The 144,179-nt window shown below is 43.6% G+C and overlaps 6 protein-coding genes across 12 annotated transcripts in view; 3 read left to right on the top strand and 3 right to left on the bottom strand.

The window, feature by feature from the left end:
- The window catches only part of LOC147033631 (NACHT, LRR and PYD domains-containing protein 3-like), a 99,683-nt gene extending 95,858 nt beyond the window's left edge, over positions 1 to 3,825 (bottom strand). For 2 of the 3 annotated variants that reach the window (XM_085871678.1, XM_085871681.1), the window contains exon 1: positions 1,456 to 1,639. The gene's annotated coding sequence lies outside the window, so the exon portion shown is untranslated. Of the gene's footprint in view, positions 1 to 1,455; positions 1,640 to 3,694 lie in introns of those variants that run through there. The other variant, XM_085871682.1, reaches the window with a different exon arrangement.
- Positions 3,826 to 8,705: 4,880 nt separating this feature from the next.
- Positions 8,706 to 31,968, top strand: LOC147033630 (zinc-binding protein A33-like). Of its 3 annotated transcripts, XM_085871684.1 has the most exons (9): positions 8,709 to 8,966; positions 10,623 to 10,909; positions 11,041 to 11,222; positions 17,624 to 17,719; positions 18,159 to 18,392; positions 22,009 to 22,031; positions 23,826 to 23,953; positions 28,857 to 28,913; positions 30,802 to 31,968. In XM_085871684.1, the coding sequence occupies exons 2-9, from the start codon at positions 10,648 to 10,650 to the stop codon at positions 31,329 to 31,331; spliced, it is 1,512 nt and encodes a 503-aa protein (XP_085727810.1). In that variant the 5' UTR covers positions 8,709 to 8,966; positions 10,623 to 10,647; the 3' UTR covers positions 31,332 to 31,968. The 3 variants fall into 3 exon arrangements, with proteins under 3 accessions (XP_085727811.1, XP_085727810.1, XP_085727809.1); XM_085871685.1 differs by lacking the exon at positions 18,159 to 18,392 and having other exon boundaries at positions 8,706 to 8,966; XM_085871683.1 differs by lacking the exons at positions 8,709 to 8,966; positions 10,623 to 10,909 and having other exon boundaries at positions 11,024 to 11,222.
- Positions 31,969 to 38,104: 6,136 nt separating this feature from the next.
- LOC147033629 (uncharacterized) lies at positions 38,105 to 68,944 on the top strand. 2 transcript variants are annotated; one of them, XR_015051791.1, is made up of 5 exons: positions 38,105 to 38,268; positions 38,464 to 38,551; positions 42,588 to 43,001; positions 66,419 to 66,585; positions 68,817 to 68,944. XR_015051791.1 is itself a non-coding variant. In XM_085857478.1 (4 exons), the coding sequence occupies exons 1-4, from the start codon at positions 38,197 to 38,199 to the stop codon at positions 48,826 to 48,828; spliced, it is 1,446 nt and encodes a 481-aa protein (XP_085713604.1). In that variant the 5' UTR covers positions 38,109 to 38,196; the 3' UTR covers positions 48,829 to 52,229. The 2 variants fall into 2 exon arrangements, 1 of the variants encoding a protein (XP_085713604.1); XM_085857478.1 differs by lacking the exons at positions 66,419 to 66,585; positions 68,817 to 68,944 and adding an exon at positions 47,957 to 52,229 and having other exon boundaries at positions 38,109 to 38,268.
- LOC147033628 (uncharacterized) lies at positions 55,232 to 75,096 on the bottom strand. The gene is made up of 4 exons (XM_085857287.1): positions 74,934 to 75,096; positions 74,634 to 74,727; positions 68,750 to 69,187; positions 55,232 to 57,973 (listed from the first exon to the last, which is right to left on the bottom strand). Exons 1-4 carry the CDS (start codon positions 75,003 to 75,005, stop codon positions 56,742 to 56,744), a joined length of 1,836 nt encoding a protein of 611 aa, XP_085713413.1. The 5' UTR covers positions 75,006 to 75,096; the 3' UTR covers positions 55,232 to 56,741.
- Positions 75,097 to 80,039: 4,943 nt separating this feature from the next.
- On the bottom strand, positions 80,040 to 81,642 carry LOC147033627 (uncharacterized). Its single transcript, XM_085851797.1, has 2 exons — positions 81,171 to 81,642; positions 80,040 to 81,045 (listed from the first exon to the last, which is right to left on the bottom strand). Exon 2 carries the CDS (start codon positions 80,940 to 80,942, stop codon positions 80,040 to 80,042), a length of 903 nt encoding a protein of 300 aa, XP_085707923.1. The 5' UTR covers positions 80,943 to 81,045; positions 81,171 to 81,642.
- A 13,581-nt stretch (positions 81,643 to 95,223) lies between these two features.
- On the top strand, positions 95,224 to 135,645 carry LOC147033626 (uncharacterized). Of its 2 annotated transcripts, none has more exons than XM_085857224.1 (4): positions 95,224 to 95,468; positions 95,708 to 96,092; positions 120,527 to 120,967; positions 131,053 to 135,645. In XM_085857224.1, exons 2-4 carry the CDS (start codon positions 95,711 to 95,713, stop codon positions 132,465 to 132,467), a joined length of 2,238 nt encoding a protein of 745 aa, XP_085713350.1. In that variant the 5' UTR covers positions 95,224 to 95,468; positions 95,708 to 95,710; the 3' UTR covers positions 132,468 to 135,645. The 2 variants fall into 2 exon arrangements, with proteins under 2 accessions (XP_085713350.1, XP_085713343.1); XM_085857217.1 differs by having other exon boundaries at positions 95,224 to 95,526.
- Positions 135,646 to 144,179: the final 8,534 nt, after the last annotated feature.

Below are 144,179 nucleotides of genomic sequence, written 5' to 3'. Positions count from 1 at the left end.
TTGTTCACACAGAACGTGATTGTGTGTATTAATTACATTAGACTCTTTCGAACCCTGAGACCAATTAAGACCCTTAGGACCCATGAAACTCATTACGACGCCTAAAACTCTTTAAGACCCTTAAGACCATTAAATACCCTGAAGACCCTTTTTAGACTCCTAAGGCCCTTTAAGACCCCTAATACCTTCAAAGACCCTTTACACCCCAAACACCTCAAACACCCTTCAGACCCTTAAATACCCCAAAGACCCTTAAAGACCCTTTAGACCCCAAAAACGCTTTCAACCTTGAAGGCCCTTTAAGACCCTCTAAGACCTGTAAATACCCTATAGACCCATTAGACTCCTTAAGGCCCCTTTGACCCTTTAGACCCCCCCCCCAAGACCTTTTAGACCCGAAAGAGCCCTAAGACCCAAAAGACCCCATTTACCTTTTAGATCCTCTTAGAAAATTTAGAACCCTGAATCACAAGAGATTACTTTTTATCCTGCAGACCCACACACCTTTCAGACATCTTAATACCCTGTAGAGCCCTTTGACCTTCAGACCCTTTTTCGACATTTGAAAACCCTTCACACCCCTTCACACAATTCTGCCCCTTTTCACCTTAAACTACACCCTTTAGATCCCTTTAAACTTTTAAGACCCTTTCGACACGTCAGACAGCCATTTTGACCATTTAGACCCATTTACATATTTTAAGACCATTTGACCTTTTACACCTTTCGACCTTCAGACCATTTGACCTTTGACTTTTACACATTTACAACTACACCATTTAGACTTTTCATTTAGTGCATCATTCCATTTATTCGCCACACAAAACAAGTCCTGGCGAGGGTCTGCAATCTCTGATTGCTCTTTCTTGTTGTTAAGTATAATTGTATTGTACACTAAAGTTGTTAAGTTGTTAAGTATAGTTGCCTCGGCAGAGGCTGAAAATTTTACTTTTTTTATCCATTGATAGGTCAGATGTATATCGCGACCTGAACCAAAATCTTTCGGCTTGTTCTTGTTACCGAACCAACTCATCCACCAAGTTTTGGCAGAACTCGTCCACAAATTTTTGAAATATCATGCTCTGCTGTATATAGTTTTTGGCCCCGTCTCTCAATGATGAAGAATCGCTTTTAAAAAAATTATCTTATCCAGATCTACATCAAAATTGAATCAATTCCTCCTTGGAACACACTCAAATTGTCCACCAAATTTCGTCGTCCGAATCCGTCCATAAGTTTTTGATACCTCCTGCTCACAGACAAACATTGAGACAGACAGGAGTGAAACCATTATTGATTATTGAATAAATTCTTCCTTGGCACACACTCAAATGATCTAATCCAAATCTACACCAAAAAAGTTAATGTGGCCCAAAACACTTGATCTCCGACAATGGTTCACAATTTACCTCCCAGGCATTCTCAACCTTTCTGACAGATAGAGACAGTACTCACATAAAGTCAACAATGTACCACCAACGAGTGAATGTGGAAATCGAGCGATTCAGTCGAAGCTTAAAGGAAAGCCAGCTCACTGCAAACATCGATGAGAAAGACTGGAAAATGTTTACTTTCTCTTTTCAAACTTTCTTCAAACATACCAGTCAACTCGACATGCCACAACACAGCGATAACCTGCTGAACTGCTTCGGGGAGAAAAGTGCACACCAAACTGCATGTTGTATTGTTACGAATCTGGAAGCCTTGTGCACACAGACAGACAGCCGTCCACGTAGCTTAGTTATTTCGATAAGTATGTGTTTCTAGTTAGAACCCATCCCCTATGTCTAATGGGAATTAAGTGTACATGCGTTGCGAGGTTATTTTATAGATAGGATTTTTACACTTACTACAACTCCAACAACAACTTTCAAGGACGACATCTGCCTTCGCTTCCTTCCACCATCCTCCACCGGCACCATTGCACACGTGCGTGTCAGCACGTACATGGGCGGAGTTCACGAGGACCTGACGTCTCTCTCGCCCAATCCGGGGGATGCGAGCGAGGTTGCCAACGGTCAGCCAATAAGCGAAGCCCACGCAGGACCATATTACTCTCCTTGTTTGAGGGGCGGTCCGTCGCGATGGCAGTCACGCCCCCCACCCCCCCCCAGTCCAATCAGCGGACTTGGTGCCCCTTCCGGCCATTCACGGGGGCTACGAGCGAATCGCATGACGGAACCGTCCAATGAGGAGGCGAGTGGCGAGGAAAAGAGGCCACTCCTGCCTGAGAAGAAAGAGTGGTGGTCTGGACCAGAGTGGAGAGACGGTGTGCTCGTGGTAGGGGCGTTGGCCAGTTCGCGAGATCGTGGCGTTTTGCCAAGCAACGAGGATTGTGTGTGAGATGTTCCTGGTGGGAGAGGACATTCTCAGTCCAGGCATTTTCCAACCTGGCATCCAAAGCCAGTGAGTGGTTGTCGACGAGGGCCCTGCAGACAGTCGTGGTCGTGGACTTCAGGTCGTGGGTTCGAGTCCCACCGTTGTGATTCGAGTCGGTGTGACCGCACGATGCGGGGCAGGTACCTCGGGCTGGCTCTACCGACTGAAGACCCATCGGGTCCATTTTCTTTTTGGGTGTGTTGGACCGACGGACCTTGGTAACCATCCGCTCGGGTAATGCACGGTTCGAGCACGCTCACCGCTCGTTCCGCTCGAGCTCCGCCGAGGGTGAATTTCCCCGGTATTTTGGACGACGTGGGTATTTAGGTATAATTTAAATTGGCAATCGACCCTATCCCACGCGGTCGATCTATTGGCGATCTTCGGTCCGATAAGGAACCCGTCGGCTCCGGAGTTATCCAGGGTGACAACCTATAAATCCCGGGTGTTCGGTGGAGCCGACTCTACTGCTCCATCTGGCGGTCGTGCTCGTCGCCGAAACTCGGCACCACAACAATATCTGGAATGCTTCTCATCTCGCATTGGCTTGTCAAGGGAATGCAAGAGACGATGTCGAGCAACGGCTCCTTTGTGGCATCGCCGCGCCACCAGCGCAAAACACATCAGAACCCGTACCAGTGAACCGGGATGCTGGGATTTGCAGACCTCCGGTCTAGACGCGACATTATGTGATGATGTAATGGAAAGTCCTTCAAGAGAAAGAAAAGAAAGCTAAATTTTCCTCGTCTGTTGTTACTTCTACTCCAAAACGGGTTCCGGAAGTCACAGCAGTTAACTGGCTGTGCTAGTAATTTTCTTCTTGCAATAGTGTTTCTACGTTAACACGGATACTTGCTTAAATGCTGGATAATTAACCAGTTGTTGTGTGGTTAATTCACACCGTATTCTTGCCACAGCGTTGCTAAATTTCATCTTCAAGGTAACTGCTACACATTATTGTCCACTGAGTTATGGTATGCATTTGGCTAAAGAAAGGGGGATATTGTGCATCTAGTGAATGCGAAGCAGCGATAGTGTACATCAAGGTCCTGTTCGAGAGAGATTAAGGAGGGTGGAGGAAGGAATGGGGGGAGGACATAAGTAACCTGCGTGCCTTCTGGATTTTGGATGAATTAAACCTGTTGGCAACAATTGAATCCTTCACTCTCAGAATATGTATAACACAATGGAGGGGATATTGGCGCCATTTTGTTTCAATGCTGTCATCATCATCATCATCACCATCAACGTACCGTACCATACGTAATCTTTGCGAAGTGTCAGTCTCTTCAGAATGTGTGCTTTGCGGGCTTACCATTGCCTTCTCAGCACAGCAGTCAGTCAGAGCAGGAATAGGGAGTTTGTTCAGAGTACCGACGATATGTCGCCTCCTCTTCGTGAAAGGCATCGTTGGATGGATCTTTGTCATGCACCAGTGACAGCTGTTGGTTGATGTGTTCAAAGCTGTCAGACAGATGTTAAAAACGTTATTTCTGTTAAAAATGTTCTCCTTCAAACACAATTTCAACGAGAAGGGCACTCAGTAGAGCACACAACTCCACCAAGGCTGAACTGTTTACGTTTTGAATCCCACTTACAGACCGGATCTGGATCCAGACGTCCAAAATCTCATCGGCTTTTTCTTGTCATCTACCGAACTCATCCAGCAGGTGTCGTACAAATCTGTCCACAACTTTTTGTGATATCAAAAAAAATACAACCAGGTCCTCCTGGTGAGGAGGGTGTATGAATGTGGACACCCAGCCGAACTAAAAACAAAACCTGTCAAAGGGCGGAAGAGCTCTTTGTGAGCCAGCGATCGTCCATATCTGGTGCCCAACTGCATCTGCAGACGTCCTCCTGCAGTGCGTTACCATTACAAGGAGGTTGTTGGCAGGATTTGCACTCAGTCCGCCATAAAAACACCTCGTTCCACAAAAACACACTAAGTAGTGTTTGGTGGAGTGGTGCTGAGGTGTCATCCACCAAACGGCAGTCACCTCGGGTTAACCTGACGTGGTCCCTTCGGATGGGTGCCTGGAACGCTCTAACCCTCAGAGATGGGGATGGGCAAGACATCTTCCTTGGGGGATGTCTAGATGGAAGCCCCTGGAGTACCGGCGGAAAGTGGATGCAGTGACGCGCTGTGGCACATGCTCCCCATGTATATATCCATACATTGGAACCATACTCTGCACAGGGCATTGGTGCTGCCTGAGCAGTCTTCTCAGCTATTGGGCACAGCAATCTGGTACTCATTTTGCCGACCTCAGAAGGATGACAGGCAGAGTCAACCCCACCTGATATTAATTCAACAGCCAAGCGGGATTTGAACTCAAGATCCTAGGATCCCAAGCACACCAACTGAACCATTAAGCCAACACCAGGCATATGTACTGTGTGTGTGTGTGTGTGTGTGTGTGTGTGTGTGTGTGTGTGTGTGTGTGTGTGTGTGTGTGTGTGTGTGTGTGTGTGTGTGTGTGTGTGTGTGTGTGTGTGTGTGTGTGTGTGTATATATATATATATATATATATATATATATATATATATATATATATATATATATATATATATATGTATGTGTGTATGTATGTGTGTATGTATGTGTGTATGTATGTGTGTATGTATGTATATATGTATGCATGTATGTGTGTATATATGTATGTGTGTGTGTGTGTGTGTGTGTGTGTGTGTATATATGTATGTCTTTGTGTATATATTGTTGCGAATTTGCGCCCGCCGACGTGCGAGCGGCCACGTAACTCGAATCGCGGCACGTCGCCCACCGGACGGACAATTCTGTCGTGACCATCTCGGACTAACGCCAGGAGCTAGTCACGGGTGGGCCTTTCGGCCTCACCACGATCGTGCCAATCGGCCCCCCGCGTGGGATAGGGTTGTTCGCCAAATTCGACCTACCTAAGTACCCACACGGAGGGTAGACCGGGCGATCGCACCTCGCCGCAGGTCGACACCGGACACGGGCCACTTAAGCGACCCCTTCTGTACTATCGGGATAACCGAGCGGTGTTATCGTCGGCCTCGACGGTTCCGATTAATTAATTATCGGGCGTATTAAGCCCACTACCAACCCTTTACGTGAAGCAAGATGGAGATTCAATTAAAGAAAAGACGAAGCGAAACGCGAAAAACAGTTTAACATAATGCACATTTATTCCGCGGCACACGGAAAGCACACATATACAATTACAACAATTATGCACCAAAAGCAGATGTTACTAAAGAAACACAACAATGCAGATCTACTACCGACTACGCGAGCACACGGCAACACTTACACAGTTTTACTTTACAGACGGCGCTGACAACACATTTACTCAAAAGCAAAAGAAAAGTGCCACCCTCAAAGACAAGGGGACAGACGGGGCCTGTGGGCCTGAGACCGGGTGGATCCTACCCGTGTCTTGTGATGAGCCGCAAATGTCGCGGCGCGGCAGTGCCCCGACTCTGCACTCCTTCGCGGGTTTTGTTGGCACTGCTTGGAGTGGGGTGGGAACGGGGCCCCCTTTTCGCACTATCTCAGCATGGGGGGAAAAGGGGGGAATTGTTGATGCTCTGGGGAAAGAGGATAGCTGGCTTGCTTGGGTCCCGCGACGAGCAACTCCACTGCGAGCTCGTCGCCGACCGCCGTCTTCTTTGCCTTGGACCCGAGCTATTCGACCTCCTCCCCAATTCTCCTCAGCCGACTGCAGCAAACCACCTCAACCACGCTCCAGGCTTCAGGCTTCCCCTCTCTGCAGCTCCCCGACAGACTCCGAACCCCGACAGACTGCCACTCTCCAGACCCGACTTGACTCACGGCTCCACAGACTGCTCCTCTCCAGACCCGACTTGACTGCCTCTACCTTTTCTCCAACTCCCTCGACCGAAACTTTGACTCTGACTGCCTCCAACTCCTTCCGACCCAAACTGACTAAATTCACCCCGCACTCGGCGCTTTATAGTCTGGCAGGAGAACCCATATGCAAATTTCTGGATCAGAACGAGCTCGGGGTGGAGCCACACTCACCCATTGGACGGAGAAAAAGAGGCGTGAGTCTCCCCTGATCCTCGAATTTGCATATCCCGATTCTACTCCGACGCGCCTGGAGGCGGGGCCAAACCGCCCCGCGCTTGCTGATTGGACGGATCAGAAGTGGGCGTGTATCATTCCTGATCCGACTTCTCCTCAGAAAGGCCGCTATTTGCACCCGCAGCTCGGCGCGCGTCCCGCACGAGGCCAGGACACCCTGACGCTCGGTGCCCACAAGCGGTGCAGGAATGGCCGCAGAAGGAGAGGCGAAGGTGGTGGAGGGTTTAAAGTGCTGGTCCATGGCCATGGCGACGTTTGGAATGGCGGTGATGCGATGTTTGCGGGAGCGAGTTGTGAAGGTAAAGATCGTGGCTGTTGGCGTTGTTGTTGTTGTGAAGCGGCGTTGTGGTTGGTGGTTGTTGTGTGATGGCGGTTGAGACGTGGTTGGTTCAAAATAAAGATAGAACAGAAAAACGACTATCTCAAAGGGTCGCAGCCCGAATGAATCACATTTATTCCCTCTAAACAACGGGTTTGGGGCTAACTACACATGTACTTACAGAGATATCTCACCTACGGGACCTGAATGGTGGTTTGCGAATTTCCTCAACCGCATCAATATGTATGTGTGTATATATGTATGTGTGTGTGTATATATGTATGTGTGTGTGTATATATGTTTGTGTGTGTGTGTGTGTGTGTGTGTGTGTGTGTGTGTGTGTGTGTGTGTGTGTGTGTGTGTGTGTGTGTGTGTGTGTGTGTGTGTGTGTGTGTGTGTGTATATATGTATGTGTGTGTGTGTATATATGTGTGTGTATATATGTATGTGTATGTATATATGTATGTGTGTGTGTATATATGTATGTGTATGTATATATGTATGTGTGTATGTATATATGTGTGTGTGTATGTATGTATGTGTGTATGTATGTATGTATGTATGTGTGTGTGTATATATATATGTGTGTGTATGAATGTGTATGTATGCATGTGTGTATGTATGTATGTATGTATGTATGTATGTATGTATGTATGTATGTATGTCTGTATATGTGTGTATGTATGTATGTGTGTATGTATGTATGTATGTGTGTATGTATGTGTGTATGTATATATGTATGTATATATGTATATGTGTATGTATGCATGTATATGTGTATGTATATACAGTATGTATGTGTATGTATGTATGTATGTATGTAGGTGAAGAATCATTTAAAAATATCAAGTATGCAGATTCGGATCTTCATCCAAATTGAACAATTGGTCCTTATCATACACCCAACCTGTCCTCCAAATTTCATCCGAATCCATCCACAATTTTTTGAGATATCCTGCACACAAACAAGCAGACAGGGGTGAAAACATAACCTCTGTCCATTCCAGATGGCAGAGGTAATTAATTTTGGTAATTAAGAGGGGAAAGGCACAGAAGCAATAGATCGGGTCTTAACAAACCACATTATTCAGATGCGGAGGTCAGATTCCCAACAAACCAAATTATATATCAGTACAGTATTCACAAACCAATTTTATTTTTGGTAGAATATAATGAGTAAAGGTCTAATTTGCAATCATTTCAGGTGGATTTTAAATGAGATTGTAAATCGAATATGAAGGATTGATCAGTATTACTTGCATAAGTATCGTTTCACAGGTACTTGCAGGTAGACTTTTTCACGTCGTAAAGATCCATCGAAGATGTGTCTGTGGATTCAATAATCAGTATTTACAAACAAGGATGTAAAGTGATGAATGAGATAATGATTTGCATTGGAAATTCGCTTTTTGACATTTGAATTTCTTTTTATTAGAAACTGCCTTAAAATAAGCATTCTTAACTCGTCATGTGACTAAAACGAGAAAGCATCTGAAAATGAAAAGCCTGTCCACTTTGTATTAAGACTTCTTCGTCTTCCGTTTACTAAATGGCACCTTTGACCTTTTGACCAAATTATTAATTTGTCTTCTCCATATTCACACTATACCTGGTGTTGGCTTAATGGTTCGGGTGGTGGACCTGATATCCTAGGATCCTGAGTTCAAATCCCACTTGGATCTTGAATTAATACCAGATGGGGTTGACTCAGCCTGTCATCCTTCTGTGGTCGGCAAAATGAGTGCCAGCTTGCTGGTATCCTGTGTCGGAATGGTGACCCGTCCAGGATTGTGTCCAATAGCCCAAGAGACTGTTTCGGCACAGAGTATGGTTCCTGATTGAAAAAGAGTTCAAACAAACCAAACTGTTCTGACCCACCCGAAACCTGTCAAGCAAATTGTTTCCACGTCATGACGTGTTCACATCGGAGATTCAAATTATCAAAATAGTTTCCTTAGATGGATAAATGAGCGTCTTGAAGTACTCTGAACCTTAAACATAATCAAGTCCAAATTATACAAAAACTAGAGAGTTTGTGATGGACAACGAGAACTGATCCTGCGGATGACGTCATTGCATTTTTGTTTGACGTCACAGAACTGACCGCCCTGCTTCACTTCGAGAAAGGATCTGATCTTCGTGCAAGTAGTTTGAGCAAAAGCTTCATCAGAAGAGGTAATGGATTGTGGGTTCTTGTGGTTTGAAATGATTTGTTGTCGAGTGAGTTGATAAGTCTGATCGTTCTGTTTAATGGATAAACTTGTTGTATAATGATTGTTTATTTATAAAAGTAGTTTTTGTGTCCATATATAGCTCATCGAGCAAGTTGTACAAGAATCACATTTAAACATTTACCTGTAAAACTGGAAGGGCACTCGGTGGAGCGCATACTGCCACCGCACAATGCCTGAACCAGTCGGACGTATCGGGCCCAATAAACTTATTACATATCATATATGTACATATATATATATATATATATATATATATATATATATATATATGACATCGGTTTAGCCCTAACTCTTGATGGTGATCATGGGATATATCGTTTTTTGCCCTATCTCTCAATGGTGAAGAATCACTTTTAAAACTTCTAATATCCGGATCTTCACCAAAATCGAAGAATTCGTCATTGTCACACACCCAACCTGCCCACCAAGTTTCATTCAAATCCGTCCACAACTTTTTAAGATATCCTGCGCACAGACAAACAGACATGAATGAAAACATGACCTTTGTTGACCTTCAGTGGGAGGAGGGTCACGAGGGTGTGAATAACGACTGCAGAAAATGAACATGTATCTTAGCCTGAGATTTTTCGATTCATGATCGAACCTTGTTGTCAAAAAGATCACCAAATAGGATGAAGTTTTATTTTTTTGCTTGTACTATTAAATTCAACATTCGTACCTTCAAAAGATTTGATCCCATAATAACTCAAAAATACTCTCACTCGACAGTGAGCACTTAAAATTTGATCACACACTCCAGTTGTGTTGTGGTCGTTGAATCTTTTTATGTAAGAAAAATAAAGAGATGAATGATACAAAACTCGTTAAATTCTTATTCTCATCCCTTGATTGTTTCTTTTGAAACCCACAAACTGTAATTCCTGGATGGTGCACGTAAGACTGTTTGAGTGAAACATCCAGTTTGTCTGGTTTTTTTTTTTTGGTTTTTTTTCTATTGTAAAGTTATTTTGGACAAACTTTATCCTATTGTCTTTGTTCCCCACTATTTTGTGCTTCCCTCTCCTGCCCTTCCTGCCTTGTTATTTGTTTCTCTGTATTCGATGTGACATGAGCCTCGACTTGGTATTCACAAATAAAAATAAAAATAGTTGATTCGCTTGTCTGTATGATAATATAAAAGGAGAAATATTCGATACATTTTACCGGTTCAGTTGAAAATATTTGTCGTCATATAATTATTCAACAATGATATTGTTACGGATCCGGTCTGGGTGGTAAATGGGGATGTAATGGAATAGTTATTTTATACTGCGTGTTCACGTAAGTGTGGTGTAATTAACGTAGTGTCATCATATGTGGTGCTCCTTAACAATCTGTGCAAGAAAATTGGATCCTCTGTTCGTGCCGATGAGTGAAGTTTATGATGCCCTAAATTGCCTTTTTATGTTTCTGTATATTGTGCCGGCATACTGTGTCAAGATTATGACGTTTGTGAGCGGATCTCATTAATCATGTTGATGATTGTTCATTCCTCCTCTCCAATCTTAATCCTGAAGGATAAATAAATAAAGAGCACACTGGTGATGTTCCTGTGCCTACCCCCATTGTTCTCCTCCGCACTCTTGTTCTCCTGCAGGTTCGACATCTCTGTTCCTGACGAAATGGCCGCCTACTCTCAGGTCGGAGACACGGTGAAAGATCTTACTTGTACCATGTGCTTGCAAGTGTTTGAAGAGCCCATTGCTCTACCCTGTGGGCACTCATTTTGTCTTTGCTGTGTCGAGAATTGCTGGGAAAACAAGCAAAAAGCCACCTGCCATGCTTGTCCAAACTGTCATGAGATTTTTCCTCAAAAACCTCAACTCAAAAAGAATCTCACTCTTGCCAGCTTGGTGGATATGATTAAACTGAGCAGAAGTGAAGGTAGGTTGAGGGTTGAGAGTCACTGTAAGGTTCGTAATGAAGACGCTGACATGCATTGTGCATCTTGTGAGATCCTGTGCTGTGAGAAGCATGGATAACAGTGTAAATTATTTCACTTGTGCCCCATAAAGAGAGAAGATACAAACCGGTGGAGCAGTGTGAGGACATTGAGGAGCCGAAATGCACCGAGCATGGGGACTCGTTCCATTTCTACTGTGAAGATGATGAGAGCTTGATCTGCTCGATGTGCATGGCTGGACAACATCAGGACCATAAAGTTGTTGCTTTGGAGTTTGCTCTCGCCGAATTCAAGGTACCTGAATCAGAGATGGTTTTTCCAAACTTCCTTTCAGTTCTTCAGAACCTGAATATGGCTTTAAATTGAATTATGCTTCAGCAGCATCATGATTTCATACATTTCAGATCAAAATGGTAGTTGAGGAGTCCAATACAAGGACAAGGACAACCACCACAGAACAGTGCTTCTGTTTTATTGGAATTATAATTTTCATTGTCTCAATTATATATTTTAAAGACAAGTGTACGGCCACCATCTTGTTTGGACATTTGGTGAGAAGAACCTTCAGGTAGTGTTGACCATTACTTAAAGCCCAAACGAGGTCACCTGATTGTTCACTCCTGCGATTCAATCAAGCCTATGACTGTTTGACGATTCTGGGGCCATGGCTGACCCGTACACTTTACAATATTGTAACGGTCACGGGTCTTCGGCGACTGACGCACCCGCCGGGCGGGGAGGAGATGATGGGTCTCAGGGTCCTCCCATCAATTCGTGCAGAAATTGGCGTCTCAGACACATAGACTTAACGGGTTTATTCCAATTCTCTCTGGTCTTTGGGGTTCCGTTCCTCTGATGACCACACAAACACGATTTATGAACAAAATGAGGCAGCGAAGAAGAAGAGGCATGTGCGTGACCCCAACGGTAATAAATTAATATTAATATTAAAATAATCCACGTACTTTTGGGATCACGGGGGCTTAACGATTAACCTTATTTCATTTACTCAGGGTGGCAAGATGGACACATAGAGAGCACAAAACAAGGAGAGAAGAATCACCATGTGGTCCTACTCCCCCAGATCGCTCCGGGTCAGCTCGCACAGGGCTAGGCCCGACAGCGCATTGTGTGCCTCGTTCCAGCATGTACTCCCCGCAACACTCATGTCTCATGCCTCCTTGCTGTGAGTTGTGTGTTAGCTCTCATACGAGCCTCGACCAAGGTATACAAAAAAAAAAAAAAACACACACTGCAAATCTCTCAGCAAGCAGGCAAGTAGGCAGGAACCACTGGGCAGGCATACATGCATGCGGACACCAGGCGCATAGGCAAGACTATCTCAACCAGGAAGAGATTGGAGAGAGAGAGTTTGGAGAGAGAGTTTGGAGAGAGAGAGTTTGGAGAGAGAGAGTTTGGAGAGAGAGAGTTTGGAGAGAGAGAGTTTGGAGAGAGAGAGTTTGGAGAGAGAGAGTTTGGAGAGAGAGAGTTTGGAGAGAGAGAGTTTGGAGAGAGAGAGTTTGGAGAGAGAGAGTTTGGAGAGAGAGAGAGAGAGAGAGAGAGAGAGAGAGAGAGAGAGAGAGAGAGAGAGAGAGAGAGAGAGAGAGAGAGAGAGAGAGAGAGAGAGAGAGAGAGAGAGAGAGACACGGACGATGATGATGACAATGACCTGTCAGCCTCACTCGTGCAGTGTCCCGGCTTTTTTTTTTAGTTCTGGTGGGGCAGGGTGGATTATCACAGCACAAGCAGATTGAACGACATGGAGATCACAAAAGGATCATAAGCCTGTACTGATTGGCGAAAAGGGTGGGGGAGAGGCTGGTGATTTTACCATTACGTGCCGGACTTTCTCCTGGCAAAAGATGGAATCCCGTATCTGATCCCGCTCGGGACTTCTGCACAGTCTGCCCTTGCTGTGAGTAGAGTGGAAAAATACAAATCGAGACAGATTGTACAAGGGGACGTTGCAGAGTGTAGGTAGGGGGGGGGGGAATGGGGCTTAGACACAAACACTGGGGCAGGGAAGATGAGAGCTATTTAAGCACGTAGATCAACACCATCTCTTTAATTAAATATTGTAAATCCATCTTGCTCATGCTAATATGCACTATGAAATCATTATTCTCAACTATGCCCCATTTACCCCTTAAACCAGATCGGTAGCAATACATTATTGGTCCAGTGCTATCACGTGCCTACTACAAAACAGACCAGTGATGACAGCTTTACAGTCCATCTACACTATAACATATTATATATAATGGAGCAAGTGAATGTGATTATGTATGCATGTAGGTATGTATATCCACTCTTCACCCATTGCTTGGACAGCTGACCTGACGTCATCCACAAATGTAACCTGAAATATTTAACCTAAAGTACCCAAAGGACCCAAAAAACTCAAAACAACCCCGAGAACCCAAAGGACCCTGAGGACTTAAATAACCCCGAGGACCCAAAAGACCATGAAGACACAAAATACCCTGAAGACTCTTTAAGACCAAAAAGACCGAAAAGACCTCGAAGACGCAAAGACCTCGAAGACCTAAAATACCTAAATGATCCCAAGGACCCAAAATACCCTGAGATCAACACCAGATCAACACATCAACAAAATACCAAAGACCTAACATACCCAAAGGACCCAGAGGACCCAAAAGACCCAGAGGATGCAAATGACCTCGAGGACCCAAAAGACCCAGGGATCCAAATGACTGAGGACACAAAAGACCATGAGGACCCAAAAGATCCAGGAGATCCAAATGACCCAAGGACACCAAAGACCACGAGGACCCAAAATATCAAACGAGACTGTCTGGGACCCATGGAAATTCTGCATAAAGTAAAATGTGACTTCAGGTTGCCAAACCCCCCCCCCCCTTTACACACACACACACACACACACACACACAAACACACACACACACACACACACCCACACACACACACACACACACACACACACACAATCCCAAGTCCTCAACACCCCCTCCCAACTCTGTCCCCTCTCTGCCCCCACTACCACCACACCCAAACTCTGTGCTCCCCTCCCCCATTCTTCAAATCCTCAAACCCCCTCCCAACTCAAAGTTCTCAACTCCCACCCACCCCTCAAAAGCCTCAAACCCCTTGATCCCAACTCTGTCCCCTCTCTGCCTCTGCTCCCCCAACCCAACTCTGTCATCCTCCCCTTTTCTTCTTCAAGTCTTCAACTGCCCCAAACCCAAGTACTCAACCCCCCTTCTGCACCCAAAGTCCTCAACCCCCTCCCAACGTCTCAATCTCCCTCTTCCAACTGCATGCACCCTCACCTCCAACTCTCTGTCCTCCCCTCCCCATTTCTTCCTGTTCTTAACAACGTTACACAGGGAACTCTGGCACATGAGAAGGCCATTCGGTCTATCATGCCTGTGTTGTTCCTGTCCCCGTTTGTTAAGAACAATGTTAAAATGAAATAAAACTGGAATGTTAAATTCACAATCACTTCCCCCTTTCTTCACTAATCCTCACTGTAATTCATGGATCAGTGTTTGTGTGTTTGTTTGTCGCGCTACTCCTTCTACAGTTGTGGGCCGATTACATCCAGACTTGCTACATAGGATCAGCATGACCCCAATTAGTGTATCCGAGTGTTTTTATCTTTGCCGGTGGTTTTGGGAGGGGGGGAGGGAGGGGAAGGGGATGGATGCAAATTCTCTATGTAAATGTGTATCGTGTAGTGCCACCTCCAGGTTGGGGAGGGTATTACAAGTCTGCACCATTTACAGCACAGTATTCCTGTCTCCACGTTTTTCACTGCAGTGAGGTGTTTCGAATTATAAGCAGGTCTATTTTTACTTCATGCACAAAACTTCATGGGTTTTTGGGGGGATGGGGGGAGGGGTTGCGTATACAGAGCTTTCAGTTGCCTATACACCACCCAAATAAAGGTATGCATCATAAGAACATGTTGCATACTTAAAACAAGATCACCCATCAGGTACTCTGCTAGTACAAGGAAATGGACATTCCCAGGTCAAAACAGTGGAATATTTAATGCTTTCCCCTCCACTATCATGCAATCACCGACTTCAAAGAAACCCATAACAGACACCTGTCTCATAATATCACAAAATTTACAGAAAGATCAAAATCTGCGGTAAAAGCCCGGCTTGAGAAAATGCCACATAGTTATTTGGGCAGTGTATATGGCAACAAACCACTGCTTCGATTGCTGAGGTCGATCTTCACAAGGCCCATGACGCTTGTCTGTTCAAAATCCTTTTAACTGTTGCTTTGGCCATTTTACAATGAAGGGAAAACTTATAGGGAGGGCATGGCAATTGTGAATACGACAGCTCCGAAGGTGACTTTGACTTCGCATAACAGTAAGCACCAACATGGCTGCCGTATGATATTTTTTTTTTAGTTGAAATTCTTGGTGAAGTCAGGGGAACTGTCCAACCAAATGGGTGGAACGGAACATTACACACAGACAGAAGGATGGATAGATGGACGAACAAACGTAATGGTTCACGAAAAAATATTTTCACGAAAAAATAAGTGACCACTATATTCGTTATTGGTGTGTGTCTGTCTGTCTGTCTGTGTGTTGGGTAGTCGATCGAGTCGAAAAAAAAAATGTAGAAAAAAATTTTTTCGATTAAAAATTTTTGTTTGATCTATTGATCTATCTTATTTTTTTACACCCATATTTGTTGGTCGTGGTGTCGGTCTGTCCGTGTGTGTATTTTTCGGGGGTTTTTGCAGTTGCAGTTGTTCGATTTTGATGAAATTTGGGTGGTAGGACCAGTTTATGACCTCATTGTGCCGCCTCGGTACTGGTTGCTAACGCCTCTTTGGTTGCCTCGCAACGGGACTTTGAAATTTTTTAAAGATCATAAAAAATTATTTTTTTTGAAAATCAAAAATCGGCCCACGAGCGACTGTGGGCAGTACATTCAGCCATATTGTCAAAAATTTCCAGCCGGATCCTATGAAAACTGTCGGAGAAGATAGACTTTGAATGAACACTGGTCGAAAACAATAAAAAAAACGAAGTTCGTTATATCTCAGAGACTATGAGTCAGATATACATGAAACTGGTATGGTAGGTTCATGGTATGTCTTAGTTATGTGTGAGAAAGAACCGTTGCTATGGACCCCTCTGTTGCCTAGCAACGGCCGAAAAACCTCTAAATGTGGGGGTATTTTAACGAAAAAACAATCTGCAGCATTAACCCTTGAAGCTAGACTCATGAATTTTCTTGTGCTTAATCATCAGGTCATTCCCCATCGAACAGGCCCATTGTGTCAGGTTCTATTGGGTAGTCGATGACCCATGTCCGCCTACCGGTTGTCTGTCTGTCTGTCCCGAGCATAGCTCCGTGGGTTTTGATCCAATCCTGATAAAATTTTGGTGGGAGGTTTATATCATGATCTAGTTGTGTTTTCCTGAGAATTGGCATGGTGCGCCCATTATAGGCGGAGCCACACCCAAAAAACATGTGTTTTTAGAGGGTAGCCAATTGCAATTTGCATCTTCTCCTCGGGGGTTTGTCGAATCTGACAGCGGTTTCAGTATTTGGTTAGCTTAATGGCACCTGCATAGCCCCACGGAGCTCGATTTTTCATTTTCGTCCCAAGGTCAAGGTCACAAGGTCACAAACTTAGAAAATTGCAAATTTTGACATAAAAATCCATCTTCCCAGATGGGTTTGTCAAATCTGGCAGGGGTTTCGGTATTTGGTTAGCCCAATGGCACCTGCACAGCCCCCATGGAGCTCAATTTTTCATTTTCGTCCCAAGGTCAAGGTCACGAACTTAGAAAATTGCAAATTTTGACATAAAAATCCATCTTCTCCGAGGAGGTTTGTCGAATCTGGCCGGGGTTTCGGTATTTGGTTAGCCCAATGGCACCTGCATAGCCCCACGGAGCTCGATTTTTCATTTTCGTCCCAAGGTCAAGATCACAAGGTCACGAACTTAGAAAATTGCGAATTTTGACATAAAAATCAAACGATCGCCCAAACTTTGAGAGCTGGGATGACAATATTTTTTATGCATAATCTTGAGGTCATTCCCCACATAAAGGCTTGAAACCATTTTGCTTTATCTCGAACACCTTGCCCATGGCGCCCCCTTCAAGTTTGTTTTTACGCTGATTTCATCAAAGTCTGGATAATCCGAGGAGTGCGAAATGCCATATAGCCTATATGACGTTATATTGTTCCTGGAATGTTCCAGAAGAAGTTTTGCACCAAAGGTCATAATCCTTGACCTTTGACCATTAAAGTTCACAAAGGTCAAATTTTCAAAATTGTGGGAATCGAACCGGGTTTTCGACCTTCTTCGATGAACTAACTCCAATAAGCTATAGCACGTATCCTGTTTCCTTATTTTAATGTCCACAACATTGTTTTGTGACCCGTACAGGTTATGTAAAGGTCAAATTTTTAAAGTTGTTGAACGAACCCGGGTTTTCGACGTTTTGCAGCTAATAACCTGTTACTCGTACCACATCATGTTGATCATTTTTTTAACTTGGTCAAACATTACATTGTCTCATCCTTGACTTCTGAAACAATCTACATCGTCAAATACCGCTCGTGAACCATCGTCGTCTTCAGACTTGTTTTTATATAAATTCATTGTCCTTTAATTCTCTGGTTAAAATGTACAATTTAATTCCACACTAAAGCTTTTCTTCCATGCAGGGCATCTTGTCTGCAAAGTATCCTCCTCTGCTTGAGTCGATAAAGGAATTTGGGTCCAAGATTGAGCAGGTGCAGCAGGAGGTTGAGGACACACAGGTAGGGGTGGCTTACCATTATGGATTGGTTACCATTACAATTAAATTTAAAAATATAATCTGTAGAATGATTATATTGTGCCTTTCATACATAGATTATCTCTCAATTATATTCACATTGATTGTGGAACAAGATTGAAATTTATTGGAAAAAAATAATGAATCCACAAAACGAATAAAATTGTGCAAAACAAATCGCATCAGAAATCTCATTACAATGTTGATAAGAAACTCTAAACCCACTGTTTGTGATCATACTGTTATATTTTAACTTTTTCAGGTATTCTTCCAACTCTCATTGAGATCTGTATTTTATTTGTTTTTTTAAAGATTAATTCTATCCTCCTTCTCCTTCGTATGCAGAACACAGATGCAGGTATCATCATTTGTTATAAAAAAAAAAAAATTGAAAATCTGTCTGATAAAACAATTGCTCGCAGGCTTCAGGTAGAAAGACCGAGGAAAGTCTGGAGTGGAAGCGAAGAGCGATGTATGAAGCCGTGGATAAAAATGTAAATCAGATAAAGAGGCTGCTCCATGAGAGATTGGAAGCGAAGCTTTCTCACCTTCAACAGCAGAGTCAGAAGTTTCAAATGAAGATGGATTATCTCCGTGAAGCAGAATCCACCCTGAAAATAACACTTCAGGAGTTGAAAGTCGCATCCTTTCTGCAGGTGGGGTTTACTGGAGAGATTGGACTAAACATAAAAACTCTCCCAATTTCACTTGAACAGTACTTCATTCGTTTTATCAGCAAATGATCTTAAGGTTTTGGTTTGAATCAAACTTTCAGAAACGAAATCACCATACAGGCATGCACGCACACTCTGAAAGGCAGTTGTTTCATATATTTTACACGATTGGAAGTTTTGAATTGTGAGGTTGACCTTCCTTGTATGAAAATAGTGTGGTACGACGATTTTAGGACAAATTGGCCTCAGGGTTTGGAAGCGAATAAGGAACAAACAAACAAAAGCAAACGGACTCGTATGCATGTATGTGTATATATTGTTGTGGAAATGACTTGTAGGGGCTAAAAAATATACAACGTTGAACAGTTATTTCTCTTAGTGCATGTGGTAGCGGAAGAGTGAGGTAAAACGACCTTAATAGGAAAATAGGTCCATTATATCATATCGAAAGCATGTCACCCCCCACCCTAATGTTTATGTTGAAGACCACTTCTCCCTGAACCCCTTTTAAATATTTCATCCTCTGTAAATCTGTCCTTCATATTCTTTATGAGGAAAGCGGCCTTGCGGGACGGCCAAGGCATAAGTTTTGGCGAACTCCCGCCTAAACCTTGAACGTTCATGATGTGCCCCAAAGTGCCGCTATTTTGGTGCCATTTGGGGTAATTTAGAGTGCGTTTTTTGTTTGAGGTGATTTTTGGGTGACTTAGGGGTGCGTGCCATTTTTGGTGATTTCCAGGTGCCCACCATTTTGGATGATTTTCAGGTGCACGCTGTTGGCGCCATTTTAGGTGATTTAGGGGTGCCAACTCGGCTTGAATGACACCTGAATGGCCGATGGGCACAGAGCGGAGAGGCCTGGAAAACATCAGGTGTTATAAGGGGCCAATGACACGTTAGATGTTATCAAGGCAGCATTATCCTTGGTCACCTCACTGTCCTTCGCTGCGGTCTTAATTCGGCATTTTTTTGGCCTGCTCAACAATGCCTTGACTTGGAACAAGCCGCAACGGTTTCTTTGCGATAATTTTTTTTTTCACTTTCCTCACTCATATCATTGAATGCCTGTTCATCATACCTACAAATCGCTGGATACATTGCAATGCTTATAAACACCTGGAGACGCCAGCGTTCGTGGATTTATTTCATTTCTGCGCATGCCATAACCTCGAGAATCTCTTTAACTAAGCCAAATTACAAAATTTAAATTTCTTTATTGACTTTCGACTAATTGTAAAAAAAACAAAAAAGTGTTAATTTGTCCTATTCGGACATTGCTTGACATTCCGGGCGTCTCCAGATGCATTGTGTATGTGTATATATGACCGATTGGCGTTTCCGAATCGCTTACCAAGCCAGCCGTTCCTTATCAACCGTTTCGTTGGTGTGCTTGCTTGAGTGGCTAAGCCACTTGGCGAATGCTATTCAAGCTTCGACGGCGATGCTGCGGTTCAGTTCTCTGCGGCGACATCTCTGGAGTTAGGAAGGCAAAATAAATTATATTGTTACGAATTTGGGAATTCGATTGCACACAACATACAGGTTCCTTTAGTCAGCTATGTCGATAAGTGCTTGTTCCCTAGATAGCTCACCTTTCATTTTTTAAATGTTCAGAAATCGATTAGATGCACTGCGGATCGATTTAATAGTTAGGGAACGAACAATGGAGACATACCTCCCCCTCTTCTGTGAAGAGGAAGAACCCTGCCGTCCCGTGACTCATGATGTCAACAATTCCCTCCCACCCGTGGTTGAGCGGGGGGGGGGGATGGATCACGAGGGCATGAGTCATGAGTCACGCCGGGAGCGGGGGGAGGGCGGAAGAGGATAAGGAAGAGATCTATTCTTTGTTCGTGTTGGGGCAGAGTTGGAAGGGCAGAGTTGGAGAAGGAAGTTGAGGGGAGCCGTTCAGCAGACCGTCGGTCGGGTCCTGCTTGGCTTGCGTTAGGGTTGAGGCCTTCGGAAGCTTTTTGCTTTGGCTGGCTCAGTGAGCTTCGGCTGAGGCCTGGCTTGGGAGGAGGCTTTTTGGAGGCTTTTTGCTTTGATGGTTCCGTGAGCTTCGGCTTCTGCTTGGCTCGGGAGAGCTTTTTGCTTCGAGCTGCTTTGCTTGGAAGGAAGTTAAGCCGGTCGCTCGGCTCGAGTTGCGAGTGGTGGCTTCTTCTTCTTGGTTCGTGGATCTCTGTTCTCCATTTTGGTTCCCGGCTTGGTGCGACTCATAGACCTCTTCGTGAAGGTGGTTCCTCGGGGAAGTGACGCATCGACGGGAAGGATCGGCGCCTCGTCTCACCAGCACGTGTTGAGAAGCTCGCGAGGATTCGCGGGAGCTCGGGAAGGATCACGGCAATTGGATCCAGCTCGCTCTCGCTGGAGCCCGGGTCCGAACAACTTGAAGACCACACCGAGGGGGAGAGGTTCGAGATAGGTTCTGAGTTTCAGCTCACCTGTCCTCCGAGCTGGAGCTCGTGATTAAAGGCCTCTGCCACCATTTCTCGGGTGTGTGTGTGTGTGTGTGTGCGTACGTGTGTCCATGGGCCCGTCTAATAAGTAGGAACTGCTGTTAAGTGCAAGTGACTGTACATAATAAGTAGACGGTTGTAGTTCTTTTGTTGCTTGTATAATTGCATATGTGTTTTGCCTTGTTTAATTGCATATGTGCTTTATTATAATAAATGCCCTTGTGTGAATGTAAACCTGTTCATTGCATCCATTCCCTCATTGAACTGCCCCATCTTGCATTTGGAATATAGTTGGTTTTTAAATAGCCGGTAAATAGAATCGGGTCCGGCGAGGTCTGGCAATTAATACCCGCTCGGTTATCCCAGAACGGAACGGAACCGCTTAAGCGGTTCGTGTCCAAGCAGGCCTTCACCGAGGTATGGTCCCTCGGTAGGTTACCCGCGCGGGTACTTAGGTATATCGATATTTGGCAATTGACCCTATTTTGTGCGCGGGTAGAATATGGACCGGGCCGTGGTGGGATTAAAAACCCACCCGTGACTGCTTTCTGCCGTTGTTTCAGAAAGTCACGACTGGATTGTCCGTTCGGTGGGCGAAGTGACCGCGATTGGTTAGACGCGGTCGTTCGCACGCCGACGGGCGGGAATTCTACAACAATATGATCACAAATTAAAAAAAAAAAAATGTTTCCAGTTGTTACAAAGTAATGAATCACCACATCACTGCAGGATAGCTGAGAGGTACATAAGCTCACTCTAAGCTGTTTAGCCTGGGTTTGAATCTCGACCAAGCTATGAACTGCTATCCTGGTGTTTCACAGGCAGGGTGATTCATCAATGCGTGCGCCGTCTGTAGGATGGACATTAAATGGGTGTCCCTTCTGCCAGCATTGGTTAGTGGACATTACAGATCCCACTGTGTCCTTCACAAAGAGGATGCGGGTTATTGCCGGTGTCTTTCACCTACATTCCTACCAATGAGCAAATTTCTGCTCATCCCAAGCATTGTTGCTGAGGAAACTGAAATACAATTATTCATCCAACATTATAAACAATTAGTTTTGCCTCCAGTTTGCAAATTCAAAAATTGATGAATAAATCTACATCTGATGCTGATCCTTGTTTCTTTTCCATCTTTTCAGGGCTACAAGGATGTCTTGCACAGGTAGGACAATGGAGATGTATTTCAGCATCTTGGGCACGTTCTTATATTCCTGTCTCTTTCATGTTTTTCAACAATCTATATATACTGAAACGCAAAAGAAACTTACCACTTGTTTGAAATGTAATAAAATTGGAACAGTTCAAAATAAAACAAACCAACAATTGCTAATTGAAGCATTGGCATTTTATTGATGACATGTCAAGTTTTTGACCAAGATACACCATCTCATAAGTTTGTTCTACAGTACAGAACAGCACAGGGTGCAATGTCAGTCCCCTTTCAATAGTGTGTGTGTGGCCACCATTGTTTTGGATACAGGCAGTGCATCATCGGCGCATACTGCCTACCAGTGTTTGGATGGATAGCTGCTGGATTCTGTCCCACTCAGTCCTCAATGTCTGATGCCATCTGACTTAGGACCATCTGCCTGTCCTGCCTTGCAGTGGTGACTCTTGGCCTCCCTGATCGAGGTCTTTCATTTGTAGAGTTATGGAGGGTGTCTCTGTCCAACAGGGCCGATATCGTCTGGTGTGAACAGCCAAGGCGACGTGCCACCTCACGGTAGCTCAATCCGCCTTGCAGTATGCCCAAGGCACACTGCCATTGATCCCTTGACAATCGTGGCATGTTGATTGACATGCCCATTTTGCACTGGCCTTTTTAAAGCCAATATCAAGACATCACGTACAGCTCATTAAAATCATCCCGTACCCCTTGGCTAATCACTGACAGTCAAAACCGCTGTTCAACAGCTGTGCTATGAAGTTACCATTGAAGGTTCAAGTGACCATCCGTGACCATTTTGTCTGACAGTGAGGACACTATTGTCGACAAATAAGTTCACACATTTACTACACGCAGTGTTATTGTTGATATTTGAAGGTTTAAAAGGTGGTAAGTTTCTTTTGCGTTTCAGTCTATATAAAGTGTGTCTGTGTGTTTGTCTGTGACCTATGCACGCGAAAAGTACTGGACTGATCCTCACCAAACTTCACATGCTGACAGAACATGTACCCGGAAGTGTCCCGATGTAAAATAATTGTACTTCCGACTTCCGGTTTCCGAATTATGACGTCATTACCTGCTTTCGTAATGTTAATTTTTCAAGTTCAGCCGATTGACATGGGGCCAATGCCATTTTTCAACATATCTAACATATGATTTTAAGTTTTTGTTGGTCTGTTTGTTTGTTTGTCTGCACGCGCTAATCTCCTGAAAGGTGAAAGATAGGAGCTAACCACTGAAACAAAAAATGTCGGAATGGGCCCCGGGAAGGTTATAGGCTGTGTGGCAAGGCCCCTAGGCCGGGGGGGGAGGGAAGGGGGGTGTTTCCCCCTCACCAACCCCCTTAGCCTATGACTGCCATGGCCCAATAGGGAACTGATACTGTGCTCGCGTCAGACATATGTATCGAAGATTCAATTCATTCAAAAAGAACCCGGGCAGCGCCGGGTGCATTCACCGAGTTGAAGATATTTTCATTACTCACCAATTAATAATTTTCTTCTCCACCATCACAAAGAAAATCAACAAAATTCCTCCACTTGTTCCATGATGTTTCTACATCTCATCTTGGTTGAAAGTAAATGATCCTGTGAAGGATCTTGAATTAAAGACGTGTTTTTAAGTTGAACCATCACACCCATTTCAACACTCTTTACACCAATAATTATTTATTTGACAGACTTCAAATGTTTCTGCATAAAGATGAAAAGAAAATGCAATCCATTATTTTCTCTTCCTCAGCTCTGCTCACCTATCCTTGTTAAATGAATGTTTGTCTTCCTTTTCCAGGTTGGAGTCCGAGCCACATGTTACATCCAAACAGTCGAAACAAACCAGATTGCTGAACATCACTGTGCAGGAGCAGAATATGGACTCAATCATCAAGCTCGATGACAATCTTATCAAAGAGATCCAAAGTAAGTGACAAAAGTAGAAAATATTCATGAAAGTGGGAATGGGAAGTGGAAATTAAAAATGATGTTCATCATACAGGTGTCGGTCAAAGTGAATGAGAAACCTGGGACATGTTCTCTTGGAATGGGATGGAAATATCAAATCTAATACATACATAAAAGGAGCTCGGTCTCGGCGTGCCTGGGTCCCTGCATGCGTGCATCCGTCCGTCAACACAGGTGCTTCTAGTAAACCTAAAAGTAGATCACGATTAAATGGTAGAGACCCTAATTTAGGATCATTGTGTGGGATAAACCCACATTTATTCCAATAAACATGCTCCTTACAAGCTGGAGGAAAAATAATAATAAAATGCACCTTCTCCTGAACTTGAGCAACTGACAATTAACACAATCAACAATTTATATATTTGCGCTTTGTCAAGTTTGACAGATTTTTTTTTTCTACACAGGAGCGAGGTTCATGAAAGAGCAAGGTAGAACTGGCTGACAGTGAGACAATCATCAAAGGAATTGATGAACTGGAAAAGAGGAGGGGAAGAAACACTGAAACTCGCAAATAAAAATGTTGGGCGAGGAAAGGTTAATGGGGTAATGAAGATGATGGGTCAGGATGGGGGATGACAAGTGATGGCAGTGCACTGCTTTCTTGAAGCCCCGGAGGTAAGAAAGACGGAATGGTCTCTGGAAGGTAGTCCCATACAGGGTAGAAGCAAGGAATAAAAGAGTTGAAGTGTGCAGTCTGCATGTATTTTGGAAGCATAACCAGCAGGAGGTGCCTGGAAGAACGTATGATTCCCAGAAGTTATTGGGGAGGGTCGGAGGACTGAGAAAGCGGAAGGAGCAATGTTTAAGAACGGACAGTAAAAACAGAGACCACTGACCTTCCTGCGATATGAAAGTAACTAAAGTAACCTTGTTATTCGACCTCATCATTGGAGATTTGAATAATTTTGAAAGATTTAGATGCTACAGAATCCAGAAGAGACAGATGTGATGCTGGGGCACCACCAGCCCATAGTGGAAAGGAGCTTACTTCCATAAAGAGAAAACCTTTTGTGTTTTCCAAGTTTATTTTGCTCCCAACTCATGTAGTTTGTCAGAATTCTGTGGGATCCTCATCTGGAGAATCAGAACGAATCAACTTGTTTCTCTGTCTGTCTTGACATCAAATTTATGGGAATATTCAAAGCTTTCCCCAATTTGAATTCTTCTTCTTCTTCTTCTTCTTCTTCTTCTTCTTCTTCTTCTTCTTCTTCTTCTTCTTCTTCTTCTTCTTCTTCATATGCAGCACAAAGCTGCTGTGATGCTGATGTATGCAGCACGAAGCTGCTGTGTAATGCCCCTTGTAGATCAGGGCAATAATTTCGAATTTCGCCATACTGCTGGCGATAGCTTGCCTACTCTTCGTGAAGGACATTGTGGGATATTTAATGTCGACCAACTCATGCCGGCAGACAGGATGCCCAGTTTAACATCCATCTGAGGATCCAACATTTGGACATCTGCTGACAATTCTTACTTAATTTGCCACCCATGCAGATCGCTATTTGTGTGCTGAAATTAGCGATTATCAGGGAGTACGCTGGCACTATATAGGGATGGCATGGAAAAAATTGTTTTCCGTGCTATCCCTACATAGAGAGTGCTGGTGTACTCCCTGATTGTACTCTTGATTTCGGGATGGCGCGGAAAAAAATATCGGTCCCACCCGCTATATAGAAAACTAAAGTTGGAGTATCTTCTCTAAAAACTCAGTTTGGCTACATATGAGAGCCTACCTGGTTTGTTCAGTTGATTGTCTCGGTAGGGATCACCACTCCAGAACATGCGCAAAAGCAAAAAAAAATAAAAAAGCAAACAAGACCTGGTTTGTTGCTATGGTAACAGATGAGGCCAGATTGTTTAAAAGGGTTTGTGGGTTCATCGATCGTCACAAACGTTCCCAATGTATTATTCTTTTGGACAAGCTTTTAGAGTCACAGTGAAACATTTAACATGTTTTTATAATCAGTATAAATATTAAAAGCCTTATAGTTACATGAATTACTCCCACTCGGACCCACTCTCGATACGTCTCCACTTCGGCACGACAGACTGGTGATGTTGGACAGTATACATTCTAGATAGAAGATAATTTTTTGGGTTGTTGTGGATGTACTTTAATGATCGTGTGGCCTCATGGATAGTGTCTGACTTTGGGTCATCACATTGTGGGCTCGATTCCTGTCATGGTCATTTTGTTTTTAACCACATTTGGTGGTGTCATGGCTGGAAGTTCTACTCTGAGTCTGGGAGGTTGGTGGTTCGAACCACGGCCGAGTTATACGTACAATTTTTTTTTTTAAATGGTTCGTTTTGCTTCATTGCTTGATGCTCATTATTTATAAAGGAGAGAGCATGGACAAACAACCATAGTTTGGCAACCATTGCACTATATTTGATGGATCAAATTCCCTTCTGCATTGAAGTTCCTTGAATGACAGCACATGTTGATTCTTTCCATGTACGAATTTAACCAGTGATATATTTAACAGTTATCTCTACTATAAAACAAATGTTTGCCTGTCCCTCTGTGTGTGTCTATCTGTCTGTCTGTGTCTGTGTGTCACCATTATTCTCAGAGATGGCCAAACGCATCTTCGTCAAACTTTCAGAGGTTCATCAGTGAGTGCTGGGGAGTATTTTAGGGGGAAAAAAAGAAAAAAAATTAGCAGTACATTGAAAGTACACCACACCCATGCTAAATAAATAAATAACAAATCCTCCAGCACGTGACATGCCTTAGGTACCAGCGATGCCGCCTTGCGGCACATGGAGTCAGAATTGGGAGGGAGCGGTGTACAATAATTGAGTGATTAATTGATTAATTGCATAATTAAAATTAATAAGAATCGTAAAATAATTATTTTTTTAATCCATTGGCTAATAGCATACCTATACCACCATTGTTTCATCCAAATCTGTAACTTTTTGAAAATCAAGTAATTAATTGAAAAATTAAATAATTAATTGATTAATCAATAAATCAAAAATACTCTTTGTCGCCAAATCACGTGGTTATTGTCGTGTCCAAATATCAGCTTCCTCGCTCAAAGGATGGCTGAGATATCGCCCAGAGAGCAAGAAAGAAAATAACTCATCGATAAACGGATTAATCAATAATCAAAAATACTCTATAGCCAAATCACTTGGTCACTGCCATATCCAAATATCAGCTTCCTCGCTCAAAGGATGGCTGAGATATCACCCGGAGAGCAAGAAAGAAAATAACTAATCGATAAACGGATTAATCAATAATCAAAAATACTCTATAGCCAAATCACTTGGTCACTGCCATGTCCAAATATCAGCTTCCTCGCTCAAAGGATGGCTGAGATATCGCCTGGAGAGCAAGAAAGAAAATAACTAATCGATAAACAGATTAATCAATAATCAAAAATACTCTATAGCCAAATCACCTGGTCATTGCCATGTCCAAGTATCAGATTCCGATCTCAAAAGGTGCCTGTGATATTTCCAGGATGAGAAATAAAATAAATAAGTAATTAATACATCGATAATAATTAAGTTATTAATAAATTGATCAGTAAATCAATAACACTCTTTATAGCCAAATCACTTGGTCACTGTCATGTCCAAATATCAACTTCCTCGCTCAAAAGGGACCAGAGATATTTCCAGAATGAGAAATAAAATAAAGAAGTAATTAATAAATCGATAATAATTAAGAAATTAACCAATTAATTGATTAATCCAAAAAATATATATTGTTTTTGCCAAATCATATCTTCACTTTTGTCTCCAAATTTCAGCTTCCGAGCTCAAACGATGGCTGAGATATTTCCAGGACAAACAAACAAGAAAACAAACAAACAAGAAAGCAAACAAACAAATGGAGTGAAAACTGAGTACTCCCTTCCTTCGGCGCCCGGCGATGACGTCCATGCATCGCCTCGATGTGGAATTGCGAAGGAGCGGTGTACAATAATCTTCAGACAGCTCCTTCCGAGCTGTATCTCTCAATAGCAATGACTGGTACCATCCGACAGAGTTTTGCTTGGTGCAGCATCCTTTGCTATCGTAATTATAATAACTTGAAAGGATTCCACGAAAAGTACACAAAACTGCATTCCTTTATAAAGAAATAGGAAGGGATCAGAGGTGTGCACAGGACTGCAACTGTCAATCAGCCTGATGGGGGCGGGGCCACGAGACACATTTCTTCTGGAGCCAATCAGACCTACAGTATATGGGTGTGGTTTAACGCTGGAATATTATCAGGAAGTCGGTGACAGCAACGACCCACACATATATCTATGAAGTATGCACTATTTAGAATGTTCGATCATCTATAAAGTATGTACAGTCCCATTACAATGTGAGCACGTCTATAAAGCTCTAATAATCTATAAAGTTTTTGATAACACGAAAAAGAATGAGTTTCAAAGACCAATATCATGTAAAACACTTGATAGGTCAATTTACCAACTTCCTGTTTCCATGACAACTATTGTTTGTTTGAATTTCACAAGTATCGTGCTATGCATGACATCTTTCTTGTTTGTGAGTTTGTTTGTTTGTTTGTTTGTTTGTTTGTGTTACTTTTATGCACTCCTAAACTGCCGCACGGAATGAGGTGAAAGCTGTTGGTTATGTCCGGGATGTGCACAGGTAGGTTTTAGGGGGTAAAAACATTCACCGTCTCGGGGGGTTCATGGTGGTATGATTAGGAGGATCCCAATTGTCTCGATGTAAATGTATTTGATATAGTAATAAAATGTGCAGTAGACATCATAAAAGTGGGGAATTAACCCATCTGTATGGACGAGTTCTTTGCCAGTGAAGATAAAATAATAGAAATGACTAATTTTATGATTTCTTTGTTCCCTAATTTCCACAAAAGAGTTGGAGAAGGAGTTGCAAATTGTGGACATGAAGCCCAGCAGCCAGAAACATATCTGTAAGTGAAGATGGAGCATTGTAATAACTGTGGAAATGAGGATTGATGAAGACAAATTACATTTTTCTCCGCACCATCACCATGTTCTGCCTTCCATATGTCAGTGTGGGAAAACTGGTTCTCTTTGAGAACATGTATTGGGAGATGAAATCAACATTAGGTCTCAAACTCTCATATTCAAGTCACATAATTCCAGGCTGGCAGGATACCCTCGAGGTACGCACACTCCTATCTGAGCTGTCAAGCCTGGGTTCAAATCCCAACCCAACGAAAAACTGTCAGTCTGGTGTTTCACAGGCAGAGTGATTCATCAATGTGTGTGCCGTTAAACTGTACGTCACACCTGCCGGCATTAGTTATGGGATGTTCAAGATCCCACGGTATCCTTGGCGGAGAGTTGGTAAATTATTGCCGACACCCTGAATAAATGACTAATTCCTGTCCCCTCAGCCAGGTGTCCTGGAGAGTGGTGACTCATCCATGTTGTAACCTTGAGCCAAGAAAGTGCCTCGGCAGAACTGACACTCCATATACAGGTAGTGGACAAAAAAATGGAAATACCTGGGTAAATGAGGGACACCAAGTATATTGAAAGCAATGGCTTCCACACAGGTGTGGCCCACGTGTTAATTAAGCAAATAACATCCCAGTGTACTCAGAGTCATGCATAAAAATGATGCACAGGTCTGGTTGCCTATAATTATGGCTAACAGGGCTGCAAGAGGAGACCTCATTGACTTTGAAAGAGGGGTGGTTGTTGGGTTACGTTTGGCAGGAGCTTCAGTGACAAAGACAGCTCAACTTGCCGATGTTTTATCAGAAACAGTGTCTAAGGTGATGTCGGCATGGAACTCTGAAGGAAAGACATCATCGGCAAATGACAACAATGGGCAGAAGCCCATACTCTAGGAATGTGATATCCGTGCATTAATTTTAAGTGCAAAGCAAAGCAGGCAACCTACTGCCGATCAATCGACTGTAAACTTTAACCTGCGGTGCAAGCAGCCAGTTTCATCAAAAATGGTCTGTCAAGAACTCCACAGAGCGGGATACCATCATCCGGTTACAGTGCACAAATCGCGCAGCACAATTGGCAATGCACGAGTGCGAGTCCAGTGGTGCAAATAGCACAGGCAATGGACTACCAAGCAATGGAGAAATGTGATATGGTCAGATGAATCATCCTTCACCATGTTCTCTTCAAACGGCCGAGTGCACGTGTGGTGCCAACCTCAGGAATTCCACAAGCCTGAGTGCTTGGTTCCAACAGTGAAGGGTTCTGGTAGTTTTATGGTGTGGTGAGGTGCATTTTCCTGGCATGCTTTGGGTACAGTCATTCCCTTACCCTTACAAGACAAGTTCAATGCCAATCACTACCTGATGGGATTGAGTAATCATCTTCACCCCATGTTGCAGCATTTCTTTCCTGCTGAGAGGGGTGTCTTCCAGGATGATAATGTCCCCATCCACAGAGCACATGTGGTCACCCAATGGTTTGATGAGCATGACACTGATGTTATCCATATGTCATGGCCTTCTCAGTCCCCATATCTGAACCCATTCGAGCATTTATGGGATATTCTGGAACGACGCTTGTGACAGCGTTTTCCACCTATATCAAGCAGGTGTGTGAGTTCATTGACTTTATTGTGGAAGAGTGGTGCCGCATCCCTCCTGCAAAATTCCAGACGCTGGTGGACTCTGTGCCATTGCACAAACAGACCATACATGGTGGTCCAGCACCCTATTAGGTGACTTTACATTGGTGTTTCCATTTTTTTGTCCGCTACCATGGAGGTCATGGAGCTCAAGTTATTATGATAAATGTGTTTCTATTTCCGTCCGTTTGTCGAGCATAGGTTGCGGTGCCCTTTTCATGTGTCTGCAGATGGTCGATCCCTGAGGCTGGACCCAAACTCTGCACATCCACAGATCAAGATCGCCGAGGACCTAAGAACGGCGACTCTAACCAGGATCAAACATCCGTACCCAGAACACCCTGATCGGTTTGATTGTTGGATTCAAGTTCTCTCCATTGAGAGTTTCTCCTCAGGCCGTCACTACTGGGAGGTCGATGTGGGTTTGTGTCGTATGTGCAGAATTGGAGTTGCTTTAAACTCCATGATGCGGAAAGGGAAAGGGAAAGAGAATAGGTTGGGAGAGAATCCCAAGTCTTGGTGTGTGCAGAAATGGTTTAACGGATACTCAGCAAGGCATAACAACAAATGTATCCCCCTGTCCGTGCTGGGGAATATCAGCCGGTTTGGGTTCTTCTTGGATTGTGAGGAAGGAGAGTTGAAGTGTTTCGGGGACTCGCGGGTCCTGCACGTGTTCAAGGGGAACTTCAGAGAACCCATTAAACCCGCTTTGAGAATTGATGACTTGGGTATGGGTTCAGTGCGATTCTGCCTGTTGTGATGGTGATTACGATTTTCCAATTTGTTGATTCCGAATTATTGATTTGGTGATCGTAAGGATTAAACTTTATCAATTTGGTGATGATATATTGATTTGTCGATTTGGTGATTACGAGTTATCTATTTGGTGATTATGAATTTTGATTTCTTTATTACCTCTGCCACCGAAGGTGAAGGAGTAAATGTTAAGTTAAAGGAGAGATATAGTACTGTATAGCATGATATTTCAAAAATATATTGGGCCCAATATGTTCTCGTGGATCAGACATTGCGTGGTGGAGGTATGCGCTCGACCGAGTATCCTTCTAGTTATTTATTTATTGGTAATCATGATTTATTGATAAGATTCTGCTTTTTTTGTAATGCATTGTTATTATGTAATGATTTTGTTCATTCCATTCTGTTTGTAATGAAAGTTTATTTCATTTGAAGTTCCACAGTTTGGATTCAAACCCTTCCCTCCCATCACTTTTCCTGTAGTTCATGTGTTTAGTCATAATTATTATTTGTGCACAAATTCACGACAAGTACAAGGTTTGGGTTATTTTGGGCTCAAATCCAAAATTTACTTGCATGTGCTGGTTTATTTATGATCCGATTCATGTTGATTTGTTGTTGTAATAAAGTTTGTAAAATTGTTTTATCCACCATGAAAGGGTCTGTACAAGTTTCTCCATGAACATAGATGTAAAATGGAGTCTCACGATGTTCAAGCCGGATCGTAACGGAATCTCCAAATGTTGCTGTTTTTTTCCATTAAAATGGTCCGATGATGAACCGCAAATGTAGTTTTAGTCGCATCTGACTTCGTAATTACGGGACTTTCGAAATGACGGATAAACGAAAATGAGGCTTTTCGTGCATGCACTGTGTGTGCGTTTTCAGCGACTCACTTCTGCTACTGGAGGCACTTTTAACCTGTCATTGCTATGGTGAAATCCTTAAGTCAAATAGTCATTTTAACATGTATTTTATAAGAGCCGGACAGCTCCCACTCCCTGCACCCTCCGCCTCACCAACATAATTCACAGCAAATATTATTCTTTCTGAAGTTGATTTGAAAGTACCCTGTGCATTCCAGGTCAGAGTGAAGGAAGTAAAGAAACAGCTAAGAGTAGATAAGGCTTCGGAGCCAGATAATATGCAGTAGTGAGGGAGGTGACTGAGCAGGTAAGTGAGACGTTAACGGATATTTTCAAAAGCTCACTGGAGTCGGGACAGGTACCGGAGGATTGGAAAGTAGCAAATGTAACACCATTATTTAAGAAAGGATCCAGAGAATAATTGGGGAAATATAGACCTGTTAGTTTGACTTCAGTTGTGGTCGAAGGTGTTGGAGAGATTAATTAGGGACCAGGTGAGGACCAGTGGCATGCGTGAGTGTGCACATCGAGTGAAAAAGAGTCCGCCAATATGGCTACGTACGATGTCGATGCAATGTTAATGGGGATTTATTCACCTAATGAATTAACTCGGGCCGTTGACACAATGACCCCCTTAAACCTTTCAACATCATCATCATCATGAACTCGTCTTTATCGTCGCCATCATCAACATCTCCATCGCATTATTGGATTGAGTTTATCATCATTATTATTAAAGGTAAGTTTCATGATTTTAAAAACTCAAGAAAATAACACTTTAATATTTTATGTTCTTAATACAGGAAAATATGCCTGGTGGTGGCTTAACTGTTAAGGTGGCTGCCTTAAGATTTTAGAGTCTTGAGTCTGAGGCCCTGTCATGCTGTTAAACAACACCAAGTGGGTTGACTCAGCCTGTCATCCTTCTCAGATTGGCAAAATGAGTATCACCTAACTGGAAACAGGGGGCACTGCATCAGTGGCAACTCTTCCAGTAATAATTAAACCAGCAGCCATAGACTGCATATGAAATAATAATAATAATAATAATACTTCATTTTATGTTATTAATAACTCTTTTATTCATGAAAATAAATTGCACCAAAACAATGCATAAACATGTTAACTGAGGGTACCTACAGTTTGAACAAATTTAAAAGCTGAAGTCCCTAACCCTATTTTCTCCATTATCTCATGGGGATGTTCAAGAACGTAACCCCCGTGAACAGCAAGGCGATCCTGTATATACTCGAACACTGCATGGGTTATTATTATTGTGGGGGAAGGGGTGGGATGGAGTGGGCGGGGGGGGGGGGATGTGTGCGCAGGGTAAAAAGAAAGCGAGGAGTACAATCCAAACACTCAAAACAAATGACAAGAACAACTCCCTGAAAATAGATAATCCTATTTGTGAATGTCTTTATAGCTGTGGAGGAACTCAACTCTGGGAAGGGTTTGAAACAGCAAAAGCGCTGACATTGCGTAGGCCTTCTTGGTTGCTTTTTGCAGCTTCTTCTGCTGGAATACCATGGGAGGTGTCAATTTATTTAAATAATCCCAGCCACTTGGGTTTAGCTGATTAGGTGAGAGCTGATTGGCTGTTCCTTCCATTCACAGATGAGAGATGTGGGTGGGTCTTTATTATTTATATATTGAATGCTTTTGACATTTTCATGTGGAACATGGTTGGGAGTCTCATTGGTATGCATTGCTGTCTGCGTTGTCGCTGATGATTCACCAATAAGCGATGAAACTGGTCTGGCAGCTGAGGGGGTGTGCAGCATTGGGATTCTCATGTGTGTACTATTTGTGAATGCCTTGGTAGCTGTGGAGGAACTCTGCGAAGGGTTTCAATCAGCAAAGCGCCTACTTTGAGTAGGCCTTCTTGGTTGCTTTATGCAACTTCTTTGACTCGAAGAGCATGGGAGGTGTCAATATATATATATATATATATATATATATATATATATATATATATATATATATATATATAATCCTAGCCACCTGGGTTTAGTTGATTAGGTGAGAGCTTATTGGCTTTTCCCTCCATTCACAGGTGAGACATGTGGGTGGGTCTTTCTTTAACATATATGTATATATATATATATATATATATATATATATATATATATATATATATATATATATATATATATATATATATATATATATATATATATATATTGTTATGGTTTCCCACCCGCTCGGCGTGCAAACGACCGCTTTTAACCAATCGCGGCCGCGAGCCCACCGGACGGGCAAACCGAGTCGCAGCTTTCGGATCAACGCCGAAATCCAGCTATGGGTGTGTTTTTAATCACACCGTAAATCAGCCAACTGCTCTGTCCACACGCGACAGGGTCCGATCGCCGAATTGTCGATTTACCTAAGTATGCACGTAGACAGAAATGCCGGGGATTTACACCTCGACGGGACCTGTACGGACACGAGTCGTTGTACGCAGCTCGCGCCGTTTGCGATTTGCCGAGCGGTTGTGTATCGCCAAGCCCCGCCGGATCGGATTACTTTATCGGCTATTTAAAAGCCAACTAATATTCCGTACGTAAAAAGTGGCAGTCAATGACAGGAAAGGACGCAATGAACAGGTGAACATTTAAACAATGACATTTATTCCTCACACGAAGGCACGTATGCAATGTTAAGGGACAAAACACTAGCAAAAAGACCCTACAGCCGTTGTCTATTTATTTATGTACATTCACTTAACAGTTCTACTTATGGACACGGCGCCACAACTTTCATACAAAGAAAAACCCCAGGAAAGGAAAGGGGCAGACTGGACCTGTAGGCCTTTATGTTCGTGGAACTGTGAAGACCGCAAGAGGTCCACGAGACCGTGCTGGTTACCTGCCACCCTCGTGGTGACTCTCTGGCTGGCGATCTCTCGCCGGCTTTCTCCACTGACCCACGGTTCGGCACTGTACTGCCGGCTTTGCTGCGCTCCGACTGCCCTCCACTGGACTCGAACCTGGTGGTGTTCTCCCGACTGCACCCAGACTGACTCAACTCGACTCACTGCTTGGTGAACCCAGACCGACTTCAGGCAAAACTCCAGGCAAGAACTCTACGCAAAACTCCAGGCACAACTCCTGGCAAACTCTGCAGGCAAGAACTGACTCGCTGTGTGTTCCAGCGCGCCTTTTTATGGGGTCCGTGGGAGGTGAGTTTGATCCCCCACGTTCGACCTTTCACCCCCCGCGGGTCCGCCCCTTTTGACATTTTGATCCGATTTCATCACGAAATGCGGAGAGAGCGGACGTGGTAGAAATCATCAGCCGTGAAAAGCGGACGTTGTAGAAATCATCAGCTGTGGAAAGCGGACGTTGTAGAAATCATCAGCCGTGGAAAGCGGACATTGTAGAAATCATCAGCTCCCGCGTCTGTTGGCGGAGATGCCCCTCATCCGTGGGATTTGCCATGGCTGGCGAAAGGATGGCGCGTTTGTGGAGATGAAGGTGAGGCAATGTCGTGGTTGGTGCTGTGGTGGGGATGGCGTGGTTGTTGAGAGGCGGTTGTGGTTGGTGAAGTAGTGGTTGTGGTTGTTGAAGTAGTGGTTGTGGTTGTTGAAAGGCGGTTGTAGTTGTTCCCAAAATAAAGATTGCAAAAGAATAATGGCTGACTCAAAGATCACAGCCCGGTTACACGAATAAATCCCTTTAGACATCGGTGGGGAAATCTAATGTGAACACGCACTTATCGACATAACTGATCTCTGGGAAACCTGAATGGTGTTCTGTGAATTTCCACAACCGTAACAATATATACAGGGTGAGTCAAAAGTAGCGCCCGATTTCTGCTTTTTCGGCTGTCAGATTCTTTCTGGGAAGTCATGTTGTTAATCATTGTCTTGTAGATTATTAATTTTAGTAATTTATTTATTTTTGTTTTGATTTTGTTTTGCAGGTTATTGCTGTGAGTTTGGAAAGTTACTGAATTTGCACCAAATTGAGCTTAATTGCACAATTAACAGACACAATTGTGTCTACTGGGCTGCGAATAACCCAAGAGTGACAGTTGAGAAGGAGGTAAATTTACCTGGAGTGACAGTTTGGTATGGGCAGCCATATCTCCATGAGGGATAATTGGACCCTTTTTCTTTGAGGGATTTGTCACTGCAGAAATTTACCTGGATATGCTGCAAACCTTCTTTTGGCCCAGGGTACAAGATCAGGACTGTTATTTCCAGCATGATGGAGCTCCACCTCATTATGGACATTATGTTCATCAGTGGCTTGATGAAAACTTTCCCAGAAAGTGGATCGGCCGCCGCGGTCCGATCGAGTGGCCGGCACGCTCCCCAGACCTTACACCTTCAGATTTCTTTCTTTGGGGGTTCATGAAAGACCTTGTTTATCGTGAAAAGCCTCATACCATTCAGGAATTGAAGGCTCAAATCACTGCAAAGTTTGAGGAAATTGATATCGAACTCTGCAGACGTGTGTGCCGCTCTGTGCCTGCTCGGCTGCAATTGTGCATCAATCACGAGGGAGGGCAATTTGAAAATTGCACATAAAACAGCTTGGTACAGTTCCGTAATACATTTTTTCTTGAATAAATGGTTAGATAAACATGTCATTCATTTGTTTCTACCTTCTTGTACACTGTAATACAAACAATCAACTGACAGAAATCGGGCGCTACTTCTGACTCACCCTGTATATATATTTCGCCTCCTCTGTCCACTCAACTTCCTCATCCTTGCTCATGTCCCACGTGTCTATGTGGTGGAAGCTACGTCTGAGAAGAAAAGAAAAAAATCATTACCCACAACTCAGCTTATATTCTCTCATCTCTTCAACCTCGTGCTGTGTCTCTCCCGTGTTCCCACGTGAATGAATAAGATTAGATAGATAAGATTCAGAGTGATTCCGAACAAGGGATGACTTATTTTACATCTCAGTTTTGTCGTGTGATTAACACTCGACCCAAACAAAGCCAATGGAAATCTGATGCAACAAGTCTGGAGTGTATAAACGGCAGAGGCCTATAGGCCTAATGTTTTAGGCCCACCAGAAATCCAAGATGGCGGCGATATCATTTCGTTTGGGTGCCATAGTGGGTGTGGTGAAGCGACCAATGTGGGTGTGGTCCGACAGCTGTCTGACCAATGGGTGCACATTACAAAAATTGACCCCCAACAACAATAACAGCAACGCAGAACTCTTGTTCACCTGAAATATGTCACAGGTAAAAAGGAAAATGCAAGATGTTTTTTTTTTTTTTTTTTAGGTGGGACACTTGTATTTTTTTTTATTTTTTTTTTCCTGGGAGCGGAGGAAGTGGACGAAGCCGTTACTTGGGTGAAAAACATACATTAACCACACAATCCCCCTTGACGAGAACCTACACAGACAACACCTCACAAATGCACACAATCACGCACCCATACACTCAAGGTACCCAGTAAAAGTTCTGCCAACCTTCCTATACCCCTCTATCTTCAATACCTCAGGTACCTATCCAATTCTAATAATTGAAACTTGTCCACTGTTTATGCTGCCATTCCATGAATAAGGGAGGGGAGATGATGGGATCACAACCTCCATAAAATTTGCTTTCTTACAAAATATATGCTTGACCTCCGTAATACCTGCCAGGTTCGGGAGTCTGATGCAAAACATTCTCCACATCGACGTTCGAATCAAAATAGCCGAACTCAGGTGGGATGGATCGAATGGGATGTTCACCTGCATTGGGCGGTGTATAGTTGCGACCTTTCATAATGCGCTGTTTGGCACCATCTTTTTTTTTAAATTTTTTTTTTTTTCTTCTTCAAATTGTTTTAGTCAAAAAAGTTTTCTATTTCTATCTTTGACCGGTCGACTATCGTGTATCTTGGTGATTTAACAATTTTCCTTGTGGTTTATCTCGATAACATCCTCTCAGAGGAGCAAACAACAACAACAACAATAACAACAACAACATTCTCGGTTCCCATTCATCGCAGTTTGCACGTTGTTACCTCATTGCAGAACCAATTCAATGGCCGGCACTGCTTGTGCGGATCCACTGGCTCGAACAGGCCGAGTCGTCACAAAAAAGGAGCGCACGAGGGTAAGGTATCTCAGGTGAACCTGTTAAACATGAGATCGTCTTATCGAGTGGTCCATATGTCTTGTGACTCTGTGGGGGTAAAAAGGACGACGCAATGGGGGTCATGATGTCTTTCTGAGGGGCGAAGCTTGTTTCAGGAAACCCAGACCGAGCTGTGTCTTATTGCGTTCCGTGGAATATCGTTTCATTGACTAGAACCAAGAAGCAAGCGTGTGCACAGTTGGAGTGGACCCAGGATGGACAAGACGGCGCACCCGGACACCTCCAACGGGGCTGAAGAGAGGTAATGGTCACGTGATGATCACGTGCCTCTCCATCATGGTTTATAGCTGTGGGGGAACTCAACTCTGGGAAGGGATTGAAACAGCAAAAGCGCCGACCTTGCGTAGGCCTTCTTGGTTGCTTTATGCAACTTCTTCTGCTGGAATCCCATGGGAGGTGTCAATTTATCTATCTATAATTCCAGCAATCTCTGTGTGTCTGTCTGTCTGTTTGTCTGCGACCGCCGTTTCTCGACGACCGCCGGTCCGATCTGATTGAAACTTGCCAGGAATATTGCCGGGGACCCCCGGTCCGATCTGATTGAAACTTGCCAGGAATATTGCCGGGGACCCCCGGATGTGCCTTTTCGAGGTTTGATATCGATTGGATGAGCGGTTCCCAAGTTACGGCCATTTATCTGTCAACCAATGACAGGACACGGTGCTATGACATCACGAATGACGTCACAATTCATGTTTGTTTAATTTTTTTTTTTTTTGCACGATTGACGTCACAATTCTTCTTCATTTGGTATGAAGTCACAATCGACACTGGGGACCTGATTTATGTGCCTTTTCAAAGTTTGATATCGGTCTTCCTCATCCATTGTAGCTGTTTCCCAAGTGTTCCCCAAGGTTTGATTATTATTTAATTATTTAATCCCAAGGTTTGATTATTATTCAAATTATTAATTAATCCCAAGGATTGAATCTTCCCGAGGGAAACGGCTGTTTCCCAAGGGTTTCAAAGCTGTTTTTTCCCCAAGGTGGGAATTAATCGTGCTTGGTAGACATTTGTGAATACATTTACAGAGAGAGGGACGATAGAGGAGGGGAGGAGAGGGGGGCAAGAGAAGGGCGAGAGAGGGGAGGGAGAGAGGGGGAGAGAGGAGGGGGGACAGAGGAGGGGCGAGAGAGTGGGCGTCACAATTCTTCTTCTTCGTTTAATATGACGTCACAATTGATGCTGGGGACCTGACACTGCAGGCACGAAGCTGCACATACTGGCCCGCCCCTACGAGCCCGCACTAGTTTATATAATAACAGGCACTTGTTCTGCCCAATGTCGGGAGTATCCTGTCCAAGAAGGGTGTTGGAATCGACGCTCTGCATCGTCCATATGCACATCCAAAGTTTACGACTTTTATTTGCGGTAGTTTGTCGTTTAAAGTGTGTCCGTAGTCTTATTTGTTTGTGAGGATGACTGGATATTTATTTTCTCACCTCGACACATTGATATTATTTGTAATTAACAGAAAAGAAAAAAAAATTGCGAGTGATCGAAGCAGCGGTCTGTTGCTTATACACTGCCTCGGTTAAAAAAATTTTGTCTGAAACAAATTAACATTTTCCTGAAGGTTTGGTTTAATGTAGAAGAAATTTTGTTTAACATGTTTTTTTCTCTCCGAAAAGTGTTTCAAGGTGGGACAGACAGACAGCGTTAGCCTATTATATGCTGTTTCCATTAGCCCCCCCCCAATAATTACCAGTTGATTGTCCCCATCCACTTCCATTTTTTGAACCCGCCTCCTTTTTTTATGACTATTTATTATTTTGTCAAACATCCTGAAAAATAATTGCATCTGTGTGTGTCTGATGGAAGCTGTGCAGTGAAGCGGCTGCACGGCTTAAAAGGTATCCCCGTGGGGGACTGACGGTAACTTCTCCAACACGCAGGGTGACCTTACTGTCCTGATGTAAACTAAACAACAACAAACTAGAAAGGAACTAAACACGGTTGGTTTGAAAGCTGGTTCTTCTTCATTTTTGATAGACGGAAGGAAGGAAGGAAGGACACAACAAATATCGAATTGGTTTGCACCACTTTGAAATCCGTATCTTCGTTTACAACTCTTGCACCATTCTTTGAATCGATAAATTTTCACGACGTCGATTCTGAGTTTTTATTGCTTCTACCGAGCCGCAGCCTTGGGAGCTCTATTGCCGCCTTCCGTTCACTGCCGCTTTCCGTTTCCGTGCGCGACATGCGGGCAATACTGATCTGTGTGCACGTCTGCGTACGTAAGTTCCATCGCAGCCACTGCCGTAAAATTCAGTGCATGCTTCCGATTAGAATGATGTAAAATACAACTGCTTTTAAAACTAGCAAATTGTGTGACGAATGTAGAACACCGACAAATTGCACAAATGCAACAGATCATTTCTTTGATTGAAGCTTCATTTTTAGCTCACCTGGACTTCAGTTAGGTGAGCTTATGCGATCAAGCAGCGTCCGTCGATCAGTCAGTCCGTAAACACTTCAGTCATTATCGCTTGAACTAAACGCACAGTTTTGATTAAACTTGGCCAGAAGCTTCATACCTAATGCCTAACGAAGGTGCATTGGCCACATCAAAATCTGTGCTCATTAAGAGGGTCTACAGGGGCTTTTTTGACCCCCCCCTCCCAAAAAAAGAAAATAAGGTATTTCTTCTCTTCTCCAAAACTGCACACAAGATTTTGATGAAAGTTGACTGCAACCTTCATCACCCGTAATGTACAAAAGTGTATCGACCACATCAAAATCTGCACTCATTAAGGGGTCTATGGGAGTCGGGGGGGGGGTTGAACCCCTCAAAATAGATTACCTCTTCTCCAAAACCACACACACAATTTTGATGAAACCTGACCACAACGTTCATCACCGGTGATGTACCAAAGTTTGTCAACGGTATCACAAAATCTGCACTCAAGGAGATATACCGGGAGAGGGGGGGAGGGGGAGGTGAGGGTGAACCCCCCAAAATAGGTATTTGCTGCCTCCTCCAAAATTACAAACATGATTTTGATGAAACTTGACCACAACATTCATCACCCTTGTTGAATCAAAGTTTGTTCACGGCATTGAAAAAAAATCAGGGTCTCACGGAGTCTGCGGGGGGTTTGAGCCCCCTCAAAATAGGTATTTGCTCTCTTCTCCGAAACTACACATACAATTTCAATCAAACTTGACCACAACCTTCATCACCCATGATGTACCAACGTTTGTTCGTGGCATTAAAATAAAAAGAAATCAGGGTCTAAGGGGGTCTGCAGGCGGTTTGGGTGACTGTTGCTCCTGATCCAGGTGAGCTTCAGGGCACGCAGTCCTATTTTAGAAGATGGTTTTGATATGTTTGCAAATTTGGACGTGAACTTGGAGACCTGAAGCCATGGTATGCGGGAACAGTTCTTGATGGGCGACGCTCGCTGTGTGATGTTTTCTCCGATTTCAATAGTAGGGAATTGGAGCAGAAAGCGCTGGTGAGTCCACAACCCACATTTGTAAATCTATGCATTAAATGTTTACTGAATAGTAGATCTGTACAGAAAGTTGGCATAGCTAATACTTTTAATTGGAATGAAGTGTGTCGTGCTTTTTGTATTTTACCATACATTTATTTTATATATATATATATATATATATATATATATATATATATATATATATATATATATATATATATTTTTTTTTTTAGAACTATGGATTGTATTTTTAAAAGACTTGGTTAGTGTATGTGAGCCGATATCCATCCCTTCGCACTGGACGTCTCCATGCTGTACTGGTGACAGTAGGTCGGATGAGGAAGCAAGGATGTGTAGGATGATGAGGGAGCATTCTCAAGTGACACCAGAGCAGTGAGTACAGAGAGGAGAGATATCTCTCGCCCATACGCTGCTTTTATGCCCAAATGACCACCCTCAAGCATGCGGATGGTCCCACTTGGGAGGCAGCGCTTTCATATGCAGGTCCTGCCCACATCCAGGGGTTTTCCCACAGCGGACTGTAGCGCTGGGAGTGTGGTTTCCTTTTGGGCTGCCATGGGGGGGATTCGCAAAGCCGTGCGTAGCGCTTCTGCATGCCAATTTCCACTTTCCTCAAGTCCTTCACCTGCCAAAATGTTCTCACCATCTAACCTCCTCGAGCATAAGGTCCATACTTTTCTTGACCCATTTTTGCTGTGGATTCCCCCCTCCACATTCCACGTAACAATACTGTATATAATGTATGGTTGTTATAATGACGAATTTCCTTTGTTGCCTGGTGAAGCAATTGGATGACATTGTCTGTCTTGACAGAGCGGTTTAGGAACTCAAACAAGAACAAGATGAAGTTGATAAAACTTCGGGAAGGCATTTATCCCATCCCGATATGGCTGGAGAGCCAGGGCTTGACCGAGGAGTCGCTTCGAGCCGCGGTTACGGAGCTGGGAATCGAGATCCTTGGAGCGCTCTGTGCACGTGCCGAGCCCCCAACGGCGAGGGTTCAACTCTGTTCTTTGGCTGCACAAAGGTTCACTTCGACCATGTATGCTGAGCTCTGCTGTTTCATGGAGTCGTACCTTTTGTCGCAAGGCCCACAACAGCTCGAAAGTGTAATGAACATCAAGGAGACTGAAGGACATGCTCGAGGACCTCCTGGAGACCTGTGGAACAAGGGAGAAGATAAGGACTCTGTTGGTGTCAAAGAGGAGGAAAGAGACCTGGAAGATGGTGAGTTATGTAAACTGCAGATATTCCTTCATCTTCTTCCTATTATTTTGATGCAATTGGATGACAATGTACAAATAATTGGGTTTTCAACATTTGTGAATGTTTGTCAATCCCGTATTTATGGAATGACCCTGACAAAGCAGGTACCCTCTTTGATGGACTGCATTCTCCCAAAAAGTAGATCTTTCATGAATGTATCCTTGCGTTTCATGACCATTAAAGGTGGGCAATTTTTCAAAAAAATAATCTTTTAAAGTGTTGAGTATCAAGTCATTCCAATTTTTAACGAGAAAGAGCAATCAGAGATTTCAGACCCTCATCATGACTTGTTTTGTGTGGTATTTGCATGCTGTTTTATGTAGTTAATAATCAATATGTTTGAATACGTAATTCAAAAAACTCACATTCCAATTGTCAGGTGAGGTCAGGTATCGGAGCATGTTCTGGAGCAGCGCATCGCTGCGTCCACTTTCCGCCGGTACTCCAGGGGCCTCCGTCTGGCCATCCCCCAGGCAGATGCCTGGCCCATCCCCATCTCCTTGAGATGCTGATCAACCTGCCACAACCACGAGGCATGTAGTCAGCCCATTGGCATCCTCCACTAATGAGGCTCCCTCGCTGAGAGAATCTGGAGAGCAGGATCAGCATCAGGAAAACGAGCCACATGTCCAAAGAGTCACAGCTGACGCTCATGGACTATACAGGTAACAAATCTCATTCGAGTCTCTCTCAGTAACCGCTCGTTGGACACAAAGTCTGACCAGTGAGAGCCAAGGATTCTCCGAAGAGTCCTGGTACCAAAGGAATTAAGTCTCTGTCTCAAATCCCTGGAGCAAGACTGGAAGCACCAATATACACACAGCAAGAGTGGAAGCACCAAGGACCTGAAGACTCAGACTTTTGTCCTACCGCATAGGTACCAGCAGTGCCACACCCCATGATCCTGTGAATCTATGATTCCCCAGGCCCGACCCAGACGTCTCTTGACCTCGAGCTCATAGCCAGCAGAGACATGTATATCACTGCCAAGGGAAGTGAATCTCTCTGTGACCTCAACATCCTCACCACAAACAGGTACATATAATGCAGGATAGCAGCATCCAAGATGTCATTGAAAGCCTGGATCTTAGTTTTGAGCCAGGAAACCCATAATCCCAGCGGCTCAGACTCCTCATTCAGCACCTCGACAGCCCCCAAAAGGATATTTAGAGTCTCCGCAAAGATGACTGCATAATCTGCGAAATCAAGGTCAGAGATCTTGACATTCCCAAACGATGCACCGCAACTTGATCTCTCCGACATACTCCCTAGAATCCAGATATACATGTGCTGAAAGGTGTGGGGGCCAGTACACACCCCTGATGAACTCCAGCAACAACTGCAAATAAGTCAGAGATGGGACCACCAGATCTCACAGCACTCAGTACCAGAGTATAGTTCAGACATCAGATGGATCAGTTTTTGTGGCACCCCACAAAGACCAAGAATCCTCCAGAGGGCATCCCAATTCACTGAATCAAACGCTTTACAGAGATCAACATAGGCTGCAAGCAGCCCCTGCCAAAACTCTCATCTGCGATCGGTGAGGACACGAAGAGCAAGAATACAGTCAATCATTGACCTCTTTGGTGTAAAGCCTGTGACTGCTCTGGATGCTGCTGCTCAAGCAGATAGTGGCGAACTATCAAGAATTACCCGAGCAAAGACCTGACCCGGCACTGAGAGCAGCGTCACCCCTCGGTAGCTGTTTCAGTCTTGGCAATCACCCTTCCTTTTCCAGAGAGGGACAACAACACCCCTCTTCTAGTCAGTTGGGATGATGCCTGTGTTCTAGGAAAAGCACAGAACTGCATGCAACGACATGAGAACAGCATTTACAGCCTTGAACCTTGAGAACAGCCTTGAAATGTTCAGAATGGATGCCACAGATCCCAGGAGCTTTTCCCCATTTCAACCGGTTCACCGCAGCCCGTGTTTCCACAAATGAAGATGGACCACAGTTGATTGGAGGGTCAGCGATAGGGACAGTAACACCCCTGACATCCAACTTGGCAGCTGGTGGCTCAGCCTGGAACAGCCGCTGAACGTAACCGGCCCAGCGGGCCTTCAATTCGGACTACTCTGTCAAGAGCCCACCACCCTCCGCTCGAACTACAGTACACCGAGGGATGGGCTGAGAGGAACGCAATACAGAAGTTCCTCTGCAAGCAGGACGAGAATCACTTGACCACAGGTGATGCTCTACCCCCTCACAGATTCCTCGCACATAGGCCTCCTTGTCCACCCTTTGCCGGCGTTCAGTTTTATGCCTCAGCTCCCTGAGCAGCTCAGCTCTGACATTCAGCCTGGCCCTTAGACCCTGGTCAATGGTATCCAGTGTCCTTTGAGAGACAAAATTCTTCTTTGCCCTGCGGTGAGTTCCAAGACATCCACCAGAAACATCAAGGACGGTGGTCTTGAAGGCACTCCACAACTCTTCAGGATTCCCCAAAGTACCCAGATCCCCCTAAATCCACACTCGGCCTATTCGCAAATACCTCAGCTACCCTCTTGTACTTGAGCTTGCCAACATCCAGCCGAGACTGGGATGGTACCATTCTCCTGGATTTAAGCTGCAACTTCAGAGTTTGTCGCAACAAGCCTGTGCTCAATTTTGAGGAACTGGCATGCCGGTAGACCCTGCAGTTCTGGATCATCCTCCAGCGACCATCAATGAGCACATGGTCAGTCTCCTTTGCTACACCATCAGCATTGGAATACCAAGTCCAGCGATGAGCTTGTGGGCGCTGAAACCATGAACCAGCCACCCTAAGTCCAAGACTTCTTGCACAGTTAAGGAACTTAGTGCTATTCTCTTCACAGTTCCAGACCCATGGGCACCAACACATGTCTCATTACCATCCCCATCAGTTCCAGTCGATGCATTTAAATTCCTCAAGACGAGAAGAGTATCTCACGCAGCTCAGCCGACCCTCACGCAGCTCGGCCGACCGTCACGCAGCTCGGCCGACCCTCACGCAGCTCGGCCGACCGTCACGCAGCTCGGCCGACCGTCACGCTGCTCGGCCGACCCTCACGCTGCTCGGCCGACCGTCACGCAGCTCGGCCGACCGTCACGCTGCTCGGCCGACCGTCACGCTGCTCGGCCGACCGTCACGCTGCTCGGCCGACCGTCACGCTGCTCGGCCGACCGTCACGCTGCTCGGCCGACCCTCGCGCTGCTTAGATTCTCCATGTAAATGTATACTGCCAAACACCATCTGGTGGTGGCAGAGAATTACAATACCTTTTTTTTACCTGAGCAACGCTGAAGTTAAAGCACTCCCTTCGCACTTCGCTAAATTTGTCCTCCTTCCCTTCTCTCCCAACCCCCACCCCCACAATGGAGGGGCCTGTCATTGTGTGTGGGGCATTTCTAGTGGGAAGGGACATCACAACAAAGGGGAAGTTAGAGTGGGACATGGAGGGGAGGGGTTAAAGCATTCTATGCATGGATAAACTTGGCAAACAGAATGATTAATTGGTCCGTCAGCGAAGCAATGGGTAGGCTTCGCTTGGGTGTGTATATATTCATATATAAATATATATACATATATTCATTTAAATATATAATCATATATGTCTCTCTCTCCCTCTCCATTTTTAACTTGGGAAATGCTGAGGTGAAGCACTCCTTGCACGGATAAAATTGTCCTCCTTCCCTTCTCCCCCCTCCCGCTCCCCGAGAAAAAACGGAGGGGCCTGTCATCGTGTGTGAGACATTTCTGGCAGGAAAGGTTATCAGGCCGGATGGTGGGAGCAAAGGAAGGGGGGGAGAGCGGGAGGTGAGGACAGGGGGGGGAGAGCAGGAGGTGAGGACGGGGGGGGGGGGGTAGAGCGGGAGGTGAGGACAGGGATGGGGTGGTGGGGGGAGGGATTAAAGCACTCTTTGCACGGGTAAATGTCTTCCATTCCTTCTGCTTCTCACCCAAATTTTTGGGCAAAAAGGACAACTAATTGGTCCGTCAGCGAAGCGACAGGTCGGCTTTGCTGTCTGCTGGTGTCACGATAAAAACTTTTAATTCCAGATTAAATTGATGTAAAAACATGAAGTGGTGGCTTTGGCCGGCGAAGGGTTTATCGGGTGGCCCCCTGCAAGCAGTGGCAAAGTCTGGCTGACCAAGCACGGCGCCTCCGCATTCGACAATGCCTTGTCGGGAATCAAACCGATTGCATTCAAATATTTGCATTCCATATGCAAAGGGTATGCAGAATAGAAAATTAGTACACAAACAAGTTTGAGTTTTCATTTTATAACATTTTTCTTTTTGAATTTGATCTTATCAATGGCAACTCTGCTCCTGGGAAGTGAAGGGTCAAAAGGAACTAAAATGTTTGGAAAGATACAATTGTGCCCAATTATAAATTACAATAGTGTTCGTCTTGCCTGTTCCCAAAAGTGGAGAAACTGTAATCGGCCTGTTTGGTCGTTAGCAAGCGCAGTGAATCCCCCTGTAGATGTCCCATATTATAGATACATTATTCACAGATGTACTATAATCTATATACCCTGGAGAGGCTCTGCATTGTTAAATTTACAAGGAATTAAGGCGTAGGAGGAGGCCATTCGGCCCATCATGCCTGCGCCACACCATTACCAGATTAAATCAATCCGTTGATACCCCTTCCCTTCGTGTGCAGCCTTTTTGGCTGCTCCACTGGTACTCATTTTGCCGACCTCGGAAGGATGACAGGCTGAGTCAACCCCCCCCCCCCCACCCGCAATGTTAATTCAGCAGCCAACGGGGCTTGAACGCAGGACCTTAGGATCCCAAGCCACCACCCTAACCCCTAAGCCAACACCAGGTTGAAATGGTCAATGTTGACTCTGTGATGTTTACAGTTGTAGAATGGTGCAAACAAACTGATGTTGTTTTTCCATTTTTTTTTTTCTTTTCTGTGAATGATCATCATAGGGAGACGAGCAGAATGCTTCAGGAAGTTCCCATGCAGCTCATGCTCTCATAGCTTCACCAGAAAGGCTGCTTTGCAAGTGCACAGGGAGTGGCACCATCCAGTTTCCAGTGCCAAAATGTATAATTGCTGCAATTGTCCATATCGTACTGATAAGAAGAGGAATTACGAAGGGCACTTCAGGTCTTGCATTACAAAAACGATATATACCTGTGAAGTGTGTGGTAGAAGATTCTGTGGATTAGAAAACTACAAGAAACACTTGGCGATTCACATGGGGGTCGGGCCATACAAATGCAAGGTGTGTGCAAAAACTTTTTCTGATTCATCAACTTTTGAAAAGCACACAAGATGCGCCAAAGGACGCCCTTCATCGTGTAAACCAACGAACAAGGACGTTCACACCGGGGAGCACCTGCACACTTGTCAGGTGTGTGGTAAAGCATTTCATGATTTGTCACATCGTGAGGAACATGTTCAGATTCACACAGCAGAGCATCCACACATATGCAAGGTGTGTACTAAAGCATTCTCCAATTCATCAAGTCTGAAAATGCATACCCGAATCCACACCGGTGAGAGACCGTATAAATGTGATGTGTGTGGCAAAGAATTTGGTCAATTGACACACCATCGTGATCACAAACGAATCCACACGGGGGAGCGTCCGTACACATGTCGCATCTGTGGTAAGGGATTCACTCAGTCAGCAACCCATGGGAAACACATGCGAATTCACATGCGACAGCAAAAGCTTATTCTGCGCATGGAGAATGGGGAACTAACATTCAAGGAAAGATTCACGAACCAGTTATTGTTAATGAATAATGATCATTTACCGAAAAAGGAGGTGGAGATTACTCCCACCTTCTGAAACTCGCAAATTGAAAAAAAAAAAACAACCAATGAGAGCAAAACAGAAAGTACCAGTCACCTCCTTTCAGAATGTAAAAAAAAAAAAACTCATGTCAGAACAGCTGTACACAGAAAGACACGACGGCATCTGTCGAGTAATCCACTGGCACAGCTGTAAACATTTAAACATCCCGGTTCCAGAACAATCATGGAAACGAACCAAATCCAATCCTTTCAAAATACACAAATAATGCTCATGTATGACAAGATGATCCCATAAAGTGTGGACATTGCAAACAAAGCATTGTGTCCGGACATTGTGCTGATACAGAAAAGGGAAAAGTCAGCATTGTTGATCGAGGTTTTAGTTCCCAATGACTTTGGACTAAATGCCACAGAAATCAGGAAAATGACCAAATACCAGGATCTGAAAAACGAGATCAAGAGGACTTAGAAATTGAAGAAATCTGAAATCCCACTTTCACCATATTTCTTTTCTTCAACCTTTCCTTTCCCGAATCTTACGTAATCTTACAAAAATCAATCAAAAAAAATGTTTTTTTTCTTCATATCTTTTCATTTCTAACCTTACACCTCCTATAATCACGTGTTTCTCTACCACTACCCCCCTCTTCTTCTTCCTTTTACTTTCATCGACCTACCAGCTTCCTTCTGCGTTAGCCGATCCAAATTCACCGCACACCTTCATGATTTTTCTTCAACCTTTCCTTTACCTAATCTTATGCAATCTTTATCAAAAAGTAAAATAAAATGCCTCTTAAAATGTTTCAACTTCCTCTTTCACACATGTGGTTCTCAGTATTGTATCATAACTCGCGACTCTTCTTCAAAAGTCTGTTTTCAATTCGACCTTTCCTTCATCCCATGTCTAAAACGTCTAACTGTTATGACGTTTCTTTTCTCAATTCCTCTTAGTTCTCCTTTGTTGCATCCCTCATGTAATGTCTTTAATCGCATCTCTGACTGAAACATTTTTAAATCCCAGTTTGCAATGCATGTTCGTGTTCCATCGATCGTCCTTTTTTTTTTTTCCCAACTTCAGTGCCAATTCACCCCATCTCCTTAAATCTACCTCCTCTTAACCCCTCACTTGTTATACCACCTCCTTACTCCTCCCATCTTGCCCCTCATCCTACCTCCACTCTTTGCACCTCTTCACTGTCTTCTGCTTCAGTATCAGCTCCTCCTCTGTTGTCACAAAGTGTGGGGTGTTTTTACATCTGTGGGCTTCATTCTAACCTAACAGATATGTCACTCTCTCTCAATCAGTTCACTCGTCACCACAAACATGCTCCTTCCGTCCTCTCAGCACACCTCCTCCTCTTCTCAACCCCTCAAATCTTGTACCTCCCACTGCCTGCTCCCTTCTCACCATACCTCTACCAAGTCTCATCATTCCCATCGCCCTCCTGCACTTTGGCCGTGCCTGCTCTTATCGTCTCCCCTCCCTCTCAACCCTTCCTCACAAAGCAGCCTTCACACTCTTTCCTCCTCCAAGCTTCCCTCTCTCCTTTCTCAAAAGCTCCCCCTTCTCAAGGTTGTCCCCCCCCTTATCCACAAAGGTGCCTCCTTCTCCCACTCTCTCTCTCCCATCTCATCACTCCACCTCATCCAATCTTCAATTGTTCTCTGCCGACTCTCTTATTACTCCCCACTGTACCGCCACCCATCACCACTGAGCCTTTTCTCCACATCATCCAGCCCTCTCCTCCAGTTCTTCTGCAATCCCCCATACTCTTTCAACAACTCTCTATCTCCCTCGTCCTACCCTCCCCCTCCCCTCACTTGTCCTACGCTCCTCCTCCCCTCCCATGCATTCAAAGCCTCCTCCGCTCCCTCTTCCTTAACAGTGTGGACCTCACACATCTGGGGCCTTCGCTCAAACCTGACAGATCTTTCCATACAGGTTGCCACTGACAAACCAGACATAATCTGCTGAACAGAAACTCTCCTCCCTCAAGACGTCTGACTCCCAAGTATCTCTCCCTGGTTACTCCCTCCTCCGATATGACAGACCTGAGCCTCGTCCTGGTGGAGGAGTTGCTGTCTTCATCAAAGACTCTATTCCTCACTCTCCATGCACTGCCTTCACTCCCCCACACCCCCAGGAATACCTCTGGTGATAGCTTCCCCTTCACTCCCACCTCATGTTTATATGGGTATTGTACCATCTACCAAACAGTGATGACTCCATTTACACCTCACTATCCAAAAACATGGACCAACTTCTATCCTCTCATCCCAACTATCTCTTTCTCATATGTGGTGACTTCAATTGCCATCATGGCAGTTGGCTGGGTGTGGGTACCTCTCACCTGCCATGGCTCTTCAGCAAAACACTTCTGCCACTCATTGGGACTGACTCCTTCATTCAATTTCCCAACCCGGATGTCAACCAACGGTACTCCATCTCTTCTGGATCTGATTTTTACAAATTTCCCTGAAAATATCTGTTCTTCTTTCGCTCCAATCGGTTCATCTGACCACGTGCTTGTCAAAGTAAACATCTCTGGCTGTTATTAGAGAACAATCACAGTCTGGAATTTCACTCAGGCCGACTGGCAGGGACTTCAAGCAGTCATCAGACTTCTAGACCAGTCTCCCGTCGCTACTTCCTCCGACAGCGTTTTGATTTGGACAAAGTTCGCTTCGGCATTGCATCGCTGGACGCGGCCGTTTTTGTCTGACTCGATGTTCCCCCTTCCTGAGAACACGAACAGCAAATTTGATTGGTCGAGATGGCTTGCAATTTTGCCCTCGTACTGTACTGCTAAACTGCAGGTCTTTGGAAGTGCAAGGAAGGTGAGTCGTATTCTTGTGTTTAAATTTTTGAAATCCGATTGAAGAAATTAAGTCAATCCAAGATCATCGACTCGCGCTATGCGTGCGGGGTAAAAAGAAAGCAAGGAGAACGAAAAGATTCTGGAAATATTTATGACTGAATGGGAACGCAAGAATGTGCAACGGATCAAAGGCATATTTTGCTCGAGTGATCCTTCGAACCCTCTTGATCCACTTTTCATCTTCTGTTCGACTCGTTACCTCGGTTTTTGTATTTCTTTAACCTGTTCCAGTTGTTTAGCATTAATTTTCATTTTGCTTCAAATTCTCTCATTTTTACTGCATTTTTACTTTTCCTGTCGTTTAATGCCGTGCCATGTTCTTGACCGGTTAGCTCGTTACCGTTACTTGACGATCACTGTGTCGTCAGCGTACCTTCGGTTTGTGACGTTGATGAATCTTGATTGCTTTTTACCGTGCCTCTCATCAAATATTCACCGTGTAAGTTGAATGAAATTGATGAAACAGCTCTGTTTTAGTCTTTTATTCACTGCAGTTTTTGGTTGTCCACTTTATTGTTGCAATTGCTGCACCTTGGTTGTAATAAATATTTGCAATTAAATGTATTTATTAATTTTGTTTCTTCCGATTTTTAAAATTATGTCGCTATGTCATGTTTTGTTGGCTGACAGGATGGCCGCAACGTACGCACACTCGCCTCGAATCTGTCTGGCCTGGGTTTGAATTCCGAACCAACGATAAACTGTCATCCCGGTGTTTCCCAGGCAGGGCGATTCATCAATGTGTGTGCAAAGTAGCATCATTGGCTGAGGGCATGCAGGGGTTTCCTTATTTCTTGGAGTAGGAGGCTACCATTAAAAAGTAGCAGGTTCCATCACCGCGAGCAAAGAGAGCGCAGCTGTATGGCCGGGGTCCAGGGCACACTTAGGGCCCTGGAAGCCGGAGGATCCTCGATGGCTGGAGATGCATTCTTGCATGATTTCTGACATGAAATAGTTCTCGTATTATCATGCTGTTGGGGTGGAAAACTCCACAAAAACAAGTGGTTAGGCCTGTACTGCATGTAGTGGCATAAACATAATGACTGACTGACTGGTTGACTGAAATTCAGCTATACTATATAGTTAGTTCAAGCAGCTTTTAAACAGGGTTCATTAATTTAAGGCCATGGTTTAGGGCACACCAAGGTGTCTGGAAGATGGAGTATCTAAGCACTTTTTAAAGAGTCATTTTAGCAACATTTGGGCCATACCTTAGTTCTTAATAGGGAGATGATACTGCACATGGTGGAGTACATGTGAGCAATCTGAAGTATGTGTGACATAATAATAGTGTAGATGAACTAGCATTCATTAAGGAAACCGTATTCCATTTCTCGGATGTCAAAACAGGGGGATGTAGAGATTTCGTGGTGACAAAAAAAGAAAAAAAAAATCGAAAAATTGGCTCTGAAGTAAGTCGGCGGCGACCTTTGACATTTTTTCTCTGAGGAGACTGCTGCGGGTCGCCGGTAACCGGCTTCTAAGGAAACTCCTGGGCATGGGTGTGTTGCTGATCCACGGGACAGCTTAGAGGCTAGTGTGGATACCTTCAGGCCATCCTCCCAGCCAGGGGGCTAAATATATGTGTATAATCGGTGTATATCAATGTATAATCAGCAGAGGCCTACAGGCCTAATGTGTTCGGCCCACCAGAAATCCAAGATGGTGGCCATAGCATTTTGTTTGGGTGCCATGGTGGGCGGAGTCAAGCGACGAATGTGGGTGTGGTCCGGCAGCAGTCGACCAATGGGTGCACATTTCAAAAATCGAACCCGAACAAGAACAGCAGCAAAATGTCGCAGGTAAAAACAAGATCGTCCCATTTTAAGGGACATTTGGGGGCTGTGTAGATTTTACATTAAAAATAAATAAATATGTCGGTCGTGGAGGTTGTCGCATTCACCTCTAATATAAGCTGTCTATCCCCGGTTTAAATCCTGACAGTTTTACACTGTCATCCTGGTGCTTCACAGGCATGGTGATTCATCAATGTGTGTCGACCCTTGGGTGGACGTTAAACTGGACGACCCATCTGCCGGCATGATTTGGTGAATGTTAAAGATCCTTTGCAAAGAGTAGGCGAGCTATCGCCAGCACCGTGAACAAATTCCAAATTCCTGCCTGAACCAGCAGAGGGCATTGCCTCAGCATCCAACGGCACAGCCGCCTGCTCAGCCGATGTGATGATACCACGCAACCTTGTACTGTACTGCGTGTGCAAGAAGAGAAGTAGAGGTGGTAAGGGTTTTTAAAATAAATAATTCAAAGTTGTGTTCGTAATGGAGATGGTAAAGTGTAAATAAATAAATATTGAGACCCAGAAAAATTACCACAATTCAACATTTATCCCAAAACCATTGATGTGCCTCATATCCAGCTATATTGCATACCTGTGCTGTATATGAAAGAAATGCATCCAGTCATTTGTGAGTGGAGGCCATAGACAAACAGGACCTAAAATATAATCCTCCAAGGAGGGTCAACGCATGTTTGGGGTAGCATCAAGGCTGCGGGGTAGCATGATTGGCTGAGGGAACGAGTCTGTTGCCGATGCATCGCACTTTGTAGGATCGTGCAGGAATTTTTGTAATTTTGGCCATGGTGCCGGCAAAAGCTCGCTAAATCTTCGCGAAGGACACTGCAGGATCTTTAACGTCACCGACTAATGCCGGCAAGCAGGATGTCAGGTTAACCTCCACCCCGAGAAAAGGCACACTGACGAATCACCATGCCTGTGAAGCACCGGAATGACAGTTTATAGGTAGGCCGGGATTCAAACCCAGACTAGACCGTTTAGACATGGAGTGTGGGTACCTTCAAACCATCCTCCCAGCCAGGGGGTTAAATATATGAACAGCAGGCAAGGTGGTGTCCCTAAGTCGTTAAATTTATTGGTTGTGGATTTGGGTGATTGCTCCAAGTACTGCTGAGATTCAGTCTGTGGGACAAGAGAGAAATCGTCCAGACCTAGGACCAAACTCATTGCACAAACCACACACTTGGCAACAAATATGATGCAGGTGGCTCTTTACACTCATTTTACTTCATTTTGATGACCTAGTTGTAATGTTCCATTGAATGAGATTACCAAAAAGTAATGTTCTTGTGTTGCGTAGATTACCAAGAAGCTTTTCACGAAACAAAATATGACAACGATGATGACTACTAATTCGCATACCCAGGTAAGGGTGTAGCGACGCCCTTGTGGGTTGACCCTTCTGCACTTCTTTCCCTTGTAACAGTGGAAACGAGGTTCGTGCAGAAATTTTTGGGACATGGTTCGCGCAAAAGCTTGCCCAGTCTTCACAAATGATACCATGGGATCTTTAACGCCCACTAACTAATGCCAGCAGATTGGACTCTCGTTTAACGTCCATCTGAAACACAGGTTGATGAATCACCTTTCCTGTAACAGGATGACAGTTTATAGCTGCCTGTCAGGATTCAAACCTACGCTACACAGCTTAGAGATGAGTGTGCATACATCTTGGCCATCTGCCAGCCCACAAAAAAATTTTTAAATGATGCATCGACGTAATGAAGAAATCGGAACAAACAAAAAGAACAATCTATTTAATTGCAAATATTTATTACAATCAAGGTGCAGTAATTGGAGCAAGAAATTGGACAACAAAATATTGTCAGGAAGACTAAAACAAAGCTGTATTCAAAGATTCATCAACGTCACGATCCGAAGGTACGGTGACAACGCAGTGGAAACTTGACATGATCTTCAAGTAACGGTAACGAGCTAACCTGCCAAGAACATGGCATTGCATTAAACGACGGGAAAAGTAAAAACGAGAGAATTCGATGCAAAATTAAAATTAACGCAAAACAACTGAAACAGGTTGCAGAAATACAAATACCGAAGTAACTAGTATAACAGAAGATGAAAGGTGCATCAGGAGGGTTCGAAGGATCACTCGAGCAAAATATGCCTTTGATCCGTTGCACATTCTTATGTTCCCATGCAGTCATAAATATTTCCAGAATCTTTCTAGTTATCCTATTTTGAGATTCTCTTTAGCAGTTTTTGACTTCCGTTTCCCTTCCACAATTGTTCCATTTGTCCCATTTCGTTTCGCAATTATACTCTTTGCCTTTTGATATGGTGGTGTTTGATTTATATTTGGGGAGGCGTGGAGTTGAAGGGGCTGGACTTTTTTCTTTCTGGGGGTGTTGTTTGCCTTTTCGTTCCTCGAATGTGCAGTGTTCAAGCATAAGTTAGCATTGATTTATTTTCAGGGAGAAGTTCTTATTTTCTGAGTGTTTGGATTGTCCTCCTTGCTTTCTTTTTACCCCGCACCCGTAACGTGAGTCGATGATCGTGGATCGACTTAATTTCTTCAATCAAATTTCATAAATTTAACATTATAGAAAACGAATCACCTTCCTTGAACTTCCAAAAACCTTCAATTTAGCAGTACAGTATGTAGGCAAAATTGCACTCCATCTCGACCAATCAAATTTGACGTATGCGATCTCAGGGATAACATCAAGAGTCAGACAAAACGGCTGCATCAAGAGGATTCGAAGAATCAATGCATTTTTAGACTGCAACTAACTTCGTCCGAATCAAAATGCTGGGGGGTAATCCTTCCCACGTCCTTTTTTGTCAAGACTGCGTGGGGTAAGGTGTTCTACGAACTCTCCGTTTGTTGTTGTTGTTGTTGTTGTTGTTGTTTTCCTTCCCTTATCCCTCATTTCTTGTGAATAGAATTAAGGCATCCCACAATCTCCACCAATTTCTCCTTGAATATGAAAAAGAGTTACAAAAATCGAGGAAATGTCCGTTCAATTTGCTGATGATGTTCAACTCTGTAGGCAACTTATGGTTTCCAGTTTGGTGTTTCCATGCATTTTGCAAAAGTATAGCAGTTTCGCTTGACCGTCTGTTTCCAGTAGTTCCTCAAAAATGAAACACATAGAGCAGAAGGGAAGCACCCTCAATGTATTTTGTGGATCTTTTGAAGTTTTAAGTCGGTCCTCGAAACGTTTACCTTTTCCATGTAGCCCCCATACCTCATACGAACAATATGTTTTGCAATTGAAGACAGTCCTCTTCTCATCGATGTTCTTGATGACTTTTTACATTTCTTTTGCTCATTTGGAGCTTAGTTTGTCTCGTTTTACGTTTGTTGTACGGGTTCTCCCTCATATGGATTTGCATGTGTTTCCAATGGTTTGATGACTGAACGAATCCCTTACCACACGTCTCGCACGTGTACCTGCGCTCCTCCTTGTGAATTTGCATGTGTTTCCAATGGTTTGATGACTGAGCGAATCCCTTTCCGCACATCTTGCATGTGTACGGGCGCTCACCTGTGTGAATTTGTTTGTGTTGAAGAAAGTGTGACGACTGACGGAATTCTTTGCCACAATCACATTTAAACGGTTTCTCACCGGTGTGGATTCGAGTGTGCATTTTCAGACTTGATGAATGAAAGAAAGCTTTTACACACACAGTGCATTTGTATTTACGCTCCTGGCTGTGAATTCTCATGTGACATCTATGATGCGGCGATTTAATAAATCCTTTAGCGCACACGCTACATGTGCACGGACGCTCTCCTGTGTGAATTCGCATGTGTTTCCCATGGGTTGCTGACTGAGTGAATCCCTTACCACAGACATCACATATGTATGGACGCTCCCTGGTGTGGATTCGTTTGTGTTCATGATGGTGTGATGAATGACGGAATTCTTTGCCACACACATCACATTTAAATGGCTTCTCACCGGTGTGGATTCGGGTATGTATTTTCAGACTTGATGAATTGGAGAATGCTTTAGTACACACCTTGCACGTGTATGGACGCTCTCCTGTGTAAATCCGAACATGTTCCTTACAATGTGATAAATCATGCAATCCTTTACCGCACACCTGACAAGTGTGCAGGTGCTCCCCGGTGTGAACGCCCTTGTTAGTTGGATTATACGATGAAGGGCGTCCTTTGGCACATCTTCTGTGTTTTTCAAAAGTTGACGAATCAGAAAAAGTACACACCTTGCCTTTGTATGGCCCGACCACACTGTGAATCTTCGAGTGTTTCTTGTAGTTTTCTAATCTACAGAATCGTCGACCACACACGTCACAGGTATACATCGTTTTTGTAATGCAAGACTGGAAGTGTGCGTCATAATTCCTCTTCCTGTCAGTACTATATGGACAATTGTACTTTTTGGCACTGGAAACTGGATGGTGCCACAACTTGTGCACCTGCAAAGCAGCTGTTGTGGTGAAGCTGTGAGAGCACGAGCTGCACGGGAACTTCCTGATGCATTCTGCTTGTCTCCCTACGATGATCATTCACACAAAGGAAGAAAAAAAAATGGAAAACAACATCAGTTTGTTTGCACCATTCCACCAATGTAAATATCACAGAGTCGACATTAACAATGCACAGCCTCTCCAAGGTATATCGATTATAGTAGTTCTGGCAATACATATGGGACACCTACATAGGGATTCACTGCACTTGCTTCCTACCAAACAGACCGATTACAGGTTCTCCACCTTTGGGAACGGGCAAGACTAATACCATTGCAATTTATAATTGGGCTTATATATTGTTACATTTGCGGGGGGAGGGAGGGTTATATATCATCGTTGAGCAGATAGAAATGTATAGACTGGCATGGTCTGTGTGCGGGTAGTAAGCCCAAAATAAGTAGGGACACGTCAGCTTGAGGATGTCTTGTTTGTATGTGCACTACAGAAGGGGTGGTCCGTCGTAATCATTTGGGATTATGATTAAGGAAACTGCGTATACCCTCGATGTAAATTTCTACCAGGGTTGCCGGGAGACTCGGCAAGAGAAAGACAGAAGAAAAAAATTACCCCCGTGTTGGGGTGACGGTCATCTCTATAATGTTTTTTACTATCATAATCGATGAACCGTTGCCAGATATCTCCTAAAATGACAGACTAGATAGTTTTGAAAATGGCGACTTTCACAACTTTCGTGACCTCGTGACCTTGACCCTGACCTCGAATCTGGGAAAAAAATATGTCGTTGGGTATCACTCATCGACCTCTACCCACATACCAAATTTCATCAAGATCGGAAGTAAAAAGTTTTCTTTGTACCAGGAGGTGTTTTTGACCATCTTCCAGGTTACGTGGCGGCCAAACGGGACGGAAATTCAAAAATCTGTCCGGTTAGATACAAGGTAATATTTTTTACTAATAATATGTCATAATCAATAAACAGTTGCCGAATATCTTGTAGAATGGCAGACTAGATAGGTTTTGAAAATGGCGATTTTTATAACTTACGTGACCCCGTGACCTTGACCCTGACCTTGAACCCGGACAAAAGTTATATCGTTGTGCAACACTCATCGACCTCTACCCACATACTAAGTTTTATCAACATCGGAAAGAAAAATTGAAGGACGGACGTACATTTGATCCGGCTTTATTAGGTCATCTCAGTAGAGATGACCTAAAAAGGGCGGTGCTATGGATCGCCTCGGAGGTATTGAGCGTTGCCCAGAGAGAAGAGGGAGGATGTGGATAAGGCGGTTGGGTGTATGCGGAGAGGACCATGGACGTCTGAGGAAAAGAGTTCTGAGGCTAACACAATGAGGAGAGTTTCTTTGACGTTGAGGAGAATGACGAACATACTGAGAAGAGATCTAAGGAAGGAGGTCTTCTTGCCTGCCTTTGCCGTGTGCTTGTTCGTCACCCAGAGCCTGTCCGTCATCCTGCCCATCACATTATCATCCCTCCTCACCATCCTGCTCATTGCCTGCTACCACCAGAGCCGAGTCCCCCAGTTTTGTCCCTTTCCCGTCCGTGATTGAACCTGGTGTGTGGCACCATAGGTTTTATTCACATTTTATATAATCACTTCTTTATCAATTGCATTTATTTCCTTCCCCACCACTATCCGTCGTCGTATCCCTCCGTCGGTCAATGTTCCCCTGGTAGTTTGTGGTTTCGGGAATAAACCCATTGGTTTTAAAAGCTTTAAGGTTCTCGTGTCTCTCCTCACGACCCGCGCGTGCATTGTCCGCCATTAATTCGGAATGTCTCCACAGGAGTTGAGCCGTTCAAAACCGCGGGATTTTAACCTCTCGCCACAACAAGCTTGAGGTTAGTTGAGCCATTGGCACTCCAATATCTTTCTAAACATTTTAGGTTCTCTTGACCCTTACAGCATATTTGCCAATGATAGGATTAAATTTAAAAATAAGACGATGCATTCTGAAGCTCACCTGGATCAGGAGCAAGTCACTCAACCCCCCCCCCCTCCCCCCCACGCAGACCCCCCTTCATCCCTGATAAAACGACATATTTTTGTTCAAGGTTGTGAACAAACTTTGGTCCATCATGGGTGATGAAGGTTGTGGCCAAGTTTCATCAAAATTGTGCGTTTGGTTCAAGCGATAATGACTGAAGTGTTTTTGGACTGACTGACTCACTCACTCACTCACTCACTCACTCACCCAACTACGGACATTGCTCAATCACATAAGCTCGCCTGACTAAAGTCCAGGTGAGATAAAAGTGTTGCAAAATTGAAGATCAAACTTGTTTGCGTGTTAGTTTCCGTTCTGCATGCCATTTGCATATAGAATGCAAATATTTAAATGGAATCTGTATGATTCCGGACAAAGCATCATCAAATGCGGAGGCGCCACGCTTAGTCAGCCAAATAACTCGCACTAGATTATGGTTATGGAGGGACGACCCGATGCAAGATGCTTGGTCCCCAAAGTCCCACTACTTCATGTTTCTACATCAATTTAATCAATAATTAAAAGTTTTTTATTGTGATATTGACGTTTCGCTTGTGAACATAATGTGGTACACTATACAAACACTAAATTGGCAAACCGACTTCATTCCAGTCTGCTGAAACCAGTGTAAGCGGCGACTCCGCTAACCGCAGCATCAGTCAGCATACATGGCTTGAGAAGCATTGTTTGAAAGGATATTCACTTAACCTCTTACGGAAGGAATCGATCCACAGATATGTTTCTCCCTCCCTGGCTCCTGTTGAGAGGAACCTCCTTCATGTAAAAAATATTTTTTTTTCCAAAGAATCAAACATTTTAGCAAAACTAAGGACGTGTACTTCAGCCTGAAGACCAAAGTACCCAGTCAAACAAAGCTTGTCAAACAAATACACATGAACTTTGGCCCAAACACCAAAGCTCATCATTGTCATAGAAAAACACATCTATATTCGCCAACAGGGCCAGAATTCATGTTCATTGCACAATTTTATTAGTTAGCCACCCACTACAAAGAGTGGTGTCTCCATAAAGTGAAGAGAAAATACCTCAAGCACCTTTTCCAATGGAATGGTGACTGTGAACCCCTGTGCCACACCAACGGTTGTTGTAAGGGTCAGTGTGCCGGCGCTAACTGGCCAACTTCGCAGCTGGCAACGAGGGCTTTAAAGGAACACTCCGGGCATATAATCATGTGACAACATCCCAGTAATGTGCTAAAAAAAATTCCTGGAAATATCTCTATTATAATACCAAGCTTGCACACTAAAAACTCGGCTCGCCGTCACACGATCCCTATGAAATTGCTGTGGCACTTCGCGGACATGCCAACAATGTTTGGGAAGTCTTGGCGTTCCATAGTACCACTTGCATTTTGCACAATGCGTATTTTTGTCATTCCCTGTGTACGGTCTGTCGTCTGCTACCAGCTACGTTGTACTGCTATCTCGTGCATGTGCACAGGTATCGCTAGTGTATATATATATATATATATATATATATATATATATATATATATATATATATATATATATATATATATATATATATATATATATATTTTTTTTTTTTTTTTTAATATCACCTTATAAAGTAAATATGTCAAGAAAAGTATTCTGACCAATCAGCACGACCCCGAAACTGATGACATCAACCGTCATCATCATGATGACTAAATTGATGTCATGCGAGAACTGCAAAATACCGACTGGTGTCCATGCGGGCGATGTGTTGTGATACCGATCGGGGTGGAGTGTATCTGCTGCCATTTCACTGAACCAATACGACGATGAAAGTTGTGTGACAGAGAACGGAGCATTCCATCCCATTTGTCTGAAAAACGAAGTTCTTGAAACGGCTCCAGTTGTTTTCTATGAGGCCAGTACCCATACCTAATGGGTGAGTCAAATGTACACGCAATAAAAATTTGGGAGTATTTGACAAGAATAGAGATAGATACCAGATGATCAGTCTCATAACTTCCGTGATGATACATATTTCTTTCAACAAGATCGAAAAAAATGAGAGTTCATCGAACACGATATCCCGCGCAGTGTTAAAATATATTCTTCAATCGGAATAAAATACGCCATTTGGTGTATGCTTGTCTGGCTGTATTTTTGACCGCAATCAATTTGGTCGTTACTTATCCAATCTCAACCAAACTTGACAGGAAGAGTAAGGGTTGCACGATGGAGGTTGGAGTGACTTAATCCCTCCTTTCCTCCTCCCTAAAGGAGTTTTCCACCTTTGGTGAATTCCTTGTCGAGGTGTATATCCGTATTAAAGGGGAACAGAAACGCTCAGACCACTTCGACGCTAATCTATCCCTTTACATCCTACAAAATGGATACGATGCGTCTTTTTCTGACTACCGAATCAACTTCTTCTTCTTCTTCTTCTTCTTCTTCTTCTTCTTCTTCGGATTAGCCATGATGCCACATCCGTACTGTCTCTGGGTTACATCACAGTACGATTCAACTCAAAAGGCAAATAATTTTCGATTTTGCACAAATATGCCCGAGTCGATGCGTCCTTGGTGCAATGGTGCACGTATAGCAATACAAACGAGGTGGTTTCTTGCTACACCAATGGCCGAAAGATCCGAAGTTTGCCAGAAATTGGATGAGGTTTGTCCAAAATACCCGCATGTGGATCAGGATCGAGAAAGTATGAATCATCACCTATTCCTCCAAGAGGATTTGACCTAGGACGTGAAAACCTTCAGAGTGCCCCACTTCTCCCCGCTCCCACATCAACCTTCACCCCCAACAATACCCACTACCACCCCACATCCCTCTCCACGATAGCACCACTACCCCCTCCACTGGGGCGGGACATCGACATCTCACGGACACGACGGTGGGACACAGCACAAACACAAATGGCGTCTGGGGAAAGCATGAAACGGGAAGATCCGGTAACATACAAGACACCTTGTCAGCCTGCAACGATGGGATAGAGCATTAGTCACCCATTTCGTCCGCAGTGTCTGTGTGCCCATTTTGTCCGGCTGTCGAGCGATAACAGGTATTTCTGCTTGAGTACTTTCACAGGAGTTGAGCCGTTCAAAACCGGGGGATTTCCATGCCAGCTGCAAAAACTCATTTGTCGATTTATACAAAATCCCTTATGAATCATGAATTGTACAATATGCAAAACCTACCAAGCAGTCGTGAACATGTGACCGGCATTTTCATCTTTTTAACACCTCCATCTTCACTTCCGCCTTCTTCCTCTGAATCGCTCCCATTAGGCTCGAAACGATAAGGCTCCATCATTCCCACCACTAATTTTGTCTCAAATAGTTTCTTCAAAATCACACTGATCAGTTTTAACTAACTGAGAATCTTCACAGTTAATAATGATGGTGGAATCGGTATCGGAATCCGAGCTCAACATGCACTGTTTACCTTCGCATTCTGCGAAAGGTTATGTTTTGGTCGGCATGTATGTATGTATGTATGTATGTATGTATGTATTTATTTGTTTGTTTGTTTGTTTGTTTGTTTGTTTGTTTGTTTGTTTGTTTGTTTGTTTGTTTGTAATCTTGCGATTCGTATAACTCAAAAAGTATTAAACCGAATTGCATGAAATTTGGTGGGATGATTGGTTATTAGCCAGGAAGCATTCGATTAGATTTTGTGATCGTTCGGGTCAAAGGTCAAGGTCAAGGTCACGAAAAGGTCAAAATCGTCTTTTTACGATAACACGGTCAATTTTTATTCAATTTGCATGCAACTAACGCCAAAATGTTTAGAATTCAACGTCTCATCTTGTGATATGCAATATGACACAATGATGCCCATACTCTTGTTACCGGTTAGGGGTCAAAGGTCAGGGGGGTCATGACCTTGAAAAATATGCGGTTTTTGTCATAACGCGGTCAATTCTTGTCCGCTTTACATGAACCCAGCACCAAAATCTTCAGAATTTAATGCCCAATCTTGTGACACTGACATCATAACACATGTCACCGGTTGGGGTAAAATGTCGGGTCACGCCCTTGAAAAATATGCGGTTTTCGGCATAACTCAGTCAATTCTTATTCGATTTGCATGAAACCAGCATCAAACCAGTTCCCCACACTCATACCAAGAACAAAAAAAGTAGTGGCATCGAAGGTATGTGCTCTATGAGTGCCCGTTCTAGTTACCTTCGCATTCTGCGAAAGGTTATGTTTTGGTCGGCGTGTATTTATTTATTTATTTGTAATTTTGCGATTCGTATAACTCAAAAAGTATTAAACCGAATTGCATGAAATTTGGTGGGATGATTGGTTATTAGCCAGGAAGCATTCAATTAGATTTTGGGAACGTTCGGGTCAAAGGTCAAGGTCACGAAAAGGTCAACATCGTCTTTTTACGATAACACGGTCAATTTTTATTCAATTTGCATGCAACTAACGCCAAAATGTTCAGAATTCAATGCCTCATCTTGTGATATGCAATATGACACAATGACACCCATACTCTTGTTACCGGTTAGGGGTCAAAGGTCAGGGGGGTCACGACCTTGAAAACAAGATTACCTTCTCTTGTTGAAACGTTGTATTCACCGAGCTTGCGAGTGAAGACTCGCCAAAACGACGCGAGTTGATTGTTGTTTAGTCCGTAGCCCCCAAAAGTGGGGGGGGGGGGTCATGACATTATAGATATGTGGTTTGTGTCATAAGACCATTCATATGAAACCAGTTCCCCACACTCATACGAAGAACAAAAAAAGTAGTGGCGGCAAAGGCATGCGCTCCATGAGTACCCGTTCTAGTTCTCCATGTAAAGCCGCCGTTCGGATCAAGGCGAGTTCATTGTGCGACGTCACTGGCAAAACCAAAAATCACCACTCTGGTGCTGTATATACACACACACACACACACACACACACACCTGAACCTGAATGGTCACAGCTTTGATAAGTCAAGTGGTTGTCAGAGACAGAGAAAAAAGTGGTTTGCTCGAGGTGGAAAGGAATCCATTTGGGAACGAGTTGAATCGCCATCGCTCAACAAAAAGGGCGATTTGCAATTTCATCCGTCACGTACGGAGAACAAAGCTATTGTCGCGGGGCCGGGACGTCGGCCGCGGCACGACCACCAGATGGAGCCGCAAGTCAGCTCGACCAATCGCCTGGAATTCAGATCGTACTGTTCGGAAAAGTCCGAAGAGCACGGGTCCCTTTCGGACCGTGAAGGGTCAATATTTCCACCACGTGGTACAGGGTTATTTGCCAAATCTTCAAAATACCTAGAGACCATGTGGCGATCTACCGAGTCTTCACACCCTCGACGGAACTCGTATGAAAACGAGCCGCTTAGCGCACTCGTTCCATGTGCGATTCAAGCGGTTTAATCGCCAAGAACCGTCGGTCCCGATTGTCCTGGTACAACGGCAATGGCAGTGGCCTGCTAATTCCCCGGCACGCAACACGCTCAGTCAATGAAAGAAGGGATGCGAACGAGCTGAAAACATTGAACAAATGGAGGTTTATTTATAATGCAATGGGGGAATGAGGGGAGCACATAAGGCAGAGCTATACCGAATATCAGAAATGCAAGTATATAAAGCAAAGGCACTTAAACAATTCACTACTTATTAGGAGGGTGCCACAAACACACATACGCACACCCCCAAAGAATCATCGGACCAATTGGTCTTTATTGAGACCTATCTCGGACCTGCCCGCCTCATGCGGTCTTCAAGGACCAGGTCCTCGGGGCCGAACTGGACCCCTTGCACGATCCGGACGATCCAAGTGAGCGAAGGCTGGCGGGAGAAGACCCTCCGTGCGCAGACACTTCCCAGAACAACAGGAGAACCAGTGGAGAATGACAGGAGAACAACGCCCAGAACGACTGGAGAACCACTCCCAGAACAACAGGAGAACCACGCCCAGAAGAACAACAACGAACGTGCAGAGCCGCGCCCATATTTATACCCCCCCCCGCTTCGGAAGGGGGTTGGGGGGCACCTCCTCGCGACCCTCCCTCTCTCACTGGCTGGTTTTGGCACGCAAAGTCGCTCTTCGTCTCTCTCACTGGCCAAAATGGGCGGCAAACCCCTTGATTGGCCCGGGGGCATGGTGATGTCACGCGGAGCCCTTTCCTCCTGTCACGGGCCCGGATTGGCTGAGTGGTGGTCACCCCACCCACTGCACGCCAATTGGTCGAGGGCCGCTGCGCAGCTCCTCCCCGAACTCCACCCTCTTCCAAAGGACGGCCCCTCACACAGGAAGTTGAGCAACATGTTTCTGCAGGGGCTCCGCCCACCCCTGACATCGGCCAGAGCAAGGTGAAGGTGAGGGTGATGCGGCGTCGTCGGTGTTGATGTCGGTGTTGTAAAAATAAATGAACAGAAAAGAAAACCTGACTATTAAAATAACTCCACAGCGCAGGAACATTTAATTACCCATTAGACTAGGGTCGGGACCCTAACTGGCAACATGTACTTACCGACATAACTAATCTAAAGGACCTGTATGTTGTGTGCTCATGGCTTCCAGATTCGCAACACTATAACATCTTTTCTATGCCAGCTGAAACTTTCACAGACCAACTTACCACACCACCGGCAGATGTCACGTGGCAATTCTCAAGCTGCTTCTTCATCTGAACATCTGCCGTGACCAAGGCGAGTGGATTCTCGCCAAAACGTTGGCTTTACCGACTAGTAAGTCCAGATTTTTCCAATTGTTTTTCTAAGTCGCACATATTCACAGATGTAAGTTTTGAAACGCGGATGATTGAATGCAAGCCTTTTTAAAATGCCCAGAGTGTTCCTTTAATGTCCAACTAACGGCAGCAGATGGCAGGTCCAGTATATCATGACGCGCACATCGATGCATCACCCTGTGAAACACCAGGGCAACAGTTTATAGTTGGTCGGGGATTCCAACTGACTGTATTGCATCTTGGGTCCGTTTGTTTTTCTGTCTGTACAGAATGTGAGCATCTCTATCAATTATGCACTATTGAAATGTAATTATGTCTTAATTACATACCTTTGGAACGCGACTGTCAATTACATACTATTGAAATGTGAGTACAGTGAGCCCTCATCCAAGGCGAGGGGTTAGGTTCCTGGAAATTGCTGCGTTTGACAAAATCGTGCTGCGCAAGCTTAGGACCTCATGTGATAAATGGGGATCGGGAACGCGGCTGTGGAACATAACATGCCGCTAAATATTTAATAAGATTTTTTTTGTTATTAAAATGTCAGAGGGAATACCTAGGCATATACTGTATATAAATTTGTAGAGGGGGGGTTAAGTTTGTATATTGGGAGGGGGTGCCATGTTCTGCCCTCTGCGCCATGGCATTTTCTTGTACAGGGTGCCCCACAGAAAACCAGGAAATTTGAGATTTTGAGATTTATTTTGCCGTATTTTACCATATCAATAAACTAATGTATTAATAAAGTGCATCTTTGTTTTACACTACATTTTAGTTTGCTTTTGTTTTGTTTGAAAATAAAGTGTATCTTTGTTTTACACAACATCGAAGTTTGCTTTTGTTTTGTTTTAAATAAACTGTACCAAATTTCCTGGTTTTCTGTGGGGCACCCTGTAGAAAAGCCCCGTTTCATCCACGTAGAACACCTGTTCTGGGGCATAACCTTTGTCTGTTTCGAAACTCCAGGAACTTGGGCTTGGAACGAATGGTGCGTATGGTGGACTCGACACGATACTCATGGCCAACTGACGCTACATTCATCCCGCCACGGAACTTGTCTAAAAATCACGGTTTTCTCCGCTCATGTCAAAACCATACAGGATTTCTTCACTCCACTACCACTTGGAGAGGATTCATGTTTCGGTGCCACAATGTATTTCTTCTTGAGTATGGCAGTTTGGCTGCTGTGTAGCTTTCATTTTGTTGGGGCGTGACTATGCCACTGATGCTGTGCTACTCTACCAGTACATTGATACTCATTTTGCTCACCTCAGAAGGATGACAAGCTGAGTCAACCCCACCTGGTGTTAATTTAGCAGCCAACGGGGCTAGAACTCAGGACCCTAAGATCCCAAGCCAGCCTTCCTTGCTGCTAAAAATTATGATCAGTTAAATAAATCTCTTGGGCACATGCTCATTCGACCAAGGCACCATTCAGACAAAAAAAAAATGTTTGGTGGGGGGGGGGGGGTGTAGAAGATGTCGGAAGACATCATCTCTACGCATGACACGGTCACAACACCACATTCAAACCCACGTATAATCGAGCTTTATGCACGTTCGAGAAATAAGTGTCACCTTTATTCCCACGTGTATCAACAAATCTACGTTGTGAAGACCCGAGTTGGAGGAGGGTTTACTGTACGTCTATTCATTACATACCATTGGAACGCTAGTGCGTCGATTTATTACGTGCTATTGGAACATGAGTGCATCTATTAATTCCATATTGGAACATGTTAATTATGGATCAATTAAATCTTCTTTTTTATTATCAATTACATAACTCAGCAACCAAATACCACACAAAACAAGTCATGACGAGGGTCTACAATCTCTGATTGCTCTTTCTAGTCATACAGTTGGAATGACTTGATATTCACTTTAAAAGATTATTTTGTTGAGAAATTGCTCATCCTTAAACATGAGGATACATTCATGAAAAATTTACTTTTTGGGAGGAAGCATTCTATGGACGAGGCTACCTGCTTTGTCAGGGTCATTCCATAACTACAGTTTATCGGTTGGCCAACGACTGCAAAGACTACGGGTTTCACAAATATTCACAAATGTTGAAAACTAATTTATTTGTGCATTGTCACCCAATTGCTTCAAAATAAGAGGAAGAAGATGAAGATCGATCTGCAGTTTACACAACTCACCATCTTCCAGGTCTCTTTCCTCCTCTTTGACACCAACAGAGTCCTTATCTTCTCCCTTTTTCCACAGGTCTCCAGGAGGTCCTCGAGCACGTCCTTCAGTCTCCTTGATGCTCGTTACACTTTCGAGCTGTTGTGGGCCTTGTGACACAAGGCACGACTCCATGAAACGGCAGAGCCCGGCGTACATGGTTGAAGTGAACTTTTGTGCAGCCAAAGAACAAAGTTGAACCCTCGCTGGAGGCGGCTCGGCACGTGCACAGAGCGCTCCAAGGATCTCGATCCCCAGCTCCGTAACCGCGGCTCGAAGCGACTCCTCGGTCAAGCCCTGGCTCTCCAGCCATATCGGGATGGGATAAACGCCACCCCGGGGCCTTGTCAAGTTTATCTTGTTCTTGTTTGAGTTCTTAAACTGCTCTGTCAAGATAGACAATGTAGAGCCTGTTCACCAGACAAAAAAAAAAGAAAAGGAAATTACACATTATAACAAGCAGACATAAAATACAATATTGTTACATGGAAGTGGGAGATGGAAATCCACGGCAAAAATGGGTTAACAATCGTATGGACCATGTGCTCCAGGAGGTTAGATGGGAAGAACGTTTGGCGTAAAACCTGTCTCCATGTGAGGCCGGTCACTGTTCCTCCCAGATACTCAAACCTATTTCTCTACCTGCTGTCCTTCCCCTCTAACCTGATATTCATTTATTTTCTTTGCTGCCTGACCCACATCACCTCAGTCTTCTCCATACTCATCTTCAGCCCATGCTTCCCAAATGCTTCCTTCCACTCCTCCAATACCTCCTGCATCTCCCATGCACTCTCCACCACAATAGTCAGATCATCCACATACAACATCCTCCCCAGAATACCCCTAATGTTCACTTTCCAAATTACCAGCTCCATCACCATGAGAGACATTATTGGGCTAGGAGCACTTCTCTGCCTCAAGCCGATGTTCACACTGGTCCTAGGATGTCTGAGTAGTTCAATCAAAACTCTTCCCTTCCACAAACCTAACTTCTGCTTCTGGCACTCCCATCCACCTCAGTGTTGCTATCACCATCTCTCTCGGGACAGCGTTGTCGGCCTTCTCCAGGCCCATAAATCTCAATGCCATCTCACCTTGCACCTCCAACCTCTTCTCCACCTGCAAGTCTCAGCATGAACATCCCACCCGTCGTCCCCTTCCCCTTTCTAAACCCCTGCTGCTCTTCTCCGATCTCCATCTGCACACTCTTCCTTATCCTCCCATACAGAATCCTCTCCAGCACTTCATTACATGACTGAGCATAATGCCCCTGTACTTTCCTGGATCTTGAACATCACCCTTCCCCTTCCATATCGGCACAACTCACCCTCTCCTCCATTCCTCCAGAATTGAACCCTCTCCCAAACATACATTCAAGAGCCTCTTTGTCCAAATGACTCCAACTTCTCCCACTGCAATTATAATCTATGTACATACCTCATCAATGGCTGGCACTCTTGCCTTCTTCATCCTTTTCAATGCTGTCCGCACCTCCTCCTCCTCCATGATCTCCACTTTCCCCTCTGCACAACACGGTCACTCCGGCTCGCTGCCGCCCTCTCCCCGGTTCAACAACTCCCCAAAATTTACTTCCCACACCTTCAATACTACCCCACCACTCTCTGTCACTAGCGTACCACCCCCATCCTTAATCATTGCATCCCCTTCATGTCCTTACTATCCTCATCCCTGTGAGCCAGTTTAAAAACCATATTCTTCCCAACATCCTCTTCCAACTTGTTGTATACCTCCTCCTCCATATCATTCCTTGCCTTATCCACAACTCTCCTTGCTGCCTTCTTCTTTTGCCCAGATAGGTGGATCAACCTTGCATCCGGTTGGCTCCCTCTATCCTTGATCATCTCTTTCCTCTTCCAAACCTCCTTTTCACCAACTGCCTTCGCTACCTCCTCCATCCAGCATAACTGGTTTCTGTCCCTAGACGACACACCCTTTCCTGACGTCCTTCCACAAACTTCCACAATTTCCCGAAACACCTCGCCGTATTTCTTCCACTCCTCCTGCAGACCTTCTGCTTCTTCACCAAGTTGTTCATACCTATCCCTCAACCTCTTCTTGTACTCCATGAGGACATTTCCCCTTCACTTCCACCCACCGAATAATCTTCTGATCCCTGCTGTTAACCTCGCTCCTTTTCTCCATCCGTATCACAAACACCACAAGCTTGTGCTGGGTTGTAATGTGCTCTCAACACCACTACCTTACAATCCTTAACCCTCCACAATTGTCACTTCCTTACAACCACCAAATCCAGTTCTGTTCTATGCTGTCCACTTTTGAAAGAATGAACCATCCATGGCCGTCTCATAATACATACAGGATATAATAGGCGGGCGCTGTCTGTCGGGAAAAAAAATTTTTCAGTAAAACTGACGACGGGAAATTTCATTTTTTTAAGCGCTGCAGCCGCTTCAGTATTTGTTATGGGGTCATTCCGTGTCAAATCAACAAATGCCTCCAGGTCGACCATCTCAGATTTTCATGATTTTTTTTGTGTGGGTTGGACAAATATTGAACAGAAAAAATGTCAAATATTAGTTCTGTATTCCAAGGAGTTTTTGAGACATGACCACTAGAGCGTGTCAAGATTGGTTGAAGAAAAACGACCCCCTAATTATCCTTCAATTTCAGCAACCCATTTCTTGGCATCTGTTTGAGATAGAGTAATGAAATTTTTTTTCCTAATGCAACTTTTATGGTATTTTAAAGAAAAAATAAAGCCGGATACATTGCAGAAAAATGAGGCCTGCAGCCACCCTCAAAAATGGAAAAATCAAAATAGCACGATTGAAACGGGCAACTTTGACCCATGTTAAAGTACCTTTCATTTATTGTGTCACCCATGTAATTTTTTGTGTGAAAAATATACTAAAATGTATCCCAAAATATGAATTACCAGGTGTCTACTGCATTTATTTTTATCTTGCCAAAACGAAGTTTTTGCAAGATCTGTTACTTGGTAAGTTTTTTTTTTTGTTTGTTTGTCTGTAATCATTGGATTTTTCACCTTTATATCACTCTGTAGAGCACAATTCTCATCGGAAACTCTTGTGGGTACACATATTATTACAATACCCTTCAGCACACATAAAGGTCAAGGTCAAAGGTCAAAGTCACTTTGTGGTAAATCATGGAGGTCGACGAAACCCTTATTTTTTGAGTAATTTTAATCGAATCATCTCCAAACTTTATGGGAATGTAGTATATGGTCTGGCGCTCAGCTGATTAGTTTTTGGTGGCGATTGGCCTTGACCTTCATGGTTAGCACCTGAGGTCAAACATATTTGACCCCAAGGTCAAATTTTCAAGTTTTAGGAACCATATCGTGTAGCACCTCAAATTGAACACCTCGATGAGTGCTTTCTAGATATGTCAAGGTTGAGACATCATGACGTCATTTGATGACGTTATGAGGCAAACGCATATTTTTCATGGTTACTCTGCAGAACGATTCTCATCGGAATCTCTCGTAGGCAGATATTCCTCAAGGAGTCGCTCCTGGTGGATAGCAGCTCTGTTCACCTCAGTGTGACCTTAAAGAAGTCATACGTGGTCACCTTTTGGCAAGATACGGGTCACCCTGCGGGTGACATTGGTTTTTTATTTTAGGCCCTTTCAAAAAGGGAGAAATATGAAATTTCATGATTTTCAGGTCAAAAAAATCACATGTGGCCTACCTTCAAAATATACGTGCTTGGTATCAAATGAAAGCTCCTTTCATGTACTATAACTGTACCAAATCTCATTAGTTTTAAAGCAATCCTTCATGTCCTAGCAACCCCATCAACAAAGCTAAACAACACCAGTGCGTTAAATCTATTTAGAGCACACAGTACAAAACACCTTACAAAAAAACACAGCGCAACGCAATGCAATGTCAGTGTGGCCAGGCCATTAGTCAAAATAACTGTTAATTTCCACTTGAAAGCTTCAAAGTTGATCCCTTCAAATGACCAATACATCACATATTACTGAAGTTATTCAGGCACTGATAATATTGTGCAAGTTTTGTTTAGAATCCAATGACATCAAAGCAATGCACACATTAGCTCAACTACTGATTCATAAAATAAAGACAGTATAATTTAGAAAGAATCAGACATGCATTTGAAAATTGCCCTTTGTATGCATTTATTGTATTAGTAATAACTATAAAAACCTTACCTGCAATAGGTTGTTTTATGACATTCTGTTTCTTCTTGAAGAATAGAACCAACTGTACAAGTTTTCAATTGTTTTCTGCAGACCAGGTCCATCTTGTTAGTGTGCTTCCAAATTACAACTTTCAGAAACTTTTGCACACCACCCCAAGTTTAAAAATAACCCATCCCTAGAACTAGGCTATGCTAAAAATAGATCCTGAGTCAGCTTCAGATTAAAGACTCTAGTACTTTAATTCTTTATGCTTAAAGGTGAAACACACTATTGTTCAATGTTAAAAGTTTTTAAATATTAAAGCAAACAAACAAAACCATTTCCTCTGGAAGTGTATTTTTACTCATTAGCATTACCGGGTACTTACAGATGGGTCAATTATTCACCATGTTGGAGATGTGTAATGAAAAAAACTCACCTTAATAGACATGTGAGAATTGGTTTGTGCATTGATATTTTGATATTTAATGCCTGAAAATTTTTGTTTAAGTGAGACCCAGAAATTAATTGACTTAACAGCTCACAAATGACATTGCCAATAATGAGTCAAATTCGTTTTGGGGTTTTATTGATGGGGTTGATAGGACATGAAGGATTGCTATAAAACTAATGAGATTTGGTACAGTTATAGTACATGAAAGGAGCTTTCATTTGATACTAAGCACTTATATTTTGAAGGTAGGCCACATGTGATTTTTTTGGACCTGAAAATCATGAAATTTCATATTTTTCCCTTTTTGAAAGGGCCGAACATTAAAAAATAAATGCAGTAGACACCTGAATGAAAATCTGAGATGGTCGACCTGGAACTTTTCTGAAAATTTGTTGATTTGATACGGAATGACCCTATGTCCTTCCTTCATCCATCCATTCGTTTGTCCGGCAAAAGTGAAGAACGAACAACCTTTCAAACCAACCACGTTTTGTTCCTTTCTAATTTGTTGTTGTTTAGTTTAAATCAGGACAGTAAGGTCACTCTGCGTGTTGGGGAAGTAACCGTCAGTCCCCCACGGGGCTACTTTTTAAGCGGGGCAGCAGCTTCACTGCATAGCTTCCTTTGGACATGGGTGAGAATTTTTTTTTTTAATTAGACAAAAAATTTTTCATAATGATTGAACCTGGGCAGTGTGTAAGCAACAGACCGCTGCTTCGAACATCCTCCAAAATTCTTTTTCTTTTCTGTTGATAAAGAAACTCCCATTATTTGAGGTCTTTAAACCAGCGCAAGAATAAAAGGTTTCCTTTTTTTTTTACCACATCGTGGTATTTTTACCACAGGTTTCTGTTCGTTTAACAAAATTTACAAATACCATCGACGTGTTGAGGTGAGGAAAATAAATATCCAGTCATCCTCACGAATAAATACGACTATGGACACATTTAAACAACAAACCACTGCAAATAAAAGTCGTAAACTTTGGTTGTGCATATCGACGATGCAGAGCGTCGATTCCAACACGTTCTTGGACAGGATACTCCCGACATTGGACAGAAAAAGTGCCTGGGATTATATAAATAAATTGACACTTCCCATGGTATTCCAGCAGAAGAAGCTGCATAAAGCAACCAAGAAGGCCTACGCAAGGTCGGCGCTTTTGCTGTTTCAATCCCTTCCCAGAGTTGAGTTCCCCCACAGCTATAAACCATGATGGAGAGACAAGATCATCACGTGATCATTACCTCTCTCCAGACCCGTTGGAGGTGTCCGGGTGCGCCGACTTGTCCATCCTGGTTCCACTCGGTCTCCAACTGTGCACACGCTTGCTCCTTGGTTCTAGTCGATGAAACGATATTCCACGGAACGCAATAAGACACAGCTCAGTCTGGGTTTCCTGAAACAAGCTTCGCCCCTCAGAAAGACATCATGACCCCCATTGCGTCGTCCTTTTAACCCCCTTTTTACCCCCATAGAGTCACAAGACATATGGACCACTCGATAAGACGATCTCATGTTTAACAGGTTCACCTGAGATACCTTACCCTCGTGCACTCTTTCTTTGTGACGACTCGGCCTGTTCGAGCCAGTGGATCCGCACAAGCAGTGCCGGCCATTAAATGGGTACTGCAATGAGGTAACAACGTGCAAACTGCGATGAATGGGAACCGAGAATGTTGTTGTTGTTGTTGGCTCCTCTGGGAGGATGTTATCGAGATAAACCACAAGGAAAATTGTTAAATTACGAAGATTCGCGATGGTCGACTGGTCAAAAATAAAAATAGAAAACTTTTGACTAAAACACTTTGAAGAAAAAAAAACCTGACGATCGAGCCAAACAGCGGCGTTAAGGCAGGTACGTAACTATACACCGCCCAATGCAGGTGACCGCCCCTTCCTTCTCATCTCAGCTGAGTTCAGATATTTGTATTCGAATGGTGATGTGGAGAATGTTCAACATCACACTCTCGAACCTGGCAGGTATTACAGAGGTCAAGCATATATTTAGTACGTAAGCAAATTTTGCTGAAGTTATGATGCCACCCCCCCCCCCCCCCGTCCCTCAACACCAAGTTCACCAGACCACACATATTATAACCCTTGCTGAAGGAGAGGGTCCGTTTGTTTGTTTGTTTGTTTGTTTGTCCGCACAGAACTTTCACGTATTTCCCCCGCAACCGCTTTTCGGATTGAGACGAAATTTTCACCGTTGATGCGACGACTCATGTGGAATGTTTTAATGATGATGATGACATCATAGGTCACGTGGTGTGGCAGTCATATTGAAAAAAAACCAAAAACATTTGGACCTCTGGATCTAAAACCGAACCAAGGAAAGAAAAAATTAAACTCGGCACGTCGCAAGTACTCCTTATGGGGAATGTGTGAATTGTTTATGATGTCATCGGTGCCTGCATTATGACGTCATAATTTCATATGCAGAACGCTACGTCCGATCAGTATGGAAATTTTTGAGGGTCATTGAGGGATAAAATGGTTCGCAAAATAAATTTTAGTAACGTCATCGGTCACATGATTCGGCAGCCATATTGTTTGTTGTTTTTTTAAAACCTTCAAAAATCTTCTTCTCTGAAATGGCTGAAGCAGTCATCACTGCCAACATTTACAAAGTGGCAGTTCTAATTATGTCTCTTATTAGTTATGTAACACACCAGTACACAAACACCACACGACGCACCACACGAAACATGTCCTGGCGAGGGTCTGCAATCTCTGATTGCTCCTTTTCTTGTTATTTAGTTGCACAGTCTCGCTCTCGCCGTCACACCTCCTCACCATTTTTTCACCATACCTACCCTCCACATTTTGGAACTATGCTCAGTCAACTCAACATTTTAAGCTCATGTGTGGAGTGCAAAGAGGGGTGAAGCAATGAGCGGACGCAACTTTGGGTTACTTCCGGTTAACAACGGCCGCCGCCATTTTAGCGCGGTGAAAACAACTCCATCGCGACAATCTGATTGCCATTGTTTATGTGATACTGTTTTGTTGTGTAGTCCATCCAAATATCGTTCAACCTCCTGGAAAATCTTAGTAACGATGCTAAACATCGTTATGAGGTTAAATGTAATGTGATTGGGCTAGAAAAGTGTCCTTATAATAATCTAGCAGATGTTTGGATTGACCATCCTAAATAATGGGTGACTTGTTTTTGGACTGCGGACACCACAACCCGAAGTGCCCCCACCATTATTGTTGTATAGTACCTCCCCGCTATCCAGTTGAGGATCACACGTGTGTGTATTAACATTTAAGCCATGGTCTTGCAGGGTTGGAATGAATGTTTCATAAGAAATATATACATATATATATACATATATATATATATATATACATACATATATATATATATATATATATTTATATTGAAATGAGAGCGAGAGGTGAACCTTCAGAGTTTAGGCTTTATTCCATTTGATTGGAGCCGCTTCTGTGGGCACACCAGGAAATACAGGTTCAGCTAGGAGTACATAAGCAGAAACGTATACATGTGCAGTTAACCATTGCAGACTAAATCCGCGTAAGCACGGAGTTCGATATAATCTCCATTCTCACCAGTCAATGAGCACCTTCAGTTAACGAGCATCAAGTGGACAGCCGATGTCAATAGCAATGCCCCGGGGACAATCCTCGTGCCGCAGAGAGACCTCCCCTTATACGCGAGACGCACAACATGTGATCCCGCGTCATGTCCCTCGATTCACGTTAATTCACCACATTCTCCTCACCTTTAAAATGTAACTAGGGGCCCATCTTACACACCATGATTGCTTTAGCACTATAGGAGTATACATTTCAAGCAACGCGGACTAATAGATCTACAGAAGCATACATGCCAAGCAGTGATTATTTTGAGTTGTAGGAGCATGGAAATGAGCATCGATATATGATATAATGGGCATATAGGAGCATGAGCAGCGAGAATGCCGATAATCTCCTTTACAGATTGAGTCGTCGAGGGGCCTTGTCTCGACCTCTCCGGGAGTAAACGGCAGTTTCACTTGAGGGAGACTCCCGATCCTCTTGGTGAGCCTCGACTTGTGCCGGGGATGACTCCTCGATCGCTCTCGGGTGGAACGCCGCAGCCCCGTCGCCTGGCGCAGTTCCTGGGCCGGAAATGTCAGAAGGAGGAGTGCCAGGAGGGGAGCCAGTACCTGAGGGAGCCAGATGGCGAACCGACACAGTGGTCTCCCTGCCATCCGGGAGCCTGACATGAGCATACTCTGGATTAGTGTCAATGAGTTCGACCCCCTCCACCAGCGGTTCATACTTGCTTTGTCGTACCGGGCGTTTCATGAACACTGTACCGGGGTGGGTCAGCCAGTTGGGCACCGTTTGTCTGTCAACATAACGTCGTTGGTGAGTAAACATACGTTCGTGAGGAGTGGCATTTGTGGACGTGCAGAGCAAGAGCGTATGGAATTCATTGCGTCAGGAAGAGCAACCTCCCATCGCTCGGGGCCCAGTCCTCTCGATTTCAGCGCCAGAGTTACGGCTTTCCAAATTACTCCATTATACCGTTCCACCTGCCCGTTTCCCTGTGGGTTGTAACCCGTCGTTCGACTAGTTGCTATGCCGTGCTCTAATAGGAATTGTTTTAGCCCGGCCGACATGAAACACGGCCCTCTGTCTGAATGTATGTACGAAGGTTTCCCAAACATAGCGAAGAGGTCAGAGAGACATTTTACGACAGTGCCCGAGGTCATATCCGAGCACGGAAACGCGAAAGGGAACCTTGAATATTCATCAACAACGGTGAATATGTATCTGTTGTCTGTCTCGGTGGGCAGGGGCCCTTTGAAGTCGATGTTTAGTCTCTCGAAGGGGGAAGTGGCCTTGATCAGTCTGCCAGATGCCGCGCCAAAGAATCTGGGTTTTAGTTCAGCACAAACAGGGCATGAAGCATTCATTTGTTTAATATCTTCAACAGAATAGGGAAGATTTTGTCTGCGTACGAAATGTGCCATCCTGGTTACCCCTGGGTGGCACAGAGACATGTGTAGGTCTTGCAAAGCCTGACTGATTGTTGCCGAACTGTAGACCCGGGAGAAGGTATCTGCAGCAGGGTTTTCCTTCCCGGGCCGGTAAACAATGTCGTACCTGTAGCAGGCTAGGTCTATCCGCCATCTCATAATTTTTTCATTCTTAATTTTCCCGTTATTTTTCCCATCAAACATGAAAGCCACGGATCGTTGGTCCGTAACGAGCGTGAAGTGGTTTCCCAGTAAATAATGTCTCCATTTACGCAGCGCTTCGACGATGGCGTACGCCTCCTTCTCTATTGCCGAGTGTCTCTGCTCGCTTCTAGAGAGAGTTCTCGAGAAGAAAGCGACCGGCCGCACTGATTGATTAAGTGTTGCAGCTATGGCGTGATTTGAAGCGTCGGTCTCCACCACGAAGGGCACCGAGCTGTCGATCGATAAAACCACGGACTTACTGATATCATCCTTGAGATCGTGGAAAGCTTTCACGACAGCGGCATCTGGTGGAAAGTTTTTGCAATGCACTAGGGGATGTATTTTCTCGGAGTATTGCGAAATCCATCTTGCATAGTAGCGAACATCCCGATCACCACCCGGCGCATTGTTTGCAAGTCCTGAGGTGGTGGAAGCTCACGGAGCGGGCGCAATCGCTCAGGATCAGGCTTAATTGTGCCGTCGGCTATTGTGTGGCCGAGAAGGTCAATTGACCTTGCCGAGAATACGCATTTCTCGTAGTTGAGAGTCAGATTATATTTTCCAGCAATACTCAGGAATCTGTCCAGATTCCTATCATGTTCCCTCTGTTCCCTACCGCACACTGTGACATTATCCACGTAAACAAAAGTGTCTCTGAGGTTTTGATCTGAGATGATGTCGTCCATAACCCGTTGGAAGCAAGCTACTCCATTCGTGACACCGAATGGTATCCTTCTGAACTGGTAGAGGCGCCGCCCTGCCTGGAATGCAGTGTACGGTTTGTCTTCCTCTCGGATGGGAATTTGATGATAGGCGCTTCGCAAGTCGATGGTACTGAATACCTTATAATTGGCCACGCGTTCGACCATCTCATCTATGCGCGGCAGGGGTAGGCGTCGAGTTGGGTGAAGCGATTGACCGTTTGGGAATAATCGACAACCATCCGTCTCTTATGGTTCTGACTGCTGGTTACTAACACCTGTGCGCGCCATGGCGAATCGCTCGGTTCTATAATTCCCTCCTCCAGTAATCGCTTGGTTTCTGAAGTGATGAAATTCATGTCAGCAGTGGTATATCGCCGCGATTTGATCGCTATCGGTTTGCAGACCGGCGACAAGTTAGCGAACAGCTGGGGGGACGTCACCTCCGCGGTGGTCAGCGCATTTAAAAATAGACGAGGCTTGCTTCCTCCAAAGGGTATTTCGATGCTCGTGTGCTGCTTGAGGACATTATGACCCAGAATTACGTCTGCGCACAAATCACGAAGCACCAGCACCTTTACATCCCGATGCGTGTACCCTTTTACGTCCAATTCAACATTGCAGTACCCTCGTACGCGGGATTGTAGTGAGGTGGCGGCCATGCATACCGTATTGTCAGTCGGGTGGATTACCCATTTCCTGCCCTTCACTAGCGAGCTGTTGACGAAACTTTCAGAGCTACCGGTATCAATCAGTGCCTCAGCCATATGCCCGTTAATTCGATAGCCTTGGATAGATTCCCCGGGGAGGCTGCAGTCAATTTATTTTGCGAGTAGAGAGCCGCAGAAGTGGGTTTATTCCTCCTTAGAGTAGATTTACATACCCTGGCATAATGCCCTTTCTTGTCGCAATTCATGCATGTGGCATCTCTGGCGGGACATTTTTGACGAGGATGCCTTTTGTACCCACAAAAGAAGCATTTACCGACCGGAGCAGTTGCTGAGGAGTTTGACGAGGTCTGGGTATCCGGCTCCTCGGGTGTTTCTCCATCCCTCATGTCTGGCTGTGTCTGTGCCAGTGGGGTTCCTTGGGTTCCCATCGTAGCAGCGTTCATGAGCAGCATCGGTGTCCCAAATGACTCAGATTGCTGCTGAGCCGTATCCATCGCTCGAGCCTGATCGACTACCTTGTCAAGAGTGGGTTGCGCTTTCTCTAGTAAGCGTTGCCGTATGTGGGCTGATCTGAGTCCTTGGATGAATGCCTCCCGTGTGGCTTCCTTTCGGTGTTCCTCGGCGCTTACTGCCCGGAAGCTGCCGTCTTTTCCCAGCTGATTCAGAGCTTGCAGGAACTGATCGATTGTCTCCTCGGCTGCTTGCTTGCGTGTGTTGAGAAGATGTCGTATGTACACCTCGTTCTTGGGCTTCACGTAGAGCGCCTGCAGCACGTCAATCGCTGCTTCGTAAGTGTCGCACCCCGAGAAGAGCCTGTACACGCCGGGCGAGACATGATTCACGAGAGCGGCAAATTTGTCAGCTCCCTCCGCGATGATGGTCAGATAGTGTGAGAAGGAGCAGAACCAATGTGACCATTTCATTTCTGCGTCAGTCGTGTTTGGGTCTGCGTCGAACCTCTCTGGTTTGTAGATCTTGTCCATCTTTGGTTGAGAGAGCCGAGAAAATCAAATGGAATAAATTGAAATGAGAGCGAGAGGTGAACCTTCAGAGTTTAGGCTTTATTCCATTTGATTGGAGCCGCTTCTGTGGGCACACCAGGAAATACAGGTTCAGCTAGGAGTACATAAGCAGAAACGTATACATGTGCAGTTAACCATTGCAGACTAAATCCGCGTAAGCACGGAGTTCGATATAATCTCCATTCTCACCAGTCAATGAGCACCTTCAGTTAACGAGCATCAAGTGGACAGCCGATGTCAATAGCAATGCCCCGGGGACAATCCTCGTGCCGCAGAGAGACCTCCCCTTATACGCGAGACGCACAACATGTGATCCCGCGTCATGTCCCTCGATTCACGTTAATTCACCACATATATATATATACATACATATATGAGTGATTGAGGGAAGGTTCACTGAATCAATGTCACTAACCTGTACCGGAGAGGCAGGGCTCGCAGAAATTCGAAATAGGTAAATTTGGATGGTTCCGCAGGTCACATTGGGTATCGTGACATCCACCAATGAACGCAGTCTTCAGAAGGGGGTTGTGGAAATGTTTTTTTTATGGTTAAGGTTTATCTTACATGAGATTTTTGTGTGTTTGCTGACATTTTCTACCCACTACAGGAGTTAGGAACAAGGAACCAAGAGATTTGCAAATATTTGAATTGTTGTGTGTGAGGGGTGAAGAACGTTAGGAAGAATTGGTAAGTTAGCTACGGCTCGCTTCACACAGCCCCCCCTAATTTATTTCATCGGCTCTTTCTGTGTGAGTCAGTAAGTGGTAAGGCTGGAATGGTAATGCCTGCATTGAAGCTTGCAGGAGTTACGGTTCCTGTGGAGGTGGGGGGGCTATGTTATGATTGTGGGGGTATATGGAAGAATTTAATGGGGAATGTAGCATTGTGTAGATTTGCTTAGTCCGTGGACGAGTAGAAAACATCTCGATGGAATAAGTTAGTGCATCCGTGAGCTTAAGTGTTACGTGTCACCCCACGAGGGGCGGTGCAGTGTTAATTAGCCTTTGGAGTAAAAAAAAAGTTCCCCAGTATGTGATTGTCCTCTGTGATTTTCCCTATGTTTTTTTATATTGCAAGCCAGGCAGTAAATCTGGGAAACACGTCCCTGAAACGATGACAAATAGGAGAAGCCCTGCCTTCCCGGGTTTGGGAGCGAGCAGGCTACGCCCCAGAGATGGAGCAGATAGATCGCAGAGGGGAGAGCACGAGGAGGAGAGGCTGGCGCATTGCACATGTGGATTGTGGAAGGCTTCCGTCTGGATAGGACGGGAGATAGGTAGAGCACACACACGAGGTTGATGTGAGGACCGCAGGTGGCAGGTGGCACCTTTGGAAAGAGGAAGGCTGGCACGTTTTGAGCCTTCATGTGAAAAGCTGCTTGTGGATTGCCTGGCGTACGTCTGCCCGGCAATGAGTGATGGTGCCATTTTGCACGCATGTGCACGTGCGGTGGAAGCGCGCCTCGATTCCACTTTGACAAGGACCAGCTCTGGGCCAAACTGAGTACCAGCATACCTCAAAAGGGGGGAGGAGGTTCTTTTCATTTTGTGTCACCCGTTATATTGTTGTGGTGTTGGGTTCGGTGGCGAGGACGACCGTGAGATGGAGCAGTTGGGCCGTCTCCCACCGAACACCGGAATTGAAAGGTCGTCACTCCGGATAACTCTGAAGTCGATGGGTCGCTTACTGGACCATGGACGCCAATATTTCTATGGCATGGGGTAGGGTTAATTGTCTAATTCCAATTTACCTAAGTACCCACGCCATCTAACTACCGGGGATGCCACACCCTCGGCCGACTTTGTCCGAACCGAGTCGCTGTTACCGAGTCGGATCCGGCGTAAGCGAGCGGGGATTACCAAAGCCTGCCGAACCAAATAAACAATTTACAGCACAAACGGCTCCCTATTTCTCAAGCCTGCACCGTGATGGGTCAATGATAGAAACGACAGGCAACGAGCTGGTACATTTAACACGGGGTTTATTTATAATGGGGAGAGGGAGACAAAGATCAGAGTTACACCGAATATACTCAAATGTACAATGATGCAAGGCACTTATACCGTTTCTACTTAAAGACTGGGCCCACACACACACACACACACACACACACACACACACACACACATATCCAAAAAGAAATGGACCCCACCGGGTCTTTATTCGGTCCTCAAGCCAAGGAGGATAGTTCAGCTCGGGGGACAGAGTTCCGTGGTGTACCTGGCTGCGTCCTGCGGCTTGCCGACCTGCCCCTGTGGACCTGCCCCTCCGACCACCAGTTCGCACGCTCCAACACAAACCACCACGGTGGGATTCGAACCCACACGGTCAGCTTCGCACCAACCGCCGAGGAGAAGACCAGGGACGAAGACCGACAACCACGTCAAGGAGCACCCAGCAGACCAGAACACACGGGGGTGTCCGACCAACAACCTTTTCTTGCGCACCACTCGATTCTCTGGCTGTTTTGGCGCTTCTCTCCTCTTTCCCTTGGCGTTCTGGCTTCCCATTGGCTGGGGCGCACGCGCGATGCTCGCCCTTTGCTCATTGGGCAAAGAAAACACTCCATGCCTTTTTTTGGAGCGGGGCTCCGATCTGATGCGATGGAAGCCCCGCCCACGTATGTGCTCGGCATGCATGGACGTGAGGAAAGCCGATGGTGGCCGGAGCGAAGGAGGATGTTGTTGTTGTTGTTAGATATTAATTCTAACGAAAAAATAACTCGCAGCGCACATACACTTAATCACCAATTAAACATAGGGACGGGACCCAAACTATAAACACATACTTATCGAAATAACTGAACTGCGGGGACTGGCTGTTGTGCGCAAATGGCTGCCAGATTCGTAACAGTATTTGCGTTTGTGTGCGAGGCCTCGATTGTCTTTGTAAATGTTTGTGTATGTTCATTAAATGTGTTTAATTTGAAGAAAGTGTATTCGTCCTTTTCAGTGGGTTCGCGGCTAAACCCCCTTGTGTTATCCTGTGCCTCCTCCTCCACCCGTCCACCATTGCCCTCCGCCATGCCCTTCAAGCACGTGTTAAAATATCTGTCGATAAACGTATCCGCATCCTCTAAATAAGGAACTGTTCGGCCGTCCGGGGGCTGTCGGTGTTAACCACCTGGCTCCAACAAATTTGGGTCGGGAGTTTAACTTGGGCTGGCCACCCATGTGTTGTTTGATCCAAATGGCCAATCTTAGTATTGTGCGGCCCACGTACCGAGCTTCACATCGGCACTTAAACTCATAAATAACATTGCTGGTTTGTGAGGTGGGTAGCACATCCTTGTTGACTGACGTCAGCAAACGGCGAGAAGTAAAGATTACTCGGGGTTGCACAGCCAGAAACGTGTTGGACACAATATGTTTGATTTGTACTTCAAACCTTCGTGATGATTGCCCTTTCCAGGGCATCCTGATATAGACAGGACATTTGTCCGGACCAATCTTCCGATCTTTTGTCGTGTTTAGAAACTTGTGTATGTATCTCTCAACTATATTCTCAGGATAACCATTCTCACCGAGTATATTCATGATTTTGTCAATTTCAGCAGTTAGATTACAAGGTGAACAAATCCCCTGTGTTCTGTAAATCAGGATATTGATCAAGGCAATTTTGTATCTCGTGGAGCTGTAGGAGTCGCAGCGAGTATACTGCCCTGTTAATGTCGGCTTCCGGTAGTCGAATGTTGTGAAACCAAGGTTGGATCTATCAACCAACACATCCAAAAACGCTAACGTGTTTGACGATTCCAGCTCCGTGGTAAACTTCAGCGCTGGATGGAGAGTGTTGAGCCATGCCTGGAAATTGTCACATGCCGTCCGAGACTCAAACAAGGCAAAAATGTCATCGACATACCGATAGTATACGATGGGGGAATCGACCCCTTGCCAACCAGCCAGTTTCTGCATTTCATGATAGTATACAAAGATATTTGCAAGAGCTGGGCCAAATGGAGAACCCATGCCCACACATTCCGTTTGAACATACATCATGTTGTTCAAACTGAATTCCACCTCCCTTGTTGCTGTCTTCATTAATTCAATGAAGACGAGTTCCGAGATCATCGGTTGTTCCAGATCGGTGTGATACAGCAAATATGCGCATATCTCAATCGTCTCCTTCTATGGGACATTGGTGAACAAGCTTTTAATATCAAAGGATGCCATTATGTTGTGCTCACTTGTCGGTGTTTTAGCACACCCTCGCCAGGACTGCTTTTGCGTCGTGTATTTTGTGTGGTGTTTGTGAACTGGTTACGGAGTTAATAAGAGACATAATTAGAACTGCCCCCATTATAACTGCTGCGAGTGATGACTGGGTACCAAGATGTCCTGCTTTGATGCAACCGCGCTTTGATCGGACACCTGACCCTGACCCATGATGTTTATTACTATTCAATTTCATTTATGATGGGATTAAAATAAGTTAAATTCAAATCAAATGGAATACCAAATAGGTACAGTCGTGCAGTGGAGTAATCAGAAGGAACCCAAACACGCAAAAAGCAAAGATGAAGTCATCAGGAGGAACCTGGATAGGATTCGCATTTCAGCTGCTACTCCTCTACCCCAAAACCCATCCAGGCACAGCCAAGTGAGCCTTATTAAAAAAAAAGAATCTCAAAAAAAAAAGAACCCACATCAAAAAATTAAATAATTCTGGCTGCCAGACCATGCATCCGATCAAGTTGAAATTTTCAAAATGTATTCCCCATCTCTACAAGATCACAATTCTGAAGTTTCATGGTGATTGATTCAGCAGATCCAAAGAAAGAATTAATATTTTTCTTCAATCCAATATGGCTGCCAAACCATGTGACCTATCAATTATTCCTGAACAAACTTGTCACCCTTGGCTTGGGGAACATTTGTGTGAAGATTCCCCTCAATTTGTCCAGCCATTATGGAGAGGATTTTAAGAGGTTTTCGGGTAAATCTAATATGGCTACAAAACCATGTGACCTATGATTTCATATGTGTGAACCTTTTTTTCCTCATGGATAGGCAGTCATACGGCTTTTTTTTTCTCTCAATCCGACAAGCGGTTGCAGACAATAACACAAAAGTTCTTGGCAGACGAACAGACAAAGATTAAAAATCACTCGTGGAGTGACAACTTGGTGAAAGGGAACGGCACTAGGTAGAGAACATCGTGTTACGGATTTGGAAGCCTTTTGCACACAAACATACAGCAGTCCCTAAGCTTAGTTATTTCGATAAGTATGTGTATAGTTAGATTCCTCCCTGTGTTTAATGGGAATTTCAAGTGTGTGATGCGGGTTATTTCATAGTCAGGTCTTTTTACGGCTTAAATCCCTCAACAACCCTCCAAAGGAGTCGACGGCAACAACCCCCCTCTGCTTTCAGTACTATTCGCATTCTTCGCGCGCTGGCGTGCCGAACACGTGCGTATGCGGGATTTCATCAGTCTCTGGCGCTCTGGTTTTCGCTCCAAAAAAGCGCCTGGAGTCCCTCGTCCATTCAGCGAGGAGCGAGCCTCAGCCGACGCTCGCCGGCCAATGGGAAGCCAGCATGCCATATACTATTGCGCAGCCTCTTCGAGGGGTGCGCCTCTTTGGGGGGGGGGGCTGAGACATCGACACGCCCTCTGCCCACTGAAGGCAGGACACCGAGGCAACCGACATGCCCCACCCCCCCCCCCGTCCAATGAGAGATGAGGTGACGTCAGAGGCGGTCCCTCTGGCCCCCGCGCGCGAGGGGGAGGGAGAGTGTTCGGCACGTTCTGTCTGCGCTGGTCTGCTCTCGCCTGGCTGGTTGGTGATCCATTCGTCTGGTTTGGTTTTCTGGTCGTCCTCGTAGCGCAAGGGTTCCTCTCGTCTCATCTGCCTTCGTGCTGGCTGGCATCCGTCGCATATCCCTCGCCCCTGGTGCTTGGTGCTGCATCAAAGCTGTGGGTTCGAGTCCCACCGAACAAGACCGACCAAACCGCACGAGGCGGACAGGTGCACAGCCAGACTCTGACCCCCCAGCTGACCTATCCTCCTCAGCTGGAAGGTCCAATAAAGACCCGACGAGGTCCATTTCTTTTGGGTGTGTGTGTGTCTGTCTGTGGGCCCAGTCTGTAAGTAGAAATTGTATAAGTGTTGATTGCTCATTGCACATTGCATATTCATGATTAAGTCTGCTCTGTGTCTCCCTTCCCGATTATTGTAAATAAACCTATTAAATGTTTTTTTTTTTTTTTTTTTTTTTTTTTTATACCTTGGTCGAGGCTCGTATGAGAGCTAACACACAACTCACAGCAAGGAGGCATGAGACAAGAGGGGCGGGAGTGGAAGGGACAAAACATTGGGGAACAGACACAGGTGAACTGTGGAAGGGAGAGGGATGGGGATGGGACGGGGAACATGGCGAGGGGAAGATGGACATTAAAGGGACTTTCAGGAAGGAAAGCAGGAGAATTGAAGGAAGTGGGCTTGGGTGGATTATCGGGGGTAGAAAAGATCGAGGATTTGGATGGGGGAAGATAAGAGGTGGTGGTGAACAGCTGTTTTGAAAGCCTGAAGGGAAGAATGGGAAAGAATAGAGTGAGGAAGTTTATTCCAAAGGCGGGAAAAAAGAGGAATGAAAGAGTGAAGATGAGCAGTGATTCGTGATTTTGGTAGTTTTACCAGAAGGGGGTTGTTGGCGGACCTTGAGCGCCCTGTGGAAATGTGGTTGGGACAAATCGCAGAGAGAGCAGGGGGGCAAGGCTGGAGAGGAGTCGGTAGAAGACAGAAAGACCACCGACCAACCTGCGGTGATTGAGTGAGAGGCCCAAAGACTCAGCTTCATTGCGGGAGATGCCAATGATCTTAAAAGCCCTGGTTTCGACAGCGTGAAGTCGAGAAAGGTGGGAGGCAGGAGCACCAGCCCAGAGGGGAGAGCAGTACTCCATCAGGCTACGGACAAAAGCTTTGTAAGTGGTCAGGAGCTCAAGAGGGCCGAGGAAGGACTTTGCACGACGGAGGATTCCCAGTCGGCGACTGGCTTTTGAGGCAAGGTTGGAAATGTGACTTTCCCAGGAAAGGTCATGGCAGATAGTGAGACCCAGAAGCTTGAAAGAAAAGACTTCTTCCAGAGGATTGTTGAGAAAGTGGATGGGGGGGTTTTGTAAACGGTCCTTTCGAAGAGACATAGTGAGAGTGTGAGATTTGTCTGGATTGAAAGACATGTTTCACGTGTTGGACCAGTTTGTGATTTTATCCAGATCTGCAGTGAGCGAAGAAGCTGCTGCTTGCCGGTCTGAGGGATGACAGATGGTACGGCAGAGGGTTGAGTCATCGGCAAAGAGAAATAGAGGATTTTCCAGAGAGTCCGAGAGATCATTGATGAAAACCAGAAAAGAACAGGGCCCAGAACGCTACCTTGAGGAACTCCAGCCTGCACAGGAAGAGGGGATGAAAGAACTCCATTTAGGGCCACACGTTGACTGCGACAGGAGAGGAAGTCTGCGAGCCATGAGTGGAGATGGCCTTGAATACCATGGGAAGAGAGTTTGGTGAGTAGGGCAGGGTGCCAGACTGTGTCAAAAGCACGTGATATGTCCAGGGATACGGCTCGGATTTCCTGTCTGGCATTGAGGACCTCCATCCATTGATGGGAGAGCAGTAGCAGCATATCTAGGGTAGAGTGACCTGGTCTGAAACCAAATTGATGATTGGAAATCAAGCCATTGGAGAAGAGGAAGGATTTCATGTCTGAAGCGATGATGGATTCCATAACCTTGCTGATGATTGGGAGAAGGCTGATTGGTCTATAGTTACAGGGATCTGTTTTTGCACCTTTTTTATGCAGGGCAGTGATGTTAGCAGATTTCCAAGCAGATGGCAGATGACCTTGGGAAAATGAGAGGGTGAATAGAACAGAGAGAGGGTGAGCAAGAGCAGAAGAGCAGGCTTTGAGGACACGTGGGCTGATGCCGTCTGGACCGGTTGCAGAATCTGACTCGAGGTTTGAAAGCAAGCTCTCCACCTTGTCAGGAGAAAAGGATACAGAGTCCAGGGACAGTTGGGTGCGACTGGGTAAAGTGGGTAGAGATAGTGATGGGTTTGGGACACAAGATTTAGCTGCAAACACCGAGTTTAGACATTCAGCTTTATCACGTGTGGAATCAGCAGTGCGGCCATTTGAGGTAAGGGAGGGGATGGAGGGGGAACATACACCAGAAACAGATTTGATTAAACGCCACCAGGATTTTGAGGAGGGAGAGAGGTTTGAGAGTTCAGACTTGAGATGAGAAAGATGTTGTTTTCTGACTTCATGTTTTCTGACTTTCATGAAATGTTCCAGTTCATTGTCCATGTTTTCTTCCATTGGCCGAGCATGGTTTGGGCTTGAGAATTAGTGAGGCCGATTGGGCCGGAAGTGGTTCATTTGGTCCGGCGCGGCGTTCGTAACTTCCGCTCGGTTACGCCGGATCAGAGTCGGTAACAGTGACTCGGTTCGGACAAAGTCGGTCGAGGGTGTGGCTTCACCGGTAGTTAGACGGCGTGAGTACTTAGGTAAATTGGAATTAGACAAGTGGATCCTACCTCACGCCGTCAAAATATTGGCGACCACGGTCCTTTAAGCGACCCGTCGACTCCGGAGTTATCCGGGGTGACGACCTTTCAATTCCAGTGTTCGGTGGGAGACGGCCCTACTTCTCCATCTAGCGGTCGTCCTCGCCACCGAACCCGGCACCACAACAATACCTCCACCAGGCTGAATAATTTACATTTTGTATCCCACTGCTTGGTTGGATCTGAATCCAGACTTTAACCAAAATTGAATCGGCTTATTCTCTTCACCTAACCAACTCATCCACCAAGTTTTTGAAATATGTTATCCATAGTTTTTGGCCCCATCTCTCAATGGAGAAGAATGACTTGAAAAATTCTAGCAGTCAGATCCGGATCCGGATCTTCCCCAAAATCGAATCAGTTCTTCCTTGTCCCACACCCAACATGTCCACCAAGTTTCATCCGAATCCGTGCACAACTTTTTGAGATATCGTGCTATGTATCGTTTTTGGCCCAATCTCTCATTAGTGAAGAATCACTTGAAAAATTCTCGGATCCGGATCCGGATTCGGATCTTTACCAAAATTAAGTGTTGTTGTCCTTCGCCAGTCGCCTACACACAAAAAAAAATCCAGAACGATTGCTTGAAAATATGTGGCCAAAAATCATGTGACAAACAAACAGACAGACAGACAGACAAACAAACAAAGAGACAGACAGACAAACATTACAGACCAACATACTTGGCGAAAATAATTTTTGACAAATAACAAACAAACAGACAGACAAACGGAGCAAACGCAATACCCTCGCCAATTATTCGGATTTATGCATCACGGTGAAGCGTGTGTGTGTGTGTGTGTGTGTGTGTGTGTGTGTGTGTGTGTGTGTGTGTGTGTGTGTGTGTGTGTGTGTGTGTGTGTGTGTGTGTGTGTGTGTGTGTGTGTGTGTGTGTGTGTGTGTGTGTCACATTCACTGTGAGATGATTGAATGAACAGATAAACGAACATGACCCCTTCCATCCCTGGATATTTCTCATGTTTCCTGTATTTCCCTTAAATAGCACAGTGAATGTGTTTCCCAATGGGCCGGTTATGGGATTTTGACGCCCGGTGTGACCACAGTGTGGTCGTTTGTGTCTGTAGCGAGAGTTCGGGGAAAGGGTGGAGGTCACGGGGAGGACGTTTTGGGGACAAGCTCGACACAACCTGAAACAGCAGGACAAGGAAAGGTAAACGGGATAAAATGGAAATGGAACAGAAAACGAAAGAGGATGAGGATGGGTAGAACACAAGATAACCATGGAAAGGAAGGTGTGGGCTTGGGGTAGGTTAGTGACTCGAGATGGAGGAGGTGAACGGCGTTGTTGAAGTCCTGGAGGGAAGAATGAGTTTGAACAGCTTGAAGACGTTGGATCCATGGGTGAGAGAAAAGAGGAACAAATGAGTGGAGGTGAGCAGTGAGCATGGATTCTGAGTTTCACCAGAAGGGAGTTACCTGCAGACCGTGTGCACCCTGCAAGAACTTAGTTGGGGGGGGGGGGCAGAGAAAGGAAAGGGCAGAGGGTGCCAGTCGAGAAAGGAGGTGGTCAAAGGTAGGCCACCGACTTGTCTGCTATGTGTGAGATTCGTCTTCATCGTGGGAAATTCCAATGATTTTGAGGGCTTCTTTATCCACAACATCGAGAAGTGCCAAGTGTGAGACAAGGGCACAAGGTGTGAGGTCGGGATGCAAGGTGTGATGCAGGAGAGCAAGGTGTGATGCAGGAGAGTAAGGTGTGATGCAGGGGTGCAAGGTGTGAGGCCACCAGGTGTGATGCAGGGGTGCAAGGTTTGAGGCAGGGGCACAAGGTGTGATGCAGGAGCACAAGGTGTGAGGCAGGGGTGCAAGGTGTGTGGCAGGGCCGCAAGGTGTGATGCAGGGGCAAAAGGTATGATGCAGGTGTGCAAGGTTTGATGCAGGGGCACAAGGTTTGATGTAGGGGCGCAAGGTTTGATGCAGGGGCACAAGGTGTGATGCAGGGGCACAAGGTGTGTGGTGGGGCCGCAAGGTTTGATGCAGGGGCACAAGGTATGATGTAGGGGCGCAAGGTTTGATGCAGGGGCACAAGGTGTGATGCAGGGGCACAAGGTGTGATGCAGGGGCACAAGGTGTGTGGCGGCGCCGCAAGGTGTGACGCCCCCACGAGTGAGGCAGGGGTGTAATGTGTGATGCAGGGGTGCAAGGTGTGATGCAGGGGCACAAGGTGTGATGCAAGTGTGCAAGGTGTGATGCAGGCACGCAAGGTGTGATGCAGGAGCGTAAGGTGTGAGGCAAAGGCACAAGGTGTGATGCAGGGGTGCAAGGTGTGATGCAGGGGTGCAGGGTGTGATGCAGGAGCACAAGATGTGAGGCGGGGGCGCAAGGTGTGTGGCGGGGGTGCAAGGTGTGAAACAAAGGCACAAGGTGTGACGCCGCCACAAGTGAGGCAGGGGCGCAATGTGTGATGCAGGGGTGCAAGGGTGCAAGGTTTCTTCTTTCAAAGAAACTTGCTCTCCCTCATGCACAGATTTATCCCCTCTCGTGTTCAGTTGTCCTACCCTTCCTCCCGCCCTTGGTTTACTGAAGCTTGTGGCGAGGCAGTTGTCCTGAAACAACTTGCCTTTGCCTCATGGAAAGCAAACCCAACTGAGGGCAATCTCAGTTCTTTCCACAAAGCTCAGAACAAGTGTGTATCTACCCTCAGGAGGGCCAGAAAACAACATCTTTCTCATCTCAAGTCTGAACTCTCAAACCTCTCTCCCTCCTCAAAATCCTGGTGGCGTTTAATCAAATCTGTTTCTGGTGTATGTTCCCCCTCCATCCCCTCCCTTACCTCAAATGGCCGCACTGCTGATTCCACACGTGATAAAGCTGAATGTCTAAACTCGGTGTTTGCAGCTAAATCTTGTGTCCCAAACCCATCACTATCTCTACCCACTTTACCCAGTCGCACCCAACTGTCCCTGGACTCTGTATCCTTTTCTCCTGACAAGGTGGAGAGCTTGCTTTCAAACCTCGAGTCAGATTCTGCAACCGGTCCAGACGGCATCAGCCCACGTGTCCTCAAAGCCTGCTCTTCTGCTCTTGCTCACCCTCTCTCTGTTCTATTCACCCTCTCATTTGCCCAAGGTCATCTGCCATCTGCTTGGAAATCTGCTAACATCACTGCCCTGCATAAAAAGGTGCAAAAACAGATCCCTATAACTACAGACCAATCAGCCTTCTCCCAATCATCAGCAAGGTTATGGAATCCATCATCGCTTCAGATATGAAATCCTTCCTCTTCTCCAATGGCTTGATTTCCAATCATCAATTTGGTTTCAGACCAGGTCACTCTACCCTGGATATGCTGCTTCTGCTCTCCCATCAATGGATGGAGGTCCTCAATGCCAGACAGGAAATCCGAGCCGTATCCCTGGACATATCACGTGCTTTTGACACAGTCTGGCACCCTGCACTACTCACCAAACTCTCTTCCCATGGTATCCAAGGTTATCTCCACTCATGGCTCGCAGACTTCCTCTCCTGTCGCAGTCAACGTGTGGCCCTAAATGGAGTTCTTTCATCCCCTCTTCCTGTGCAGGCTGGAGTTCCTCAAGGTAGCGTTCTGGGCTCTGTTCTTTTTCTGGTTTTCATCAATGATCTCTCGGACTCTCTAGAAAATCCTCTATCTCTCTTTGCTGATGACTCCACCCTCTGCCGTACCATCTGTCATCCCTCAGACCGGCAAGCAGCAGCTTCTTCGCTCACTGCAGATCTGGATAAAATCACAAACTGGTCCAACACGTGGAACATGTCTTTCAATCCAGACAAATCTCACACTCTCACTATGTCTCTTCGAAAGGACCGTTTACAAAACCCCCCCATCCACTTTCTCAACAATCCTCTGGAAGAAGTCTTTTCTTTCAAGCTTCTGGGTCTCACTATCTGCCATGACCTTTCCTGGGAAAGTCACATTTCCAACCTCGCCTCAAAAGCCAGTCGCCGACTGGGAATCCTCCATCGTGCAAAGTCCTTCCTCTGCCCTCTTGAGCTCCTGACCACTTACAAAGCTTTTGTCCGTAGCCTGATGGAGTACTGCTCTCCCCTCTGGGCTGGTGCTCCTGCCTCCCACCTTTCTCGGCTTCACGCTGTCGAAACCAGGGCATTTAAGATCATCAGCATCTCCCGCAATGAAGCTGAGTCTTTGGGCCTCTCACTCAATCACCGCAGGTTGGTCGGTGGTCTTTCTGTCTTCTACCGACTCCTCTCCAGCCTTGCCCCCCTGCTCTCTCTGCGATTTGTCCCCACCACATTTCCACAGGGCGCTCAAGGTCCGCCAACAACCCCCTTCTGGTAAAACTACCAAAATCACGAATCACTGCTCATCTTCACTCTTTCATTCCTCTTTTTTCCCGCCTTTGGAATAAACTTCCTCACTCTATTCTTTCCCATTCTTCCCTCCAGGCTTTCAAAACAGCTGTTCACCACCACCTCTTATCTTCCCCCATCCAAATCCTCGATCTTTTCTACCCCCGATAATCCACCCAAGCCCACTTCCTTCATTTCTCCTGCTTTCCTTCCTGAAAGTCCCTGAAATGTCCATCTTCTCTTCGCCATGTTCCCCGTCCCATCCCCATCCCTCTCCCTTCCACAGTTCACCTAATGTGTCTGTTCCCCACTGTTTTGTCCCTTCCACTCCCGCCCCTCTTGTCTCATGCCTCCTTGCTGTGAGTTGTGTGTTAGCTCTCATACGAGCCTCGACCAAGGTATACAAAAAAAAAAAGTGTGATGCAGGCGCGCAAGGTGTGAGGCAAGGGTGCAAGGTGTGAGGCAAAGGCACAAGGTGTGATGCAGGGGTGCAAGGTGTGATGCAGGAGTGCAAGGTGTGAGGAAAAGGCACAAGGTGTGAGGCCGCCACGAATGAGGCAGGGCGCAAGGTGTGAGTCAGGAGCGTCAGCCCAAAGGGGAGAGCAATACTCCATAGAACTGCGGATGAACGCCTTGAAGGAATATATTGTGATGGAGGATGTTTAATCAATCCATTTTATATTTATTAAACCGACAGTGAATGAATAAAATAGCTGAATCAGCAAATCGTTACATTTTGTTCTTCCCGAAGTCCGTAAGTTGTACGAGCACGATGTGATCCATACCTTGAATATCCCCATTGTCTGATCACTTTACATATTCTATCTTCTCTCCTTTCGTTGTTATCTTCGCTACCGAAGTCGGACAGAGGTTATGTTTACACCCGTGTCTGTCTGTCTGTCTGTCTGGTTGGTTGTTTGTTTGTGAACAAAATATCTCAAAAAGTTGTGGACGGATTGGGACAAAACTTGGTGGGCAGGTTGGGTATCTGACATCGAAGAAGTGATTCGATTTTGGTGAAGATCCGAATCTGGATTCGAGAATTTTAAAAGTGATTTTTCACCATTGAGTGATGGCGCTAAAACTATATACTGTATGGCACAATATCTCAAAAAGTTGTGGACGGATTCAGACTAAACTTGGTGGATGAATTGGTTAGGACGTTAGGTGACGACAAGAACAAGCTGATTATATTTTAGTTCAGGACTGAATCCAGATCCAGTCCATCAGTCAGTGTGATACAAAACATAAAGTAATCATCCTGGTGGAGGTATGCGCTCTACCTAATGCCCTTCTAGTTTTAGTACATTAATATCGCAGAGGCACAGCAGGAGCAGCAGGAACAGCAGAAGGAGGAGGAGCAACAGCAGGAGGAGCAGCAGGAGGAGGAGGAGCAGGAGCAGCACTGGAAGGAGGAGCAGCAGAAGGAGAAGGAGCAACAGTAGGAGAATGAGCGGCAGCAGGAGGAGGAGGAGGAGCTGCAGCACGAGGAGCAGCAGTCGGAGGAGGGGGAGCAGCATCAGTAGCAGAAGGATTTGGAGCAACAGGGGCAGGAGCAACAGGGGCAGGAGCAGCATATCTGATGGGATCTCGCGAGATTTGGTGTAATTGTGGAAGTGGGACCACGTACAGAGTCATTTGTGTTGCATTTATAGTTTTCTGGTACGGAGTGTTTATATATATATATATATATATATATATATATATATATATATATATATATATATATATATATATATATATATATATATATATATATATATATATATATGATTATCACTGGGGAAAAAAAAAGTTAATGTTTTAATTATTTAATTAATATATTTGCGTGGATTCCTCACAGAAAATGGAGAGGATGAGAGCTCTGGACCGGGTCAGTTCCATTCCGGCCTGGCTGGAGAGCCAGGGTCTATCGGAGGAGTCTCTCCGAGCTGCGGTTACGGGTCTGGGGGTCGAGATCCTCGGAGGTCTCTGTGCCCGGGCCGAACCCGCTCCGATGAGGGTTCGATTCCGTGCTTTGTCCGCACGAAAGTTCACCTACACCATGTACGTGGAACTCTGTCGGTACATGGAGTCGTGCCGTGCAGGGCGAGGATCGGAACGAATCGTCGTGCCCGGACGTGGTGAGGACGTTGAGGAGACCGAAGGACCTGGTGGAGTCCATCGGGTGCAGATCGAAGACAAGGACTCGATTGGTCCTCAAGAGGACGACGTGGACCCTGTGTTTGGTAAGCTTCAGTTTCAGTTTATTTATTTCCCGTCCTGCTTCAATGGAACTCAACATCTGAGAAATGTACATCTTATGATGAGAACATTGTTCGAACCTGGGTGGCAGCATGGCTTTGAGGTCCTCATAACCATGGATTGTGATTAAACATATCAGGAGATGTAATTAAATAAATAAACAGTGTGAAATAAGATGTATATATGATGGGACTAAAAGGATGTGGACAAATAAAAGGTAGATGGAATGCAAATGGGGGAAGGATGGGTAGAGGATGGGAAATACTCTGGTATGCACTACTCTTGCATTTGCATGGCAATATCACTCATTAATCGTTTATTACCAGTGATTACTTCATGTATTCTTTTGTACTGGCAGAGTTCCCGCCCGATGGGCAATCTTGTTCCAAGCATGCAACACGTTCTTCTGACTCATTCCTTTATTTGGGCAGTGTATCGGCAACTGGCAGGTCAGGTAAGGTATGGGAGCATGCGCCAGAGCAGCGCGTCGCTGCATGCACTTTCCACCGGTACTCCAGGGGCCTCCATCTGGCCATCCCCCAGGGAGATGCCTGGCCCATCCCCATCTCCTTGAGATGCTGATCAACCTGCTGCAACCACGAGGCACGTGGTCGGACCATTGGCCTCCTCCACTCATGAGACTCCCTCGCTGAGAAAATCTGGTAAGCAGGATCAGCGTCAGGAAAACGAGCCACATGTCCGTACAGCTGCAGCTGACGCTCCCGGACTATGCAGGTAACAAATCTCATTTGAGTCTCTCTCAGCAACCGCTCGTTGGACACAAAGTCCGACCAGCGATACCAAGGATTCTCCGAAGAGACCTGGTACCAAAGGAATTAAGTGTCCGTCTTAGATCCTTGATCACAGTCCAAGTCTCGCATCCGTAGAGCAAGACTGGAAGCTCCAAGGACCTGAAGACTCGGACTTTCGTCCTCCCGCACAGGTACCGGTAGCTCCACATCTCATTATCCAGTGAATTCATGACTCCCCAGGCCTGACCCAGACATCTATTGACCTCTGACTCACAGCCAGCAGAGATATGAATATCACTGCCAAGGTAAGTGAATCTCTCCACGACCTCAACATCCTCACCACAAACAGGCACAGACAGGACAGCAGCATCCAAGATGTCATTGAAAGCCTGGATCTTAGTTTTGACCCAGGAAACCCGTAATCCCAGCGGCTCCGACTCCTCATTCAGCACCTCGAGGGCCCCCAAAAGGATATCTAAAGTTTCCGCAAAGATGACTGCATCATCTGCGAAATCAATGTCAGAGATCTTGACATTCCCAAACGATGCACGGCAGCTTGATCTCTCCGACATCCTCCCTAGAATCCAGTCCGTACAAGTGCTGAAAAGTGTGGGGGCCAGTACATACCCCTGACGAACTCCAGTAACAACTGGAAATATGTCAGAGATGGTACCACCACATCTCACAGCACTCTCAGTACCAGAGTAGAGTTCAGACATCAGATCGTTCAGTTTTGGTGGCACCCCACGAAGACCAAGAATCCTCCAGAGGACATCCCAATTCACTGAATCGAACGCTTTACAGAGATCAACATAGGCTGCAAGCAGCCCCTGCCGAAACTCTCGTCTGCATTCGGTGAGGACCCAAAGAGCAAGGATACAGTCAATCGTTGACCTCTTTGGTGTAAAGCCTGACTGCTCTAGATGCTGGTGCTCCAGCAGATGGTGGCGAACCCTATCAAGGATTATCCGAGGAAACACCTTGCCCGGCACTGAGAGCAGTGTCACCCCTCAGTAGTTGTTGCAGTCTTGGCGATCACCCTTCCCTTTCTGGAGAGGCACAACAAGGCTCTGTTCCAGTCAGTTGGGATGATGCCTGTGCTCCAGGCAGAGCACAGAACTGCATGAAATGACACGAGTGCAGCATTTCCACCAACCTTGAGAAGTTCAGCATGGATGCCACAGATCCCTGGAGCTTTACCCCATTTCACCCGGTTCATCAGAGCTTGTGTTTCCACAAGCGAAGGTGGACCACTGTTGATTGGAGGGTCAGCAAGAGGGATTGTACCACCCCTGAGGTCCAACTCGACAGCTGCTGGTCAGCCTGGTACAACCGCTCAAAGTAACCGGCCCAGAAGGCCTTCACTTCGGACTCCTCTGTCAAGAGCCTACCACCATCTGCTCTAACTGCAGTACACCGAGGGATGGGCTTGGATGAACGCAATGCGTGAATTCCCCTGTAAGCAGGACGAGAATCACTTGACCACAGGTGATGCTCTACCCCCTCACAGATTCCTCGCACATAGGCTTCCTTGTCCACCCTAAACGCACGTACAGTTTTACGCCTCAGCTCCCTGAACAGCTCAGCTCTGCCATTCAGCCTGGCCCTGCGACTGGTCAATGGTATCCAGTGTCCCCTGAGAGATAAAATTCTTCTTCGCCCTCCGGTGAGTTCCAAGACATCCACCGGCAACATCAAGGGCGGTGGCCTTGAAGGCACTCCACAACTCTTCAGGACCTCCCAAAGCACCCAGACCCCCCAAATCTCCACTCAGCCGGTTTGCAAGCTCCTCAGCTACCCTCTCATCCTTGAGCTTGCCAACATCCAGCCGAGGCTGGGATGGTACCATTCTCCTGGATTTAAGGTGCAACTTCAGAGTTGCGACAGCAAGCTCGTGGTCAGTATTGAGGAACTGAGCACTCCAGTAGACCCTGCAATTCTGGATCATCCTCCACCGACCATCAACGACGACATGGTCAATCTCCTTTGCCACACCACCAGCGTTGGAATACCAAGTCCAGCGATGAGCTTGTGGGCGCTGAAACCATGAACCAGCCACCCTAAGTCCATGACTTCTTGCAAAGTCAAGGAACTTAGTGCTATTCTGGTTCATAGTTCCTCACTCATGGGGACCAACACACATCTCATAACCATCCCTATCCGTTCCAGTGGATGCATTGAAATCCCTCAAGACTAGAAGTGTATCTCGTCTGGGGCACTGATGAACCACAGACTCGAGCGTGGCGTAGAATGCGTCCTTCACGGTGAGGTCACTCGCCTCAGTCAGAGCATAAACAGAGACCAGGGAAATGACACCTAAGGAGTGACGAATCCTTAGTCTCGCTGACGAATACGCTGATTAGACGAATACGCTGATTGACTTGTGTGACCTCAATTATCATTGGGGTCAGCTTATTGGAAACAACTACAGTAACTCCTTGGGAATGGTAACCATCAGAGCGACCAGACCAATAGTAGGTGTAACCACCCACCATGATCTCGCTGCAATCCGGTCTCCAAACCTCAGAAAGTGCTGCAATACCAATGTCCAAACGCTTGAGCTCAGATGATAACAGAGACAGGTGTTCATCCTCTCCTAGGGATAGGACATTCCAGGCACCCACCCGAAGGGATAGCCTCAGGTTAACCCAAGGAGACCGCCGTCTGGTGGACGACACCTCAGCACCACTCCGACACACTCTCCCACAATCTGACCCAGGAATGATACCCCGTGGTTTCCCTCCTATCATCAAAGATTGGGGGTCCCGAAGGCTTTGCCACAATCCCATCATCCGGTGAGCTGCCCTGCGAAGGGAAGCTGCACAGGAGGTACTCCCATGGAGTGGATTTTCGATTTCTTTGCATTTTTGTGTTTTGCGGAATGAAGGGTTTTACGGTGGCCAGAGTGCAAATCCTGCCACCAACTTCCTAATAAGAAGTAACCCAACTGCAGGAGGACGTCCGCAGACACAGGTGGGTACTAGATGTGGATGGCCTTTGGCTCACAAGGAGCTCCTCCACCTTTTGACAGGTTTTCTTTTTAATCCTGCTGGGTGTCCATATCCAAACACCCTCCTCACCAAAAAAAAACTGGTGGGGGAGACGGTTTAGTCACCGACAACCTGACCATGGAACAGGTTAGTACAGGTTTACATGATACCTGTAGTAAGTCATGGATCTAATCTGGCCTGACCTGACTGATATGTTCTGACAGCTGACTGATATGCAACTGACAGCTGACTCAAATGTTCCCAAAATAAAATATACAATCAGAGATTGCAGACCCTCACCAGAACTTGTTTTGTGTGGTGTTTGTGTAGTTTTGTGTGGTGTATTTTGTGTGGCGTTTGTGCACTGGTGTGTTCCGTAATTAGTAAGAGACATAACTGGAACTGCCACTTTATAACTGCTGGTAGTGATGACCGGGAACCAAGATGTCCTACTTTGATCGGACACCTGACCCTGACCCTGACCCATGATGTTTATTATTATTATTCAATTGAATTCAGAATGGGATTCAAATAAATTCAATTCAAATCAAATGGAAGACTAAATAGGTACAGTTCTACATCATCATATAATGGACGTAAACCTGAAACTTCTAACACACTTTTCTCCAAACATTTTCTGTTCATACTTCTGAAATCTTCACATTATGTGTTCCATGTATTTACGCAGGTGATGGCGGATTCAAAAAATCTAATATAGATAGGATTTTCAAAAAGGGAATTGATGACGTCACAAGCAGCAGCGTTCGGCGGCACACCGACGGCCGTGTCCCAGACGACACGCTTTACTGAACAAATCCATGAGTTCAGTACATTTGTTCAACTCAGCATTTGCGACTTTTATCCTGCCATGTTGTTAATCTGTTGATGGAGGTAATATAGAAACGATGAATATGTCAAACAATTTCTGTTACTCATCCGGCAGTATGTGTCAAAGCCATCAATCAAAAGCGACCGGTCTCAAACGCTACCATGGGCACCCAGACACACCACAAATATGAACTGAGCTGTTGAATGCGGCGTGAAACATCCAAAGAAACTACCGTAACCGAGTATTGTGATCTGTCCTGTTCCCCATGCCCGTCGTAGACGGGTATCTGCTCGTTGGAGTAATCAGAAGGAACCTGAACAAGCAAAGAGCAAAGATGAAGTCATCAGGAGTAACCTGGAAAGGATTTGCATTTCAGCTGCTACTCATCTGCCCTCAAACCCACCCAGGCACAACGATGTGAGCCTTATTCAAAAAAATAAATAATAATAATAATAATAATAATCAAAAAGTACCCCGATTAAAAAACAATTAAATAATTATGGCTGCCATACCATGCAGCAGATCAGGTTAAAATTTAAAACATATATTCCACATCACTACTAGATCATAACTGTGAAGTTTCACATCGATTGATTCAGCGGTTCAAGATAAATAATTTTTTAAAGATTTTTCACTAAATCCAACATGGCTGCGAGACCATTTTACTTATCAATTATTCGTGAATATCCTGATATCCTCATGGCTTGGGGAACACTTGTGTGAAGTTGTCCCTCGATCTGTTCAGCTGTTCTGGAGAAGAAGATTTTTTATAGGTTTTATGGTAAATCCAATATGGCTGCCAAAGTTTCAATTTTTTCCTTGGTGTGGTTTCAGAGATACAGAGGTGCAAAGTTTTTTTTTCCCATTTTTCCAACATGGCTGCTACACCACGTGACCTATTACTTCAAAATTATCATTATGACATTCTACATGAGTAGTCGCTCCTTTGATGAAAATTTCGCCTCAATCCGACAAGAGGTTGCAGAGAAAAACACGAAAGTTCTGTGCAAACAAACAAACAGACAGACAGACAAACGGACCCAAATGTAATACCCTTTCCTCCGGCAATGGTAATAACCCGGGTTACTTGCATAAAATGAAAACATACCTACTGCTTATAATTCAAAATACTTCACGGAACTGGAAAACGTGGGGACAGGAATACTGTACTGTAAGTGGTGGAGTCTTGGAATACCCTCCCCCACCTAGAGGCGGCACTGCATGACACACATTTACCTGGAGAATTTACATTTTACCTCTCCCCTTCCCCCAAGACCACCGGCAAAAATAAATACATCCCTATCCACTAATCGGGGTCATGCTGATCCTTTGTAGCAAGTCTGGATGTAATCAGCCCAGAACTGTAGGATTTTTTAATAGTTGTTTGAATTTTTTTATATCTGAACTTTGTTTGTATCCGTTAATCCATATACATTAACAGATAGATTATATTAGTAGGGTAAGAATACTGATTCTGGCTCACTTTTCCCCATGTAAATGAATGGGGGATTTTCAGCGATTCATATTTTTTTCCCTAAAAATAAATCCCCTTTTTATCCCAAGGTATATTTATTTGTCTCCCCTTTTAACTTGGAGGTTGAACCTCATTGAATTGAACACCTGAGGGTTGAACAGCTCACTCATTGAACCTATAAAGATTTGTTCATTCTCAAATTCCTTCAATAGTTTAATTTTCTTTGCACAATAATCCCCATCTAAAATATTGACAAACAAAACATTTGAATCTTTATATTTTTGAAGATACCCCTTTTGTGCCATTATGAAATGATAAACTTCTCTTAATGCTCTTGTTTGACCACCTCCTGAGCCACAGGTTATTTTTTGTTAAGCCCCGCCCACTTTTCTTTAAGCCCCGCCCACTTTTGTTAAGCCCCGCCCACTTTCCACAAGGTATTCAATAAGCCCCGCCTACTTTTCTTTAAGCCCCGCCCACTTTTGCTAAGCCCCGCCCACTTTTGCTAAGCTCCGCCCACTTTTCATAAGGTTTTTTTCTAAGCCACGCCCACTTTTCCTAAACCCCGCCCACTTTTGCTAAGCTCCGCCCACTTTTCATAAGGTATTTTTTCTAAGCCACGCCCACTTTTCCTAAGCCCCGCCCACTTTTACTAAGCTCCGCCCACTTTTCATAAGGTATTTTTTCTAAGCCACGCCCACTTTTCCTAAGCTCTGCCTACTTTTGCTAAGCCCCGCCCACTCTTACATCATTTCCAGTTCATCTCTGACTCACAAAGAAATCACTAGAAAATTACAGGATGTTATGGTTTTGAAAAATTTCCCAATGAAGGCTTGCCTAGGCTTGCCCAGGGAATTTCCAAAGGAAACCACACCCACCAGTCTTTCTCTATAAAAGCTTCAAACCCAGGCTCCATTTTAAACATTTGTTCTTGCTGGCAATGGTGTGCTGTGTGCTTGCCTCGAACTCTCTGTCTTGTATGGAACTAAACCTTCAAGTTGATGAACTGGATTCAAACCTCTTATCTATTGAGGTAAGATTTTTATTTTCCTATTTTCAAACTTTGATTGAAGCATACTCATTTAATAATTAAATAACTTAATTAATACATTATTATTTTCTCTCACAGGAAATTGTATCTGAAATACAAAATGAAAAAACTGCTTTTGACACAACTTGCCGGAAATTGTTGGCTTGGTTGAAGACCTTATGAGCGACCAAGACCTTGAGTGGGATGACTTTGGTGTTCCTTGGAACTCTCTGTCTTGTATGGAACTAAACCTTCAAGTTGATGAACTGGATTCAAACCTCTTATCTGTTGAGGTAAGATTTTTATTTTCCTATTTTCAAACTTTGATTGAAGCATACTCATTTAATAATTAAATAACTTAATTAATACATTATTATTTTCTCTCACAGGAAATTGTATCTGAAATACAAAATGAAAATACTGCTTTTGCTACAACTTGGGGGAAATTGTTGGCTTGGTTGAAGACCTTATGAGCGACCAAGACCTTGAGTGGGATGACTTTGGTGTTCCTTGGAACTCTCTGTCTTGTATGGAACTAAACCTTCAAGTTGATGAACTGGATTCAAACCTCTTATCTGTTGAGGTAAGATTTTTATTTTCCTATTTTCAAACTTTGATTGAAGCATACTCATTTAATAATTAAATAACTTAATTAATACATTATTATTTTCTCTCACAGGAAATTGTGTCTGAAATACGAAATGAAAATACTGCTTTTGCTACAACTTGGGGCGAAATTGTTGGCTTGGTTGAAGACCTTATGAGCGACCAAGACCCACAGAACGAGTTCGTCCTTGATGACCCAACCAAAGAGTTATACCTTGGAGACCAGCAAAATCCTGAAAAAGAGTTTTACAGCAATAGTACTCATTGTGAGTTATCAAGACAATACCCACTGAACAAGTTATACGTTGATGAGCCAGAATACAAGTTTTACCTTGGAGACTCACAAATTTTGAAAAAATCAGTAAATAAGTTCTGCCTTGATGGTTTAAATAACTACCTTGGAGACTCAGGAAAAGGGTTCTGCCAAGATGGTTCTAAATATGGGAACTACCTTGGAGACTCACAAATTTTGAAAAAATCAGTAAATGAGTTCTGCCTTGATGGTTTAAATAACTACCTTGGAGACTTGGAAAGTTGGGGTTATTTTGAAGACTTGAAATGCTACCACTCTTTGGGATTTAAACCTATCAAGAAAGTTCTTACTCCCTCTTTCTATGTCATCAAACCTGAAAGCCTTAAAAGACAGAATTGGAAGAAGAGAAAAAAAAAAAAAACGTAAAATATATATATATATATATATAGGTGGAAATCTCATTTTGAAAAAGACTGTGTTGGGTGAGGATTGAGTTGGGGTTGAGATTTTGAATGTGAGGGTTGGGGTTGAGATTTTGAATGTGAGGGTTGGGACACACACACACATACACATCAACAAACAAAAGTTAAGCCTTGACTATTCAGTTGAGGATTCTGTGTTTGGGGTTCACAGATGTAAGAACGTCCACCCCTTGACACACATTATATACTGTTATACACCTCGGACTTGGCCCTCGAGTGTCCACAACGGTGTATAGTAGGAGGGAGTGAAGCGCCAACCTATTGCTCCCATTGCACACACACACACACACACAAACAAAAGTTAAGCCTTGACTATTCAGTTGAGGATTCTGTTTTTAGGGTTCACAGATGTAAGAACGCCCACCCCTTGACACACATTATATACTGTTATACACCTCGGACTTGGCCCTCGAGTGTCCACAAAGGTGTATTATCTGCTTAGTTTTGTCTTTTGTAATTCCTGTGAATAAAATGAACCTAAAATCTCTTCCCCTTCCAAATCATATATTTTATAAGTCCAAGGAACTGTATCTATTACATCAACAATTTTAAAAAGTTCTTTCGTCCATCGTTCAGTAAAACCCTTTTCAAAATGAGATTTCCACCTATATATTCTTACGATATCACCAACTTTGAACTTAGGTTTTCTGACATTAATCTCTTTTTCATATTTTAATTTTGTAAATGTTTCTGATGGTTTCATATTTGTTGACGTGTGAATCGTGTCATTATACTTATCCACAATATCCTGAATAAAAGATGACCATTGTTGTGAACCGAGTTGTGTGAATTTTTTATATAGTCTCTCTTTTAAGGTACGATTAAAACGTTCAACAACAACTGCCTTCCCTTCATTAAAGGTACTGTATAATGTAATACTGTTATTTTTTAGACAATTCATAAATGTCTTGTTATAAAACTCTCTACCCTCATCAGTCCACAATTTTTTAGGTTTTCTCTTACTTTTATTAAATATCTGTTGAAAAGCGAACATAAGAGTATTACCTGTTTTGTTTTTTAAAGGGACAACCCACGCATATCTACTCCTCAAATCAATAACGGTTAAAGCATACTTGTACCCCTTATCATTATTGAGTTCAATCAAATCAGCAGACCAGATATAATCAACTTCCTTGGAATAAACTTTCCTTCTCTGAAACTTTGTGAATATTGGTTTATGTAATTCATCAGCTAATTGCTCTTCAGTCTTAATGGCATCATTAGTGCCTATAAGTTTTTTGAATTTCCAAGTCCAAGTTTCAATTTAGCACTGATCATCTTCTTCACGATGAACCTATCAACTTTTTCTCTCAAGGTTGGATTTTGTATCAGAGACAAATTATACAACATTTCTCTATCGGCTTCATGCTTTTCTTCCAACGTTGTGGTATTCCCATAATCAATATCGTGTCTCATGCACACTTCATCAACTCTATTGATTGGTTTACTCCAGGATTTAGGATTGTCTGCCTCATCTAATCTTTTATCCAAGTTTGTGCCTGGACCACAGAAAGAATACCCTGGAAGATGTAATTCCCCTGGTATTCCAGTAGTTGTAAATTTACTTCCTGATAAAAACTTTTGTATATCTCCTCCGAGTTTGTGTTTGGAGATAAATTGATGTTTTTTTGAACCACAGACCGAACATATACCTTTTTGTATAACCCTGTTATTTTTACTTTTAATATATGAAATATTTTTAGTATTAGTTTTCTTTTTACATTTGAGACAATAACTCATTTATTTATGAGAAAAATTCCTGCAGAGTGCAAAAACCTTTTTAGTTTCCAACATGCACATTTGAATCTTAATTTTTAAAACATAAAGAATCCTTAGAAATGCCTTCACTCTCTCCTCCATTTATTTAAGAAAAAACTTGAATTAAAATGAATAGCTTGACGATGTCAATAGTCTTGAAGAAAATATTGCAAATAGACTTGTCAATTCTTTGTTTTCCTCCTCGGTGGGTTGAGTTATTTTCTGTAATACCACCAATCCTTTTTGAATCTCACTGGTTTCCATATTTTGATATTTATTCATTCTCTCTCTTTCCTCCCTCTCTCTATTCTCTCTTTCCTCCTTCTCTCTCTTCTCCTTTTCCTCCTTCTCTCTCTTCTCCTTTTCCTCCTTCTCTTTCTTCTCCCTCTCTCTCTTCTCTCTTTCCTCCCTCTCTCTATTCTCTCTTTCCTCCTTCTCTCTCTTCTCCTTTTCCTCCTTCTCTTTCTTCTCCCTCTCCTCCTTCTCTCTCTTCTCCTTTTCCTCCTTCTCTTTCTTCTCCCTCTCCTCCTTCTCCTTTTCCTCCTCTTCCCTCTCTTCTTCAACTCCTTCCTCATCCCTTACTATCCTTGAATCGTTTACACCCCATAGAATATTATACATATATTCATCAGGATTTCTTGTTATTCCTGTATCCAAAATAATTTTTTACAACAGGAAACCAATAAAATTTCTTTTGAATTTCTAAAAGAGCCTTACCTTTTCTTAACCTTATAATTTTTTCATTATTTAACATTCTAATTAAATCTAAAGTTGTCGGTTTATCAACATCAGCATAATGCCAATCTTTTATTGAAAATACCTCATTCTTATGTTGTAGAACATATTTATTAAAATACCGAATACCCTTTTCTTGAAGGTATGCTTGGACACAGAAATGATAATTTTCTTGAAGCCTTCTTGCTGTCATTTATGTATTAGAAATATATGTTAGAATAATATTATGGCACGAAACACCTCCCCATCTTCCCATAGTTAAATCATTTTGTATTTCCTTACTTATTATATATAATCCTGTTTTTTCTGTTTTCATGAGATAAACAAGGGCAAAACCATTATTATATTTACCCTTATTAAATTATTTTATTTGTTGTTTACTAATCGTGGCTCCACAAAACTCATTCTCGATACCAAGTGGATAATATTCTTCCTTACGAGACTGATTTAATTGTTCCAGGTCTTCGAGGTTAATTTTAAATGACCAATTATACCCTAAATCATTCATATCATACCCCCATTGTTCTATTCTCATACAAACGATACGCCCTTCTTTATAAAAATTTATTTTAATTCGAACTGTGAATTCTGTATGACCTGGAGATAATATCAACACTTCTGTATCTTTAGAATACACAGCCGTTTTATTTAAGTATATATATTGTGATAAATCGCTTAATCTCACCAAGTCATTCGTGTCAGTCGGGCTTGGATAATTTTTTTAATTTATAAGCATTTTTCATGTTAATATTTTTGTTTATATTATATTTATGTCGTTCAGCCTGTGCCTTTGTGTAATAATTTGATAAATCAATATCCAGTTCTTGAGATACACCAAAGATAGAACCATCTTTACCAACATAAGTCATTTATATTAGATTAAAAATAATATCATAAAATTTTTTATTTTTGTTGAGTTGAAATAACACATACAGACATAATTGACCACAACACTTGGAATTTAATTCTTGGACTTGAAATGTTTGATAAATAATTTAATGTTTGATAATTTTATGACTTCAACAGGTGGTGGAAGACCAAAACTATCAAAATAATATTTGTCTTGACTATTAAAAATACAAACCCAATGAGAACCGTTCCCATCATTATCTTCTAAGTTCATAATAATATTCTTTGTATGTTTCGACACATTTGTTAATTCATCTCTCATACAAATAACCACATTATGAATTTTTAATTTCTTACAATATTTGGCAAGTTGTAAATTTGATGTTGTATTCTTTCCAAATTCTTTCAACCACTCATCAATGCTCATTTATTTATTAGAAAGATATAATCCATTACCTCTTTTCGTTAATTTTACACCTGCTTGTGCTATAGAAGAAAGCATATCTCCAACTAACAATCTCGCTTTATCAGGCAGACCTTCAAGATTTTCAGCAAAATCTACAATTACACCACTTCCACTAATTTGTTTCTCCAACTCTTTGTTATGTCTTTCCAATTCTTTTTGAGCCTGGAGTTGAGCCTTCCTTTCGTTGGCAGTTTTGACCGCTGTTGAAATACCACCCGTCAATGCTCCAACCGCACTTAAACCAGCAAATAAAGGAATTAGAAATGGGAGAAATCCTCCACTCGTCTCTCTTATTGAATATTTTTTCAACATTGGTTTTGTCATTTTAATTTTAAGTGAGCCAGTGTCATTCAAGATTTTAACCTGTTCTCTTGTGAGCAAAACATCAATTCTTACTGCTCCTTTTCTCTGAATTGTATTAACGTTAATCGTACAAGGCTTTTGATTTTGAACACAAGATGATAGTTTATGAAGATTGATTTGATTAACATATACCCCAGTTGGTACTTTGCCACTCATTTATTTAACAAAAAATTATGTGAGACTAATCATCACACCATTATCTGTATTAATCTGCAATTCTGTTTCTTCCAAAAGCAAACAATATGTATCAACTTCTTCACTCTCTCCTCTTTCAATGTATAGGGAAGTATCCACTCGATTAGACTTTATAGTTTCCTTTTGAGCGCTCAGGTCAAACGCATAGATTGTATACAAACTTTTAAATGCTGTCATATCCAAAATAGGTTCTTTATTTCCATTACTTTCACACACCTTTTGGTTAGACTTGTATGCTTCAGCAAAATCATTTTTTTCCCAATTAATTTCCAATCTATCTCGTGGATAAAATGTTCCATCTGGAGAAACGCGAAGTTGTTTCACCTTAGCATTATCACTCAATGCATTATTCTTATCAGTCGCAGTATCACCATCTGGCTTTTTAAAAATCATCCACAGATATCGTGGCTTTCCTTCCAGAACACCCAAATTCCATGTGTAAGTAGTTTGATTGAGTTTAACGTGTTGACATCTTCTTTTGAGGTATGATACACTGAGTGGTTTCTTTGAGTTCAGTCTTCGATTCAACATCTCTTCTGTTTTAAGATTAGGAGTATATTCACTGATATACCAACTCATCTCCTCAATTACAAATTTATTCTGTTCACCAAAAGCACTACCAACACCAAAAAGCAATCTATTTTCATTATCATTCCTTTGTAGTTGAAATCTAATTTTAAGACCATACAGAACTTTATCATAATCACAAAATCCAAATATACCTTTAAGAGGAACTGCCACAGTAAAACTATTTTCTGCTTTTGTATCATCATTATACATTCCTTTCCTTTGAATATATCCAGGGTCTGTGTTTGTTCCCGTTGACATATCAGGAATAAAACCTTCGACAGACCCCTTTCCCATTCTATCACTGAATGTATAGAGTGTAAATTTCATCATTTCAGATACAGCAGAGACATAATCAACCGCTTCAACTTCTTGTGTTCCAATATACAATCGCACACTATCAAACATTTTCCAGAAGAAATCATTTACAAGTGTAGCGTTTGTGTTATTCCCAGCCTTAGTGAATTTAAATTTACACAACAAGAAACTTTCGGAGAGATTCAAATAGGTTTGTTGATTATTTATTTCAAAACTTTTTGTACCATTTGTATTCCAGTCTGTTCCAGTTATTGCATTTACCTTGAAGTAATCTTCTTTTTAGTGGAGTTTGAGATAATAATCGTATCATCCAAATCATAGATACTATCAATTGCTTCCATACTTGTATTTATTTAGGAAAAAAGATGTTAAAACTTTTGAAACCCTGTTCCAAGTATTTGAATTATTTTCTGTCGTTCTTGGGGGACAACTGAGTTTTACCTTTCTTAATTTCTTTTATTGCTTGTAATTTATGAGATTCCTTCTGAGCATCTTTAATACTCTTTACAGCACCTGCTACATTTCCCACAGCAGAAGCAGTTGAACCAATTAGGTCTTTATGTTTAAGAATAGTTGAACCAATACCCATGAGAGTATCAATTATCCCATCTCCTCTAAATTGATGTCCGACACCCCTTTGTCTCTTAGGTTTATAGTATCCTCTACCAAGATACATACCTTCACCCTTGTAGTACGGGAAAGGAACATCCCATCCCCTGTAATTATTTTATATTTTCCCAACTCGTGCTTCCTCACAATAACCATCGTATTTATTTATTGAAAAACTTCACGTAGGTGAATTCTGATGGATATAACTTCTCCATTAAAAGAAATCACACGATTATCTTGGTCGGTTATCCTAAAATTTACTCTGTGTATGGTTTTTCCTGACACAGGTAGATAAACCAAATTTTTAGGTTCCATATTGAATTTATAACCAATTGGGGTTGAGTATGCGCTGAATGAAAATATTGTATTTGTTTTTTTCCATCATTATAAGCACCATCAATCAAATCACAGTGAATTAACACCGAATTTATTCCTGAGGATATTTGAATGACATTATCACTGTAAAACGTCCCATTAGTTTCAATCTTTTTTGAGGAGAAACCTAATAACTCTCTAAATGAATTATCAATTGTGAAATCAACCTTGTAGTTATTTTTAACTTTAATCGTTGATTTTGAAGTATGTTTTTGAATGTTTATAACAATATTTTTTGGTTCATCACCCTGTTCTTTCATAAGACGAGCAATTTCGGAAGATATTTGAGAAATCTCGTATGCACCGGTGAGACTGTTATCGCTTTGTATCCACTTCCCGGATTATAACTAAACTTGTCATTTTTCTCGGTTATATTAAATAAGGTATTATAAGTTTCCATGGACAATAAAGATGCCTCATATTCTTTTGTTGTGTCAAGTTGTAGTGGGTATGGGAATGAAGATGTGTGGTCGCTTGTTGTGAAATTAAAACTCAGGATTGTGCTTCTCATCTTATTTAATATGAGATAAAATGTCTTTATATTGAGATTTATTAATTATTTTCATGTTCATCAACTGGTCTAAAATGGCTGATGCTTCATTAAAACAATTGTTATTTCCAGCCTTCTTACTGCCTAACAACAATAACAGTCTATTAACTAATTGCGATGGGTCATTTGGAAGAAAACTAATACCTGAACCAAGGATACTTAAAGCCTGAATAATGTGTTTCTCCTTCTCATTCTTCCTACTTTTACCAGAAAGAATAACCTTATAATTTAGAGTGTTCAGCAAATCAATATATACTCTATCATCATTATTTTCCATATCCAATGGTTTATCAATATACTTTGATTCATCCCTCACAGTTGAACCTTGTCTTCCATCTTTTGTGAGAAGAAACATTAATCTCGGAGTTAGTTTAACAGGGGGTTGAGCAGAACTTAAGAACCTTAATTCATCATTAAATATCAATACCTTTTCTTGAACAAGATGAAATATTGCTGGTTGTTCTGTTGGAATGAGTCCTGCTTTGGTTTTTGAATCCGCTGAATATTCATTGTTTTGAATAGCATTCACAATATAATCAGGGGGTGATTAATCTCTTCCAGTTGTTGAAATAAACCTTCATCATCATATTCTAATTCTCCTAAATGCTCTAATTCTTCCTCCGTCATTTGACTGAAATCTTTTAACATTTGAAGCTTTCTAGGAGTATATTCTACTGTGGGAACTGTGGAAACATCTTTCATTTTTTCTTGGGAAGTTTTTAAAAGTGGTTTAAAAAATTTCTCTTGTTTTTTTTCAAATGCTTCTTCGCCCGTTAGTTTCTGTCTGCGTTTCTTCTTTATGTCTTCCTGTTGTTTTACAACTTTTGAAACCAACTCTTGATGTTCCTTAAATCTTCTTGCTCTTTCTTTTGTATCCATTTATTTATTGTAAAATATCATTTAATGAATTGTAAAGAGTAACAGGGAAATTTTCCTTTTCTTCATCATTCAAGTAGATGTGTTCAAATAAATCCTTTTCTTTAAATATTTCATCAAATTCTTTATTAACATTAATGCGAGTTGTAATTTCTTCTTCACTAATCCTTGCATCTCTGCTTTTCATACGTTTGCGTTGAGTTTCTTCATCAACATCAAAACCGAATGATAAAATCTTCACTCCGCTCAGATATTTAATAATTTGTCTCGTTCCTTCTGGATTAGTTTCTAATATCCCAACACCACCAGATTTTAGTTTCTTTAACTCACTCTTACAATGTGAATATTTTGTTGTACCAAGAGAAACCTCCTCAAATATTTGTCCTTCATTCCTCAATCGCATATGTTCCTCCACTGAAATATAGTGATAATCTTCACCTTTTACTTCTCCAGGTCTTATTGCTCTAGTTGTTGTTGATACAATGCGTATCACGGGGTGTTTTTTAAGTAAATTTACAATATTCTCATTTGTACTACACAAGAACCTTGATTTATGAAAGTTTTTTCCAGAAGCAGATTTACCCACAAGATTTATAATAATAGTTGTCATTTATATATGTAATTGTTTATAAAACAAAAAATATATCTCTTAATATCTCATCTTGTTTCACAACAATATATTTATATTTTTCAGTCGTGTGCTTCATGTAATCCTCAAATTTCTTTTTACTACATAATGTAGAACAATTATCTCTCCAAAAATTATTGATATCTATTGAATTTAACTTGAATAAAATAAAAGTATTAGCATTGTTTCTGATGGAACGACGAGGAAGTTGAAAGTACGATTGACTAAGATAAATACAATTACAAGAAGAATGTCTCCCTCTTGTGTAGTAGCTGTCCATTACCGTTTGGTTTCTCTCATTAACACAATCATCAAAGATAACGAGGTTCTTTTTTGATTTATCCAAATCTTGGGGGGACGGTATATCATCCGTATTATCACTAAGAATACAAGTTATAAGATTTGATTTCTTTTTACATCTCTGTGTATCACAAAATAGTTGAATTATATCTTCAATGTTATAATCATTTAAGTTTTTTTGACGTTTAAATAAACCGATTATATCTTCTTTTTGAAGACCAGCATTAAAACCTTGTGAGAGTAGTTGATACTCTGGTTGAAAACTCGACTTTGTGAAAATTATTAAATTGTCATAATCTAAAAAGTTGGGAGTGAGGAGCATTTTTAAAAGTAAGCAGGTTTTTCCACATCCACTTGAACCAACTATGAGACATCTTAATGAATTTGGGAGATTTTTATGGTTGTTAAATTTTATCTTATTTTCCCAAATAGGTAAAAAATCATTCATTTATATATTTGAAAAACAGGTTATTTAATTTATTATTGGCTTTTTTAGAAACTCTATATTTTATCCTAAGTTCAGGTTTAATTTCAAGATAATCCATTATTTTATTTATACAATATCTTGTGTTGATATTTCCCTGAAAATTACATCCATGAATAATATACAACAACAATCCTTTGAACATTTCTCTTATACGTTCAGTTTCTTCCCTTGTAAGGAAAGGTGTGTTATCATCCTCATACTTTACATTCATTTCTCTAATCAATCTTGTAAAGTAATTCATTTTTGGTGTAAATCTAAAAGAATTATTTTCCTTTTTATATTTTTTATTATCATTAATTAGAAGATAATCACAGAATATACATTGTTTATAGGCTTTTGACTCTGTGTTTAATCCCCGTCTTTCACACGCAGGACAATTCTCAAATTTGTCATATGGAGAATCAGGAAAGTCTAGCATATTTATAAAGTAAAACTTTACTTAAACTGAAATTCATCTATACTTTTAGTTGTATATTACCATCGATATCGATATACTTTTTTTCATTATCAGATTCAACGACAACATTTTTTATATTAAAGGTAATTTTAAAATTATCGTTAACTACTATTGAACGAAATGTCATTTCACCTGATATATTAACATCCTTTATTTCATCAGGATTTACATCTTTAGGGTTGTTGAAAAAATACAAATTTCTCCTTGCATATTACAGATGGTCTTATCTTTTCTTTCTAAAGCTTCATCCATAAGGTTTTTGTTCTTTGATACTTTTTCTTGTTTCATTGCTTTTTCTAGTTTTGAATATATTACTAGAAGGAGAGGAGAAACTTTTGTTAGAGATACTTTAATTGATGTCCTACCAGGTATACTAAAAGCCCTTCCACTGAAGGAAATTGAAGAACTCATATTATTTACCATAATAGTTTTTATCCAATAGTTGTTATATTTATCTTTGTTCAATTTTACATCCTTGACATATTTCTCAGTATCTTTAACAGATGAAGAGATTGATTGAAACTTGTCTTTTGTGTCTTGAAACATTGTATTTATTAAGTGAAAAAGTTGGAGGATAAAATGTTTTTAAGCACAGATTCACCTATAAATTAAACGAAATTTTCATCAAGAAAATTTTAGTTTAAGCAAAGTTTTATTCTATAAATATGGTGAATACAACGTACTGCGATGTTTGTAATCACGAATATAAACATTATAGAAAACACCTCCGAACCAACAAACACACATTTAATCTATTTCATCAAATATCTCCTCTTGAGTTGGAAAGAAAACATTGTGATATCTGTTCAAAGGATGTTTTGAAGAGTAGTTATAATCAACATCTTCAATCACAAAAACACAAGAAAAATGAGTTTAAAGTAAAGGGAGACTATTATATTAAAAACACTGATGGGGCATTTAAAGGGCATATAAAAATAAGGATTTTTCAATTTGGAGAACCCGGTCCATCATCAATAGCTGAATCAATTGAAATAGTGAAACCCGATGTTGAAAAATTTATTAAAAAGACATTAAAAGAAATGAAAACTTTAAAGTTTTATATGGGAGTGAAAATGAATATGAAAAGACAAGATGAAGAACATACTCCTTATATGAGAACAGGTCTTCATTTTATAACATCATTTCAAGATTTTTTGAATAGTGGGGTTTATGAAGAACTATCAAAACAAGAGGAGGATGTTGATAATACAGTGGTAGGAAGTGGATTCAATATTAAAAAAATCATCTTTTTAGATATACACATTCTAAAATCAAACCCTCTTAAAGCTTCTTCTTGTATTGAATTACCAAAAGAAATAAAACGAAAGAAGGCAGTTGTTAATATTAAGAACAATGATAATAAATGTTTTCTCTGGTCTGTTCTTGCTCACTTTCATCCACCAAAATGTAATTCAGAAAGAGTAAAACAATATATGAAATATGAGAATACCTTGGACATTAAAGATTTTAAATTCCCAATGCCACTAACAGATATTCCTAAATTTGAGAAAAGGAATAATCTTTCTATTAATGTATATGGATTAACGGATACAAACAAAGTTCAAATATTAAAAATTTCAAACAACTATAAAAATGAAGAAACACACATTGACCTTTTATATTTTAGTGTTGGAAAGAATTCACATTACACATACATCAATAATTTATCAAGATTAATCTCTTCTCAGGTATTCAGAACAGCAAACAAAAGATATCCTTGTAAGCGATGTCTTAATTCATTTCATACAAAAGAACGATTAGAACAACATTCAAAATATTGTAGTAATCATAAATCAGCTGTAATTACAATGCCTAAACCTGGTGAAAAGATTTATTTTGAAGATTATAATAAATCTATCATGCACCCATTTGTGATATACGCTGATTTTGAATGTATCCTTAAAAAGATAAATACTGCTTCTCCTAATCCAAAAGAACCATATACAAATAAATATCAAAAACATATTCCTTGTGGTTTCTGTTATTATATCAAATCATCTGTTGGAGAAAAGTATAACAAACTTGAACATTATCGTGGAAAAAATGCTTCACAAGAGTTTGTAAAGCGATTAGAAAAGGATTGTATAAGACTCACTAAATTAATGAAAGAAACAAATGAACTGATGAAATTAACCAAAGAAGAAAAATTAGAATTTAGAATGAACAATATCTGTCATATTTGTGAGGGGGAAATTAAGGAGTCTAAAGTTAGAGACCATTGTCATCTTACTGGTAAATATCGAGGTCCCGCTCATTCCTGTTGTAATCTTAATTATAAATTACCTTCTTTTATTCCAGTCTTTCTTCACAACAGCGCCAACTATGATACACATCTATTTATAAATGAACTTTCAAAAACACCAGGGAATATTTCTGCTATAACAAACACAAGTCAAAAGTATATTTCATTTTCAAAAATGATATTCACAAAACCTTTAACTCGTATTAGGTTTCTAGATTCTTACAAGTTTATGGGAACACCACTAGCCTACCTCGCATCAAATCTAAGCTCCACGGACTCTTTTCCAAATCTTAATTCATTCTTTCCAAAAGAGGAAATTCTCACTAAAGAGGAAATTCAGATTAAAGAGAGAATTCAAAGTAAAGAGGAAACTCTAATTAATGAAGAAATTCTAACTGAAGATGAAATTCTAATTATAAAGAAAATTCGAACTAAAGAGGAAATTCAGATTAAAGATGAAATTCTGATTAAAGAAGGAATTCTTACGAGAGAGGAAATTCAAACAAGGAATGAAATTCAAAGTAAAGAGAAAATTCTTACAAGTAAGGGAATTTATCCTTATGATTATATGGATTCATTTATGAGATTTAAAGAAACACAACTTCCTTCAAAAGAAAGTTTCTATAATAACCTTTATGAAGAAGAGATAAGTGATAAGGAATATAAACACGCACAAGAAATATGGAAAATATTTAAGATAAAGAACCTTGGAGAATATCATGATTTATATCTAAAAACAGATGTTTTATTGTTAGCTGATGTGTTTGAGGCTTTTAGAACACTCTGTCATAATAAAAATTGTTATGGATTAGACCCTGCCCACTATTTCACAGCTCCTGGTTTAGCTTGGAGTGCAATGTTGAAAATGACAAAACAAGATATAGATTTAATCAGTGATGTTGATATGCTTTTGATGATTGAGAAGTCCAAGAGAGGTGGAATATCACAAGTATGTTCAAAAAGATATGCGAAAGCAAATAATAAATATCTCCCAAATTATGATAGTGAAAAAGATAGTAATTATTTGATGTATTTTGATGCTAATAATTTGTATGGATGGGCAATGTCTCAATCTCTACCTTATGGTAAATTAGAGTGGGTGGAAGAAAAGGATTATGAAAAGGCTTTGATGAATATTGTTATTTCTTCTCAAGAGGAATTGAATGACGAAGAAGAAGGTTATTATTTTGAAGTTGATTTGAGGTACCCGAGTGTTCTTCATAATAAGCATAAAGACCTTCCTTTTGCATGTGAGAAAGAAACCCCAAAGAAAGAATGGTTCAGTGATTATCATAAAAGTTTTAATATTAAAGGCAAATCAACAGAAAAGTTATTAACAACATTCTATGATAAAGAGGGATATGTTTTACATCAGAGAAGCTTAAAACAGTTTTTGAGAGAAGGATTGAGAGTAGCTAAAATTCATAGAGTTTTAAAATTTAAACAAAGTCCTTGGGTGAAAAAGTATATTCAATTCAATACAGATATGAGAGCAAATACAAAAGTAAAATTTGAAGGGGACTTTTATAAATTAATGAATAATGCTGTATTTGGAAAGACTATGGAAAATGTTAGAAACAGGCAAAACATTAGATTCGCAACATCTTGGAAAGAAGCTTCGAGATTGATAAATAAACCAAGTTTTGAGAGAGAAGAGGTTTTTTCAGAGAACTTTTCTGCAATTCATATGAAAAAGGAAAGTATTGTAATGGATAAACCAATTTATATTGGAACAGCAGTTCTTGATTTATCAAAGATATTGATGTATGATTATTTGTATAATGACTTAAAGAAAGAGTATGGTGAAAATGTTTCATTGTTGTATATGGATACTGATAGTTTTATCCTAGATATAAAAACTGATGATGTTTATGAAGATATGAAGAAAAATATTGGAGTATATGATACAAGTAATTTCAGCAAGAAGAGTGAGTTATTTTCCAAAAAGAATGAAAAGGTTATTGGTAAGTTTAAGGATGAGTTGGGTGGAAAAGTAATGAGTGAGTTTATTGGATTGAGAGCAAAGGCATATGCTTATAAGTATGGTGAACAGATTGATAAGAGGTTAAAGGGAATAAAGAAATATGTAATAAAGAAATCAATAACTTTTAGAAATTATTATAATTGTTTGATGAATAAGAAAGAAGAATATAGGAAAATGAATACAATAAGAAGTTATAAACATAACATATATAGTGAAGAAGTAAATAAAAAGGCATTAGGAGCCTTTGATGATAAGAGATTTATTTTAGATAATGGAATAGATTGTGTTCCATATGGATATTGTATGATAGAGTGTATAAAATAGATTATGTTTTAACGATGGGAAGATGGGTTAGGGTTTTTTAAGGGCTACCGTCGCGTTTTTTCACAATATATAAATGGTTAAACCAAGTATTAATCAAACTAAAGAGTGGAGAAAATCTCAGTCTTGGTATATAAATGGAAAACATAATGAATGTGAAAAATATCAAATAAGTCTTATTGAAAAAATAACTAAAACAAAGGTAAATAAAACAAATAAGCGAATTAATTTAAAAACTAGTAAGTTAGAGGATGTAAAGAAAAAAATGAATATCCTTGAATGGACTGAAAACTTTGATGGTTATCAATTGAACAATGAAAAAACAATTTACTATAATCTCAAAATGATATGTGGCTCAGGAGGTGGTCAGATGAGAGCATTAAGAGAAGTTTATCATTTCGTAATGGCACAAAAGGGGTATCTTCAAAAATATAAAGATTCAAATGTTTTGTTTGTCAATATTTTAGATGGGGATTATTGTGCAAAGAAAATTAAACTATTGAAGGAATTTGAGAATGAACAAATCTTTTTCGGTTCAATGAGTGAGCTGTTCAACCCTCAGGTGTTCAATTCAATGAGGTTCAACCTCCAAGTTAAAAGGGGAGACAAATAAATATACCTTGGGATAAAAAGGGGGTTTATTTTTAGGGAAAAAAATATGAATCGCTGAAAATCCCCCATTCATTTACATGGGGAAAAGTGAGCCAGAATCAGTATTCTTACCCTACTATTATTCATTTTCTCAAATTTAGGAATATCTCTCAATGACATTGGTAACTTTAAATCTTTCACATTTAATGCATTCTCACATCAATATATATATATATATATATATATATATATATATATATATATATATATATATATATATATATATAAAGTTGAAAGTGTGTGTGTGTGTGTGTGTGTGTGTGTGTGTGTGTGTGTGTGTGTGTTTGTCTGTGACCTATGCACGCGAAAAGTACTGGACTGATCCTCACCAAGCTTCACATGCTGACAGAACATGTACCCGGGAGTGTCCCGATGTAAAAGAATTGTACTTCCGACTTGCGGTTTCCGAATTATGACGTCATCACCTGATTGCGTAACGTTAATTTTTCAAGTTCAGCCGATTGACATGAGGGCCAACGCCATTTGCAATAGAATGAAAAAAATAATGCTACAGTCAATGGAAGACAATTACTTCCGACTTCCCGGTTTCCGAATTATGACGTCATCACCTGATTGTGTAACATTCAAGTTTCAAGTTCAGCTGATTGACATGGGACCAACGGAATTTGCTAGAGAATGAGAATTAATTAAGTCGCAAATGATGACATGAAACCAGCCTCACATTGTTGAGGCATTATGGTTTTTTTATCTGATGCGGCAATAAATCTTAACATTTTTGAACTCGAGTCTTCTGCATATAAAACATGGTGGGGAAAATATAATATTATAGTGGTGATGAGAAAAAATAATAATGGTGGCAGCCTCTACAATTTTACAATTAACTGTGACATATACTCCTTCAGACCCGCCGTCATCCACGGGATTCCTGTGCGGAGCACATACCGATAGTATACGATGGGGTAATCGACCCCTTGTCGACCACTAAGTTTCTGGATTTCAGGATAGCCGACAAAGATATTTGCAAGAGCTGGACTTAATGGAGAACCCATGGCCACACCGTCCATTTGAACATACATAATGTTGTTAAAACTGAATTCCACCTCCCTGGTTGCTGTGTTCAACACACTTACCTCAAGTCCTTCACCTGGCCTCACTTGTATAAATGTTTTACACAAAACGTTCTTCCCATCTAACCTCCTCAAGCATACCCATTTTGCGATGAATCCACCTCTCCCCCTTCCACATAACCATATTTAATGTCTGCTTGTTATAATGTCTAATTTCCTTCTTTTTTTTTGTCTGATGAACAGGCCCTGCATTGTCTGTGTTGAGAGATTGGTTTTGGAACTCAAACAAGAACAAGAGAAACTATATAAAACCTCGGGGTGGCGTTTATCCCATCCCAATATGGCTGGAGAGCCAGGGCTTGACCGAGGAATCGCTTCGAGCCGCGGTTACGGAGCTGGGGATCGAGATCCTTGGAGCGCTCTGTGCACATGCCGAGCCCCCTCCGAGGAGGGTTCAATTCTGTTCTTTAGCTGCACGAAGGTTCACCTCAACCATGTATGCCGAGCTCTGCCGTTTCATGGAGTCGTGCCTTGTGTCGCAAGGCCAACAACAGCTCGAAAGTGTAACGAACGTCAAGGAGGCTGAAGGACGTGCTCGAGGACCTCCTGGTGAAGACCTGTGGCACAAGGGAGAAGACAAGGACTCTGTTGGTCTGGAAGAAGAGGGAAGAGACCTGGAAGATGGTGAGTTGTGTAAACTGCAGATCGATCTTCATCTTCTTCCTCTTATTTTGAAGCAATTGGGTGACAATGCACAAATAAATTAGTTTTCAACATTTGTGAATATTTGTCAAACCCATAGTCTTTGCAGTCATTGGCCAACCGATATAGTTATGGAATAATCCTGACAAAGCAAATACCCTTTTCCAGGGATTGCTTCCTCCCAAAAAGTAAATTTTTCATGAATGTATCCTCATGTTTCAAGGTGAGCAATTTCTCAACAAAATAATCTTTTAAAGTGAATATCAAGTCATTCCAACTATATAACTAGAAAGAGCAATCAGAGATTGCAGACCCTCGTCATGACTTGTTTTGTGTGGTATTTGTTTGCACACTGTTGCGTAAATAATTTTAAAATATTTAATTTATATGGAATTAATATGTTCCAATACGCAATTTATAGACGTACTCACGTTCCAATTGTACGTATTTAATGGACACAGTCACATTGCAGTTGTACGTAATGAATAGACATACAGAAAACCCTCCTCCAATGTGCGTCTTCGCAATGTCGATTTGTTTATGCATGTGGGAATAAATGCAACCCTTATTTCCCAAACGTGCATAAAACTTGATTCACATGGGTTTGAATGTGGTGCTGTGACCACAGCATGCGTAGAGGTGATGTCTTCCGCCATCTTCTACCACCCACAATGTTTTCAGTCTGCATTGTGCTGTGGTGGAGTAAGCTTGCACCGAGATTTCTTTAACTGATCGTGATTTAGCCTCAAACTCTACTCTTGATACTGTTGCAGTTATGGAAAAGGACCCTGGGGAGTTGCATCCATCATGTAAGAAACCCCTGGTGAGATATTTCATTTGTATGTGTGCTTAGTCATTGAGAGCCAATGATAATGCCCCTTGCGGGGTCAGAGATCGGGTGGCAACCCCTGCGACCCGGAAACCCGCCTCGTGTGGGGTCGAAGTGCGCTCGCGTGAACTCTGCCCCACAGAGGCCAAATCCGGCCCCCAGAGAGATATATGCCAAAGCAATTTGTGGCTACTGTTCATGTGCGTTGGGGTCTCGTGGAGGAAACTTTTGCAGGAAAATTTTGTTTGAAAGATGATTTTGGGATTTCACAATACAGATATAATTGGACGATGCGGTCTGTCGGATCCCGGAAGGAGAGGTTCGAGTTTGTGAGTTCATGTCTGCTAATTTTCTTCAAAACCTGAACAAACTAGACACAGAAAAACAGACTCGTCTTCGGCTGTTTGGTAAAAAAAAAAAAAAAAAACAATGACAGGAGAAGCTTTTGATACAATTTGCTGAACCAACGAACAGATTCTCATTGGACGAAGTGAGATAAGGCATCTGAGGAATCGACTCCAAAGATTTGGCACCATTACAGATGGGCAATCGGCTCTGCAGAATTTAGGGTTTGCTTCCCAGTTCCGATGGAGGGAATCAATTTTAACCGGGTAATCGATTGTTTTGCCCAATCTTAAGCCGTTTCAAGAACTTCCTTATTCAGTCAAATGGACTGGAACGCTTCGTTCTGTCACACAACTTTCACGGTCAGATTGGTTCAGTGAAATCACAGCAGGAACTTCATGACAGCAGATACACTCCACCTTGCTTGCCATTACGACACTTCGCCTGTGTGCACACCAGTCAGTGTTTTCAGTTCTCACACCAGCCTCCGACCTTTCACCGCTCGATTGTGAGCCTTCTTCACGAACATCATGAACAACTTTCCTCTTGGGTTGAAATTAAGAAGGTCATACCCCACTCATCGCAAGTTTGGCCCAAAACAAAAAACAGCAGAATTTTTTTATGTATTTATTTATTTTTTTATATACATTGTCGAGCCTCGTATGAGAGCTATCACACAACACACAGCAAGGGGGGGGGGTCATAAACCTTGCTTGAAAACTCTGATTTCTCTGTCAGTGGTTCGAAATGTCAGACCGATGATCAGATTTGGGGTCATGTTAATTGGTGAGAATTCGGTCATATATGAACAAAATTCTACGTACTATTTATTTTATAAAGTGATATTTAAAAAATAAAAATGATTTCCAGGATTTTTTAGCACGTTACTCAGATGTAGACAAGATAATGTTACATTTGTGGGTGGAGGGGGGGTGGGGTAGATATGACCATAGAGCAGACAGGAATGTATAGAGTAGTGTGGTCTGTGTATGAGTAGTTAGCCCATCTTAATGTAATAAGGAGGGAAATGTTAGCTTAAGAATTGTCCTGTTTGAATGTGCAACATACAAAGGGTGGTGCATGGTAATAATTAGTATGGGATTGTAGTTAATAAAATTGTGCGTATACCCTCTATGTCAACATCGACGGGGGGTGCCGAGAGAGTTTGCAAGAGAAAAAGGTTTACAGCTTATATTGTTGTGGGCCGGGGTTCGGTGGCGATAAACGACCACCTGGGAGAGCAATAGAGTCATCTCCCACCGAACACCCGGAATTTAGGTCGTGACTCGGATAAGTCCGAGAGTTCACGGGTCCCTTAGCAGACCGTGGTCGCCAATATTTCGACGGCGTGGGGTAGCGTTAATTGCCTAATTTCAATATACCTAAATACCCATGTCGTCCAACTACCAGGGAAAACCACACCCTCGACGGACCTCGGGCGGAACGGACCGTTTACCGAGCCCGATCCGGGTGTAAACCGAGCGGGGGTTACCAAGATCCGTCGGTCCAAATGAACAATTTACGCCACGAACGGCCTTACTAATTCTCAAACCCGCACCATGCTTGGCCAATGGAGGAAAGCACAGAAAACGAGCTGGTACTTTTAACAGGGGTTTATTTATAACAATAATCGGGGAGGGGAAGCACACAAAGAGCAGAGTTATCACGAATAATGAAATGTAATGCACAAGCAAAGGAAAGCACTGACAATTTCTACTTACAGACGGGGCCCACGGACACACACACCCACACACCCAAAAGAAACTGGACGCCGTGGGTCTTTCGTCGGTAGAGCCAGGCCGGGGTACCTGTCCCGCCTCGTGCGGTCACACCGAACCGAACCACCACGGTGGGACTCAAACCCACGACCCGAAGTCCACGGCCCACGATCCTGGCTGCTCGGTCACCAGACTTGCCCTCCAAAGGACCGCAGACCGCTCCAACCACAACCACGACCATCTGCAGAGCCCTCGTCGACAACCACTCAGCCACGACGACAGACCGCTCAGCAATCGCCACGATCTCCTCTCTGCCGAACCCTGGTCCTGACAACCACTCTACTCTTCTGAAGTGGGAGGGGTCTCTTCTCCTCGCCACTCGCCTCCTGATTGGACGAGGGGTTGTCGGACGACTCGTGGTCACCTCCCGATTGGCTGGGGCGTGCGTGTCATGCTCGCCCTTTACTCATTCGCTGGAGGAAACGTCCATGCCCTGCCTTGGGGTGGAGCCTCGATCTGAAGCGATGGAGGCTCCGCCCACGCCTTCAGCCAAAAACACGTTGGCAATTGCGACCGGGTCGAGTGCGGGACGGTGGTGTTGTTGCAGTGGATGTAATAATCCTGACTAAAAAAATAGCCCATAAGCACACACACAAAATTCCCCTCAGACAGAAGGAGGGATTCTAACTATAAACACATACTTATCGAAATAACTGAACTACGGGGACTGCTGTCTGTTTGTGTGCAATGGCTTCCAGATTCATAACAATATCACCTCGAGAGCAAGGGGAAGAGCATTTGTTGCCTTCCAAGGGGTGGAGCTTGGATCGCCTCGAGGGGGGGGCGCAGTTTTCTATTGCCCAAAGAGAAGACGGAGGGGCCGAATCAAGTGGACAAGGTTTGTGGAGTGTGAGGAGGATTGAGTCTGAAGAGAAAGAACCTGAGGTGAACGAGGCTTGTGAGAAGTTCATCGAGTGGGTGAGGCACGTCGAAGCCTGAGGAGCCAACCATCAACATCTGAGGAGAATGGGGTTGGTTTGAGGAGAAGGAGTGTGAGGAAAGTTTTGAGGAGGTTATCTTGCTTGCCTGTCTCTGCGTCTGTTCATCAACCTGCCCATGTGCTTCATCTCCTCATCGTCCTGCTCATTGTCCATCCTCATCGCTTGTTCATGGCTGCCCCGTGCCCGTGCTTCCACCCGCTACCACCAGAGCTGAGTCCCCCGGTTTTTGTCCCTTTCTCCGTCAGTGACTGAGTCTGGTGTACAGCGCCTCAGATTTCTTTAGCTTCATTTTTATTCTCCTTGTACATCATTATTTATTATCGATTCCGTTACCTCCTTTATTCCCCACCACTACCGCCATCATATCCCTCCGCTGGTCAATCTTACTCTGGTTCTTTTTTGGTTTTGGCAATAAACCCATTCGTTTTGAAAGCTTTGAGGTTCTCGTGTTTCTCCTCACGACCTGCACGCGCATTGTCCGCCATAATTCGGAATGTCTGAGGGAGTAAAAAGCCAGTTTGGCTCATCCGTCCAGGTGCTAACTGACCTGGACACGACAATAATATGCCCGGTGTGTTCCTTCAAAGCCCGTGGTGCCATCTGCGAGTAGGCCAGTCATCGTCGGCACACTGACCCTTACAACAACCGTTGGTGTGGCATCGGGGTTCATTCTCACCATTCCATTTAAGAGGTTCTTGAGGAAATTTCTCTTTACTTTCTGGAGAGACTCCACTCTTTACAGTGGGTGGCTAACTGATAAAGTTGTGCAAAGCTAACATGCATTCTGGCCCTGTGGGTTGAGATGGATGTGTTTTGCTGTGACCATGACAATGAGATTTGGTGTTTGGGCCAAAGTGCGTGTGTATTCATTTGACAAGCTTTGTTTGACTGGGTACTTTGGTCTTCAGGCCAAAGTACACATCCTTAGCTTTGTTAAAAATTGATTTTTCAAAAAAAACTTTTTTGTGTTTTTACGTTAAAGCGGTTCTTCTCAACAGAAACAGGGGAGGCAGAACACATCCATGGATTGATTCCTTTCTGTAGGAGGAGGAGTGAGCATCTCGCCAAACAACGCTTCTAAAGCCATGTATGCCGACTGATGCTGCGTTTAGCAGTGTAGCCGCTGACACTGGTTTAGGCAGACTGCAATGAAGTCAGTTTGCCCATTTAGTGTGTGTATAGTGTACCGCATTATGTTGACATGCTAAACATCAATGTCACAATAAAAACTTTTAATTATTGATTAAATTGATGTAGAAACATTAAGTAGTGGCACTTTGGTGACAAAGCATCTTCCATTCAGTAGGCCCTACAACCAAGAGCAGAGACTTTAGCTGACGTAGCGCGGCACCTCCGCATTTGACGATGATTTGGCGATGTTAATACAAATACACAACGTCAGTACAATTTAAAACATTTATTGAACAAACACACATATTTATATTTGCATGCACAGGAGGTTCTGGACAGACAGATTCACTCCAGATCTCTCCACACAATTGAAGAATCTTCATCTTTATATAGTTGTCAGTAAGACACAGTTTTTATAATTTTCTGACACTGATGCCAGTTTGCCTGGTCTTGACAATTTCCAGGTGAACCTTATCTTCAGTCTTCTTTGACAGCTCCTGCTTAAATGGTTGGAACACATATTCAAACGCCAACCCTCATGGCCATTCAAACAAGTTTCCATCTTATGTAGGTTAAAAGTCAGTCTGCTTCTCCCAAAACTGGGAAGATGTATTATCTTCAAGCGACTAGAGCTTAGCGGAAACATCTGGACATTTTCTTAAATCCACATTCCAACTTGTTTGTGTCTTTCATACAAAATTCTCAAGATAGTTTACATGACAGGCAATTCTTCTTTATATTCAACTTACTGGCAAAGTTCAACCTGTTTACACATTTAATATACAGGTGATCTTTCCATACAGTAGAGAAATATAATTATGTTAATTCTAAATGGATACATACTTAAAAAGAATCATATCATATTTGAGTACATTTTTATTTCAGGATTAATATATTTTATTTTAATATCAAGTTTTAATCATCATCAATTTCTTTATTTTATCACCCCCCAAACCCACCATTTCAAATGTATCTCCACCGGGAAGCAAACCGATTGCACTTAAATATTTGCATTCCGTATGCAGAGGGTATTGCTATTTTTGACCACCTTGAAACAGAAATAACTTCATAATTCAACTAAAGCTGTTTATTCAGTAATGCAATAAAAGACAGAAACGTGCACATGGAAGATAGCCTGGAGCGAATCTCAATCAGTCCTACCTTAACAGGGGTTCCATCAAGTATAAAGGCAATCTTAACAAGGTGTGGCTATATTTTATGGACTATAGTTTGAAAAGGACTGATCAATCACTAACAAACACACAGAGGCTTTGAGAAAGAACAGATGGGTCTTGTGGGGCTTGAAATCACAAACACAGCATGAAAAACAGTTCCTTATCGGACTTTTCACTCCAGGTGGTCAGGAAGAGGGAGGTGAAAAGAATGTGATAAGGTTTACAAGGTTTTTACTACTCCCGAGAAATGTGCACAAGCCTCCCTACTAGCTTTTCCCAGCATATATTTATTAAATTCTTTCTAAAGCACTAGCTAAGGCGAATTGGCATTTTACCTCGTTATTGTGCTGTGTCACGTGATTGGGTTTTCGTATATCATGCCTCGCCCGCTAGGGGTGGTAAGACTGTGCTTCTGGTCGCGCAATAAAGCGGAGTAGATGGCGGCCCGCATGCTTCTTGCTTCCCACCGCACCTAGTACACACTAGTTATAAATTCAATTAAAAATTCATGTTACCACAGGATGCAGAATGGAAATTCATAGACGATGGGTATGCAGAATGGAAATGAATACACAAACAAGTTTGAGCTTTAATTGTGCAACATTTTCAGCTCACCTGGACTTTAGTCAGGTGAGATTATGTGAATGAGCAGTGTCCGTAGGTGCGTGAGTCAGTCAGTCCGTAAACACTTCAGTCATTATCGCTTGAACTAAACACACAATTTTGATGAACCTCAGTGACAAGCTTCATATCTGATGCCTAACAAAGGTGTATTGACCATATCGAAATTTGCGCTCATTAAGGGAGCCTACGGGGGGGGGGGTTGATGACCCCGCCCCCCCACAATAGGTATTTGCTCTCTTCTGCAAAACTATACACATAATTTTGATGAAACTTGACCACGACCTTCATCGCCCGTAATGTACCAAAGTATATCAACCACATAAAAATCTGCACTGATTAAGGGGTCTACAGTGAGGAGGGAGAGGGGGGTTGAACCCACCAAAATATGTATTTGCTCTCTTCTCCGAGACGACACACATAATTTTGATTAAACTTGATCACAACCTTCATCACAGGTTCTGTACCAAAATTTATCAACCACATCAAAATCTGTGCTCCTTTAGGGGATTTACAGGTGGGAGTGGGTTTGAGCCCCCAAAATAGGTATTTGTTCTCTTCTGCGAAACTACAGACAATTCCGATGACAGTTGACCACAACCTTCATCACCCATGACGAACCAAAGTTTATCAACTGCATCAAAAGCTGCGCTCATTAAGGGGGTCTACGGGGTGGGGGTTTGACCCCTCAAATAGGTATTTGATTTTTCTCCAAAACTACACACACGATTTTGATGAAATTTGACCACAACCATCATCACCCATAATGTAAAATATTGTTACTGCTGTGGAAATTCGCAGAACACCATAAAGGTCCTTCGTTATGCCAATAAGTCCGTGTTCAGTTAGATTTCCCCACCGTTGTTGAATGGGATTTATTCGTGTCACAGGGCTGTGATTCTTTGATATGTGTTTTTCTTTTCCCATCATTATTTTGGACCAACCACATTTCAACCTCAAACCACAGCAACCACCATTACAACAACCAACATCGCTCCAAAATCACCACCACCAACGTCGCTCTCGACCACCGCTTCGCGGCGGTCTCCACACGCCAAACCACGGCCCGCTCCGTTAATGTAACCGTCTCGACGAAGCGAAGGAAACCAGAGGAGTTCCGATGGCGCGCGGATTTTCCCGCCTGATTCTCCCTGGACCTGTGCCAATTCTGATTCTCTCGGCCCCCGTGAGGCACGCGGGGAGGGGGGCGAGAGGGCACGCCCCTTTTCCAGAAGGTTCTGGAAGGAGGGCGGGGCGAGAGTGGAGGGGCGTGGCGTGAGCAATATAAGGGCATGCAGGACGCCAGGTCTGGCAGCTCGTGGTTTTTTTCCTTCGTGGTGGCAGCTCGTGTGGTTTTCTTCGTGTGTGGTTTTTTTGTGGTGGCTGCTCGACTTCTTCGCGGCACCAGGGACACGGACGGGAGGCACCGCTTTGCCAGCTCTGGCGCGCAAGCCTGCGCATCCGTGTGGAGACGCCGGGGAGAGCTCACTGGCTCCGTGAAAGGCCGAGCTCAGCCGCGGCTGTTCTCGCTACCGTGGGGGGACGGACACCGCGACTCGCCCACCATCGCACCACGAGGGTGCAGGTAACCTGCAACGGTCTCGTGGGATTTGTTCGGTCTGCCAAGTCCCATGCCATAAAGGCCAACGGGCCCCGTCTGACCCCTTGTCTATGGGGGTGGCCTTTTTCTTGGGGTTTTGCTTTCAAATGAATGTTGGTGGCGCCGTGTCTTGTGAAGTAAAACCTGTTAAGTGGCTGTACATAAATTGCTATTCGTCGGTTGTAGTGCTTTTACCTTGCTCGTGTCTTGCCCCCTTCCCCCCATTGATTGCATGACCGTATATGTGCATGTGTAAAATAAATGTGTTTGTGTGAATGTACCCCGTCCGTTGCGTCCTCCTTTCACCACATTGAAATGCCATCTTGCATCTCGGAATAAGAGTTGGGGTTGTTAAATACCCGGTAAATAGAATCGGATCCGGCGAGGTCGGGCGATAATACCCGCTCGGTTATCACTGCAGAACGGAACGAACCGCTTGGGCGGTTCGTGTCCAAGCCGACCTGCGCCGAGGTACGGTCTCCCGGTAGGCTACCCACGCGGGTACTTAGGTATATCGAGATTCGGCGATTGACCCTATTCTGCGTGGGTAGAAAATTGGCTAGGCCGTGGTGGGGTTGAAGACCCACCCGTGACAGGGTTCCGGCGTTGCTCCGGAAGGTCACGACTGAATTGTCCGTCCGGTGGGCGAGCGGCTACTATTAGCGGAAAGCGGCTGTTCGCACACCGGCGGGCGCAAATTCGTAACAATATCGACTGCATCAAAAGCTGCACTCATTAAGGGGGTCTATGGGGTGGGGATTGACCCCCCCCCCCAAAATAGGTATTTGCTCTCCTCTCCAAAACTACACGCACAATTTTGATGAAACTTGACCACAACCTTCAACACGCAGATTTTACCAAAGTATATCAACTGCATCAAAATCTCTGCTCATTAAGGGAGTCTACAGGGGTGTTTTTGACCCCCCAAAATAGGTATTTGCTCTTTTCTCCAAAACTACACACACAATTTGGATGAAACTTGACCACAACATTCTTCATCCATGATGTACCAAAGTATATTTGCTGCATCAAACTCTGTACTCATTAAAGGAGTCTATGGGGGATTCTGACCCCCCCCCCCACCCCCCAAAAATAGGTATTTGCACTCTTCTTAGAACGACACACAGAATTTCAATGAAACTTGACCACAACCTTCATCACCCTTGATGTAGCAAAGTTTGTTCATGGCATTATAATAAATCCCAGTCTTTGGGGGTCTGCAGGCAGTTTGAGTGACTCTTGCTCCTGATGCAGGTGAGCTTCAGGACAGGCAGTCCTATTTTTCGTTTTGATTTTGGTCCTATCAATGGGAAATATGCTCCTGGGTATTGAAGGGTCAAGAGAAACTAAAATATTGGGAAAGATGTTTAAGCCTAATTATAAATTACAATAATATTAGTTCCCAAAGGAAGAGAACCTGTAATCGGTCTGTTTGGTCGTTAGCAAGCGCAGTATCGCCATGTAGATGTCCCATATTATAGATAGATTATTCCCAGATCTATTATAATCTTTATACCCTGGAGAGGCTTTGCCTTGTTAAATGGTCAATGTTGACTCTGTGATGTTTACATTTGTAGAATAGTGCAAAAAAAAAAACAACTGATTATTGTTTTCCTTTTTTTTCTTTTCTGTGAATGATCATCGTAGGGAGACGAACAGAATGCATCAGGAAGTTCCCGTGCAGCTCATGCTCTCATAGCTTCACCGCAACAGCTGCTTTGCAGGTGCACAGGGAGTGGCACCATCCAGTTTCCAGTGCCAAAAAGTACAACTGCTGCAATTGTCCATATAGTACTGATAGGAAGAGGAATTACGAAGGGCACTTCAAGTCTTGCATTACAAAAACGATGTATACCTGTGACGTGTGTGGGAGAAGATTCTGTGGATTAGAAAACTACAAGAAACACTTGGCGATTCACATGGGGGTCGGGCCATACAGATGCAAGGTGTGTGCAAAAAGTTTTTCTGATTCATCAACTTTTGAAAAGCACACAAGATGCGCCAAAGGACGCCCTTCATCGTGTAAACCAACGAACAAGGACGTTCACACCGGGGAGCACCTGCACACTTGTCAGGTGTGTGGTAAAGGATTGCAGGATTTGTCACATCGTGAGGAACATATTCAGATTCACACAGCAGAGCGTCCACACACGTGCAAGATGTGTACTAAAGCATTCTCCAATTCATCAAGTCTGAAAATACAAACTCGAAACCACACCGGTGAGAAGCCATATAAATGTGATGTGTGTGGCAAAGAATTCAGTCAATCGTCGCACCATCGTGAACACAAACGAATCCACACGGGGGAACGTCCATACACATGCGACGTCTGTGGTAAGGGATTCACTCAGTCATCGACCCATGGGAAACACATGCGAATTCACACAGGAGAGCGTCCGTACACATGTAGCGTGTGCGCTCAAGGATTTTTTCAATCGTCGCATCATAGATGTCACATGAGAATTCACAGCCAGGAGCGTAAATACAAATGCACTGTGTGTGCAAAAGCTTTCCTTCATTCATCAAGTCTGAAAATGCACACTCGAATCCACACCGGGGAGCGTCCATACACGTGCGACGTCTGTGGTAAGGGATTCACTCAGTCAGCAACCCATGGGAAACACATGCTAATTCACACAGGAGAGCGTCCGTACACATGTAGCGTGTGCGCTAAAGGATTTATTCAATTGTCGCATCATAGATGTCACATGAGAATTCACAGCCAGGAGCGTTCATACAAATGCACTGTGTGTGCAAAAGCTTTCTTTCATTCATCAAGTCTGAAAATGCACACTCGAATCCACACCGGTGAGAAACCGTTTAAATGTGATTGTGGCAAAGAATTCCGTCAGTCGTCACACTTTCTTCAACACAAACAAATTCACACAGGTGAGCGCCAATACACCTGTGGGACGTGTGGCAAAGGATTTGCTCAGTCATCAAACCATTGGAAACACATGCAAATCCATATGAGGGAGAACCCGTACAACAAGCGTAAAACGAGACAAACTACGCTCCAAATGAGCAAAAGAAATGCAAAAAGTGATCTAGAGCATCGATGAGAAGAGGACTGTCTTCAATTGCAAAACATATTGTTCCCATGAGGTATGGGGGATGCATGGAAAAGGTAAACGTTTCGAGGACCGACTGAAAACTTCAAAAGATCCACAAAACACATTGAGGGTGCTTCCCTTCTCCTCTATGTGTTCCAGTTTTGAGGAACTATTGGAAACAAACAGATGGTCAAGCGAAACTGCATGGAAACACCAAACTGCAAATCCATAAGTTGCCTACAGAGTGAAACATCATCAGCAAACTGAACGGACATTTCCTCGATTTTTGTAACTATTTTTCATATTCAAGGAGAAATTGGTGGAGATTGTGGGATGCCTTAATTCTATTCACGAGAAATGAGGGGGATAAGGGAAGGAAAACAACAACAACGACAACAACAACAAACGGAGAGTTCGTAGAACACCTTACCCCACGCAGTCTCGACAAAAAAAGGACGTGGGAAGGATTACCTCCTCCAGACTTTTGATTTGGACAAAGTTATTTCAGGCATTGCATTGCTGGACGCAGTCATTTTGTCTGAATCTCGATGTTCCCCCTTCCTGAGAGCCTCAAAGGTAAATTTGATTGGTCGAGATGGCATGCAATTTTGCCCACGTACTGTACTGTTAAGCTGCAGGGTTATGGAAGTGCAAAGAAGGAAATTCATATTCTACAATGTTAAATTTATGAAGTTTGACATGAAGAAATTCAGTTCAGTAAACCCTCAATTATCGCGAGTTTCGACTAATCGTGGGCAACCTATTTTGTTCCGATTTAGTTGTCGCGGTTTTTAATTTTGGCCAATTGTGGTTTTTGAGCTGAGATGAGTCATTGTTTGCGTCCGTGTGTACAATTACCTCCCATTACGAGACTTCTTTTGTTTCTCGCGCAATGTTAATTGTAGTAATCAGACCTTCATACTGCAACGATGCTAAATTTAATAATGAATCATCATCGAACAGGAAATGACATCTGGAAATCCTGTAATACTAGATCTACAACATCTAGTAACATGTGCGGTGAGATAAGCATGGTAAAAATCAAAGATTAATCAACCTTACAAACTTAAGTTATGCTGATGAGAGCGATAATCGTCGAGGCTTGATTAAATGATCAAGTAACGGTAAATAGCTCTACAAGATGTAGTGGACACAAAACAGTTAATAATGGCGCCCAAATATAAAACGATGGACAACATTAGTTGTGCTAAATGGTAGACAAAGGTTATGACATTGTGCAAAAAAAGGTTGTTAGATAGGTTGGTAAGAGGTCAAAGTACAGCATGTGTGGGCCGCCATTATGGGATCAATGAATCGATTGTGCGGTAAACATGAGTCAAATGCGATAATACTGTTGAAACCATTGCGGATTTATCCATTTGAATGCACTGGTAATATGGGAGAAACCTTTGTGGATTGACCCATTTGAGTGGACCAGTGATACGGAAGAAGTCATTGTGGATTTACCAACATTTCCACGAAGCAGCCGGAGCCGAAGGCTCCAGTTCAACCATGGCAGACGCCGAAGAGATGCGATTATTTTGGAAGAGGATGCCATCTGATACCTTCCTCTCCAAGCAGGAAAGATCTGCTCTGGGTCAAGGTTGCGAAGGATCGTTTTACCCTTCTTCTATGCGGCAATGCAGCAGGTGACGTCATCATGCTCCTGATGATTGAACAGTCATCGCAAGTTCCACAACCACATCTTTCTAACCTCCACCCTCCCGCTATAAAAGCATCATCATCCCAAGCTAAGTCTTGTGTTTTCTATTGATGGCAGAGGACAGCACGAACAGCACATAACATGTTTATCCTCACCCAGCTCGTTGTTTTGTAATAAACTTAAAAGGTAAAAGTCTTATGTTTTTGTGTATTTTATACTATATTTATTTTAAGTACATGTTTATTTCAATGATAACATGCTTTATATGTACAGTATTTTACATGTTTATTTGAATGATGGTGTTATTTTTAGCTGCCGCCCACCTTCCTCTATATTTTCCGGAAGCCCAGCAACCGAAACCCCCTTTTCTCATTAGCCCTTGGTTTCCACTATCGTGGTTTTAACTAAGAAGCATTTTCCAGGAACCTAAATATTTGAGGGTTTACTGTAGTTCCTTGATCATCGACTAACGCTACGCGTGTGGGGTAAAAAGAAAGCAAGGAGTACAAGAAGATTCTGGAAATATTTATGACTGAATAGGAACACAAGAATGTGCAACGGATCAAAGGCATAATTTGCTCGAGTGATCCTTCCATCCATCCATTGGGACCATACTCTGTGCAGAGCGTTGGTGCTGCCTAAGCAGTCTCCTTGGCTATTGGGTACAATCCTGGACGGGTCGCCACTCCGACACAGTGTACCAGCATGCTGGCACTCATTTTGCCGACTTCGGAAGGATGACAGGCCGAGTTAACCCCACCTGGTATTAATTCAACAGCTGAGCTGAACATGAATTTGAACTCAGGACCTAGGATCCCAAGCCCACCACCCTAACCATTAAACCAGCACCAGGCATAGTGATCCTTCAAATCCTCTTAATGCACTTTTCATCTTCTGTGAAACGAGTTACCTCGGTTTTTGTACTCCTGTAACCTGTTCCAGTTGTTTACCTGTTCAAATGTTAGTTTTGCATCGAATTCTTTCATTTTTGCTCTATTTTTTTACTTTTTCCTGTCGTTTAATGCCGTGCCATGTTCTTCGCTGGTTCACTCGTTACCGTTACTTGAAGATCATATCAAGTTTCCACTGCGTCGTCACCGTACCTTCGGATCGTGACGTTGATGAATCTTTGAATTTAGCTTTGTTTTAGTCTTCCCTACAATATTTTGTTGTCCAATTTCTTGTTCCAATTACTGCACCTTGATTGTAATAAATATTTTGCAATTAAATAGATTGTTCTTTTTGTTTGTTCCGATTTCTTCATTATGTGTCTCCGCAATTATCACCGTGTCATCAGCGTACCTTCGGTTTGCGACGTTGATGATTCTTTGATTTTTGTTGCGATTCTCGCATCAAATATTCATTGTGTAAGTTGAATGACATTGGTGAAAGTGTACAGATTTTTTTTTGTTTGTTTTACTATTCACTGCAGTTTTTGGTTGTCCAATTTCTTGTTCTAATTGCTGCACCTTCACTGTAATAAATATTTGTTAATAAATCGGTTTATAAATTTTATTTGTTCTGAATTCTTCATGATGTCATGTTTTGTGGGCTGATAGGATGGCGTAGACGTACGCACACTCACCTAAGCTGGCTTGAATCCCGACCCAGATATAAACTGTCATCCCGGTGTTTCATCAATGTGTGTGACGTCCCTCGGTTGGACGTTAAATGAACGTCCCATCTGCCGGCATTCCTTGGTGAATGTTAAAGATGCCACAACGTCCTTCACAAAGAGTAGGCGAGCTATCGCCAGCAACATGAACAAATTCCAAAAATTGCTGCCCTAATATGTGGAGTGTGGAGCAGAGGGTGTTGCATCAGTTGCACAGTTGTACCCTCAGCCAATGTGATGATACTCCTCACTCCTCAATGCTTAGTTCATCCAGCCTCCTCTTTCACTTGCAGCCAAATTTTCCTCCATGCCTTCAACCAAAAACATTCTCACCACTCCCCACCCAGGAAGTCTTTCACAGGTTATCCGGTCTGGGCATCTTGAGGCATCAGTTTTGCAAAGGCTGTGTGCACACGGCAATTTTCCCCTTCACGTCCATTCATGGTGTCAAGCCCCTCCATGTCAGTACCATCCACCCCGCCCCCATCTGCTCCCCCCTCGTCCTGCCCCTCGTAGCTTTCTCCCCCCTTCTTCCCCTCCCAGCTTCTCTCCCTGACCCTCCTGGCTTTGCCCCCTCCCCACACTCCCCCATCATGGCCTCCTCCCACCCCACAACCTCTCCTTGCTCCTTTCTACATCCCTACATCCTATCAGCAGCTCCTCTTCCCTTGTCCCTAACTGTGTGGACCTCAAACATCTCGGGCATCTATTCCAACCTGACAGATCTTTCAATCCGGGCTGCTGCTGATAAACTGGGCATCATCTGTTTAACAGAATTGTTCCTCCCACAGGATGTCCCTGACTCCATTGGGTCTCTCCTTAACTGTTGTCTCCTCTGGTTTAATCAACCTGAATTCTGTCCTCATGGTGGAATTGCACTGTACATCAAAAACTCCATTCCTCGCTCTCTGTGTGCTGCTCTTACACCTCCAAAGCACCAGGAGTACTTCTGGCCGTGACTTACCCTCCACTCCCACCTCATGTTTCTCTGTGTTGTACCGTCATCCCAACAGTGATGACTCCATCTACATCTCTCTCTCTCTCTCTCTCTCTCTCTCTCTCTCTCTCTCTCTCTCTCTCTCTCTCTCTCTCTCTCTCTCTCTCTCTCTCTCTCTCTCTCTCTCTCTCTCTCTCTCTCTCTCTCTCTCCCTCTCTCTCTCTCTCTCTCTCTCTCTCTCTCTCTCTCTCTCTCTCTCTCTCTCTCTCTCTCTCTCTCTCTCTCTCTCTCTCTCTCCACCCACCCTTCCCATTCGTACCCAACTACTCCTGAATTATATGTCTTGTGCTCCTAAAAAGGTGGAAAAGTTTCTGGCAACCCTCGAATCTGACTCTGCAACGAGGCCGGATGGCATTAGCTCACGTGTCCTAAAAACCTGCTCTGCTGCTCTTGCACTTCCTCTCTGCCCTTTTCATGCTGTCATTTACCACAGGTCATTTTCAATCTTCTTGGAAATCAGCCAACATCAATCATAGCATTACATAAGAAAGGTGCAAAAACGGATCCCCTTCACGACGGACCAATTAGCTTACTTCCAATCATCCATTAGGTCATGGAATCCATCATCACAGTTAAGATAAAATCATTCCTTTTCTCTAACAGCCTCATCTCAGATCATCAATTCAGATTCAGACCTGGTCACTCTACCTTGGACATGCTGCTTCTACTCTCCCAAGAATGGATGGAGGTCCTCAATATCAGATATGAGATCAGGGTCATCTCGTTGGACATATGTCAAGCTTTCGATGCAGTCTGGCATTCCGCATTGCTCTCCAAACTATCTGCATGTGGAATCCAAGGCCAACTCCATTCTTGGATTACTGACTTCTTCCAGTCTCCGAGCCAATGTGTAGCTCTCAACTGTTTCACTCACCCCTCTCCTTGACAAGGCAGTATTTTTGGCCTCATCTTCATCTTTGGCTGATGACTCCATTCGCTGCCATGACGTCTCTCATCCTTCTTATGGAGAGGCAGCAGCCTCTTCCCTCTCCTCAGACCTTGACAAAATCACAAACAGGTGAAGCACCTGCAATATGTCTTTCAATCCTGAGAACCTCTCTCACACTCTCTCACCCTCTCGCTCCGAAAGGACCATACTGCAAACCCTCCCATCTACTTCTCAACAATCCTCTCAAAGAGGTTCAGTCACTCAACCTCTTGGGTCTCATTCTCACCCATGATCTCTCTTGAGCAAGCCACATTTAAAAGTTGGCGGCCAAATCCAGATGCGGACTGGGCATCCTCCATCATGCAAAGTCCTTCCTTGGCACATCTGAGCTCCTATCCACCAACAAGCATAGGCGTAGTGATTGGGGGTGACGGGCGGACGGGGCCACCACCATAAATTTGAATGTGGATGGGGCGCAAAAAAGCTTTCATGCTCCATTTGGTTGTAGAAGAATTACGAGTTCATTTAGCGATGGCCGGGATCACCTGTCAAGTTTCCTTAAGACCGGCTCACGTGCATACATGAGATACGCCATGACGTTTGACCTGTGATGAGAACAGGCACGTGAGGGAGAAAAGTAAAGAAGACTCTGGTGCTCAAAGGGTCAGGATCTGGACTGGACAGCAGGGTAAACATGGTGAGAGGCCTCAGCGAGTGTGTTCTGCTAGCAGGAAGGCTTAGAGGTATGCAGGCACGCATGTAGCAGTCCACCAGCACACCCCTTCTATTGAAACTACATAAATCCAAAACCACTGCTCATTTATTCCTCTCCCCCTCCCCCCACCTGTGGAACCACCTTCCACCACTCTTCATTCTCATTCATCAGTCCAGGTTTTCAAAATAGCTGTTCACCACCATCTCGAGTCATCCCCCATCCAAAACCATGATCTTTTCTACACCCATGAAACCACCCCCACCCGGCTGATTCCATCCACGATGGAGAAATTTCGTTTTCTTTATTTTTACTTTTTCAACCTGCCATTCGGTGCCACTTGGCAGGGAAGAAGAAACACCGTAACCAGAATATTTTTTTTCAGTTTGAACATTGTTTGGGATTTGCGCTACCTGTTTGAAGTTTTGCCCTTTGGAGTGGATCAGTGTCATTCAAACGTCACGAGATAAAGTTTTGCCTTTTAACTATGCTCGATTTTCCAAGAAGAAGAGGGATATCTATGACTCTTGTGACACATTAAAAGCTTGGGATTCAGTTCATATCACAGTGTCCTCATTTGTCACATGTATTCACTGTTTTTACTGTGATGCATTATGCATTGGTTATTGTGCTGTTTGTTTCTTTACCATGATAGGTCTAGTGTCTTTCCTGTTCTGTAATATATATATATATATATATATATTATATTTCTGATAAATGTTGTTTTTTTCAGATTAAAGCGACAAGTAAAGTGATGTCCACACAAGTGCAATCCGGCTTCTTGGAGGGACGGAACAAGTCTTCAAGGCTTCCAAACTACCATCTCATGAAGAAGTCCTGAGCGTGCTCTTCCATTACCATGATCATGAGCAAATGAGCCTAAAGGACAGCATTATCAAGACCACCGAACTGCTGATTCTGATCTAGGAAAAGGCAAAAATTCCAACGAACACTCCCAATCACGTGGTACAGCATATCAGGAAGCTTCATGCTGAATGGCAGGGGCTAAAGAAGCTCATTAACCGCATGTTGGCAAAGAACCTGTCGAACCAGCAGATGTTCCGGGAAAGCCTCGACGATCTGTTTGATGTGGCCCACCGGGATGAGATGTCCCTCATGAAAATCGAGGAGGACCGCACGTTCTTGGAGGTCCAGGGGGAGAAGGGTCGCAGAGGCACGATAGGAGGAGTGGACCAAATTCTCGCTCTCCAAGAAGAGCATGTGATGGGAAGAAGGGTTGCTGCGGCAAATCGAGCGGTAAAGGCCCAGTTAGCAGTGGCTACTGCTCGGGCAGTTGCTGTCCTTGATGAAAATGATGACTCATCCTCTGACAGCAGCAGGCCCGTCGTGCTAACCGAGATCGAGGCTGGACCATCACCACCCAAGACTTCGCGGCTACAAGGCACGGTGGCAGGGGTGAGTTGTGAGGTGACTATTGTACTCGATCAGATGAACACCAGCAATCGGAATGCTGCCCATCCATTTTCGGTGATGGCTTATACGGGTCAGCTCCAGCAGGATGTGGAGGTGGAGAAGCTTATCATGAGCCCCAGCGCTATCCGACGAGTAAGAATGAAACACCGTGAGGCTTTCACCAAGCTGTTGTCGACCGTCTCCCCGTTTTGGTGTTGGGACAGAATGTGGTGAAGCTGCTCTTGGTCCCCAAACTTCGCGATGCAATAGCACCTACAATAACACAGGAAGTTGTTTGGAACAACAGCACCGACTCTGATGCAGGAACCATGGACGAATTGGGATTGCGGGACCACTTCAAGGGTCTGTGTTTCAACACCATGGCCTCGAATACTGGACTGAAAGGTAGAGTATGCATCCGGTCAGAGTCCCAGCTTGTCACCATCAAGTTTCTGAGATCATGCTGCAGCAAGTCTTCGGCTTGTATGATGTATCGAAGTCTCCTAACATGGAGATCTTTGGTCATTTCTGAGACTTCTGGCCTCGAGTGGATCAGGCTGCATTTTCCACGGTGATGGAAGATGAGAGCACAGCAGGTGTGATCACTTTGTGGAAGGACGGCATCTTCGAGTTTGTGGTAGCTCAATTGGAGAAATTATAACCACGTGACGATTACCGTGATCTCTTCGAGCTCACAATTGTTTTCTTGGGACAAGTCTTGACCATTCCTCCATGTGGAGTACACTTCTGATATCCTGGAGCTATTCGTCATGCTGGCTGGATGTACAGGGGCATCTACTCCATCAAGATGTGGTGTTCCCTAACGAGTACCCCTTGCAGCTGCGGACAAGGACCTCTCATGGACCATCTTACAGCCAACAAGTCTGGGTCATCGGAAGCAAGAATGCCTATTCATGACTGCCATCTAATTGAGGGACTGGTTCTAGAACTCTTCGTCAACAGGAGCTCCAAAGAATGACCTCAACCTGCTCCGCACGCTATCTGTGTTTCCAGACAAGAATGTCACCAAGGCTGCCATCACAGCATTTGGCTGTCATCTGTGGTATCTTTCTGAACAGCTGGTAGGCTTCAGTTTCCTTGACGAGATGTCGGTGGAGGAGAATAGGATGATGGTCGTGGCCCTCAAGGAGGACGGCTCTGAGGAGCCTCCGAAACGCATCCCATGTTCCTTGAGCCAGAGACAAAGGGGTTGCATGACTTCAAGACAAAATCGACGCTGCAGTTTTTCAAGATTCTCAACCTGCCCGAGGAGTTCTTGGAGCACGACCACAGTGAATGGGGAATCCAGGAAGCGTGCCAGAGGACTCGGGAGGTTGCCCGGTCGGTGAAGGTGGTCAACGACCTCACAGAGTGTGACATTGCACTTATCCGAGAGTTCAAGGCTTCCGTAACACGAAACGAGGAACAAAAGCAGCTAAATGAACGTAAATTGTTGTTATTGGTATTTTGATTTCTCTTTGGCCAAAAATATTGTTGAAGCTTTCAAAAATATCATTTTCGTTCTTGAACCCTGTAAACTGTCTCAACATTTTGAAAGTTCGACAACAAGTGTGTTCAAATTTGATTGCAAATTTACGCGTCATGTATAGCAGATATCAAAAAGTGGTTTAAATTCAGTAAGTGATCCTTGCCAATTACAGTTACTCGTGCATGCCCGTACGTGCGTGCCTGTACGTGTGTGGCCATACATGCAAAAAAAAAACTTTCAAACCGCGTGCCAGAAACAACAAGCACACAGGCCGTTTCTTCGCTCTCGCGTGCCCGTACGTTTGTGGCCGTACGTGCAAAAAAAAAATTAAATAAAATTTTTCAAACAACCACGCAGGCCGTTCCTTCGCTCTCGTAAATGACGACTGGATTGGGGCATTGTGTTTATCTATAAATGCGCAGAAGAAATCGTGAAATTATTGGAATACACTGTCATCACTATCCAGAAGTCCGTACGTTGTAACCCGTAATGGGGAACGCGACTGAGAATCTCTTCCCCATCGGCCACGCCTACACAGCAACGTGTCTTGTCATAGGTTGGTAAATAAATGGCCATAACTTGGGAACCACTTGTCCGATTAATATCAAAACTTGTTTTTTTACTTGTGATATGTGGTCGGTCTACAAAAGCTCTGGGTGGTGGTGGTGGTGGTGGTTATGATTCTTGTTGGGGTCAATTTTTGAAATGTGCACCCATTGGTCGGACAGCTGCCACACCACAATCAGGCCCCAGCAATATACCTGGCAAGTTTCAATTAGATCGGACCAGTGATTGTCGAGAAACAGCGGTCACACACACACACACACACACACACACACACACACACACACACACACACACACACACACACACACACACACACACACACATTGCTGGAATTATAGATTGACTAGTGCGTGCCCGTCAGTGCGTGCCTGTAAGTGTAAACAAACAAGCAAAAAAAACTTTCAAACCGTGTGCCAGAAAAAACAACCACACAGGCCATTCCTTCACTCTCACGTTCTCGCGACAACCACACAGGCCATTCCTTCACTCTCACGTTCTCGCGACAACCACACTTCCACACACAGAGTTAATTAAAATCAAGTTTACCTCCCTGTCTTTGCTTGCCATGACATTCGCTGCCATGTAACCGGCACAGCCCGTGACGTCATCGACGGCCGGCCGCGCACCTACGCAGCAACATGTCATGTCATTGGTTTTTAAATAAATGGCCGCAGCAACGTGTCCTGTCATTGGTTGGTAAATAAATGGCCATAACTTGGGAACTACTTGTCCGATTAATATCAAACCTTGAAAAGGCACATACTCAGGTCCCCAGCAATATAGCTGGCAAGTTTCAATGAGGTCGGTCCAGTGGTTGTCGAGAAACAGCGGTCACAGACACACACACACACACACACACACACACACACACACACACACACACACACACACACACACACACACACACACACACACACACACACACACACACACATTGCTGGAATTATAGATAGATGTACAAAGTTGTATTTCATGCATCCCGACGTTTGCAAACAATCAAAATTCCCACGTGTGTGAAAGGAAAAGTAATTTCTGTTGTAAAGATATTTTATTTACTCGACACTGTGCTGTGTCACGTGATTGGGTTTTCGTATATCATGCCTCGCCCGCTAGGGGTGGGAAGAGTGTGCTTCTGGTCGCGCAATAAAGCGGAGTAGATGGTGGCCCGCGTGCTTCTTGCGTCCCACCGCACCTCGTACACTCTAGTTGGCGACGAGGATGGTTGAATACGGACTTGTGCCCGTTTTCGACGGGGACGACTTCGAATTGTTTTCGGAGCAATTGGAATGCTATTTCCACGCGAACGATGTGGTCGACGAGAGCAAGCAGAAGTCGATCTTGCTCGCTTCGCTTTCGCCGGAGCATTATCGGCTGCTGGGTGATTTAGTGGCGCCGAACAGGCCCCGGGATGACGGGCTGGCGTTTCGGGACATTGTGGAGGAAATGAAAGCACACATGGTGCCGGAGAAGTCAATGCAGCTCGCTCGATTCCAGTTCGATCGCCTCTCGAAAGGGGCAGAGGAACGCGTCGCTGAGTTCGTGGCGCGGATTAAGCGTTCTTCCGTGGCCTGCAAGTTCACGGCGGGGGAGCGGCCAGCTCGGCTCAGAGATCGTTTTATTGCTGGTTTACAAGATGCGAAAATGGTTTCAGCGGTTTTACGGCTGAAGGATGAAGCCATTACATTCGACTCGGCGGTCACCACGGCTACAGCGGTCGAGCAGACTCGCGGGGATGTTCGAGCCATCACCGGCCACGCGGGGTCGCGGGCACCCCGGGACGCGCGCACGACCTTCGATGCGGGTCGGACGTCGCCACGCGGCCGCGCGTGCGGCGGGGTGACCCCGCGGACATGCTTGGGATGTGGAGGTCGACACCTGCGCCGTGCGTGCCCGTATAAAGGCAACGTGTGTTTGAATTGTCACAAGGTGGGTCATTTGGCGCGTGTGTGCCGTGGGGCGTCGGCCACCGTTAAAGCCGTGGACGGCGATGTGCGAGGCGACTCGGGGCGGAACCAGCGGCCGTTGTTGAGCCTGTTTTCAATTGGCCCGGCGACGGCGCGCCCGATGACCGTGGAAGTCGAAGTGAACGAAACGCCGATCACATTCCAGGTCGATACGGGAGCAGCGTTGTCGCTCATCGGCGAACAGACCACGCGTAGACTCAACGGCTTGAAGCTTATCAGGTCAAACCTCACGCTGTTCACGTACATCCGCGCGAGAAGATAACGCCAGTCGGGATGGCAGACGTGTCTGTGCGGTACCAAGGCCAGGTCGCCACGCTTCGGGTGTACGTCATACGGGGGAGGGGCCGTCTCTCCTCGGCCGAGATTGGATGACCCGCATCAGGCTAGACTGGGCCGCAATTCACCTTGTGCA

Source organism: Eptatretus burgeri, chromosome 2 (genome assembly GCF_056783735.1).
Source record: "Eptatretus burgeri isolate ZD-2024b chromosome 2, Ebu_testis_v1, whole genome shotgun sequence".
Lineage (NCBI taxonomy): Eukaryota > Metazoa > Chordata > Myxini > Myxiniformes > Myxinidae > Eptatretus > Eptatretus burgeri.
Note: the sequence above shows the minus strand (reverse complement) of the source record. Positions and strands in the feature narration are given on the sequence as shown.

Coding starts and splice junctions, on each gene's coding strand:
- LOC147033629 (XM_085857478.1), top strand. CDS start 38,197: ATGGCCGGCACTGCTTGTGCGGATCCACTGGCTCGAACAGGCCGAGTC. Junction 38,269..38,463: donor CAAAAAAGGAGCGCACGAGG/GTAAGGTATCTC, acceptor TTCATTGACTAG/AACCAAGAAGCAAGCGTGTG. Junction 38,552..42,587: donor TCCAACGGGGCTGAAGAGAG/GTAATGGTCACG, acceptor CTGTCTTGACAG/AGCGGTTTAGGAACTCAAAC.
- LOC147033630 (XM_085871684.1), top strand. CDS start 10,648: ATGGCCGCCTACTCTCAGGTCGGAGACACGGTGAAAGATCTTACTTGT. Junction 18,393..22,008: donor AAGTCGCATCCTTTCTGCAG/GTGGGGTTTACT, acceptor CCATCTTTTCAG/GGCTACAAGGATGTCTTGCA. Junction 23,954..28,856: donor TCTTATCAAAGAGATCCAAA/GTAAGTGACAAA, acceptor TTTCCACAAAAG/AGTTGGAGAAGGAGTTGCAA.
- LOC147033628 (XM_085857287.1), bottom strand. CDS start 75,005: ATGGCCGGCACTGCTTGTGCGGATCCACTGGCTCGAACAGGCCGAGTC. Junction 69,188..74,633: donor TCCAACGGGTCTGGAGAGAG/GTAATGATCACG, acceptor TCTGGTGAACAG/GCTCTACATTGTCTATCTTG. Junction 57,974..68,749: donor GGAAAGAGACCTGGAAGATG/GTGAGTTGTGTA, acceptor TGATCATCGTAG/GGAGACAAGCAGAATGCATC.
- LOC147033627 (XM_085851797.1), bottom strand. CDS start 80,942: ATGGACAAGATCTACAAACCAGAGAGGTTCGACGCAGACCCAAACACG.
- LOC147033626 (XM_085857224.1), top strand. CDS start 95,711: ATGGAGAGGATGAGAGCTCTGGACCGGGTCAGTTCCATTCCGGCCTGG. Junction 96,093..120,526: donor CGACGTGGACCCTGTGTTTG/GTAAGCTTCAGT, acceptor TCTGATGAACAG/GCCCTGCATTGTCTGTGTTG. Junction 120,968..131,052: donor GGGAAGAGACCTGGAAGATG/GTGAGTTGTGTA, acceptor TGATCATCGTAG/GGAGACGAACAGAATGCATC.